Source organism: Cheilinus undulatus, linkage group 11 (assembly GCF_018320785.1).
Source record: "Cheilinus undulatus linkage group 11, ASM1832078v1, whole genome shotgun sequence".
Classification (NCBI taxonomy): domain Eukaryota; kingdom Metazoa; phylum Chordata; class Actinopteri; order Labriformes; family Labridae; genus Cheilinus; species Cheilinus undulatus.
In genome coordinates, this window is record NC_054875.1 from 24,970,333 (window position 1) to 25,108,389 (window position 138,057).

Below are 138,057 nucleotides of genomic sequence, written 5' to 3' on the forward strand. Positions count from 1 at the left end.
CATACAAACACACCTTAGCCATCAAGATCATCATGGGAGAAAAATGAAGGGAGATTTGCTGATTTTTAATCAAACCGTAGCCTTTCTGAAAGTCTGTGTCAGAAAATATTTTGCAATAGGGAGGCCTAATAACACAATTTCTCTTAAAAATACATATGACTTTCTCAACAACTCTGATCATTAGCCTATGATTGATAGCAGATGTGCATTGATAGTGTTCAAATGTAGGCTAGAGTATTTGGATGTAAATGGGGGGCCTACAGAGGATGAAATAGCATCAAAATATAGAGCATAGTTGTCCTTAATTTCTTCCCTCAAAAATTCCCTCCATATCTCCACATCCCAGCAGGTTGCAGTCAACTAGATTTTGACAGAAATAGTAAATCAGTGACCACTGTCCTTGGAATATTGTAGGCAATGAAGAAGAAATGTGTGTTATTGTAGAGAAACTGATACTAACACAAAAAATATAACATTTAATCTGAAGATTTGATACAATATTTAGACAAGAGCACAGAATGAAGGAAAGAAAGAGAGCTGTGTTATAAAGAAAGACATGAAAAAGATGCTAAATAGCAACACATAACACAACATAAACTGTGACTTTACATGAGTATTGTCAATGCCTGTGAATAATATGGAAAGACAAAAGTAACAACAACAGTAGAATTTATAATAATGATAATTTATTACATTAAACTAATGGTTAAAAATGCACATAAATTCAAACAATAAAAGAAAATGATACTTACTGCAGGGCAAATTTGAGGTACACATTTCTGAATATTAGTGCTTAATTTGATTAGTAGTAAAGTGCCCAGAGTGCATGAAATAGTCACAAAATAGAGCGGAGGAGAAAACCACATACCCCCTATGAAGGTCTTAATAGGCCCATTGACATCCTCATATCTTTGCACAGTGGAATTATCTAAAGCCATACTGTACAGTCTTTATTGAAATCTAGTTCTAATATTAGTGAGTATAATTTATTACATATTCTCAGAGGTGACGATGAAGTGCTGGGGATGTGGTGTACCAAACTGGAATCTAGCCAAATATCACATTACCCAAGAATTAAAGCAGTACTATGTGGATTTATTCAATAATAAGTGCATTATTATAAGGCAAATACTTCCTTAATATGACAAAGTTATTACTTAAAATGCCAACTTATTACAAGGTAATTACCACTTTAATCTTAACAAATTACTAGATTATTACACTTATTACTATAAAATTGCTAGATAATTAGGGCCCACTAAAATAGAGTGCTGCCAAAAAAACATATTAGGTGGCATTTTCTGATATAAGATAATTTCTTTGCAATCCCCAGGCATTTATATTGTTGCAGGTATTAATGCAGAACTGTAAGATGTGGCAGTAAAAAGTGTGTAACCTGTTCAGTAAGTCAGCATTGGTGCATACTTGATGCAGAGGTTTTTAACTATTCAGTCCCACTCTGAATTCTAAGGTCTTGGACAACAGTCAATGTTACAGACTTTCTGCAAGAGCACGCAACTGGACTGAGAGTATGTAGGGAGAAGTGTGAGAAAGTCCCACACATCACAATGTCTGATTAAAGAATATAAATGCCTCTAAAAAGATAATGTCAGACTAATATATTCATTTACTGCAATTTGATGTTAATTTCATGTTGTAATGCTCTTCATCCATTTAACTTCTTCCCATAAATGATGATCACTTTCCAGCTCTTCCACGTCTTTAATCCCACTGCCAGCTTCTTTTTTATAGTACCACCATGCACCAGTGAAACTGACAGAGCACACACGTCAGGACAACTGTATACTGCTGTATTTATATTTTGCCCCGTCCCTGTTCTTAATGGCTTTGATTCTAAGTTATGCCTGTGAAGAAAAAAACATACAAGCAAGCACAAAATATATTACTTAACATGTATTGTACAGTGTTATATACTGTTTTAATAGCCAGGTGATATTTTTCGGATTTGTTTCTGTGTATCCAGATCATGTCTGCCATTGTGAAGATCATGAAGGAGTGTTGGTACCAGAGCCCATCAGCCCGCCTCACAGCCCTGCGGGTAAGGAAGACCCTCTCCAAACTGGACAACGAAAGTGACTTCTGCATTGAGAAACTCAAGCGGGACGTCTAGAGTTGAAAACCAGGACAAAAAAGGGACAGGAAAAAAGGCCAGAAGGGATAATTCAGCACATACCAACCGCTCAAGGTGCATATCATTAGCATATTTTCAGATAATGACTCACACAATCACCGGATTAGATTAGAACCATATGACTCTGGGCAGTAGCGTCTAGACTGGCTCACACCTGAGGCTATGATTTTGAGCCTAATTTTGCAGCTGCAGTTTATTAAGTGCCTCGAGCCAGGGGGTCCCATAAATGAGAACATAAAGATCTAATATTTCACACATTTCTGTCATGGTTATTTTCACCTAATAAAGATTTCATACACGTCCTTGACAGAATTATTACAATCTGTAGACTGCTCTGCAAACAGCTAATTCTCCCAGGGAAAACCTTGCAGAACAAAACAAGCAGTAAAATTGCACTTGGGGGGTTTTACCACATTGACCAAAGACAGACTTTTTTTACGCAACATTCATAAACTATGTAATTCATACCATGCTCATTATATCAAAGCACATTATCTGTTGTGTCGGCATTATTCACTCATATAGAATGGGCCTTTCTTATCTGCACACAGATACACTGAGCTATTTAGTTGTACATATTATAAGCATTTAAGTTTTGTATTGTCTCAGCAATGGGTTTAATGTAAATATATTTCAAAGTGGGGTTTATTTCTATTACTCAAAAAGACATTTTTTGTACACTTAAGTCACATATTGTCAAATTATTTTTTATTCTTATTTTTATAGGCCTAAAATGTACTATCACTCTGAGTATGCTAACCAAAGGAATTCACAAAAATACATATGATACTGTATGTATTGAATAAAATAATGTGTTTTTCAGCTTTTTGTGCTGTGGACAGTTTTGTTCTTTTAGTGTATGCAGTTCTCGTATTGACCAGCAGAGGGCATCAGATAACAGATAAACTCTGATTCAAGATGTTTCCAGTAATGCAGCTTATCCAGAGAGCTTTACACTGTAATCTGTTTTGTAATCATGTTTTCATTTGCATTTCATCACTTTAAAACTATTGAATCAGCACTTTAGACAAATGTTACATCACAAAACCAAATAACAGCAAGAGTTGCCAATATTAGCTGGAGGTAAATTGATTACCAATCAGAACCAATATAGCTTATCATATGTGTACATGTGCCTCTTGCAAAGATGCAAGATTTTTTTTTTTTTTTTTATAATGTAGAATATTCACTTTTTCTCTCCATGGCTTTAGCTTCAGGGATACCTGAACTGGAAAATATTAATATAAGAACATCACACAGGCCTGACTGAATTAGGCCATCATGAATAAACATGTAGCAAAAATAGTTACTCTTCACAGTTTTCTTATATTTTTCAATATATATTGAAGTTCTATTTTTACCTTGTAGTGATGTTTTACTGTTTAATATTTAATGTAGTAAAGGGTTTAGGCATACACAATCCAATAATTTTCCTTTTTTTATTTTATTTTTTATTTATTTATTTTTATTTATTTGTTTTATTATTATTATTCTTTTTTTTTTTTTTTTGTAAAATTAAAAGGTATCCATCAAGTTTTAAATGTATAACTAAAGGCTCTCATTATTCATACTTAATGTAGACACTTTTTTATTTAACCCCTTTAAACCTGTTGTATCATATTTGATACATACTTTTATGATACCTCTGTCTTACTAATATGATGAATAAATTACGAAAAACTACCGAATACAATCTGATAAATGATAAAAGTGGGTTATCAGTTACCAAAAACACCTAATGTATCAAATGAGATACAAAAAATACATATGTTAAATTTTATGGAAATTTGGATTTCAGTAGAAAGTTAAATAATTATTTCAGTTCCAAAACTTTTCTGGCTATAATTTGTGTTTTCAGGCTTTAATGGGTTAAGATGAGCCACAAATTTTACCTTTACAGCCATAGCATAACGGTTCTGGATGAGTTTCATTCATAGGCAGTTTGACATTATTTTTTACATTTTTGATCATTTTCATTGGTTAAGCTCATGCCAAAATCTTTTTGAACACATTTTGGGCCTTACCAAGTCTTTCTTTCTAGATAGGAGGACAGTGGATAGAGGGAGAAACAGGGACGAGAGAGTGGGGGAGAGACATGCGAGGGGGAGCCACAGGTCGGACTTGTACCCGAGCTGCCCGCCTACATGGGGCGCAACTTAACCACTAGGCCAACAGCAACCGTACTCATGTCTTAATCTTTGATCTATCTGGAGTAATTTATTTTCTTTCAAAATAAAAGCATGTCTGTATCCATGCTGGAAGTCATCACCCTTAGTTTTAGGAAATGCAAAAATAAAACAAAAACAGTTTTACATGAAAATGGTCAAATGTTAAAATGTGACACATAATTTCAAAAAATCTAAAATTTGTCAACCCTTGTTTTAAGTAATAGTAGTAGTTATACAAAGGTCTTTGGGTAAGAAAAAATATGTAGACTTATTTTTTATGGTGTTATCAATAAAATATTACAAACCAATATTGATTTTTTTCAGCAATGTAGTTCATTGGGAGTTCAACTTTTCTTAGATACAAGTAGAGGGAGCTCCAGGGGAAAAAATTAGGAACAACTGCCATAGACTCCCTACTGAATTCAAGTCCCTCTAAAAGCCCTTATATTTCTTGTACTTATATTATCAAGTTACAGGTATATCTACAGTGCATTAAGAGAGTATTCAGACCCCCTTCACTTTTACAGTTGTGTTATGGTGAAGCCTAATGCTACAGTTGAAAAAAAAAAATTTTTTATTCTCATTAATCTACACTTGGTACCCCATCATGACAAAGGGAAAGCAGAATTTTACATTTTTTATTTTTATTATAAATAAAAACTTAAATTTCACATTGACAAAAGTTTTCAGACCCTTTGCAAAAACACTTGAAATTTAGCTTTAGTTCCTCACAATTTTCTCTTAATAAATTCATTGGACACGATCACAGCTGTCAATGCATTTTAGAGCCAAAACCACCCATGAGGTCAAAGGAGCTGCCTGTAGAGCTCAGAGATGAGATTGTTGCAAGGCACAGATCTGGGGTAGGCTACAAAAACATCCTGCTACACTGAAGGTTCCCAAGATCACACTGGCCTCCATAAATCTCCAGTGGAAGAAGGATGGCAGTAATCAGGGGAGAAGGGCCTTAGTAAGAGAGGTGACCAAGAAACCTGATGGTCACTCTGAGTGAGCTCTAGAGATCCTGTGTGGCGATAGGACAAAGATCCAGAAGTACAACCATCACTGCAGCCCTCCACTGATCTAGACTTATGGCAGAGTAACTAGTTGGAAGTCTCTCCTCAGTGCAGAACACATGAAAGCTTGCTTGAAGCTCGCAAAAACTCAATATGAAAGTCAGTCAAGGTGTTGAAACATCTCAGCAAAGATCAAAGAAATGTGAGACACCTGAGCGAAATTTGAAAATATCAATGTGATATTTCAGTTTTTTCAAAATGTTTGTTTTTTCCACTAATCTGGTGCATAATATGGTTAACAACAAGCATAAAAGCACGAAATCTAAGGTGCAAGATGTTGCAAAGGACCAAATTCTCTTCTAGAGTCCCATACCACACACTCTTACCAGTGGTTCTAATACTATCAGGACTGTCCTTGTAATGTCTTATCTGCATACCAATGTTTTCTCTTTGTATCAGTCCTGCTTTCTTTTCTTTATCAGCTGCTGTGTGCACATGCATGTGTGTATCTGTATGTTTTTCTGTCTGTCTGGTTGTTGAGCAAACTCCAGAGTGATAATTCTTCCTCAAAGCCACCGGTCTGTCTGGTCAGTCAGATGAAGAGCTGGTTATTTTTAACACTGTAGGGGGGGTTGTTCAAGTATCAGAGAGGCCAAACTCCCCCTGTCTGTGAGTGCAGACCCCTCTCACTTCTCCCTCTGTTCCCCTCCTCTGTGTATTCTTACTCACAGTGGGATCACACCGAACAGCTCGGCAGAGACGAGGGATTTGTTCAGCAGACACGGTGCACTGAAAAAATGTGGAGATAAATTGGACAGGGCCCGATAATGGACAGATATAAAGCCGCAGAGGAGGCTATGCAGACGCAATTAGGCTCTAGGATAGATCAGTGAGAGTGTTAGAAAGAGGACAGGTGATAAAAGCAGGCACAGATCAAGTCCCAAATGTACCTGACTCACCTTTTCCTGTAATACTTTCCCAGCAGTGGCAGCTGTTTGTGTTACGGTGGTGGAGACGGACCCCAAGCTGAGAGAAAAACCCTAAAATGACCCAGTCTGAAACAACATTTGCCCTCTTCAGATCTGGATTATTTTTCCCTATGTCATTAAAACAGCAAGCTTTTGTAACTTCCTGCAGTATCTGATACTGCAGCGGATATATGATCAGAGATAAAGTGGAACAGTAAGGAATAAAATGTCTTCCTTTATGCGGATGCAAACCAGTCTAGTCTCACAGATTTTGATTATGAACAGCTGATGGGAGTTTAAATTAGACTGCCCTATTGTCACAAACTCTAATATGTATAAAGGATTTGCTTTGAATGACTAAGAATATGCATCGTTTATTTATTGTTAATGTATTTTTTTAAATAATGTATTCATGTCAATGTATTTTCAGCTGTTAGCTTGGTCCTTATGCTTTTTGGTCTGCTGTATATGTAAGTTGTGTTTTACAGTGGTGACTCACATTTTGAAAACTAAAGTTATAAAAAAAAAGAGAATATGCATCATTAGAAAAGTATCTGTTGTACCCTTAAACAAATTCAGCCCACTATTCTGTCTCCCTTGTTGTCTGTAACCCACATCCATCAAGAGAGAAAATGTTTAATCAGTCACAGCTACTTTAGATTCCTCCTCAGTTTGCATTAGAGGACTATGTCATGCCTGACTTCAAATATCTCCTTTAAATTGAAGTCATGAGTCTGTTGACTGACTGTGTGTACACATTGTGAAGGAACAAGCTGTTATCAGTCATCAGTCATGCTCCACATTGTCTTTAAATGGTCTTCAGTGTGACCTCTTTCATGATAGGAAAAGAGATATTTCAACATTTTACAGTGTCTCATAAATCCAGCATATTTCTTCTTGAATCATTTAAAAATAGTCATCAAAAGTACAATATTGAGCAATAACTATAGCATGTATCACTGTAACTACTTTATGTTGTAATGGTCTATGTGCCATAACAGAGATAAACAGATAAGGACAAAATTCAGTTTTGCTGATGTCTTTAGCCTGGCATTTATAGTCTTTAGAACATAAAGCTCATTTTACAGACAATGAGCTGAACCAATAATGCAGGAATGCAGAAACAAGTAGAAACCAAAGAAAAAAGTGAGAAGAGAGGAAGAGTTTTTAATCCCCAAGTATGAAAGAAAAACTCCATCTGAACACTATTCTAGCATAACACTATATTATAGCCTCAGAATGTATTGATTATTGAAATGAGTCACAATTTGCTATTATGATTAGAGATAATGCATACATACATAAATGTGAATATACATACACACTGAGGAAAGGCTTCGTTGATGGTTGTCCTTCTGAAACATTGTCCCATCTCCACACAGGATCTCTGGAGCTCACTCAGAGTGACCATCAGGTTCTCCCTTCTCCCCTAGTTTTGCCAATTGACCAGCTCTTGAAAACATCCTGGTTGTGCCAAACTTCTTCTATTTGATAATTATTGATGCCGCTATGCTCTGGGGAAATTTCAGTGCAGCAGATTTTTTTTGTAACCTTCCTCAGATCTGTGCCTTGCAACAATCTTGTCTCTGATCATTGCCGCAGTTCCACTGACCTCATGGTTTAGTTTTCAGCTGTGAGGCCTTCTATAAAAAGGTTTGTGCCTTTCCAAATCATGCTCATTTTATTTTACCACAGGTGGACTGCACTTAAGGTGTAAAAACATCTCAGCAAAGATCAAGAGAAATTGGAGGAATGTGAGCAATATTTAAAATGTTTTGCAAAGGGTCTGAATTCTTATGTCAATGTGATGTTTCATTTTTTATGTTTAATAAATCTGCAAAAAATATCAAATTCTGTTTTCCCTTTGTCGTGATGGGGTACTGAGTGTAGATGAATGAGAATAAAAAGCATCAGGCTGCATTGTAATAAAATATAAAAAAGGTGATGGGTTCTGAATACTTTCCAAATGCACTGTTTATATGAATATCTTATCCACTAAACGGTGTTTATATTTATTATCTTCAAAGACTTGCGTTACATTAGGTCAAACCATATCCTAAACACCAGGTCTACAATGTTAACATTATTGATTTACCTTATATGAAATATAGTTTGAATTTAAACATGCACACTTTTCCTCTGATAAAGTCACAATGGAAGGCGATAATTTCTGACTTTTCATTTCTAGCACAGCCGTGACCTCGGTGTTATGAGGGGACATGCCTGCAGCAGACAGCCCTCCCTTCTAAGCGTGCACTCACACATGCACACCCCTTTAAATACGTCACTCGCCAGGCTGGCTGGCTGGCTAGTATTTGGCGGTGTGGTGTCTGTGCGGTCGGATTGTGGTTGTGTTTCAGGTCTGGCCGTGTTGATAACGACACAATTCGGTCGCATTTCATCGCGTAGAGATGGGAATTCAGAAGAAATGGCTCTGAGACACATTGCCCTAACGCTGCTGGCCCTGCTCGGCTCTGTGGCCGTCGGTAATGGTAAGTTTAAACGGAGCACCTCTCTGGCTTTGTCTCGATGTTTTCCTGGACTGGGCATCGCCTGTTGTCGCTCATCGTCATGGCGCTCTGTATCGGGGATTTGGCTAACTGTTTCATGCTAGCGCCGACCTCGAATCCACGGTTGCCGTTTGACCGATCAAAAGTCGTGTTTTTTAATTTGTCTGACTGAAATGTTGGTATTTGTCGTCTTAGGAGCCCAGACGTATCAATGCTTGTTATTGAACACGGAACAAGTAGCTAAACCACAACAACAACATGGTGGGGCTGTTTGTTTCGAGGCGCCAGCTAACGTTGGCTAGCCTACTAGATGGTGAACTGTTAAAGTTGATTAATGTGTATTATTCCAGTTATTCTCCGAGTCACAGAGCTGAATTAAAAGCCTTTGTTATTTAGTATCTAAAAGCTGAGCGGTGAATTGTTCCACGCCGTCTTCCTGAAGTTATCTGTCTGTTATGCTAACATATTTACAAAACAATCTCTCCTGGCTGCTTATCACTGTATTGCTCTTTAAAACACTGTGTAACGATAGCAGGCTGCTTAAACGTGCACTGTGGTCGCTTACAGTTGCCTCCCATGTTAAGTGCTCTGGTTTCCCAGCTGGAAGGAGCAGAAAGGAGCCCCTGAATGAAGCCTAACCTACTTTGAGCTTGAAATTTGTTTTTTTGAGGGTAAACACTGGCAGCTCCTCCATTGGTGTCCATTTGTTAGGAGTGAAAAGGCTGCTTAGTGGCCTCCAGCAGAAAGTGAATGCTGGCATAGGGCGACAACAGCCGCGCATTCAGCCAGCCCAGACAGAAGTCAGAGTTGAAGTCTGGGTTCATTGTGATGGAAATGTGGCAAGTGGGGTCCTTTGAGGCGCCAGTTATGGGGCTGCTTCTGTCTGAATCGTGCTCTCCTGCGGGAGCAGCTGATACCCAGCACCACACCATAGCCTCAGATGGGCATATGTTGCACTAAACCGAATGCCTTTTTATTTCTGCTGGAGTCATCCTTTCGCTTTGCCCCCAAAATTAAAATTTATAACTATTAGAAGGAGTTTTAGCTGGTGATTGAATTAACTGCAGTATTGGTGGCTGTTTGTGAGCTGCAAAGTCCAACCAGATGGTCACCAAAAAGACTGATTATTTCTGCACGGTTATTTTACATGCATCTCCCTCCTGCCGGGGATTGAGGTCTGATTTGAGCAAGCTACCGAAACAGATTTTTTAAACATATCATAGCCGTGAAAAGTTTACGTCAGACATTTTAGATTGCTTTGTCAGAAAATACTACTACTAACACATGAGCAGGATCAGATCAGCAAAGAGATAAATCACCCCACATTGTATGCAGGGTTTCTGAAATCTACACAACCTGGGAGTCCTTCACAGGGGCTGAAAGTAGTTTTAAATACATTATTTTGTTTCAGAGGAGGCTACTCACAAGTTTTTCATTATAACTATCTACAAAATGATATTAAAGGACAGCGTCTCCTCAGCATAATCATCCTAAAGTTTCCAGCCTAAATTATTCTTTGCTGTGAAAGTGCAGCTTTTCTTCGAAATGTGCTCAAACCCATTACGTGGTTCTAAAATATTTGGCACTGAATGTTAAAGTAGTCAACTTGTAGATAAATGGATGAATTGTTGCAGTTGTAATAAGCATGTCTATCTTTGCATTTTAATGCTGATTTGCAGGGTCCTAACTTGCTAGTCAACATATAAATTATCACACAAAAGACAACCTTCAACTCTGCGTGCCAGGATAAATATCCTGACTGCACGGTCGTCTATTAAATCCGTATGTTGTGCTTTAAACAGTTGACTCACTCTTCCGAGAATCGTTTGAATATGCCTCCTCCGCTTAGTTCGGATAAGGGTGCAGCACACTAAGGTTGATCAGTTTGTGTAAAGCATGCTAGGGAAAGTATCACACCTGAGTGGTCAGTTTGTTTGACTGGGTTACTCCAACATTAACAGTGATGTGTGAGGGGGGAGTGGGGGTGGATCTGTGGGCTGAGTAGACAGGGGAGATGATGGGTTCGTCCAGCTGGCAGGGTCAGTTGTGAAAGGGGGCCCTCAACAGGCCTGTCTGGAGCCATGGTTTCACACTGTGTAATGGATTACACCATGCAACGGCTGAAACCAGACAAACCTGAAAGTAGAAAGCTGGAGCAGATTTCTTGCCTGTGGCAAGTGTCGTTTGTTTTTGTGAGAATATACTTTACTCACTGGTTTGATGACCCTGTCACGTGTTGTTGACTTCATAAGGTTTCAGGAGTAACTGGAGTTATGGGCATTTCATGCCCGTGTGACGCAGTCTGCCTGGGCGCATTGAACACAATAGCAATGTGATATGGCTACTGTTAACCCTCTGCCTTGAGGTAGGGCGCGTCTCTCTCTCTCTTCTCCTCTCGCCCACTCTATTCGCTATCTCTGTCCTATAAAAGGCCTGGTGCTTTATCGAAATGTAATCTGTACTCTGTTATCTATAGTCTTCTGTTCTCACTATAGGGTGCTGAAGGATCACCTGTATTTTCCTACTCTGCCCTTTGGTTAGATGAGCCCCTGTTGTCTCTTGAACTCTACAGCCCTTCCACACACTGTGTCAGAGTCTCTTCACTCCGCGATGTGTTTCTGTTTAAAATAATCAAAAAAAGAGAAGGTCCTACCCCTCAAATTGTTCTGTGAACTGCCAGTGTAGAACTGAACTTTGCTACAGGTGCTGTTAAATGTCAAATTTGATGTGAATGAGTTCAGGTGGCGGAAGCAGGAGAGCAGATTGAAACATGTGTACACCTGCCCATTAAATCAGAGCCAGGGGAATGTACGGAGAAAGGTTCAAACTTATTGGGTTCAAAGGTGTGTGTCTGTGGAGATGAGAGCTTGGACAGACAGGAGAGGGGTGGTTGTAGTATTTCCAGCTGGCTTAAGCTTTAAAAGGAGAAAGTTTTTCCCTAAACTGTGTAGCAGTTGTTCAGGCCTGTTTGGATAGATGGATGTTTTTGCTGCCAAATCCCTGCGGCTAAATGGTTATGAAATGAAGTTGATCATCCTCTGGATAAAATTTCTACTTGTTTCCTGTTCCAGACACCTCCTCTGTAGGAATCAGTGTTTACCAACAATTTCTCAAATGCGGCACCGAGCCAGTCAGGGTCGGGTCAGGTCCAGGGGGGTCTAGTTTTCCCTCCATAATGACCATTGTCGTTAATGACCTCCGTTGGCCTGGAGGTACAAAGCCCTAATTGCTGCAGCAGACAGCGTAGCCTCCGACTGACCCAGCTCTGCCATTACTGGTGTTGGGCTCCTGGGGATTTACTCCCACCTCAGAGCCGCAATTTCACCTTTTGTTTCCACCTCCCCAGCCAAATATTTACTTGAAACACTTAGTCATATGTTTTTTGTGTGACATATGTTAGTGAAAAACTGACTTTGGCTTTAGGTGTTGTGCCCTCGACATGCTTGAGACGGGGCTTGTTATTGTCACAGTACTCCCAGACAGAGCCAGTAGCTATTTAAGTTCATGTCTATAGGGCTAAACCTGACACCCATTCTCCATTGCATGTCTCTTTGTAGAAGTGTTTGATTTGTTTCTTTTGGCTGTTGTTGGAATGCAGATAAGACCTGCTCTGCCTTGTCATTTTCTGCCGGGAGGTGTGCAGTCTTCATGTCAAGTTTTCTCCATTACTGCCCTGACAAAGATTGTCTTTGATTGGTGCAGTGTAAGAGAGGTCAGCTGGAAAAGAAGCATTTCACTTGGGGAATTACCTGAATGCACATTATCTAACTAGCTTGAGTAAGTTAATTTTCAACATTTTTTGTGCAGTCTCAGGCCTCAGTGGTGACATTGGCCAGACCACAGCCTTGCTGTGTGTTACCTAGCATCAGAACAGTCATTCTTGCAATACAGTGCTATATGCTTTATCTTTATTCAATGAATTTGTTTTAAAACTACTTTTTATTTGATTTTAAAAGTATAGAAACCATTTATGACTGTCTCTGTTATTCCTTGCCACATCAACATTAGCACAAGGACTGGAAATTCTTGCTTTGTTTTTGCTATTAAACAGCATGAAATCAACTTTTACCTCTTTATTTTTGTTACTGAAACTGCAATTCTTGTTTTGTTTGTTGTTATTGTTGTTGTTGTTTTACATTAGGTTTATGTTGAACATTTAGACAGTGAAATAATGCATCATCAAAGCATGTTTCTAGTAAAACCTAGTAGCTTACATACATTACTTCCGCTTGGTTGATCAAGATGGATATTGCGTGTAAATCCTCCACACTAATACTCATATAATACAAGATGTAAATTCTGATATGAAATCATACTGTACTGTTTCCATACATTAAAGTAAAATAGATTAAAACATCACTGCTATGAAAGGTAGCAACTTAATGTCTTCAACCAGGAGTAATTTAATGAAAGATTAAGCTAACAACACATCTCACCACACATTTGACGCTTTCTTTTTGTACTTTGGGTTTAAGGTTTGATACCAAGCTGTAACAGTTGCCAGAGTACAACTTTTTCAACCCTTGTAGAAAGACAAAAATAGGATTAATTGTTAAGTCTCTGGTCTGTTAATGCTCAGGTTTTTTAAGCTCAAGTCACATGGCAGATACATCGTCTCTGTACTGTAATATTCTCTGGCATAGGGAGGTAATGTAGTCATGTTTTAGATTGAATTTGGGAAGCAGCTCAAAGCGAGCCTGTGCTCACACTTTTGTGCCTTTGAACTCATCGCGCTCAGCAGACAAATAGTCGGTCAGACAGACAGGATGGGATGTAGCCTGGAGGGTGGTGGTTGATAGAGATAGTAGGCGCAGCCTCAGCCCCAGAGACTTCACTTTAGAACCAGATCAGTAATCTGACCCTGAGATGCAGACAAAGGTAATGACTTTCCTCCTTCCCCTAGCATTGATTAGGACATAGTTGTGGTGTGTGCATGTGTCTCTGTGTCTGTGTGCACTCACACTGTCTGGTGGCGTCTGCTTGTCTTGATCAGCTCTCAGTCTGGTATCTGTATGGATCTAATTTCAGCCAGTGCATTTGGTAATGGTGCTCTGCTCCCAGTACACACACACTGACTGACTGTCTGCAGCGCTTGGCCCCCACAAACCCACTGTGTTTGTGTAACCCTGTAGCCCTGTGCCGAGCACGCTTGGAGTGTTTTCCACAGGCTTTATCGTCCTTACACACTAGAAAGTTCACCTCTGTTTTGACAAGCTCACTCTGCACGAGCAGCTCAGAACAACACGTGTGTACTCCTGCATCCAAACAAAACACGGTCACCGAGGCTTGTGTGCGATTGTGTTTGGACTGGGACTACGCTGTGGTTTTAAACCGGGTCCAAGTTAAGGTGGCTCTGGTAATGGCAACAATGTTTTATTAATCCCTTCCTCACTGTGTCTGCCATTTCCTGTCTCAACATGAACGGAATGATAGGAACTCCACTCACTTGCAGCTCTAAGCAGTCACTCTTTGCACTACGTTCACCCCTCTTTCCTCCATTCCCTTTTTTCTTTTTATTCCCCCCTCCCATAAGTCAAAGTCTAGACTGGGTTTTAATGATGGTCGCAGCTGGTCACTTGGACAGACCTCGATCGCAGCTGGGGGGCCCTGTAAGTCCCGGTCGTTTCCCCCATCTGCCCCCAGCCCCTCCATATTGTCCTGCCAAATTTGGGACCTGCCCCCATCCTGTCTGGCCCGAAGCAGCCCCACAAACATTGGGGGTTGTACTGTTACCCCTGCCCTGTCCCCTGCATGTCGCCCATCCCCCTTCTCACTGCTCGATGCAGAAGTGCGCTCCCCCACTCCACCCTGCTCTTTGTTCGAGTAGGGCCAGTCCAATCCCTCCTCATGTCGTCTTAATCTCCACACAAAGGCCCAGTGTAAAGACCACCAATTATGTGGATACAAGAGTAGAGTTCACTCACAAACCACACACACCCGGCCTTCACTCAGATCCATGTGTATTTAGGCCTGATATTATCCTTCAAGTCGGGCTTTGCAACACTTCATCTCTGAATCCAGTCAGATATGCAGAGCACTGAGCAAACAACCTGGCATTTGAGTTAACACTAGTGGACAAGGGTTTATAGGGCATTTTTATCTGTGGTTTGTTTTCGTGATGATGTAACTTATCGCTACTTCTTGATATATTATATGAGGTTAGATGAAATTCAGATGTGGACTGCTGTCAACATTTTTTTTATTAATTTATTTTTGGGCCTTTTCATGCCTTTATTAGATAGAGGCAGGACTGTGGACAGATTAGAAAACAGGGAAGAGAGTTGGGAGAGACATGGGGTAAAGGGCCACAGGCCAGATTCGAACCCAGGCCACCCTATACATGGATAGCGCCTTAAACCACTCAACCATCTGTGCCCCGGCAGTATTTACAAAATTGCAGAGGGTACCAGGCCTTTATAAGACGGAGGCTCTTTATTGGAAGCCAGGCTTTTATTTCTTATTCTCACTGAGAAGAGTAAGTATTCATATTTATATTCTCATAGTGAAGAATAGTTGTTCATATTTTAACTCAACGAAAATATCATTACGTAACTTCAACAGTAATAGCCTAAAACTAAACACTTTTAAAAGTCATTTATAACTAAATAATATTAAGTTGAAAATCAGATATAAATATTCTCTTTTATTTTCTTCTTGACAAGAGGCTGTTGAGTCCTTTAGCCTAATAGAAAACTACTTTTTCAGTTAGTAAGAGTAATGATTTTAATTCATGTCTGATCTTCAACAGTGACCTCCTGTGTCTATAAACAGGTTTTATGTTGATCTAAAAGCAACATAACTTTGACGGTCAGTGAATTTGTAAGCAATCATCAGTCAGACTGTTGGTTTGTTTTCTGTTTTCAGATCAGATGTGAGTCTGGATTACTACTGAAAGACGTGTGCTTTGTCTTATAGTGACACATCATATTTATCACTGCAATGGTACTAAAACATAAGCTACATACTGGTTCAAACCGCACGTAGCATGAGGAAGAATTAACAACAGTCCTTTCATTTTTGATGAAACGTTCTACTTCTTCTCATGATCAAACCATCTCTACTGTCACTGACTCGCTCTGTGTGTCCCTCACTAGACTCTCCTGTCTGCACCACTTCTCTGTTTTTCAGGTTTTGCCTTAACCTTGCAAAACAGATGGATACACCTGTTCCGTGTTTCTCACTGGTGAATCCATCTTGCAAAGCTCCCATCTGAACCATTTGGGCCCGGTTATAAAGTTACAGGACCAATTAGTGACGAGGGGCAGTACTTTCGGAGTTGTGATGTAAGCAAGCAGCAGCAAGAGGCTGGTGCAGTTATGGCAGAAGGCATTGGCGTGGATCCTGCTAAAGTGCCAGTTTTATCAGAACTTGATGACATTTCTTCGTTAAAAGAAGAACAAATAACAGCAGTGAGTTTTTTTCTTTTCAGAAACGACAAAAGTCATATACTGACATGTCTACAGTTGCCATTGTTCGCATTATGCAGTTCTCTATGGAGCTTACTCCTCAACAGGGGCGCACCTCACTAGTGGCCACGTCACGTGTTGTGTTGCTCTGATTGGCCCATGAAGATGTGACAGACAGAACATTCATCCAACCGCACTCTGAGTTTTATTCTTTTTTTTCCAAAGGCTCTGCCCTTTCCCAAACGCTGTATATGAGTGGTTTTCCAGATGGATGTGTGGAAATAAATCCATCTGGTGTGTCAGGTTAGTAAAGGGGGGCCAGCCCTGATCTGTTGGTTTGGACCACAACCCTGGCCGTATTACGGGTCCACACTGTGACTTTCTGTCTTTATACAGTAAACACGGTATATACAGGTACATCTCAAAAAAATTAGAATATCATGAAAAAGTTCAATATTTTTTGTCACTCATTTCAAAAAGTTAAACCCATATATTACATAGATTCATTACACATAGAGTGAAATATTTCAAGCCTTTATTTCTTGAAATGTTGATGATTATGGCTTACAGATAATGAAAACCCAAAATTTAATGTTTCCGAAAATTAGAATATTGTGAGAAAGTTCAGTATTGGAAAGTCATGGTGTCACACCCTAAACAGCTAATTAAGTCAAAACACCTGCAAAGGTTTGCTGAGCCTTTAAATGGTCTCAGTCTGGGTCAGTAGGCCACAAAATCATGGGGAAGACTGCAGACTTGACAGATGTACAGAAAACAGTCATTGTCTTCAGTCATGAACTTTTTCATGATATTCTAATTTTTTGAGATTTACCAGTAGTAACACTCGGTGTCATTGTGAACCACGTGGTTTTATCCTCATGAGTGCCATACCTCATGTATATATAGCCGTTATTTACAGCTTGCAAAGGCCAATACTTGCAGCTGATATATGGGTTTTAAATATTGGCAGAAATTTTCACAACTGTCAATAATCAACCATAAAGCTAATATCAAATGCAGATATCATGCTGAAAATATCTGTTATGCATCGTATCGGTCAATATGAGCCCCATACACAAACACCAGCCATTGGCCAAATTATGCTGTTAAAAAGATATCAGATATCGGTTATCAGTGTTTCTTTTTTGTCCAATAAATTTTTGTCCTGGCACCTGGTATATCTGGCAAACAATTGAGAAACTTTACAGGACAGATAAAGTGACCCACTGGACAAACTCTGATCTGGTTTTATGATCCAAAAAGGAGAACAAAATGCTACAGGTAATGTTTTTTTTTTTACCAGTAGCTATAGCTCTTCCTGACTAAACTAGCACAAGATGATACACTTTAACTTGAATGGGATATATATTAGGCTATTATAAATTGAATGTCTTTGAAAGCACGTCATCGTGATTTGGTTTTAATCATTGCTGTTTAACGTTTTAATGATTTTTTTATTTCTTTAATTTGTCTATGTGTCCTGAATTGTGAATAGGTATTATTTGTTTATTTATTGTTTTTTTATTTATTGTTATTATTTGTTTTATTTGTTTGGGAGGAAAGAATCAATCCAAAATTTCTGTCAAAGTGTTGCACACTGCAGATATTGCAAAATGTTGGCAGTGACAATTTGTGGAGTTGCTTTGCGATTTTTACCATTGCAAACAAGAAACAACCTAATTTGGGGTATTAAGACTTGTATTTTTATTGTCCCAGTAATGAACAAATATCAATATAACTTGATTTTTACAAGCACCATACTGAAGTTTAAATTCTCGCATCATGGTTTCCCTTACCATGGCGAGTCTGCACATTTTCTACATTGGTTGAGCTGTATTATTCAGGTTTTGAATGGACAGTGTTGCACATCAGTGATCATTGTTGCTGTGCAATTCCAAAATATTCTCTTCCCGCATTTGCAACGTAATGAGATAATAACCCTGATTTTATACATTGTCTATAGATGGTTGTTATCTCTGTCATGGTATAAAATGACATACTCCATGCACATGCCTCTTGTTTTGTTTTGGCTTCATATGGTTCACTCCTAAAGAAGCCCTTAAATAAAGAGATGCCTTTCCACAAACCAAACTCTTGGTAGACCACAAACCATCCTAGTAGACTTGAGGAGGTAATGTGTGTTTTTCAGCCTCGTTTGGTTTCCTTCCAGGCTTCTGTCTGTCTGTGCACCATCTGTCTGACCACACAAGGATGGATGTGCATGTTCATGTCAGATCATGGTGTTCCCATTGCGTGTTTGTTACTGTGTTGTCTAAAGTCATAAATTATTTTGGTGACATGGTGAAGGAACTTTTTTATAGCCTTACGCTTGATTAAAGCTAATAACAGCTGGCTGTCGTGTGAGCCTGCTGTGGATATCTGTGTTGCTCAAGAAGTTTTTTTTTTTTTTTTTTTAATCCGGTCTTTCTTCTTTGATCATCCTGGCTCTTGTCTGGACTCATTAGCTAAAGATCGATTTATTACACTGAGAACAATAAACGTCAGAAGAGGAGCTGAATGGGATGGGGGATTTGATGGATTTTGAGTGTCATGAAGCTTTCTAACTTAAAACTGATCCTCCTGTCATGTGTTCATTAGCTAAACTTTTGCTCCATTAATGAATCACATTGGCTTGATCTAGTACAGGACTTGTTTTCCCCTCTTTATCAGGTTCAGCCTGCTTACCTCTGTGTAATCTGCAGGAAATTCCATCTGCATGCGAACTGTGGTGAATTTGGAAACACGCTGCCAGTTTCCTACTCGCTCCATGGAGAGCCCACATGCACGCGCTGATGAGAAGTATTGCTGAAAGCCTGCTTCAACTGTTCCACATTTCCTGAACTCGGTGGACAAGCAGAAACACATCAGCTGACACGCTACATGTAAAAAATGCTCCCACGTAGAATACAACCTCCCAGAGTGCAGTTTAGAGGGAAAACACTCCTATGACATCAAGGTTTGTGGTTTTGGACTCTTAGATGTTACATGCTGATGGTGCAATCAGGTTTTTTTTCACTGAACCGTAATGAACTAAGAATGTGCTTAAACCTGCTGACACCTTTTAACAGAGGTCCAGCTTGGTTCAAAGAGGGATGATCTGTGGGCTCAAGTGGTCAAAGAAGCCCGTTGGGTAAGACACTGAGGATTAGTGGAAGCTTGCCATTCTTAAAATCTTTCCTTTTGCTGTGGATCAGACATTGTCTGCAGTCCAACTGATGCTGAGCCTCTTCTTAAATGAGAATAAAGACTGACATTCTTCTCTGCTTTATGTCTCCTCCTGTGTTGTTGGTTTGGTGGTCTTGTTTTGCAAACTACACAGGGTTTTTTTCTTGAGTTCAGCCTTTTCTTTCTGACCAAGGATCAGCTCTTGGCCTGGCATCAGTCAGACACTTGTTCATTTGACAAAGAGGGGGTCCACGTACCGTCATTTCCCATGTGAAATCTGTTTTACAAGTCCCACAGCCCATGTAGCCTTACCCAGACCCTGCTGTTAGGTCATAGAAAACCTCGGAAGAAGCCTTTTGTGCTGACCTTCCTCCAAATGGGAAGCATGTGTTATGACTCAAAATCGCATTTCACTCAAAATCTAATCAGTCCACATTTCCCTCCTCTCTTGGATGCCCAACCAGCTCTGGTTCTGCCTAAGAAGTGGCACATTTGTGCAGGCCTGTTTTTTTTCAATGATCTCATTTGAGTGTGTAGATTGGACCACCGTGGTTTTATTATGGTAGTGGCAGGAGCTCCATTGTGTCAGCTCTAATGGGTCCCATCGCAGTGTACTGTGTTTCATAAAACCCCCAGTCTCATTAGCTTAAACAGTGGCAGCTCTCCGTGTCAGTGTGAGAAAGACAGAGAAGACGAATGGGGCAGAATGCTGCATCGAGGATTTAGCGTGAGCTTTCTACCCTTGTTGGGTTTCACTTTGTCTCTCCCACCGGGCCGGTCCCTCTCCACCCAGTGTGTTTGGGTTCATCTGCAGTGAAGGATCTGATTTCAGGGCTGTCTGGCTGCTCTGAGCTCTGTCTACACGGCACAAAATGCCATCAACTGAAGGGGCACCACACTCTTTACATCCTGTGTTCAGACTGTGGGCTTAGGTTGCCCCCTGCTGGATAAAAATTAGATAGAAAATGATAACTTTAACAGGTCTGTAACCAAGCTCAATCTGCCTTTTCCTACAGCGCTGCGTTGTAACTGCACAAACTGTGAGAAGTCAGGCTATGAGTGCGAGACAGATGGCGCTTGCATGGCCTCCACATACTACAACGAAGGGAAGGAGCAGCATGTACGCATCTGTATCACTCGAGACAACCTGGTACCACCTGGACAACCTTTCTACTGTCTGAGTGCTGAGGGTCTGCTAAACACACATTGCTGCTATGAAGATTACTGCAACAGTATTGACCTGAAGGTCCCAGGTGAGGCTTTGTCAGACAACCTCCACCCCCTTTAACTTAGCATTTACACATCACAGTTAAATTGAAATGAAATGATATTGAAATCTTTTTTTTTTTTTTTAATTTTCTTCAAAGTTCCAACAAAAGAGGGGGACTGGTCCAGCTCAGGGAGCTCCTGGGGTCCAGTGGAGCTGGTGGCAGTCATCGCGGGTCCAGTGTTCCTACTCTGTGTGCTGCTGATGGTTGGTGTGTTCCTGTTTCAGTATCACCAGAGGGCCTATAGCCACAGACAGAGGCTGGAGGTAGAGGATCCTTCATGTGACCACCTTTACCTTGCCAAGGATAAGACCCTTCAAGACCTCATCTATGACATGTCCACCTCAGGATCAGGCTCTGGTCAGTGAAAGCTGCTTATCTGATTTGACACACATAAATGAGCATGACTGCACAAGCCATTCTTTAGATAACCCACCTGTAGAAAAAAATCAGAATTTTTGACTGTTTTTGATTGTTTCTTTACTTCCCTCTGCAGGTCTGCCCTTGTTTGTGCAGCGAACGGTGGCCAGGACCATTGTGCTGCAGGAGATAATAGGAAAAGGTCGCTTTGGTGAGGTGTGGCGAGGGAAGTGGAGGGGAGGAGACGTGGCAGTGAAGATCTTCTCATCCAGAGAGGAGCGCTCCTGGTTTAGAGAGGCTGAGATCTATCAGACAATCATGCTGCGGCATGAAAACATCCTTGGATTCATCGCTGCAGACAATAAGGGTGAGAAACGTCAACACTTGAGGGTCAAATGAAACTGAAATTTTATCAGAAATGTAGATCTTTTACACCCCACCTTATGAGTTAAGAAATGTGTCCGAGATGATTGTGAAATGAATCGTCCTCTTTCAAATTCTATATGTTAATTTGTTGTTTGACGTTTCTTCTTTCAGACAATGGCACATGGACTCAGCTGTGGTTAGTGTCAGACTATCATGAACACGGCTCCCTCTTTGACTACCTAAACCGCTACTCCGTCACTATCGAGGGCATGATCAAACTGGCACTGTCGGCTGCCAGCGGCCTGGCACACCTCCACATGGAGATCCTCGGCACTCAGGGTGAGACCGACTGTCTGGTTTGAACAGAGCACCCTCTGAATGCCATGAATAAATAAATAAAAACAGAAGGAACACAAAAGCCCAGGCACAAGTTCCTCAAATTCAGCTGCCATATACTATTTCTGCTGAGCCCATGCAAATGTAATGATGTGTTGTGTGTCCTCCTGCAGGTAAGCCGGGCATTGCTCACCGTGACCTCAAGTCTAAAAATATCCTGGTTAAGAAGAACGGCATGTGTGCCATAGCTGACCTAGGCCTGGCAGTCCGCCATGAGTCCATCACAGACACAATCGATATAGCACCAAACCAGCGTGTGGGCACTAAGAGGTAAAGGTCTCGAGCTTTATTCACTTAAAGCAGACAAATGCATGCATACATCAGGGATACTTCAGGTCTTTGAAGGCAACGTCTATATTTTTTTTTCTTTGTCAGCAAAAACAGGAGTGAATAGATCAGCTCGCAAGTCCTGGAAATTCTTACTTTAAAAACAGAAAACTAAATGCTTGTGAGCTTTCAAAAGTGTGAACGATTGGCAGCCTAAAAATGACTACAGGATAGAAAAGTTTGAAGTATTTAGAGACATGTTTTTGCATGAAAACACAAACAAAGTACATTAGCAGCTGTATCCTTTTATAAAATCTGTTCATGAGCTCATAGCTCCGAAATTAGAGTAACTGAAAAGCTCTAAAAGGTTAGGTAAAGGTTTAGGACTAAGTTGTTGTATAAAAAGTCTTAATAGCTGCTATTATTCTTGGTTTCTCCTTTGGTCCCTCCAGATATATGGCTCCAGAAGTCCTGGACGAAACCATCAACATGAAACACTTTGACTCTTTCAAATGTGCTGATATTTACGCATTGGGTCTGGTATATTGGGAGATTGCACGTCGCTGCAATGCAGGAGGTAAGACAACAAACGGCTGCTGATGAGAATGAATCCTCAAACTATGAGGAGTAAGTAGTGTGTGAGAGGAGACTGACTTGGCATCTGCTTTGTTTACCACAGGTATCCACGAGGAGTACCAGCTGCCCTACTATGACCTGGTGCCCTCTGACCCCTCTATAGAAGAAATGAGGAAGGTGGTGTGCGACCAGAAACTCAGGCCCAATGTGCCCAACTGGTGGCAGAGCTACGAGGTAATCCACATGAACAGCAACAGCTGAAGAAATAGATAAAGTTTAAAGATGTATAGGAATGCAGTAGGGTCTAGACTAATGATTTGAACTGCTTTAGGAATGCCAGCGCTTCAACAAACATCAAATCATGCTCAGTTTATGGGACAAAATGATATCTGTGAAAGCTGCATGCTAAATAAGCTGTTTGCTGCTTCTGAAAGAGTTGGATAATGTAGGTGAGCCATGGGGTGCCAGTCTAGCCTTGTTGGTAAAGAAGGCACACACAAAAAGAGGCTATAGTACTTAACGCATGGGAAGTAGGATTGAATCCTGCTCCCAGCAATGTTTTAAGTATATCTTTCCCACATCTCTCCCCATATTTTTTTACAGTATCTCTCTTTAGCTGATCAAAGAAAAAGCGAAAAAAATAATAAATCCATAAAAAATGTCAAAAATATTGTGAACAGGGTTCCCGCGGATCCTTGAAAAATCTTGAAAACTCTCGAATTGGACATTTGAAAGTTAAGAAAAGTCTTAAATCTTTTTGTCTGTATTCAATCTTCATTCAGTAATTATTTTTTTGTATGTGCTCAACCACATAACAGCATTTACAACAGACCTGCCTGTATAATTCCATCTGTTTTAGCACATAGAAAATGCCAGTGTTACATTTACAAACCAGCATTTTAGTGTGTTGTTTAAAAACTCTGCACGAACGATGAGATGCATCCGCATGCATTAAAAACCAATTAATAAACACAGCAATCATAATTGAATCACAAAAAAACAACAAATCATCTGCAAAGCTCTCAAACCAGTCACTGATGCAGGGAGAGAGAAAGAGTTGGCATGCTACTGTGAGTTTCAAAGGTTGGAAAACTTTTGAGGGTCTTTCTGAGCATCACTAACAAGAAAGTCCTCTAATTTTGATTAAATCTGTTCATTACACTTTTTCTTGATTGGCTATTTGCAAGTTTAGCTTCAGAGAGTCTCTATTTTTAGGTGTTGAAGTAGTTAACAGAACTCTCTCATGTGATCTTTGTTTTATATGAAACTACTCAGTTTTAAAATGTTAAAAATCAAAGATTTGAATATATAGAGGAAAAGCTTGCACTAAATTGCCAATGCTGTTTGAAAAAGGATAAATGATCCAATCTATAAATAATCTGCAGCTAAAATGCTGATGTTGTGTGGTGCAGTGTAATTCTGAGAATTTGGTTCCTTTGAAATAAATGTAAAATGCTTAAAGGGAAGAAAAATCTAATCAACTTTTATGGTCACTTTAAAAAAATGGTTTGAATGATATGAAAACGAATTGTAGTGAAAAATATGTTTGGAATATTTTAAAGGTTGAATGAAGTTTCTGAGTGAATGCATGAATGATAGCGTAATTGCTAGAGAATTTTTCCTTTCATTTCAATGGGCTGGAAAAAGCTTAAACTAAATATTTCTGAAATTAAGAATGAAATGAGCATGAAAAGTCATTAGAGTAGTGTCCTGATTCAGTTCAATGTTTTTCTTTCTTTGAAGTTTCTAGGTTGAATTATGTTGAAGGATGCAAGAGAAAATAAAAATACAAAGACAAAGAATTCAGGAATTTTTGTGCAAAGTAGAAAAACATGTATTCACAGAACTGAGATTTTGCCTCTGTGAAAAAGAAGATTTCAACCTAATAGCTAATCTTTTCTGCACAGTCCCTGCGTGTGATGGGGAAGATCATGAGGGAGTGCTGGTATGCCAACGGAGCGGCCAGATTGACGGCCCTGCGCATCAAAAAGACCCTGTCTCAGCTCAGCGTGGAGGAGGATGTCAAGATGTGAGAGCAGAAAAGACAAAAAGACGCGCTGGAGACGCACAAAGCAGACCACACTCCCATAGGAAACAAACACTAAAGACAAAGACTGCAAACAAAAAACCCTGCCAGTTTTAAAGCCACACTCCGAGTTGTGACTAGGCCTACCTCACCTTTTTAGCCAAAACTACTGAGAAACATCCTCCCCCTACTTTCTTAACTTTTCTCTCCTCCCCCTTCGTTCCCCCGTGTGTCCCTCTCCTTTTACTGTCCTTCCTCCATGGGCCACAACACTTCAGCACTACCACTGTTAATACCATCACACTAAACCTTTTTGTTTGCATTTCCCATGGCAGGAAGAACTGCTTCTGTACAGTGACAGGATATTTTTTGTTTGAACTGTTTTTTTTACCTCTTTGAAATATGTTCAACCGTGTCCATCAAAGTCCAGAACTTTAAGCTAAAAAAGAATTGGCCATGAAAAGTCATCTTCTGTTGCTGTGAGAGGAGAAGAGGGTGAAATGTGCCAGAACTTCTAGCATGTTGGTAGAAGTTACGGCTTGTTTAACAGAATCAGGGATTAGAATTTGGTGTTGAAGCATTAAAACCAGATTTAGCTTGTTGAATCTCCTCCAAACAGAAATGAGTTGCACTCAACTGTAGCTTTGTGAGACCTGCAGGTAAAACCCACAACAGGTGTGGTCTAGTCCTGGTATTAGTTTGAAATGTGGCAGGGATATGAAATAATGTTTGGGATGGTTTTATTTATTTGTTGTTTGTTTTTATTTCATGTTGATGAACACTGTGAGATGAGATGTGAAAAGCCAGATTCCTGATTTAAAAGTAGTCATAGTTCAGTCGTGTCTTCACCATCTTTCAGGTTTTAAATCAAAGGGGGCTGCTGCATCCATTTAATAAGATACTGAGTGCTAAAGTGGATGCAGCTGTGGCGCCCTCTGCTGGTGACAGGCTATGATATCATGTACACTGAGCAAATAAGAGGCGTATGAAATGGCAATGAAAATTACTGTTGTTTTTTAAATGTATTTTTATGTAAAGATGTCATGATGGGTGTTTGCTTTTTGACTCTGACATTAGACACTACTGATGATTGGTACAGTTATGATTTGTACATAAAAACATGCATTTTTTTTCTCTTTTATGCAGAAAGAACCAGTGTGACATTGAACAGTGATTATTGCTTGAACGGTACTTGCAAAGGTCTGTTGTTTTGATCAGTCTGCATTGTTTAAAACCCTGCCAGGAAATAGACTGTGTCATCTGCTGGATTTTGTTCTTAACTTGCTTCTCTCATGGCGATTTGGCGGTACTACTGATCTCGTTTGATTTAATGCAACTTCTGTTCTTTTTAATGTTTTTTTTTTTTTGTTGAGTTCTTGTCAGAGCTCATTAATGCAGATCTGTTTCTACATACTGAATGTCCTATGGGCCGGCATCTCTCTCAATGACACTGGAATATTTTAAGAGCATCATGCAACCTTGAATCGTGATGCTGCCGACAGCTGTGCAGAGATAAAAGACAGCTGTGACAGCTCACACAGTTAGATGTGAAAGTAGTTGAGATGTTTTACCTACAGAGACTGACATGCTGTAAAGTGAAACTGCATGTTTTCATTCTACGTTGTTGTCTGCAGGTCTGAGACTGCAGATCAAACTATGAAAGTATTACACTGACATTTGTCACCGTTGGGCTCTGCACTGTTATGTCCACATGGACTTTAGTTAATGTTAGTTCTGTCATTAATGATCCAGACTCCATGTGTCATGTTAGTATCCATTTTGCATGCTGTCTCAAACACTGGGTCCTCTGCACAGAGGTAGAGAAATTAGAGATTTCCCTGTTCCTACAAGTCCTTTTCTTTTGGGTTGTTGGCTGTGTATCCCAGAAATGTTGCTGCTACTAATAATATGGGTAGATACTCGGCAAGCAGAGTGAGCAGAGGAGAATTTGGGTGGGTGGGGGGTTTGTCAGTTGAACCAAAATTGTCCATACACTCCTCTCCATGTATGAATTGTCGCCATGGGTATATGATCATCAGACATCCTGTTCATGAGTTCAACTTCAAGATTTCAAATCATGTTGTGAAAATCTTTTCAAAATACATTGAAAAGTGTATATAGATGATATACAATAAATTCCTCTTTTTCTTATCTGTGGCGTGATGCTCATTCAAGATATAATGCTGACTTTTCATGAAAACTGCTGCTTAAGCTTTGGAACAGTTAGTTAAGCACGCAGGGGTTAAAACACAAACCCAACATTTAGGGTAAATGGATGCCATCTGATATTTTAGGGGCTTTGTAAGTCATTTATAAAAGATTCAATGAGCACAAAACTTGATTAGCAGAACAAGAAGTCATAAATCATTGCTTGTTTCAGGCATGAAAATCACTCACCTTTCGGCGAAATTCGCCGTTTTGAAACCAAAATAGGTGACCTACGTGAATCGTGTGTAAGGGGGGATGAGGGCGCCAAGAGCAAGCAGATCGCGGATAAAGTAGGAGTAATGTGATGAAAATAAGGTACCCAAAGTGATGACCATTATTTCTAAATAAAAAAACAAATGGAAATTTAAAAAAATCATCTTTTTTATTGCAACAAGGAATTTGATCATAAAAAGCATTAATCATTTTTGTGACTTTCTTTCAGATTAAGTTAGTTTTGGTCAAAGTCACAGGTCTGTGGTAGTTTTTGGTATGTTATCCTTGATAAAGACTTAATTACAACTAAGAATTATGTCTTTGTAACTATCTTGGGCTTTGTAGCAAAAACTTTTTTTTATTATTGTAGTAATATATTTCCAAGTTATTTTAAGGTAATTTTTTATGAGTTTTGTTAAGTGACTATGTCGAGGATGTCCGAGTCTGCTTAGGGCCTCACTTTGGCCAGGGGCGGCCCTGGTTATATAGCATAATGTGACCATGTATAGATAGATACTTTATTATACATGCATACTGTCTTATAATTCTGCTTGATTTTTCTCTCAAAATGCATCAGATTGATGCCTTTAAATATGAAATATTCAAAATTTTCTTCCAGGGGAGCATGCCCCAGGACCCCCCTAGAGGGGTCGTATCCTTCTCACCTTTTTCACCCCTGACCCTTTTTCATGCCTGCATGCTTCTCACACAGGCTGAAATACATGCACAGAAAGTTTTCTACAGACATGCACTAATCAAGAGATGTCAGAGTGGAGGCTTCTGCCATCGAGAGAAGAGCTCCACCTAAATGTGAACAGAGGCACCTCACAGTACTCAGGAAGTGAACTGGCATCTCTCTAAGAGCAGTTACCACATTGCTCCAACCAGGACCTGAAACGATGACGTTCCAGTTCTCACCACAAGGCCTTACAGACTGATCTACGGCCACCCCCATTTGATAAAACGATGCAGAAGAAGCCAAAACTTGTTTATTACTGAAAAGCATTTTAACCATTTTACCACACACAAAAGATGCAACTTAAGACAAAATTAATACATAAACTTAACTTGAAGGTACGGTGTTTGTGCATTCAAACATCAAGTATGATTTCTACTTTTTCAACATCTGTGGTGTGCATTTGTGTGTCATTTGAGGGGGGGTGCTTTGCTTGTTGCACCTGAATCAATCTCTTAGATCAAAGTAGCCATTATAATGCATGTATCTTTATACTAACATAAAAATGGACCCTGTTATAAAATCAAGGTACTCTGCAGAGCTGGTGAATCCATTTTCCTCATTGATTCTCGAACAAACCTTTCACCTACATTACCCACAATGCAAACTGGATGCAGTATCACCTGAGAAAAGATTTTGTCAAATAATTTGTGAATAGAGGGCCATTAGGGGTGATTAATGGCCAAACAGAAAGCAAATTATGTTATGGTCAGCACCCCTTGTACTCTGGAGCGTAAGAGGTGCTATGTTTGGAAGACACCAAGCACACAATCCCCATTTTGAAACACAGTTGTGGCAGCCTCTTGTCATGCTGTGGGGATATTTCTCAGCAGCCAGGTTTGTGAAGGTAGAGGTTTAAATCAATGCTTAAAATATATATGCACTGTAAACACTGAGATAAAAAGCCTTTACTTTTAAAAGTAAGTTTGTGTCATTCATTGGTTTTTGTTAAATTGGTAGACCTTCATCATCAAGACAAACCACTGCTGTCAAAATTGTCTACATTTGTGTAGGTCAGAAGACGTGGCAAAATGCATACAAAAACTTTAATGAAGCTTTCATTCAGATGAAATAAAATCCCTACCTTACAGGTTAATTTATACCCCGAAGGTTCAATGTCAGGGCTGCTCTTAGCGTGTTTTGAATAAAAACAGGAAACGGTGAGAATAAGGACATATTTAAAATGCATTTTATTTTCCTTTACAAGAAACAAAAGCAGACAAAGAAATAAGATGAAGGGGAAGGGGAGTGGGACAGCTGTATATAAAGAGATACAACCTCTTGCGTCCTGAAAAAAATATGTACAATTCAAAATAATATCCATACAAAACATGCCACATACAATAAAAATGATCATTATATTTATTCATATTCCCTAAAAGTATCTCTGCTGTACAGATGCAACATCTTTTTAAAAAGTAGGTGAGGTTAAAAAAAACCTTCAATTTTTGAGCAAACTTTATTAAATTATAAGATATGCAGAGAACTTAAATTAAGATTCAGAGAGGTTTAAAAATTATTCAGGCTAAAATCCAGTGAGCGGCATAATGTCTCGTCATGGTCTTCCCTTGAAATAGAAACATACCAAAAAATATATATATATCATATCACTGCTTCGGATACTTGATCAATATCTACCACTTTAGAGAAGATCTCTGTTATACTATGCGAGTGCAATTCATTACCAGGTTAAGTATGGGGTTAACTTTGAGTATTACATCATAACATACATTAGGCCAAGTAACCATTTCACAAGGTTTACCAACACATTCACTTCTATAGGGAAGAGAGAAAAAAGCAAGAACACTAACAATAGTCTAGGGAGGTCAAGATTTTCATTCAAGAGTATATGAATCCAATTGTGACCGATGAAGGGACAGGTTTTGGTAATCAACAAGCAGTAGCATAAATAAAAAGAAAAATAAACACGAACAATATTACATAAATACAAATGCTATGCACCAATGTACTGCTGTACTCATGAAGTGATTTTCATATCTAATAATCCACCACCCCTGACATGAATCCAAGCAGTTTTTTAATCACACCGGCCTCTCGTCGAAGTCGAGTCAAGAGGAAACGGACATTTTTCTCAAACCTATTTTAACAAACTTGTCTCTGAGAGCTTATAGCAAAAACACTAATAGAAAAAACAGGTAAATGCAAAACACTCTGGTTCATATACATAAAGATATTAGTTTGCCATTTTACATATATTTATATTTATATACAGCTTTATCTTTGTTAAAATGATATCCAGTGGTTGATTTTTTTCAATTTCTCTACACTCTTGACTTTCTTGATTACAAAGGGGCTGAATAAAGAGTTGCTGTCCCCCCCAATGCATATACCATATATACAGTTTGTACAACTTTGCATTTTTAAATCATGTGAGGTCTTAGGTTAGGAGAAGGAGGAAACTAAGTAGTATGGGAAGGTGGAGTTTTTAATAAAGCTCCCTTTAAAGACTTTTTTCATTCATCTTACATAGAAATGAAAACAAATGCCCTTTTTTACAATAAGTCTTTCCCTGCCATCAGTCCAGCCTCGGAGAGGACAGTACCAGCACTAGAAAAAAAAGCACACTACAGAGGGAAGTAGAAACACTGCAGGCTGTACCCAGGCAGAGGAAGACTTACTACAGTAAAGTTTAACAACAGTCCACTACAGAATACAGAGGAAGAGGCATGATTTAAAGATTAAGGTTGAGTTGTGAGAAGAGCCGTTGAGGGGAGTAAAAAGCATTTCATGGGACAGTAGTCATGCGTCCACTGTCTGGTATTCAACAAGTGGAACTTCAAGAAATGAAGCAAAATGTGTAACTGGTTATTTCTGGACTTTGTAGTCATCTTAAAAAACTACAAAGTCCTGTGATCACAGAGCCATTCACTCACATTGTTGTGTTAAAGCAAATTAAAAAGGTGGATGTTGTTGTGATTTCACACAGCTAACAAATATGGTTTCCAGACACATAAATAAAAAGAACAAAAAGGAAAAAGCTACATTAATATCCAGGATGATTTGGTGGCATACAGGACACCCGCTAAGCTTTTTGATTGTGATTTTAATGCAATATCTTATCAAAACTGTCATATAATTCCTCTGTATAAACAATTCATGAATAATAATTATGTTGGCTCAATATTGTAAATCATCATCAGCATAGAGTAGATAGAGCAAACCTGCTGCTTAAGTTTCCCTGCTTGTCCGAGAAGCCCATAAAATTACCCCCCCTCCCCCGGTTCCACAGTAGCAGTTAACAGTTTTTATACAAAGCAGTCACTTCCCGCTATATCAATGAGGTAGACTGGGTCCGACAACCCACCTTGGGACTCCACACGGTCAGAACATCTGCTGCCTCTGGAGCCACACATCAATAATTTCAATTTTATCTTAACTTACACCTTTTTCATTTATTTTCCATCGATCACATGCAGCTCTTTCGCAGAACCACGTCGAGATTGTCTAGCTAGCCGAATATCTACGTTTGTCTTCATTGATGACTTGATGGGAAAGTGCTTTTTTCTGGGAGGTGAAGGGGGAGCTGTGTTCAGGAAATAGGTCCAACTTGAAACATAAAAAAATGCATTAGTTCATTCTTAGTAGTTTTAAAAATGGCTTTTTGTCGAGTATTGATATCAGAGGGTCATTTGGTAGATGTTGAGGATTGTTTTTTTTCCAGCCGCTGTAAGCTTGTCGAAAACAGTCGAGAAACGTGGGGGAGGGGGTTTGGCTGAGGAGAGGGAGATTTATTTAGTCTGAACATGAAAGTTAGTGCCACCATCAAGTTGCTGTTGGCGGAAATGGTTGCTTGCTATTATTGATTAATGCTCTTCAAACCTTTGGCTACAGGTGTCAACGTTTTTAGTCTTTTTCAGCGACGGAGGCCCCACCTTCCTCCTCGTCTTTCACATCAGCTTATGCACTGGCTATGTAGGATTCAAAGGCTTTGGCGCGAGAGTCTTCTGGCACCAGTGAGAGGAGAATTCTCAATTTTCTTCTGTTTAGTTCATCCACTTTCGGCAATTCCACGCTCCACAATGGCAAGGGATCTTGTGCTGATCGTCTTCAAAATCAAACTGGTAGTCGTAGGTCAGCTAGAGATTGGAAGAAGATACAATTGCACAAAGGGTTATAAATAGCAGAAAAACTAAACAAACTGAATGTTCAGGTTTCTGATGATCTGTACCTCTTCTCCCTTAGGGATCCTGCGGCTGGAAATGATAATGATCTTGTCTTCTTTGTCAAATGTTACCACCTCCGCAACACAATTGGGAGCACAGGAATGGTTGACGTAGCTGGATAGGAGGAAATAGTAAAGTGTAAAAATATTCTAACTCAAGGGCTTTAAATGAAAGACTAATTCACGGATGAACACTCACCGAGCTGGGCCACCTGTCAGAGTGGCATCGATCACCTGTTCATTGTTAATGCGGAACATGTAAATGCCACGGTTCTGCAAAAGAAGAAGACAAAAAGACAAAGTTTTGATTAAAAAAAATCTCAATTTTAGTCCAGAGCATCACTACATGTGGGTTCTGGAGAGTTGTCCACATGTGGAATAAATATACAGGTGCATCTCAACAAATTAGAATATCATGTTGAAGTTCAGGAAGTAAAATTTCCATAAATTCTAGATTCATATCATGCAAAGTAAAATATTTTAGATTTTTTTGATAATTACAGCATACAGCTCAAAAAAGCACTATCATGAAATATCAGAATATCGTGAAAAAGTCCAGTTCCCAAAGGTTTTTTTATTTTCTCATTCTGGTTCAGTACACAAGACTACAATCACTTTGGAAGACTGCTGACTTGACAAATGTCCAGAAGACAGTCACTGACATCCTTCACAAGGAGGGTAAGCCACAGAAGGCCACTGCTGAAAGGGCTGTTCTCAGAGGCTGTATCTCTGTATGTAAAAGTGTAATATTAGTCCACACTACACAGAGTTAAACTACACTGATAAAAATGTTAGATACTTTATAACTTGACAGAGCTGCAGTAACTATTGAAGATACGTGGTAAGGTGGGCCTCATCTGATAAGAACATAGCAGAGAGTCAACCTTATAGCAAGGCGATGCATACTGATGAAGAATATACGTTATGTGTCCTGTAGGAGCACCTAAAGTCACTGGTTGGAACTCTAACTCAGTGGGTAACTTCACTCATGGTGCAAACAATATGTCTCCTATCAAAATTAACAGCAATGTACTCTAAACATGAGCAAAAGAACTCCATTAGGGATCACTGTACAACAGGCAACATCCAAACAACTAAACACATATGAAACTCATCTAAACACTCTGCCCAAAAGCATGATGGGAAAATGCACCCACATATCCACAGATTTAAAATCACAGTACAGTCAACAGAGGCGGAAAAAGTACAGGAGTATAGTACTCAAGTAAAAGTACAGTTCCTTCTGTTAAAACTTATTTAAGTAAAAGTGCTGATTTCAAAATGTAATTTGAGGTAAACGTAATTAATTACTTTACACCCCTGCTTGAAGTCCAGTGGGATGTTTCCACACTCAGTGATGGTTTGGGGTGCCATGTCACCTGCTGATGTTGGCCCACTGTGCTTTATTAAGTCCATAGCCAGAGCTGTCAGCCATCAACAGGGAGCTTTTAGAGCACTTTATGTTTCCATCTGCTGAGGAGCTTTACGGAGACACTGATGTCCTTTTCCAGTAGGACTGAAGCCAAAACTACCAGAAACTGGTTTACTGACCGTGGTATTACTGTGCTTGATTGGCCAGCCAACTGGCCAGACCTGAATCCCATAGAGAATCTCTGTGGAAATGTCAAGATGAAGATGAGAGACACCAGACTCAACAATACAGATGAGCTGAACACTGTTATCAAAGCAACCTGGGCTTCGTAACACCCCAGCAGTGCCACAGACTGACTGGCTCCATGCCATGTCACATAGATGCAGTAATTGGTGCAAAAGGAGCTCCAACTGAGTGAATTAGTAAACATGATTTTCCAGAAGGTCAACAATTCTGTATTATAAATCCTTTTTGAACTGCTGTTTGGTGACATTCTAATATTCTGAGATGGTAGATTTTTATCATTGTTAATTTTGAGCTGCAATTGTCTAGATTAAAACAAAGAGTCTTAAAAATATTTTTCTTTGTATATGATAATCTTGAATTAATGGAAATTTAAGTTTCTGAAAAAAATCACAGGAAAAAAAGGACTTTTACATGATATTCTAACTTTCTGAAATTCACCTATATGTACACACTGAAAAGAAACTTTGTAAATTTGACTTCAAAGAAATGCCTCCTATGTGTGCCTGAACTCATAGACATACCTGTGACTCGTAGATCTTCTCCCTGCGATTGGCCACCTCGTTGCGGATAACGGTACCAATGTACTCGATGACCATGGTGTGCTTCTCCAGATCCTTAGCAGCGTACAGACCCAGGCCCTGAATGCGTGATCGTGCCAAATACACGTTGTTCTTCCACTCAGTCTTCAGGCGGCGATACTGGGACGACTTGGAGTGGACAAACTGTTTGCTGTAGGGTGTGTTGAGCTCTCCGGTAAAGGTGCTCTGGTAGGCCTTTGACACACTGGTGCTGTTTAGAGTGTGAGGCCTGGCAAGGAACAGAAGAGAAGTGTGAGCGGGTATCCAGTCTCCTCTCCCAAACAACAATCTGTGCTTTTGCCATCAACAAGAGTTTTTCTTTATCTTTGGCACTGTGTGGATGACTTTTAACCAGTGTTAATTTTGTCAACAGCCATTTTTTTCATGACAAAAACTAGACTAAGACTAACAAAAATAGATCTGTGATGACTAAAACTGACAAAAAGCAAGTTGAGTTTTCGTCAAGATGACTAAAACTAGACTACAATGTAGTTTAGTTTTCGGCAGACATTCAAAATCTGTGATATTTCTCCACTGTGGGTAAATCTGTCAAAAATAATGCATCTATAACTATTCTGCCTCTCAGCTGTAAAGAGCAGAGACCACAGGTGTAGCAGACTGCATAGAACACACTACCATGATTTGGTATCAGATTTAGGCAAGAAAATAAATGCTTGGACTAAAAGCAAAGACTAAAATGTGAGGACTTTTTACGGACTAAAACTAGACTAAAATGTTTTTGAGTTTTTGTCAACTAAGACTAGACTAAAATTAAAAACAGCTGCCAAAATTAACACTGCTTTTAGCTAAAATCATTTTTGTTTACCTCTTGCACTGTGTGGAGACTTTGGGCTCAGAGCGAGCACTGCCAGTGGGATTGATCATGAGAGGGAGCTCCATCAGGGGATGACGACCATATCGGAATTGGTAATTCTGACAGTTCTCAACTCCAGGCAACTGAAAAATAAAGACACATTAGATATGCATTCTGTAGTAAATCACTGTAAACTTGTGTAGCCCTGAAGCAAGTGTATCTGGTTATCCATAGTGATATCCACAGATTTAAGCCTAGCTTGATATTATTGTGTGCTATTATTGAAAATAAATCAAGTTACCTAACAAAAGATAATAAAACATAATAAAAACATTCTCATATATTTTTATGTTTTTCCACTACTGGCTCAAATAGTTTTGTTTTACATTCATTACAAGAATAAGTTAAGTGTATTTTCATTAACAAAGGGGAATTTACTACTGAGAGCATTACTATCCCAATAACAGAAGGAAAATTTGTTACTTTTTAATGCTTAAAAAATTGAATCATAATGGAGACTCTACTAGAACCAGATTTAATAAATCAAGCAGGAATCGGAACCAGAATGTGAATTGGATTTGAAAGAATCAAGATGGTGCCCAACCCTAGTTATCAACAGAACTCATAAAATTTTATGCTAACAATTAAAATGACATCAACTCCCATTGCATGTAAACATCTGCTTGTAAAGGGCTTGACTTCTAAGTGGATGATAGAACCAGCATAAATGTGAGATAAGATAGTGCCCTTTTTCCTGAACAGCATTCTTACCGACTCAGTGATGCGCATGACAGCATGAACTGTGAGGCCGTACATCTCCTCTCCTTTTACATGTTCAGTGAACAGTTTCAACATGGAAGATTCTTCGCGGAGCGTAGCCACCTGCTGAACCACCCGGTCCCAGATCCCTTGAAACAAAAATAGGAAAACTTAATCAACTTGAAGTTGGTGGATATTTTTAGTCTTGAAGTAGAATACTGAAATAAGTATGGAGCTGTGTCCAAGCACTTACCCTCTGGGGAGGTGTCTCGGTAATGCAGATCCTCCATGCCCTGCTCCAGAACTCGCACCTCAAACAGCGGCCGACCATCATCCTCGCTGATGCGGCAGCGGTAGCGACAGCGCTTGTTGGGCAGACGTGTGCTCCAGTAAATGCGTGTGGCCTCATATCCGACAGGGAAGATGGCGGTGGATGAGTGAAAGTTTGCCATCTGAGATGGGAGAAGCTGACCGACAGCATGAAAAATGAGACCCCCAACACGGAACAAATGGATCCGGTCACCTCGCTGTAGGATGCTGGCGATCTGCTTCACTTCATCCCGTTCAATGTAGACTCGCCGTAAAACAGCAAACGTGATGAGTTCATCGTCACTGGGGCCCTTCAGCTTGTGCTGAGTGCACAGCATGGTTTTGTCTTTGAAGAACATGCAGCGTGCTCTGATGGCACAGGCGAAGTGGTAGACATTCGGGCAGCGCAGGCGGTTGCAGCTGTTGGTGGCCCCTGTTTTCTGGCAGTAAGCACAAAGAGTCCGTAATCCACGACGCAGCGCTACCTCCACGTTGATAAGGGCACCACCCTGTGTCTCATACACTTCTGTAGACCACAGGGCACAGTTCAGGTGCACCCATAGGTCCACATCAATGTTGAGCAGTCTAGCAGGCCCATCTGTTGCTCCATCACCCTCCTCGTGGCAAAAGCAACACTTACGTTTATCCCTTGGGAGCTTGTCCGGTCGAAGAGTTATGCGCAGGCGTTCCATCAGCTCAGCCACCTCACGGCTGTTCTCTTTTTTAGAACCACCCTTCCGTATTGTAATGACAATGGGAAGACGCTTCCAGCGAATCCCCTTCCATTTTTTTACTTTGGGAAGTACTATCTCCTCATCAGGGGAGAGAGGCCTGCGCTGCTTGACAGCCCTAGGGGAGGAGTCCATATTGTCAGGAGAATCTTCAGGAGGTTGAACTGGATCAGAGGCCGAGTCCTCCTCCTTTATAATAGGACTCTGATGATCTTCTGCTGAAGCGGTTTGATCTTTAACTTCAGAGGCAGTCTTGAGATCTGTGTCTGATTCTGGAGCAGAAGCAAAAGAAGAAGCAGCAGCACCAGAGTCTGGGACATCAGCTGGTGAAGCAGCACCAGCAGGAGGATCAGCACTCTGTTCAGGCTCAGTCTTGATCTGGACCCCAGTGGGACTGGATGGAGCTGGGGATGGAGAAGCTGATTTTTGGGTAGGTTCAGCTTCAATAGTTGGAACGAGGTCAGAAGGGGGAGGGTGTGGAGGGGACGGTGATGGAGGTGGAGATTCTTCCACTGGTATAGCAGGAAGGTGCCGCACATCCAAGTCATTTACTTTTGTCGTGTAACAGTGCTGGGCTGGTTTGTCCTCTTTTTCTGGGAATTCCTGAGAGAATAGTGCACAAATGAGAACAGTTTTAAAGAAATAAATCAAAGAAGACATATGATCAGAAGAAGATACATTAAAAAAACAATCCAATCTCAAGTGACCTGTCATAACTGACCTGCTTTATAAGGGCCAGAATGTCCACTTGTTTCTTCAGTGTACAGCCTGGCAGAGAAACATCAAACTGCCTTAACCACTCATCCTGACTGGGTGAAGGACTGTCCTTTGTGCAAAGCACTCCTGGAAAGCATGGTCATCTTATATTAGATTCAGGTTACAGAACAGTAAAGCTGCATTCTACCATTCCTGTTCTTAAAAAATCTACTTATCAGAACAATTTTGACAGAGTATCCAAACTACTACTGCTCGATCTATGCATAAAAAAGACAACACTAAAGAGTAAAAGGAACAAAATATTTCTTTTGTTTTCTAATAAGTTGTTTTTTTTAACTGCATGCTATAAAACAAACATTGAACTGCCCTAAATTTTATTAAAATAAAAAAGGAAAGACATTGGGAAAACCCAAATGTCTACAAACATACCTGACTCTCCAGCTCCTTTCTCAGGCCCATCAGCTCCAGGTATGTCAGGGTTTTGTGGAGGGAAAGTCACCTCATAAGAACCAGGCATCCTGATATTAAGCAGCTGGGTCATGGCCATCATCACATGGTTCAGTTTCTACAAAAGAGTCAATTTAGGTTTCTGCCAACAATTAAGTTAAAGAGAAGTCAAACAGGCTTGAATAATATGCTGGTTTAATACCTTTGCTGCTGCAGCAGTCAGCATGAAGGTAACAGACACCTCATTGCTTTTAGCCTTGTCCCAGTGGTTGGACACAGACACGACCTTGCTATCAGCTGCTTCAAATGGTTTGTTTTCTGGGAATGCTACAAAGAGAAATTGAAAATTAGAATCTGCATGTTTCTAGCACTTTAAATCGATTTAATGGTAAAAGTAGATGAGACTGAAACAAAGAGATTTAATATCCAGGATAGGTTCCACCATATGTGTGTGCAAAGCAGCTTTGATTTCAGAGAATTGGAGATTTGAATGTTGTGTAATACCTGGAATAGCAGTGCGAGGTATGACAGGGATGATGGGGGATATGGCTCTCTCCGTCTCCTCCTCTTTAGGCTCCCGTAGGTGAGGAAAACGAGGTGTTGCATCCCCTATGTTACTCTCAGGGGAGGATGCAGGGATGATGCTTTCTGGGGCATCCTCATCATCACTCTCCATCCTGTTAAAAAGTAATTTCCTACATTTATAGCCACTCAGCAACAGTACATCCAAATATTCTGATTTCCAGAGAAACCCAAGGGGTTTGACCCATAGTACCTGATGTCCTCATTCTGGTTATGTGGTGGGGTGGGGAGAGCTGCTAGGATGTCTACACTCTTAACCTCCTCTGTAACAGAATCTGGGGGGGATGATGAATGTGAAATACATGAGCAGAAATGATTTTTGAGACACACTTAATGCACAAATGCAGATTTAATCTGAATAAAAATTCATTATTTCAGGCCAAATGCCTCATCGTTTACCCATTGGTTCTTCTGCTGGCTCTGTGTCTTTCTGACCCTCAGACATCTCCTCCCCAGGTGTCACTCCATTCAGCAGCTTATGTTGTACTGAAGGTGGAGGAGTAGGTGGCAGGGACGACGGAGGTGTTGGTGGGTTGCTGAGATTACTCTGTAAAAGCACAAAATATTACTCTCATTAAATATGTTCTCAAGACTTGATCCTTGACCAATCTAGTTCCAGCAAGGCAAAACTACTCATTGGTACATGTAGAGGCTCAGGTTTACCTTTGTAAGTAACTGAGAGTAGTAGTCTGGGATATTGTCAAGCACTGCATTTCCAAAACATCCCTTGAGCTGGGCTTTGCCATTGGCTGGGCTGCTTCCAAAAGGAGCAAACAGATCCAGACTGGCAGTGATCGAAGGCTCCATCAGAGGCAGCAGAGAGAGTCCCTGAAAAGGTATGTCCGTTTTACCCATTCATTAAGATGGATTCAAGAAAATTAATTACAAGACAAGAATAAAGAAATAATGATGGAAATAAAAATTGCAACCATTTTACCTGTTTGAGTTGCTTTATCAGGGCTTCTGCACTTTTTCCAGCCTCCTCCTTTTTATTCTTTTTGCGTGCGTTTGGCCCTCGGTCTCCAGCGACTTTATTAATACGCTTTGGCTTTTGTGCAGGAGCCCTTTTAGTTATAGACTGTAAATCCTGTAAGGGTTGACACAATTCAGATGAGTCTTGCCCAACAATAAATATGATGACAATAAAAAGAATTATACATACTTCCATATTTCTTGGAGTTCCTTGAAGTTTCTGCTCCAGCATTGCCAGTTTGCTGTTTATGTGGCCATTGATCTCATTGTGGATGCCCTCCGATGGCCTCTGAGCACTAAGCTGAAGGTTTTTTGTTCTCAGGAGTTTCTGTAAAAGTTGCTGTCCAGTTTCAGATCTAGGGCCTTGACTCCCAGGGTCTCCAGGCATGTTTCCAGCATTGATAAAGCCTGTGTTGTTCCCAGAGGCACCTGTATCGGTCATTGCTTCTCGTTTTATAGCCTCAGCATGATCCCCAGCCTCACCATCACACTGAACCTCGCTTGGTTCCTGTTTAATGTTTTGCAGGGTCATTTTGCACATCTCTCCTGCTCTTGAGCCTTGTTGTGCATTGGCAGCATGACTGTCTGTGCCCTGCTCTGGCTGTTGCAGAATATTTATGCTTTTCTGTGGACCATTAGGGATACCTGCAGCTGTCTGGGGTGTTTCACTGCAGGCTGTCTGAGTTTCAACTTTCATTCCTGAACATTCCAGTGGACTCTTCACTCCAGGAGACCTGAGTGGGGATGCCCTGACTTGGCTGTATGGACTCCCTCTGCCTGCCCTGCTGTCAGCAACAGGTGAAGAGACATGAGAAGAGAGGGGTGACGCTGGGTGGGCTGGGCTCATGCCAAATGGACCTCTTGGCGAATATGCACGAGATGGAGAGCCCTGCATGCGACCAGCTGCAGCAGCCATTAGTGCTTGATGGTTCTGGTTGGGAGTGGGCGGACGCATACCCATTGCTTGATTAAATGCATGCTTTTGTGGATCCCCAGGAGAGTTGGTCAATGGCTGACGAGGAGATGTTGGCCTTATCATCCGGCCTTGGTCCACGGGGGAGGGTGGTACTGATACCTGACCTCTTATCATACGTTGCATCATCTCCCCTCCTTGTGGCTGGCCAGGAACCATCATCCCGTGCTGCATCTGAGGAGCAGAACCAGGGTGCTGGCCCATCATGGCTGACTGTTGCTGAGGGCCCATTGCTCCCGGCTTGCCCATTGCTCCATATGGCATCTGTTGGCCTTCCAACCTTGGCATCTGCTGCCCAACCTGTGGCACCTGTCCTGGTGGCATGTGAGGCCGTAACTGATTTTGCTGGCCTTGACCCATTGACATCCGGAGCATCTGCCCCTGTTGGAGCTGGCGCTGGGCAATCATGGCCTGGATATGCTGTATCTGCTGGTTTGGGGGAAGATTACGGAGTTGAGGGTTTTGAGCAATAATCGCCTGGATGTTTATAGGGGTGCGGATCTGTCCAGGTGGAAGTCCAGGCCTTTGTGCCATCATCCCTTGCTGCTGGGCTCTCATCATACCCATCATGGCCTGCTGTTTTTGCTGCTGTGCCATGAGAGCTTGCTGTTGTTGACTGGGGCCCATCATTACAGGCTGTTGCTGTCCAGGATGGCCTGGGACCTGCTGCTGTATGCTGGGATCTTGTGATTGCTGCAATGCATTTTGAACTGTTTGCTGTTGTTGTTGCTGAGCTAAGAAATCTGCTGGTTTTCCTTCCTCTTTAACAGTCATTGGACCAGGCTTGTCCACACCCATGGAAGGTTGTCTCTGGAGAATGAGTGGAATTTGTTGCTGCTGTTGCTGAAGAACACCACTTTGTTGGTTTCCAGCTATACCTGACTGTTGCTCAGGTCCAGGCTGAGGAATTTGTTGCTGCTGGCCTATAAAAGCCTGGTTTTGTTGTTGCTGCTGTTGATCATTTGTAGAGCCTATTTGGGAATTCTGATTAGGAGTGGATGGCCCAGACTGCTGCGGTGGTGTTCTGGAATCAGGGCTGAGAATCCCACACTCTTTGGGGCCTGAGTTTTGGCTGTCTGAAGCTCCATGTGGTTGGGGCGTGGTACTTCCAGCTGAAGGGGAAGAGCCCATCTGCGGGGTTGAGGGTTTGGAATGCCCTCCTTGCTCTTGGCTAGACTGGCTCATCAACTGCATTGGTTGTCTTTGTTGTGCCATCTGCTGCTGCTGAAGATGGGCAATATTTTTTGCAACATTTTGCTGCTGCTGCTGAGATGCAAGCATGCGTTGGGCCAGAATGTTCTGTTGTTGGGGAGTCAGTTGGGCCTGAGGACTCCTGATGCCCGGATGACCTGGAGAACCTACCATTCCCTGCTGTCCCATCATCATCTGGGGTCTCTGTTGCTGTGGTACACCAGGATGGTTCCCCATAATCCCTGGTTGAGCTTCCATCATGCCCTGAGCATGGTTCATAGGCTGTCCTGTGGGAAGGTTTGGTGGCATTGGAGTCCCAGGCTGGCTTCCAACCATTCCTTGAGGAACCTGCACTATGCCCTGCTGATTGGCCTGGTTGGCCAGCATTACCTGTTGAGGATTCGCTTGTTGTTGGGCCATTAGTGGATTCACCATCATACCGGATTGTGGAGGAGGGATTAAACCAGGCTGTTGATTTGGGTGTTGCATTGGTTGCTGGCCCATTATCGCCTGTTGCTGTTGCTTTGCCATCTGCATCCTATGTTGAAGCTGTCTCTCTTGAAGAAGTCTTGGGTCTGCACCTTGCATTCCAGGTCCCTGGGGGAAAAATCCTGCAGGAGCACCAGGGGGACCTGGAGGCCTTACACCACTAGCTCTGTGAGGACCAGGATGCTGTGGCTGGGCCCCACCCATGAAGGGCTGCCCTTGTGGCATTCTGACTGGCATTCCACCTTGGGGCATCATGCCAGGGTGCTGGCCCATTACTGGTGCTCCCTGCTGACCCATCACCATCTGACCAGGCATCTTGGGAAACATGTGTGGGGCTGGACCCTGTGCACCTGGGGCAAGAAGACCTGAGCCTTGTTGATGCTGCTGTTGCTTGCTTCTGTATTCTGCAATTAGATTTGTGTGCTCCTTCTGCTGCTTGCGTACCTAGAGCAAAGAAATTTAGAAAACTTTATCAGTTAGGATACAAAGATGCCAAATGTCTTTGCTTTAAAAAGGTTTGTAAATTTGGTAAGTTTGATACATTTACACACCTGGTCAAGCTGTTTCTGAATTTTGCTCTGTTCCTCTGTGACTAACTTTAGCTTTTCTGCATCTGCCTCTGCAAATTCCCTTCCAGCTTTCTTTGCAGTACGTTGCTTGGCACACAGGGCCTTGCGAGATTTGCGATGAACACCAATCTGCTCCTCCAAAAACTTCAGCTGCATTTGGAGTAACTGTTGAGTATGGAGAAGCCATTCCTCATATTGGTGCTGTTCTGCATCATCTGAAACAGAAGGGAGTAATTAATCCATTAAGAGTACTGGGGAAGCAACAAAACATTTCAGAGTAATTTGATTCCCCCTAAACAAGGAGTGCTTAAGACAGAACATACTGATGATTCCTTGCACAAACTGGGGAGGGTTGGGTCTTGACTGGGTGGGATCACTTGTTTCTCCCTCCTACAAAGAAAAGGACAGCATTTCAATAACAAATCAGGTGGAGCTAGGAAAAATACATTTTGACAGGCAATACAGCATACCTTTGGTGGTCCGGATGAAAGCTGAGAAGGATCTGCGCCCGGTGCAGAAGCGAGCCTCTGTGCAAGCAGAGATACTTGTTGCCTGAAAAAAAAAAAAAAAAAAAAAAAAAGCAAAAAATTAAAGATACTGATAAAACTCTCAACTATCAGATGACAAGGGTCAGTAAGGTTGTTTTAATAAATGACAGCTAGCTAAATAATTTCCAAGTGCAGAGTTGAAAAGTTATTCTGTGTCAAGACCTATAAAAATGCTATAAATTAAGAAATTATAATTGTCAATGGGTATGTTTTAAATTGCCAGACTGTCAACTTCCATGTTTGTTTGGCTCTAAACAAACAGCAGTTCAAACAGTTAAAACTATTAATGAACTGACGATAATGTAAACCAGAGCTTATTAACTCAAAATGTACCTGTTAATGCCAGGGGGAACAACCATTGGATCCTGTGCCAACACTCTCTTGATACCCTTGAGTGCAACCATCTTTGCTTTGGCAATGGGATCCATAATGTCATCAGTAGCAAATTTGTCTAAATCTGAAAGAATAAGAAAAAGACTGTTCATTTAGGGTGGAAAGAACATACAATTATGCCTTTTACAGAAAAATTAGATATTCAGATGTTGTACCTTTATCCGGGAAGAAGTTATTGGCCAGAGGAGATTGTTTCACCACTTGCTGCGGCTGCTGTTGATGACCAAGACCCGCATGGATCCCTGGCTGCCCCATTCTCATCATGGCTTGCTGCTGGGCCATAGTCATATGAGGCGGTGCCATTCCACTTCCCATGAGCCTTTGCTGCTGCTGTTGTAGCATGTGTGGTGCACGAGGTCCCATTCCAGGCTGAGCCATCATTCCTTGATGTTGTGGTCGATGGTGTTGTGGCAGCATAATCTGCCCAGGGGCTTGTGGGTTTTGCTGTTGATTTGGGAGGCCCGGAAAATGAGGCGCCATGCCTACTTGGTGAAGGGAACTGAGCTGTTGCTGCTGTTGCTGCTTCTGTTGTTCCTTCTTCTCATGCTCTAACAAATCCTGAATCAGTAGAGGCAGTTCACCTTCTAAAGAGCTCTCTACCTTTGCTAAATCTACAGCAGGAGAGTGCTGTCCACCTACATCAGGGAGCCCAAGTGGATCATCGCCAATATCTGCATGTGGAGCAGCCGAAGGAAAAGGCAGCGTATCAGTTTGACCCGGCAGTGGATATTGGAGTCCACCTAGTCTAACTGAACTTAGCGAAGCTGGTTGGTTTTCTGTCTGAGCAGGCTTGGCTGATGGTGTGTCCCCACCAAGAAGCATCGACACAGCCTCCCCTAATTCATCTTTCACCACAGGCTGTTGGTGTCCTGGCTGCTGCTGCTGAGGGGTCAGACCTCTGTTCTCTGCTTTGACCTTGGAAGCATCAGCAATTTCTGAAGAAGATGGCAGTTGCTCTGAAGCACCCCCTGTAGTGGCAGGGGGTGTTGTGATGGACTTCTGTCCTGGCTCTGTCTTGGTTTTCTTCTCCACTTTAACAGGAACAGACCCAGAGGAAGATGAAGGCGCCTCACTCTCTGCCTCCACCAACCGCAACTGATCTGAGAAGACATCTTTTGGGTCTCCTTGGTCGAGCTCAGGATCAGTGTAAGCCAAAAGGTCAAACTCATCACTGTTAAGCAAGTCATCCAGATGTGGATCATTGGTCTCTAAGTTGTCCAGGTTACCCAAGTCATCATCCCCTTTGTCTGGGTCCAAATCTAGAGCCAAATCATCCTCATCTTCCACACCTCCATCTCCAGGGGCGTCCCCAAGCCCTTCAAGGTCAGGCTCCGGCAGCTCCTCACTGTTTCCTATCGTGGCAGGTCGTGGCCCTTGAGCTACACTTGTTTTTGACGGCTCATGCTGCTCACTGCCAGGGATGTTTGGAGCTGAAGTGGCTGTCTGGGGAGGTAGTTGGGACTGTTGTGTTACTGGTCCTGCTGGTTGCTGAGGCATTAGAGTTGAAAGTCCACCTTGTTGTAACCTCAACTGTGAGCTGCTGCCCGTTTCTGTTTGAATGCCGTCAGTTTGAGCTATGGGATGTTGTTGAATAAATGGCGCTGACATCTCTTGCTGCGGGACAAAAAGACGAGGTCTAGGCTGGGGTCCACGAGGCATGAACTGGGGTCGAAGGGGTAGCCTCTGTGAGTTGTGTCTTAATTCAATGAACTGTGGTGGGGGCCCCTGACCCATTGGCTGCATAGTCTCTCCTCCATGTCCTGGTATGATGTTTGGGTTACCCATGCCCTCCATACCTGGGATGTTTACAGCAGGATTTAAGTTGTGCCTTATGCCCATAGCCTCCATGCCAGGCTGGGGAAACCTCTGTGGACCTGGAGCCTGACCTTGCCACTGCTGATGGAACGGTGGACGGGGAAACATGCCTTGAGGTCGCATTGGCCCAGGTGGCCTGAAGAACAGACACATGATAGGAAAACCATTCAATTTTTATACTGTTTGCACTATATCCAATTTAAAATGGATGAGAGGAGCTAATCTGGGGTGCCAATTATGTCTTTTAGGTTGGAGCAGTATTTCATTTCCAGGAACATCCTAGGATATGTCTGTGTGCAGTTAGACATATCCTAGCTCTATAAAAAATTCAAAGAACATAATATAATTGATAATTGTCTAGTTATCATTATTCTGTCAAAGAAAAAATGTCGGGGGGGGGGGGCTCTGTGAATTGAGGAGGGGGTAAATAAGCACTAGGCTACAGGCACCCCAGAAAGGCAAACTACTGATGTATGTCACTTGATTTAATAAAAATGTAGTTAAGCGAGCTTCCAACCTTTGTACACTGGGATCCATGATGGCAGGGGTTCCTGTAGGTGGTGGGCGAATTAGTTTGTCTTCCCCGTTTCCAACAGGCATTGGAATCTTTCCTGCCACCGAAGCCTGAGCTCCAGAAGAAGTAGCAGCTGCACGATCCTGGAAAAAGTAAAAACAGCAGAGATAAACTGACCATCCAGTTAATAGTAGCAAAGGTAAATAGGTTCATTTATTGCCATTAAAGCCATTTACAATATGCCTCAGTGACACACAGACAATGTGTATGCTATCATACAAGGTACAGGTGATCAATTTATTGTTAGGGGACAAAAGGAGCAGGGCTACAGCCATGCCACAGGCTGTCCAGGCGTGTAAAGGAACAGCCATCTGTCTCTTTAAGCCCGATTTATGCTTCTACATAAAATCTACCATGTAGCATACGACAAAGGTCAGAATAGCCCTGAACCCTTTGCAGAGGGCTATGAGCATAGTGAGCATGCATCTCCTCAATAATTTAACTAAAAACCAAAACACAGACAGTAAGCAGTGCAATCGGTCTGTTAGAAAGCACTGGGTGGCAGCCAGTCTCTGGGTAACATCTACAGGGATATTAGTGTGATAATCGGCTGCAGACGGCAGTAATAGGGCATACAACACTCATTTATTCATCTAAATCTCTCAATGACTGAATGGGCATAAAAAATCTGTCCTCTGCCTAAGCTGATTTAGCTGCCATACTTTCCATCTCCTCCAATGCTTCTCTTTTCTGCTTTGCAATAACTGAGGTACTATCAACAGCCAATATTAATCTATTCCATCTCCAACATAATGCTCTATTTCAGTAGCCATTGTTTCCTGTACATACACAAGCAGGTAATATGGAAACAGGACCAGAAACTGGCACAAAAAAGCGCACTACTGAGCAGTGTTTGGGGGGGTTATTATTGAGTGAGGTGAACACACCAACACAAAAGTATGTAGTGCTCACAATGGGGTGGTTCACCACAACAGCAGTCCAAACCAGGCACTGGATATTGACCATAATTTATAATTTTTTTTTAAGTCTTCAGAACAGGTACTTGCTATGACAGTGCCTGTGACATACTAAAAGATCTTATTTTTAAAGACATTTAATGGTTTAAAGTGTTGTAAAATACTGTAAAGGTCTACCTGAGGATATGGTGGTGGTGCTCTGTGGGCCTTGTCTTGTTGAAAAGCTCCCACCTCCCCTCCAGCCCAGCCAGGGGATGCACTACCAGCAGCAGCAGTGGCCTCCTTCTCTTGTCTAATGGAATTTCTTTGCATTTGCTGCCTGATTAAGAATTCCCTCAGTCTCTGGCGCTAAAAAAGTAAAAACAAGAAACAAAGCATTGATAAGTAACACACTAATCCAAGGAGTAGTAAATGATAGTTAAAGGCATTTACAATAATACCTGTCTATGTTTCTCCAACTCAGAGGGGCTAAGGCCTACTAATGCAGGATCTTGCCCAGTTGAAATTTCAGACATTTCTTGAGCACCTGGCAAAGCTGGCTGATGAGGTATGTCTGGAGGACGCACAGCTTGTAGTTCTTGAGATCCAGAGGAAGATGGCCCCCTGGCGCTGAGGCCGTCTGCCCCCACAGTCTGCTGATTTTGCTGAAGCTGACCCGGTAACATCTGATTCCGTTGTTGGGTCATCTGGAAGCCTCCTGTGCTGGGGCTGCGGCTAAAAGTAGGAGGTGCAGATGGTTTACCAGAGAGAGGATCCCCCATGGAGGTGTTGGTGGGATGGGGTGGAGGTGGTTGGTTGGGGTGAGGTGAGCTTTTGTAACTTGCACTTCCCTCTGAGGCAGCAGAGGAAGGACGAGAGGGTTTGTGGAGAGTGGCAAAAGGGTCTCCAGATTGTGGCCGTGAAGGTGGCTGAGAACAAGGGTCTGGGGATTGAAAACGAGGGGTCGCAGGAGACTGGACAGAATAGCCATCATTAGAGATGCCCCCAGGAGTGTGAGGAGACTGAGAGCTGCCCTGGGACTGGGGGCTGGAGGGCACTCTCGAACATAGCTCCTGTTGACCTCCAGGGTGTCTCTGAGGTCCAAGGGAACAATTATCGCCTGACTGCGGTCTGGGAGTTAATGATGGCTGAGAGTGTGGATCAGAGAAAGGGTGGGAGGGAGACTGCCTGTAGCCTTCAGATGGGTGGCTAGGGGAAGCTCCAGGATGGAGTGCCCCACCCTCCCCTTGATGCATTCTTGGTGTCATAGGTGCCTTGAATAAACCATCCCCAGACTCCAGCATCCCAGCAGGGGAGCCAGTGGATAGGTCAGGTCTTCCAACTGAGGAGGCACGGGGAGAAGGTGCACTCATATCAGCCCTGTACTGCCCTGGGCCGGCAGGCGAGGAAGCCACTGCAGATGGTGACAGTGGTGAACTGTAATCTGGCCGAACCATCCCTTGCTGGTTTCTAAATGAGTCTCCATAGTGAGTATTGTGGGATGGCGAGAAAATAGGAGACTCTCCAAGTCCTGCACCTCTTGAATGAGGGCTTTCTGGAGGTCCAAGGGACTCCTGAGAGCCCTGCTGTGATTGTTGTAGATGACTCTGCTGCTGCAGCTGTGATCTAAAATAGGGGTCAACCTGCTGAGCCCGTCTGGGAGTTCCAGGAGTTCCTGGTTGCATGTCAAAGGGGCCAAGACTGGCTGGCCGTCCCTGAGGAGGACCCTGTGGGCCGGAAGCAGAATAACCTGAGGAAGAGGCTTGCAAGGGGCTGGCCCCTGCATGGGAGAATGGGGTGGTTGGATGGGAGTGACAGTGGGGTGACTGAGGAGGCATTTTGGCCAAGGGATCTGTCCTGATTTCAGCTGACCCTGGAGTCTTCATGGGCCCATCTGAGAAAAAGACGGAGGATGATCCTGAATCTGGTGGGAAGGGGTAGGGACTTTCTGCAGAGCTGGGCTGGGAAGAGATGGATGCAGAGCCTGAAGGTGGAGGAATCTGGAGGTGTAAACTGGGTCGCTCTCCTTTCACACGCCCAGCCTCTAATTTGACTGGCCTGCACACCTGACTTTCCGCCTGCTTTGAGAGGGGTACAAAAGGAAAATTGACATTCTGCACAACATGCATGAAAAATACATTTCTTCGGTTTGCTTTGACAATACAATAAGGAAGCTGATGCCTTTGCTCACCTTCTGTGCTTTATTTATTCTCTGAGCAGCCCGGTTATCTTTGGCCTTTTGCTACAGAAACAAATGACAAATCAGGATTAGATCATAAAAATAAACTGAAAGGGAATTTTTGCTTATGAACGACATATAAATGGGTTATTATTAACAATGACGTGGTTTAATTGATGACAGATCACACAAAGTGTAAGCTGTGCCATGATATAAATACAAAAAAATTTGATTAGACTTATATTTGATAAGTAACTCACTACTTCCTGTTTATCTATATTTCATAGAAGTGACGATACCACAAGCCAAAAGGGTGAAAGTCATTAAAGGAAAAAAGAAACTTCCCTTTAACTGTAATTTATAGAAAAAAAATAATAGTACTGGATGAAACAATTTCTAACAGCATTTGATACAATCACATTTTAAATAAGAAACAGAACTTACCAGATATGGAACCTTATCAGCAGCTGACACCTTCCTCCAGATCTTCATGATTTGCTTACAGCGACTTGCCCAGTCTGTGGCAGTAAATTCAGTTAATAACGATATGTAACACTAAGACAAACTACACTTGTGGTGCATGTTTCCATTCTATAACTATACTCACCTGGGTAGTCCTGTTTAAGGGTTGGAAAGTTGGTATTGGCATAAAGCACGGGGGAAATGGTTGAGAGTTCCCCAAGCTCCTCATCCTTTTCCCAGCGCTGGAGACTGCGCTGGTTGTAGGACAGCCCATCACCCTCTACCTCAGTTGGGGTTGGTGGGGAGGATGGGGTTGCAGGGGTGGAGGGAGTGGCCCAGGGACTCTCCTCACCCCCATCTGGACTGAACAGTCCTCCTCGATCCCTGTAAAGCAGAGGGTGTTATGATATTGTATTAAATATCATCTTATACAATGAGGCAGAAAGTGAGCAAAACTTTTAAATGTAAATTCCAGATTATTCAATACTGGTCCTACCGCATGTCAAAGAATGGTGACTGAGAGAGGCCAGGAAAGGCATCCATCATTCCAGCTGAGGGCAGGGACCCTGTAAAAGATTTTCCATGCATGAAACCAAACCAAACTTCATTTAAACCTCGCAAATCCTCAGAAAGTCCTCAATAATAAAGTATATTTCTCGTTTTGAACTGATAAATATTTCAATGTATACAAAGGTATTCTGTTGAACAGACCTGAGAGGAGAGCTCTCTGTGGCAGAGCACTACGATTGAGTTCTCCCTTACTGCCCTCCAAGATGGGCTTCATGCCACCCAAAGACGAGCCATCTGACACTCCCAGAACCTTCTTGAAGAACTGCTCTGAGTCCTGACTTTCCACCCCTTGCGGAAGACCTGTTATGAAAGCAGAACACTGCATTAGGTATGATAGTCACATTGGAAAGTTAATGCCGCATACAGTCTATGCCAAAATATCTCAGCAATTACCTTCACTTTTTTCTGCAACGGAGTCATGAGGATCAGCTGATGTCTGGTCCTTCAGTGATGAAGATGGTGCAGAAACTCCTAAAAAACAAATTCAATTAAATTCAATCAGCAACAGTTATAAGATCATTACAATAAACCATAAGAACAAGTTTTCAAACAGGCACTTACCTCCTCCTCCCTGAGCCTGGAGGGCCTCGCCCCCCTCTTGCTTGAGAGGAAAATCTTTCATCACATGGTCCTTGGCCTCAGCTACAGTGAGAAACACAAAGGTTATACACCCTGCATGGACCTTTTCCACACAGTTTTCAAAAGTCAAAGGTTATGTGGTGTTCTTACTCTCTGGGGCAGTCATTCTGACCCCTGGCGGTGCTGGTAAGGACGGTCGAACAAGGCATGAGCCTGGCCTCTGCCCCTGGGGTACCATCAAAGCTTTCTTACTCAAGTCTATTAGTGTCTTCCCAAAGAAAGCCTCCTACGGTGAACAAGTCCAATAATAATGTCAGTTCACTGGGTACATCAAGGTTGAAAACTTACACTTGAAAGGGCAAAGAAGGACTTCAACCTGGAGGTATGCTGGAAACATGTCCTCTAGTTTGCTCCTCTTCCGGCCCCGACGTTTCTTGGCCTGTTCCTCTCCTTCTGCTGGTTTAGGATCCATGATATTATCTGTGTCAGGGTGGGGTCCTACACATATATCCATACCAATCAGCTTATCAAATTTACAAGAGTTAAAATTACAAATTAGTCCTAACTGTCACCAATAATGCTAAATACTAATGCAATATGATGAGATGTCTTTTGGGCCAATAAACACCTCATTTAAGATAACTAAAGAGCAGTTAGGTGACAGGAGACTTTGACTTTGCTTTTCTTTAAATTTTGGAAACCCCCAAATTAGCTCTTCCTCAGACATCACAAGTTCCTCTTATTCAATGAAACAAGAGTGCTCATTTAGATTCATATGACAAAAGGAAAATTATAACATGATTGAGAGACTCATATCTTTATCTTGTAACAACTTAAACGAAACTCAAAACCTTCCAAATTTTTGTCTCTTACCTTCATCAATGGTTCTCTCAATTGGCTGTCCATCTAATGTTGTCTCTCCAGCCAGCTGGGCGAAAAACTCTTTCTTCATTCGTGTATGACACTTCCTTTGGCGCACCATGAAGCCCCCGATGCCTGGTACAATTTATAAATAAATATTTTTGGAATACTCTGACACTGAAGTGTATGTGAAAGTGTTTGTTTTCATTTTATATAGTGACTATAAACACATTCACCCCCTGGATGTTTTATCCTTTAATTAATTCTTTAAATCAATCATGGTCAGTACAATTTGGCTTCTAAATACACTAAGTAACTTTAAAAATGCACATTGTAAAATTTGCTAGAATTGTCGTGAGATGTACTCAGATGCTTCTAACAACTTCTCAGACACACAATATACCTTTGTTCTGCATGACTGATTGTGCCCTTTCTCAACCACAGACCAATTCATGAGGGTTGTACTCACAAGTGTAGAAACTGGGTAGGTGAGTGAAATATTGGGATGGGATAAATTGTTGACTAAAAACGTGTAGGCACGTACAGCACTTCAGGAGGAATGGCAGGCGATCCCACGGAGACAGATTAATGGCCTCATAACATCTATGCCTCGGAGAGTGGCTGATTTGGTGCGAGCAAATGGAGGTCATACCAGATATTGATATTTGGACTTGTAAGAATGGGTGGTATTGTCAACTTTTTATTGCGTGATTGAATAAACCGTTTCCTTGATTCCTGATTTTTGTGTGTATGTCTCCCACAAGATGTGTGCAATAAGAACAATAACTATAATTGGAATTATAGTTCATGAATTACAAGTAATATATTAATGAATTTCAATGTGCGTTTTTAAAGTTACTTAGTGTAGATAAAAAAAAAAGAGCCCTTTAAGTCCAGCCAAAAATTCTCTATTGGACTGAGATCTGGGCTTTGACTTAGACACTCCAGAACATTCACCTTGTTGTCTTTAAACCATTTCTGTATATCTTTCGCTGTATGCTTTGGGTTTTTGTTTTACAAGAAAAAAAAATCTGCTCAAAAGCCGTATCTCTCTTGCGGACGGAGTAAGATTGTTCTCCAAAATTTTTCCTATAATTTGCCAAATTTACTTTACCCTCTATCTTTACAAGCCCTTCCAGGGCCAGCTGCCAAGAAGCATCCCCACAGCATGATGTTTCCAACACTATGCTTCACAGTGGGGATGGTGTGTTTGTTGTTATGTGCAGTGTTTGGTATTTGCCAAATATAGTGTCTTGTCTGATGGCTAAAAAGTACCAGTTTAGTCTGATCAGACCAAAGAACTTTCTTTCACATGACCATGGAGTCTCTCCTTGCATCTTTTGGCTAACTCTAATCAAGTTTTCTCCGATTGTGGCTTTCGCTTTGCAAATCTCCCATAAAGCTTTGACTGGTGAAAAAAATGCAGAGTCTCCCCATCTCAGTTGCTGAAGCTTGTAACTTCTTCAGAGTAGTCATAAATGTCTTGGTGGCCTTTCTCACTAGTTTCCTTTTTGCACAGTCACTCAGTTTGTGAGGACGGCCTGACCTAGGCAGATTTACACATGTGCCATATTCCATCCGTTTCTTGATGATGGATTTAACTGAACTCCGGGGTATGTTCAGTGCCTTGATTTTTTTGTATCCATCCCCTGACTTGTACTTTCCTTTACCTTTTCTCTGAGTTGCTTGAAGTGTTCTTTTGGCTTTATGGTGTAATGGTAGCCAGGAACACTAATTAACCAGTGACTGGACCTTCCAGACACAGGTGCCTTTATACTTCAAACACATGGGATACATTCACTGCAATCAGTTGATCTCCATTTCACTTATTATAAGACTACTAGCACCAACTGGCTGGACCTCTGTTGAATTAAGTCAGTCACTTCAAAGGGCATGAACAGCAATGCAGTCACTTATTATACCTTACATATTTTTATTTAATTGGCATCACTTTATAGAAATCTGTTTTATCACTTTAAATTTAAAAAGTTTTTTATAAAAGGGGGTGAATACTTTTTATAGGCACTGTAATTCTAGGTACCCTACCTGGTCTGTAAGGTTTCCGCTTCCTCTTTTTGCTATCCTCCGTCTCCTCTGCCCCTCCTTTGATACCATCGCAGTCAGCCATCCCTTCTGTCCCCTCTGCACCTAGGTCCCTCTCAGCACCCTCTCTGTCCGGACTCCCAGGGTTCTCTGTCTTGGTTTCACATTCCATGGGCTCCCCACAGCCTACACATACAGAGTGATCTGCTTCAGTAAAAAAAAGTCTTAAACTTACATGAAGCTAATGGATAAGAGCACTGAAACGTCACTTCCCACTTCCCAATGTGACCGCGCCCCAATGTGGGGGGAAACAAGCCCTCAAATTGAATGGCAGTAAGTTAGAAAACTGTGGCAACAACGTGATTAAAAGACATTTTGTTGTGCTTTGTGCCTTAAACAATTAAAAAGCCATAATTTAATGCATATTCTGTTATTCACAAATGACGAAAGAGTGTCAAAGAACAGTTCTGTGTCTTCTGGCTAAAAGTAGAGGGGAGGAAAGTGGGCAAATGTTGGACCGGTGCTCTGTTCTTAATGACTTTATGCCAGCAATCACTGTGACAGCAGGAGCTGTCGTCTGTCTGCCTGTTTACAGCTTTTTCACATATTCACTAACTTATTAACCACATTCAAGTGTTAAGATCCAACACACATAAGGTATGTGATGTCAGTTTATCACAAACATGTCCTACATGATGTATTTATTTCCCTGGTCATTGGATTCTGGCTCCCAATAACCATTTAAATGTATGGCTTTCATATTTTAAGCTTTTAAATAACCTAATGACCCAATCTTTCCCATTTGCTGCCATTCATTTTATATGGAATATTTTCCCCTAGAAAGGAACAGGGGCAGCACTGTTTGGGCAAAGTACCCCAATGGGTTGCTCTTATCCATGCCTCATGCACCATGTTCGAGATCATACACCAATGGATATGCAGAGAGAGCCAACCTTTCCCGTCCTCCCCTTCTCCTTCCACCTCCCTCAGATCTATTCCATCAGGACCTCCATCGCAGCACAGAGTGCCAAGACGAGAGCGACGCTGCCGTCTCTTGTGTAGGGGTGACATGGAGATGCTCCGAAGCAGGGACATGCCCGACTCTGTCAGCCACACACCCTCCAACCGGTAGAACTGGGGTTCTGTAAAGTGACAACAGCAAATCTAAATGACCCCCAACAATAAAAAATATCAGATAACTATGAATAATGTGTGTGCATTAATCAACATAATTATTTAAAACCCACTAACCTGGCTCTTTTATCTTTATTGAAGCCATAATAGCTGACTCTACTACTGTGAACAAAGGCGATGAGCAGGAAGAAAAGAAACAGAAGAAAACCATGTTATCAGTGCACAAACGTCCTGTGTTTATTTTCAAAATCACTGTCTTCATGACTTTAGTCTCATGTGTTCTTCTGAGACTTACCCACGGGTTTTGGAACATATGGGGTGCAGGATGTGCATGCGAAGCCCTCATCAGAAGCTTGTTCCACTTCATCCTCTGTGTACAGACTTTCACAGACAGCATGGACCCATCTGCACAGATGCACACAGAAATATATTGGTGCACATACTTTTCTTGACAAATCACACAGCAAATCAAAGATGTTATGGAATAATTCATGCTGTGAAAAAAACATAAATAATCCATTCCCCGCTTGTCATCATTAGCTGCGGTCTCATGAATACCTTAGTCTGCCCTGTGTGTGTGTGTAGTTCTAATGAGCAGCACCCACCGATCACAGTACTGACACTGCAGCAGCAGCTCCTCCTCCATGAAGTTCTCCCTGCATACAGGACAAGTGACAAGGCTGGCACAGGGGCCACAGTGGGTATAGTTGTTCTGCCACTCACAGTGGAACCCTGGTGTGTTGGAACCACACTGCACGCAGCACACGCACCTGTGCAGAAACAGTAAAGCAAACTTCAACAAATATGGAATATATGACAGATTAAAAGATACCAATGCCAGTGAGACCGGTGTAAGAATTTTTCTGCGCTGAGGAAGCAAGAGGGAGAGGGTTGGGCCTGTGAATTGCTAATGCAGGGCTGAGGCAGGAGCGTTTTACATAATATGCAAATTTTTATGTATTCATTTTCATTTGACCCCATTCAAAGCTGCAAGGCTGAACCAAGCACTGTGTTCCTAAGAGTTTACTTTTTTTTTTACCATTTGCACTTCCAACCACCCTTGGGAACATTGTGCAGGGGTGGGTCCAAGCAGTAGGTGTGATAGCTGACATCGCAATCATCACACAGCAGCAAGCGGGAGGGGTCCGAAGCCTTCCCACAGATTTCACACACGATACATTCCAAACAGCGCCAGCCCTTACGAAGCATCGTCTTGGTTATCTACATGAAAAATAAGGGTCATTTTCTCCGAAATTAAAATATTAAATGATGATGATAATCAGTGGTTAACAAGTGCTTACTTTGCTGTTCACACAGTAAGGATGATAACACTGAGCACACTGTGCACAAGCCAATAACTGGCCTTCCACACCTTTTCCAAAACTGCCACATACAACACACATATCCTGAAAGAGAGAAGAGAAAGAAACAAAGAGGCATTAGGTTGGCATTTGAAAATGACAGCTGTGGTTCTTAAAATGTCACTATACAACAAGAACTGTACCTGTAGCAGGACAAATTTATCAGTATTTGAGAAAAGAACCACTGTGTTCTGCATGGTGTCATCTTCCTCATCCTCCTCCTCCTTGCTTAGTCCAGTGTCTGAGGTCATGCTTAGCTATGGAGAAAGAGATAAGTGGTCAAAATAAAAAAATAAAATAAATAAGTGATTTTTAACTGTATCATAACTGTCATAATATATTTCAGAACATATGAATGTTAAATAATACAGCTTACCAAAAATGCATCAATGCAGGAAGCCATGGCTTTAAGGCGTGACCTTCCACCACGGCCTCTGCCTCCACCTCCCCCTCGAGGTCTGCGCTTCCCTGGAAAACTATTGCTTCGCCCCTTCAATTCAAGGAATAACAATACACTGTGAAGCGGTGTTGAGACTACAGTAAAGGTAAATATGGTAGGTCCTATTGTTTTTCTCAATAAAACATAATGTGGCCTTACCTGTTTGACACGTGAACGCCCTGGCGATCCTCTGCGTTTCACCTTTTCTCTGTCGCTTCTGAGGGGTTCAAAGGGAAGTGAGTCATCAGTCTCAGTGAGCAGGTTGTCTGTGTGCGAGCGGCCAGCAGGAACAAGGCCAAGTTCCATTGAGAGCTGAGGATCGGGTTCTCCCGGAGACCCCAGAAAGCCGCTGCTGCTCTCATCTCCGTGGCTCATGTTGGACATCTCATCTAGCAATAATTCTGGCTTGGTGTCTTGCTCCCGCAGTTCCTGCTTTATGTCCTCGTTCTGTCCTTCTTTCATCATCTCATCATCATCCTCTTCCTCCTCCTCCTCCTCAGAGTGAGGTAGTGACCTCCGCTCCATGTCCACCACAGAGAGAGCCTCTCGAGTGTCTACTGATAAAGGAGGAGGAGGAGAACAGGGGTTGGGGCACAGACTTCTTTCCTGCTGGCTTTTTTCCACAAAAGCAGGATGAGCTGGTAACTTTGGTCGATCCTTACTAGATGTTTCTGTGACATACATGCCATCAGAGCCACTTTTTAATAATGCTTCATGCTTTGCAGAGGAAATAACCCCCTGCTTCTCCTCTTTTTCCACCTCCATACTTTGAGGGCCCTCCTGTGGCACAGATGTTCGTTCTTTTGGGTTGATAGAGTGCGTCTCTCCTGGAGTCTTCTGGGAGGGGGTTGCTTGGGAGACATGGCTGACTGCATCCTCTGCCCTCTCTTTATCAGGTAAAGAAGAGGTCCCCTGTTCTGCTGCAGGTTAGGAATGTGTTTTTATTAGTGTCAGCATCTTAAAATCTATCATTACCTACAGCATAACACTGAATAAAGTGCTCCTTTGTGTTCAAATAATTATGTCTATAGTGTGTCCTGAGTTTACCTTTTGACTCTTTTGTAGCAGCGAGCACCTCAGAAGTTAATTCTTTGGTTGCTACCTTCAGCTCTTTCTCCGTGATTTTCCTCCCAACATCTGTTGTCTCAACATGTGCAGCCTCTGTACCTAAAGTCAAAGCAAGTTTAAGTTAAAAATGAAAATCTTAGAACAAGTTACAATGTTTAACAGTCAAAACAAAAATGACTAACATAGCATGTGAGCTTTGTGTTATGTCATGTATTGTTCATACTTACCCAGATCCATGGGTGAGTCAGTCTTGTCTTCACCTGGGTCCAGCTCTGACGTGCCTCTCTGTCCTTTTGTGTGTGATAAGACTGTGTGCTCTTCTGTCACCATGTCTGCATCAGTTTGGATTGTCATCTCCACCAAATCCACGTGTCCCACAGTCTCTTCAGATGCCTCTCTGGTTTGTATCTCTGCTGTGTATGGTTGAGTGACAGGCTGCTGCTGATCCTCTTTACAAAGCAGGCAAATGAGCTTTGCTTCTGGATGTCCCCCTGGTAAAGCACACTCACTGTGCATCCACCTAAGACAAACAACATCATTAAGAATTTTGAATGACAATATGAGCCACAAGTCCACAAAAAACAGCTTCTTTAATAAAAAACAATGGAATCTGTGCTTTCAGCTTACCTGTGGCAAATGCTGCAGCACTGCAGAGTGACAGATGGGTTGGCGTCTTTACTGCACACACCACATATAGTGATGCGGTGACGCTGGCAGGCCTCACATACAGCATAATTGTCAAACCATTGGGCTGAACCTGGTAGCACGAGTCCACGAACCCCACACTCCGTGCATACACGACATCTCTGTTAAAACATAGGTTAAGTAGAAAACGTGTTAAGGGAACAACTGAAGAAGTTAATTTAAAAAAATCTTTCAAAGTTATTTTTTTTCCTATTATTTCTATTAAAAAATTGTTTGAACTCATTGAGCTAACTTTCATGTTACCACGGTAATGTTATCTCCTTATAAGGAGACTATCAATTGATGTGACCTACTCTGCATTTCCATAAGTCAGAGGGAAGAGAATCCATGGCCGGCTGGAGACAGAAGGTGTGGTAGCCCTTATCGCAGGCGTCGCAAACCAACATTTTGGAGTCCTCTCCTGGTTGTCTGCAAAGTTGTGATTTATGACATTTAAAAATCAGCAGGTTTTGTAAAATAAAAAGCAAAAAGATCAAGAGCAACCAGAAGATGTCTAACTAACATGCAATGCAAGAAAATTGTGCATAATAACTTGATTTTACTCCATTTGGTCCACAAGGAGGGACTCACCTGCAAGTCTGGCACACTTTACACTCTGGACACTGCCATCCCGCCCGCTGGATGGGTGTGGCACCAATCTCCAGACAGGCTGCATGATAATGTAAGCCACAACCCGTACAAAACAGCAAGTCTGTGAGCTCCCCTGCAGAGTCGCAAACTGCACACCAAGACTCTTCACCTGCTGTAAAGAACAAAAAAAAACTTTGTATAACTGCAGGAAGCTGATATTGTGGAACACCAAAGGGAGTAATACTTAAAGGCTTGGCAAAATAAAATTCTCTCAATAATGACTGGAAAAAAATTAAGAGGCATGCCAGGTTAGCTTACCTAACTCCTCTGCCTTATCTATGTGCTCTGGACAAAGGAGGACCAACTGCTTCATCGACTGGAAGGATCCACTGGCTGCTGAGCAGGGGAAGTGGTAAAACCGTGAGCAGCCCTCGGCATGGCATCGAATGGTTGCACCCAGTCTTTTGCAGTATTCGCAGAGCTGAAACAAACCAATGGTGACAAGTACAATTTTTAAAGGTGCATAGCTATACACAGTTTACCACCTGATAGCATCCCATACAGGTATATGGGTACTGAACTTACCTGCTGTGTCCCTGAGATAACGGCCTTATCCACGTTCTCCAGCTCCTCATTCTCCAGCCGCGTCACTCCTTCCGACCATGTTGCACACCAGTGATGAGCCCAACAACCCCCTGTTCATTATAAAACTGAATATCAGTTAAATTTCTGACCAAAAGCAATGCAAATACAGTTTGGTATCTACAAAAAAATCTATGCACAAATAAAAATATACAACTGGAATGTTCCAAATCTGACCTGAGTCATCAAAGAGTGCTGCCAAACAAGGGGAGTGAGAAAATCCTATGGAAGACAGGTCATCATTCCCAGGCTGTGGCAGTCGGGAAGTTGATGGCTTGAGGATCTGCTGCTCAGAAGATGGCCCAAAGTGTCTCAGTTCTCTCTGTCCATGCAGGCTCCGCTCCACACAGTTACAAAGCGCACAGGAACGTATGCTCTCTCTGACAGATTACAAAACATATATAGATTTGATTTTTGCAAATGCTAACAATGGGCAACTTGCAAGGGCTAACAATGGGCATCTTCTTGGGATAAAGACAAAACCTGTAAGCACAATAACCTTTTTGCTCTGAATAAAACTTACACTGGTGGACTGGAAGAGGCTGCAGTAGCACCTGACACATCCTCAGCAGCAGAAAGGGCTTTGGACTCCTCCTCAGAGGAGACAATCTGCTTTGAAGGGGCATTGTCATCAGCTGATAAAAAGAAGGACAAACCTTCATTATATGGCAAAATTATATAAAAGCAATCTTACCAAAAAGCCAAACAGGACTTATTTGCCATTGTGAAATAAAATCATTCTCACATTTTCATCACCTTTAAAAACTTATCTAAACAAATTCCTTTTGTGGAAAATAAAAAAAATTCTGTTTTGTTCTCAATCTTGTAAATTTCTCTTCCAGACCAAAGGCACACTTGGATATTATTCATCTTTCTGCAGAGTAGAGCACATTTATAATAAATGAAACTGGGAAATTTTTAAACAGGGTATATTACCTGTTGGTTCAGAGTCATTCTCCTCGCAGTTTGATTTCTGCTCGTCCATACCCCTTACTGATTTTGACCTCCTTGACAGAGATCTAAAATTTAAGAACATAAAAATTGTCAACTTATAAGTGAAATCTGAGGAAGAATTGTTATTTATTGGTTAGCTGGGGCTTGATATGACTACATAATGCACCCTTAATTGCATGGGTAAATATTCATCAAAAAAGTTTGCAGCTAACAAGAAAATCATTAGCTATAAACAAAGTAGGTCATGTTTAAGCAAACAGCAAAACACTCATTCGTCAACATATGTTTATTAAAATATAGGAGAGGCTTTGAAATGAACCTTTACTTGTTACCTCACAGTCAAGGTTAGCCTCCTTGATCGCCCAAATTTCTTTTTCTCCACATACAGACTAGTGATCAACGATAACAAATAAACAGTGGCTGTTATGATCTGACTTTAAACGATCTTAATGTCAAACGCGCCATCCGTAGCACTTCTGCGGTCGAGCTATCCCTTAAACTCATGAGTAAAGCCTAAGGGTTTCATGAGACACATCCATCGTAAACCGCTCCAATAAATCGATGAATTATTTACCCTGCAATGCATAGTCCAAATCGTTGAAACAGACTGCGTTGAAAACACGAAGTGCTTGAACTAAAATGATGTTTTCCTCATGAAAACAACCATAAATCGGGATACACAAAGAAAAGACAACTTCCGTGTACAGAACTTCCTGTTGCAGCGGAGCTCCTCTCGTGCTAAACCTTTGTCAATCGCATCATAGTTCCGCCATGAGATTTACGCCATCATTAGAAATATTGTAAAACAACCAGTGCAAGACAGGAGGGGCTCGACATTTTTCACTAACGCAGCAAACAATAGGAAGCAGTCTCAGATTCGTTAATGTTCTAAAGAGATAAACAGTAATGTCTGAAAAGGGTTTATCGGTCACACTACACACTGTGTATCACTTTTGGTACCCAACAGCCACGCCGTTGTACGTGAATATAATCGCGCATACCAAAATGTTAAAGAACGAAAATAAACTGAAAATCATTTGTAATGTGACGCCGCTGGTCTTATAATGCAATTAAACATATAGAAAAAAATATTTACCTTTGGGTGCCAAACTGTTTTATTAGTAACCAAATGAAACGACTGATAAAAAGGTAACCAATAACAGACTGATTTCGAAATCTACAATGCTTATGGTCATGGAGGACGTAAATGAAAAGTATCTGACAGGGGGCGAGGGCGTTTACATACTCTTCTAAACGAATTTGTTTGCAAAATTAATATCATGTAAGCAAAACAAAAGTCAGTGCATGCATCTTTTCCGAATCATTAAGGTGTGTTTTGGCGTCTATCCCAGGTAGTACTGTAACACTGAAGCTTAATTCTCCAAAACAAAGTCAGATACACCCGCACTAAAAAGCTAAAATACAACATCCTATAATGCAGAAAAGGTATTCATGACCTGCAATCTAGCACTGTTGACGACGGGATTTAGCTAATTATGAAAATGAATTTCAGTGTGGCACTGACATTACATCTGTGTAATAAACAGTCAACTCCAACAACGCTTTATTTTAACAATCTGTGACAACTTACCAAAATCAAACCTTGCAAAATATAACCCCTCTTCAAGCTAAGCAAGTTATATTCTTAAAAGGCTTTTTCCCCCAACAATGGAGTTGATTATGTCCTAGGGAAAACTGATGACATGATGGCTAAGTTAACGTCTCAACATCCCGGCTAGCTAAGTTAACATGCAAAGTGTTCACGTAACAATTTTACTTCAGCGTAAAACGTGTAATATTTCACTGAGTGATATAGGCAAACGTCAGTGCAATTTTATTGCAGTGCCGCAGTCAACGTAATGAAGATTTTATAGTTGAACAATTGCAGCGCTAAGCAGTATTCCTCAATGTAAACACCGACTTCAAAGGGTAGGTTCTTTCCAGCAAATAGTCGTGGCCATGGCACTAACGACGAGCTGATACGCAAAAGCTAACAACCACCAATGGTGACGTAGCAGCAAAGTGTCCCGAAGGTGGGAAAACAACAAGAAATGTGTCCAGTCTCATGCACAGAAACTTGTACTTTAAACAATATTATCTGGCAACTTTGTGAATAACACACGGACAACAGCCAACGTATAACATATTTCAACACAAGTTAGCATCCAGGTATCATGGCTGGCTGTCCAGCAAGTAGACGGTACCATTTGAATGAAGCTAACAGCTAAACGTTGCCGAAAGCAGAGCTAACATTACCCGGTCTAAGGTCAGGCTTGGTGTGTCTTTCTGCATTTCTGTTTCAGGAAGTTCAAAAAAGCTGTAAAAGTAGCAGCTCACCTCAAAAAAGCAATAACGTCTCCTCATACATCAGCAAAATCCAATGGGCCACACAGCTTCCCGATATGCTGATGGTCGCTTCATTTTATGTAGCGGACTAATGTTGCGGCTAGCCGGCTGTGAGGAGAGTGGGGGAAGTGCACGTCGGCGGAAGGCAGGCTGTACGGCTGTGCTAGCTAGCTCTTAAACTAGATGATTATGCCATGCAACTTCACTGTACTCAAGCAACTTCAGTTTTGTGTCGAGTGTTCGTAAGCTACAGGGGAACTACAAGCACAGGGACAGGTCTTCAACAAGTCCCAAATAAGGATCCCCGGGTTCATGCAGTGAATCTAGTGTCTAACTGTATCTGGCTCCTTGCTAGTGGATGTAGCTTAACGGCTATTAACCTAACAGTTGCTAGCTTCTGCTCTGTTCTGGAATCTCCTCGCGAGGTCGTGAAACCTGCTACAAGTTTGCACGTTGTCGTGCAGTCGAAATTTACAACCCCAGACTTTGTCGCCAAGACATTATTCATAATTTTTGTATGACTTAAGTTGAGTGCAAACAATATTCTACCTAAATTTGCAGCTCTACTTTGCATTGGTACCCCTGTATGGGTCACTAGCATCCCTTCACTTCGTTGAACTGCGTTGCGTCTGCACACGGCTGTTCGTCAAGTGGCTAGCTGGTGCTAGCAGTGCTAGGCATAGCTAATAACAACTACGTCAAAAATAATTAATGAGAAATAAGGGGCATATTTTTTGTTTCATGGAATGCAAGTGCAAAAATGTAATGAGTTAAGTGCACAAAATGACAAGTTTGTGCGATGTTTATTTGTAAACGACGTAGATTGAGATTTTAATCAGGAGAGCGCGGACAACTGAAATGGTATCAAATATTAGGTCATTAGATTTTCGGATCCATGGAAGCCATTTTTCATTAGATTGTTATGATTGTAGGACTAAAGCCGCTCTGACATGCATGTTGATGAATGCACTTGCTTCGATTAATTGCTAGCCGCGATCTAGTTTCTTAGGAAACAAACAAATGTGATATTAACATAAACGCTTGCTCAGTCCTCTTAAATAAATGCTGGATACTTTCTCTGTTTCTATGATAACCTTTCACATTTGAATGAAAAATGACGTGGAAGAAAAACTCATCTTATCTGCTACAGTCTTAAATCTTGATCTCGTTTTCAATAGCGTCGTTGGAAAAAAGAAACGAGAAACGAGATTTGTAGCCTATTTCGATGTTTATTGCTTATTATGAAACGATTCATTGTGAACCTTTGTGCAATTTGTAACCACGTAATTTAGAAACATTCCCTAGGCTTATTACCACCCACATACTCAAATCTTTCAGCATGTTTTTATTAAGCGACATGGAAATAATCCTCTTAATCAAATGACTGTATCGACCTATGCCATCATAGTAATGTACAGCATGAATCTGACATGTTCAACCCCCCAGAAAACATCACATTACAACCCTTACCCTTAGATACAAACTCAGAAGACAGAGCAGTGAAGCTTGTAAATTTCTGAATATAAACATGCCATTTATTTGTCAAGGCAGTATGTGCCTAAATCTGTTTTAATATGGTTTAATCAAAATACTGTTAATCATATATGATGGGTGGGGTCTTCAGAGGGGCCTTCTCTATCATTTGCTTTCATGGTACTGACAGTAGATCGCAGTGGCATGGATAACCAAGGGTATGATGTCAGTTTCTATAAGGCAATGGGTGGACTAATAGGTTCTACAGAGTACAAGCAGTCACTTCTTTCAAACCGTACTTCTTAAATCTTAAACCATGATGTCCCTTTCATTGGCTACTCTGTGAATTAAAAGCCTTAGGCAGTACATGTAAAAACCTGAATGTCATTGAAATGATCCGGTGAACTTACAGAAAATTAGGTTGGGTAACAATCTGCCCTATTGTGAGAAGGTCACAGGTTTAATCCACACTACTGTGGGCCTATATCTTCTGTCATGCCCTTGAGCGAAACTCTGAACTGTTTCAGGTAAGTAGCTTACTTTGGCTATAACTCAACTCTTATAAGTAACATAAAGGTAATGTCAGTGGTCATGTGAGCTAAATACGCAGTAAACAGCCACCTGCAGGGGGGTGATCTGTAGCCGTCCCAGCATGTTGAAACCTCTTTGGTAGAAAAGAGTGCACAGTGTGCACTCAAAGGCTCACAAGCCTTTTGGGGGAGGAAACAGTTAAAAGAATCCCCAGAAAGGGATGAAGGATGTTGGTATGTTAAAAATAAAATAATAATAAGATATGAGCCTCTCTTTTGCTGTGATAACACTCTAGAAATATACTTAATACCTAGAGATCTAGTTTTAAGTATCATCTTTAATGTCTTGCTAGGATAAAGACCAATCATTAACTCCAGAGTCATCATTACTTGCATATGTACAAAAATTAAAGATCTGACAACGATTAATGACAAATCTGGATTTTGAAATAATTAGTAACACAATCGTAGAAACTAAAGTGGTTTCACTGTCAAGTGTTAAGTTTTTTATTGTTGATTATCATATGAGTCATAGCCTCTTTTATCTTGAAACATAAAAACTGACCCAGTTTGAGTACATACTTTCAAGTGTATGAACAATATCTGTCTAACTAGATAACTTCAAAACCCATGACACATCTCCACCGGTGCATCTTTCTCCTTTAAGTCATAAAGTGAGCAAGAGGATGACTCTAAAAATAACTGAATACTATAATTCAGTTGTTGTTTTTTTTTATTATTGTTGGTCAAAAATGTGAGTTATCTGTGCCTGGATGTGCTGTGTTTCATTTTGAAAATAGGTTGTTACTGGTCCCACTGACAGGATTAGTTAACTCCCATTCAGCTTTAGCAAGATTGGATTAGATTTTGGGGGGGCTGTGACTGGTTTGAGGACAGTGACGGATTGGCTGACGGATGTAAATAGAGGGTGGTATTAGGAAAACTCGCTTCTCTTATTGGTCAGTCAGCAGTGCAGTTGCTTTCCCATCTGCCTCCTGCATCTCAAGGATTATCCCCTCCAATACCTCCACAGATGTTTACAACAGAACATAAACACTCTGGGCTACTTTTAGAGGGTCAGATTTTGTCTGTTTGTGGTTTGTTTTCAAAAACTGTGTCTGTTTGTGTGCATTACTCTAAAAACAAAAATGGGGGTCTCCAGAATTGAGATATTTGCTAATTTGTCTCTATTTTGAAATGCACAATGTGGCAAAATTGATAATGTCATTCTACTTAGATAGTTACAAATAAAGCTGAGTAAGAATACGACTGAGTAGGACCAAAATATGGTAAACTATTCTCATATTTTTTCATGTACAAGTTGATTATAGTCGTTTCATTCACAGGCATAACATAAATTCTTCCACAAGGGGGTGTCTAACCTTGCGTCTATGTTCTGAAACAGCCTCATATGTAATTAGAAACCTTTTCAAGCCTTACAAGAAAAACAGTAACATTAAAAGTTCAATTTTAACAGAACTGCTCCTTTAACATATCCGATTATGTAGAGCACAGTCAGGCAAGACATGGATGAGAGGTTATGAATATGAAAGAAGTGTAGACCATTAAAATGTGTCTAATGATCAATACCAGTCTACTTTAAGATTCCAAAAATGCCATAACCATGCCCTAGATTTCAAGTATTTCCATACAAAAAACCTAAATATTTACTCAAAAAACCAACACATTTTGCTTATTAATATGCTTTTAAAATGTTTTATTACATGAAAACAAATTAATACATGTAGTGAAATAATTCCAACAAAATGAAACCGTTATATATTATGATTCAGATACAAAAATAAAGATTCTGCTGATGTGGGAACATTCATTTCTATCCCAGTAGAATACAATTTTCCACACATATAACTGAAATTCAGAGAAATATGCTGTACATATAGACTATGTAACTTCTTCTGATGTGACCATTTTACATCGATTTACAGTGACAATTCTGTTTTTTGCTTATATAACAGCCTTAAAAATTTTCCTCCGTATTAAGATGCACGTCAGTCATATATTACAATGCAAGCAATGGTGAAAAAGGAAGGCAACATCTGTTCTTTTATTTATTGGAGAAATAACAGATAGTTCTGTGTAAGTGTATCAAAGCAGTAACATTCAGTGCAATGTTTAGATCTATAGTCTTTTAAGGATGGAGTGAGTCTAAAAAGCCACATCCTAAACTGTACAGTAGTCTGGCATACCAGTGCACATTTGATGTTTTTCTTTGTAAAGAGTGCTTCATTTTTATTTCCACTGTTAGAGGTTCACTCAGATTGTGTCTTTTGTTAATAATGTCATTATTGATACATAAACCTGCTTCGTCCTTAGTGTCCAAAGTGCTACAATATGATGGAGTTTTAGGGTAAGCTGCTCCGCTCTCTGTGCTCTGCTGTTTTTGTGTTGTCTCCCCCCAGAGGGCATTTTTAAGTGAGGAGAGGAGGCGCACAGGTCCAAAAGCCCAGTGTGCAAGTCTGTGGTCCTCCACCAGTGCATAACTGGATGCCAGCACCCCATCAACAAACACAGTCCCAGCTTCTGTCAAGGGCGCATACACTCCCACACTCTCCATCACTGACACTGAGACGATTCGAGATGGGTGCACTTGACCTTCTGCTGTGTGGATGAGAACACAACCTCCTATTTTGGCTCTGATGGCAAACTGAGCCAGGTACTCATTCCTGTCAAGTGTGCAATGGCCGCTTAAGAAGACCAAGTGATGTGGAGTGAGGGTTAGTCTGTGGCCAGTTTCTGTCTCCAGAGACAGAAAGGTGGACCAGCTTTCATGGTCCTGGTGCAGAAACAAGAGGACCTGGCTAAACACGACCTGGCCTGTCACAGACAGGGCCATGACTCTGTCGCCGAGAGATAGAGAGGACAGGCTCTTTTGCCCCCCTCCGGCAACAGTCACCCTGGCCCAGCCAGGGAAACAGCCACCTTTTTCCACTGTGACAGAGTGATCTGTAGGAAGAAGAGTAGAGAAATAAATACAAAGATGTAGAAACACAGATTATGTTCCTTTTCTATCCTCTTACAGTTCTGAAATTTTGTTATAGTTGTCAGATTACCAGAAATGTAAACTTCGATTTGATACTAGCAAAATTGAACAATAACAACAACAAAAATAGTCATATGCAAACTTCAGCACACTGCCTCAATTGCACATATAATAAATGCTGCCACTGTATCTGTGAAATTTAGACTGTCTGCTCTGTTTAAAAAAGATATAAATAGAACATTCAAGGTTTATTAGACCCCAAGAGATTCTGAGATCCATTTTGTTTGCCAGCTAGTGAATTTAAATGGACCATCACTGCTTGTTCTTCATCTCGTTGAAACATGACAACAGTTCTGTAGTTTTTCTAAAGCCTCAGGACTCCTGAAACCATGAATCATTAAAAAAATGTCATTTGTAGTTTTTCTACAACACATGGTAATAAAATATCAAAGTATCTAAAATTTTGGCAAATTACATGCCAGTGCAATTTTTTCCTTCCTGATACCCCTTTGGAAAGCTAGATTTGGGTAGTGGCTGATACCAAGCAACCTAGGGTACAAGGTAATGAAAATAAAACACATTATTGGAGTAAAAACTCATAAGTGACAACTTTTTATTCTTTTTACACAACTGTGAAATTATTTGTGTGGGTCACTTGGCAATTTTCTGAAAACCTGCTCTTTTTGAGGAGTTGTTTGAGCCATTGCATTGTGTTTTAGGTAGTATCTGCAATCCAATAATCAAACAATTCTTCATTACTCTGTACACTTAATCTATGTTATCTCACACAGTTTATTGCATGATCTGCTACTAAAGCGATCTCTGTACACTTACCAGCTTTCACTGAGCAGTGGATGTGATATTTAGACTCATAGTGTACCCAGTCAAAGCCAGCCTCCACAGCCAGCTGGGCTAGAAGACCATATTTTTCGGTCTCCCTGTCATCTGTGGTTATATCCACGGCCCGGCCTTCATAGTGGAGAGAGCCGGGAGGGTGGTGGCCATCCTCATCCCAGGCCTCCGTCACACGAAGGTGTACCCCAGGCCACTGGTTCATCACTGCGATAGCCAACCTGTTCAGACAGTCCTTACATCGCTGGGTAGAGAATAAAACAGAGTGAGAAGACTCGTTGGGGAAGTTGGCTTATCACATATTAACTGCTTTTAGCAAAAATATAAATAAAAATAAGTCAGTGAATTTGAAGCAAATACAAGACACTAAGGGGTAAGTGCCCTGTGAAGAAGTTTCTAAACCCAACTATGTTCTTAAAATTTGCTTCCACCATGCCAAAACACATATGTTCCTTCTCTTACCCCCCTAATACATGCCCGTCTAACTACAAGAAAGCAGTACAGAAATGTTGAGGGTTTGTTAAGGTCATTTGGTATCTGTCTACCACCAATCATGATTTCCCATAATTGAATTAGATTTCTATTACCAGAATTGAAAGATTTTTATAATCTTTGTTTAATAGGAAATTATTTTAAAAACTCAATCTGTGACAAGCGGTTAACCTGGCTCATCATATATGGTAAATGGACTTGAGCTTTAACACACCTACCCATTCGTGCCCTTTAATTCCATTCACTCCACATTCATTCACTGATGGCAGAGTTTGCTATGGAGCATGAGCCATCAGTAGCTAATCCCATTCAAATGCATCTATACACATTTACATGCCACCGTTAAACAGTGTGAGCAAATTGGGGTTAAGTGTCTTGCCCAAGGACACATCAACATGTGACTGCAAGAGCCAAAACAACCAACCAACAACAACAACCAACTTTACCTTCTGAGCCACTGTTGCCCCATTTCACATCCATCTAGGCAGCTGCCCATAGTCTGTGTTTGAGAATGGCAGAACCTTTAAAAAAATAATTCTTTATTTGTATCCATTATCTATCCATATGGTTTACAAGCTGTTTTTTATTCTTATTTACTGTAACTGTTTTTTTTTTTTTTTGCGCTCTCTCTTTTTCTTCTCCTCTTTTGACTTTGCTTTCTTGTTTTTGTTGTTTGTCTTGTATGTTTATAAAATGTTGAAAATAAATAAAAAGATAATTGAAAAAAATAATAATTCTTTGAGGATGATTGGACGATGTTATGTCTGTCTCATTCATGATGGGCCGATCAGAGAGACAAGACATATAACATAGCGGGCATGAGCAGCCCTGGTGAGTAAACTACATAACGTGAGCTTGAAAGGCAGCCGCTATTGTTGTTCACTATTGGTGGGGCCGCTGGTGACTCAAACTCATGCCAAGACCGGTCTGGAGAAGAGCAAAAACATCTCTTCCACCAAGAAAGCTTCCAGTGATGTTCTTTTTTTAATATTAAAAATATGCCAAGCACTGCTGCTATAGCTTCATCAAAGCTAATTGCTTCAGTGAATTACAACAAAACCACAGCTGTAGCCACTGCCTCGTTCTCTGATTGGTCCGTCCATTCACAGACCGGGCATAAATGTTTCAGATTGGAGCTTTGCAAGATGGATCTGCCTGATGACACACATGGAATCTGGCCAATCCATCGGTTTTGCAAGGTTAACATGTGGTCATGATACCAAAATTTTAAACTTCAATACATTCTTCAAATATCAAACAATATTTATACCCATTTTGATGCCATTGCTAATAAAACAAAAATCACAGGCAGCAAATATTGGGTTAGATATTAATTTTAGAAATAAAAATAGCAAACAGCTCAGTCGTCTTTTTTGAAAGTGTTACTTGCAGGGGGGAGCAGGGGTTACTTGTAATGTTTGAAGGATTTATTCTTCTCCTCTGCAACTGTCTTACGAAATACGTACTTTCTGACAAGCTCACTGTCAGTGATAGGAATTTTCCTGGCTTCAAAATTCAGTATCAGTTGGACTGATGCATTAAGTTACATTAAATAATTCTGCTGTTGAGTTTTTTTTACCTTTTATCATCATCTTCCTTTTTCTTTTAGAACATCCTTTCGTACCACATGTTAAAGTAGATGTTTAAATTAGAAGAAAAAAATGTGTTAACAATGAAATACATAATCATATCAGGGGAAAATTGAAAAGAATGGCATTATTTTGAGCTGTACTTCAGAAATGTCAAAGTTTTAAACATGATAGGAAATATGCAAATAGAATTAATTTTAAAAAACTCTAAATACTCTATATCATTGTTTCCTCAACCATTTGGAGGTTAGGAAAAAGTGTGGGTGGTTCGTGTGTTGTACCGTGTGCATTGTAAGCTTGTTAGCTCAGTTCTAAGTCAAAAGGTTAAGTAGAAAACATAAAGGAATCTCAGTTACTTTGAAAAAAAAATAAGAGATACATATTAGACTTTTGTTTTACAGCATGTGCTATGTACAGCCAAAGTCATGCCAGCTTTCAACTTGAGTACAAGTGACACTTACAGTCATTTATTAACAGGAGAAATGGCTCATTGTAAGTGTAACAGAGTTATGCAGGGTATGTTAGCCTACTGTACACCTCAATGCACAGCCTAACTTAAGTGCAGCTAAGGAGAAAACAGTTCCAGTGTTTCAACACTGTCTCTGTCTCCCAGGTTTGTTTGTCTGCTGACATTACCACACAATCCCTCCTCTACTCCGCTTAAATGCCATCCCAACCTTGCGCGGACAATCAGAGTACCAGAACAAAGCTACTGTAGCCAGTTTGGCACATTCCTTGGCCTTTTGGACAGGGTGACAAGAATAATCAAGGCCATTCTCTTCCTTTCCAGTTTGTTCCAGGCATAAGTGTGTCTGTTTCACCCCTGAGACATTTGATCAGAAATGTGAACAGTGACTCTTAACATCCACGTGGGCCGTGATGTTATGGTGTCAGCGCTGTCACAAAATAACAGGCTGGAAAATGAGGACATCAGCAAAGGAGGTGATTCATCATTGTCATCTCCTGTGTCATTTATTTAGTGATGCGAAAGGTCCCGTGAGCTAAAACTGATTGAGAGTATGATGCCTATTTTGCAATTGAACTTTTAAAAAAAGTGGGCTGGGAAAGATATTAACGAGTGATGGAGGTTGGGTGAGGAGAAAGCGAGGCAGCGGAGGGCAGAGGTTGGGAGAAAAGACGGAGGGCAGAGGGGAAGAATGTATGGGCTTGGACTTGGGAATGTGACAGCAAGAGTGAGAAAGCAAGAGGGACAAAAAACAAACTGGGCACATTTTTTTTCCCACAATGCCATTGAAGAGAGGCGTTTCATTGTCAGAACTACAATAGTCGCTTTTCGGACGGTGCCATTACTTCAGCAGGCGGGAATTTTATATAGGCGACCCTTTTTCGAGTCTCCAAACGACACACAAAGAGTGTCTTTCACATCTGGGCAAAAAGAGGGGCACATGGACGCACACATGCACTTGAAACTGGGCATTGGCATGGGGCACATGTGTACGACCACAGATTTTGAACGAGTAAAATCACTCTGGAAGAGGAAGGATCACAGATTCATATCCTAAACCATCACAGAAAACCACAGCATCCAAAAACGTGTGGCATCTATGAGTCAGACAAAACTGACGTCATATTTAGATAACATTTAGGGAAAAAAGAAATTTCTGCTCCCTGCACAGATCTTAAATTGTCCCCTATGCATGACGTGTCAATTTGATCACTTTGCCAAGTTAGGCTGCCTAAAATATTTGATTAGAGCACCTTTAAACCGCACAAATACACCAGGAAGAGTTTGGTTTTAGTTTGCTTCCAATTTTTAGCAAATCAAGCAAAAAAAAAGTGTTGGATATTGGCTTCTACTTTTGTTGTTTTACTGTCAGAGTTACCAAAATGGTTTGACTTTTACTTGAGGTTAAAAAATCTGATGTAATGACAACCTTTGCTCAGCAAACATTAAAGAATTTACAGTTAAGTGCCTGAATATTTCTTCTAAGGAATAGTTTGATTTTCCATAACAAAGACTTTGGTTAAAGATTAAAAGGAAGTGTTTCTGCAGGGGAGCACATTCTCCAAAGGGCTAGTGTTAAATTACATCCTGATCTTCTTATCTCAAGAAAAAAAAGGGAGGGGAAGTTTAGTTAAAACTTACACACTCTGTGTTGAACACTTGCTTGTGTGTAAGGAGCCTGGTAAGGGCAGGTAGTGTAGAGTCCAAGGATAACAATGAATGAGGTAATATGAGTTGATTTGAAGGTGCCATGCTGGTTGGCAGGGTATGAGCTATGGTCTGCCCACTTCACGTGAATGGAGTAAATCACTCATTCAGCAGAGAAGTTAGCAGAGCTGCAGATCACTCTCTGCCCAGTCAGCCAGTTACAGGCTGGCAAAAGAAAGGAGTGATCCCATTTGATAAAATCCTAAGTGCACACTAGTATATGTCTCACCTTGGTCATGAGGCGGTCAGCGTTGGTGTTTTCCTCATCCTTAAACACAATGTCTGGGTTGTAGTTGCACACAAGCTCATTGAAGCGTTCAGAGTTGCGTGTGATCTTGCCCTCCGCTCTCCCGCTGGCACCCAGGTTGTTCTCAGAGAAGTTGGGGAAGAACTGCTTGTAGTGCATGGCTGTGAGCTTTCTGGACCTGGGCCGGATGCCATAGCCTGGGCCCGGTCCGCATCCCTGGACCAGCCATATGCAGGTCCACACAGCGAGCAGGCTGAGCTGTGCCAGGCGGGCCCACCAGGACTGCTTCATTTGGTGGGGGGGGGGGCTCAGTGCTCCCGGGGTCAGTGGCTCACTGTGCCTTCAGGACAACTGTGACAAGCAGGTGAACGAGGGTCAAAGATTGGTCTTTTATAAATCATGTGTTCAAAGTGCTTGTGAGGAAGTTCTTGGTTTGTGATGACTTTGGTACCCAGCATGAATACAAATGTAACGTTTACCTCTTTACTTAGTGCTTTCTGGTGAGAGGGTGTTATTCTACTTTCTTTTAACAGAAAATTTCCTTTCAGTATTCAAGTATTGATGTCAGTCTGTTTCTGTTTCAACCTTAAAAAATACTGTCGGCCTATATAATATAATACATATTCATAAGTTAAACCGTCAGAGACAAGTCAGCAGGATGAGTATTCCTAAAAAGTTAGTTTACATGCTTGTCATGTCTGCTGCGGGTAGGTGTCAGGTGATGCCAGCAACAGCAAGCTACCAAAACAGCTAATATTGATATTGTCAATACATTAGTGTTCAAAATCAAAAATTCACTGTAAATTAAATGTGTGACATTGAATGTTAGGGTTTTGTTGCCAAATGAACACAACGCGAAAGTTCCTCAAGGAGCTTTAAAATTGTTAGATATCTAGAACTTTCTAGGTAGGTTAATTTTAAAATTAGCTGCACGAGATAAATTGACTCCGTATCTCATGTTTCGACGTATGCTTTGATTTAAAGTCAGCCCAAATATTGGTATAGCTAGCTAAAAACGTTTAAATAAGCAAAAGTCATTGGGTATAGCATTTTGAAACGCGTCTCTGAAGTTTCTTCTCCAACCACCAGCTGCCTTAAAGCCTCCAGAAACCTGAAAGTCATCTCCATAAGTCTTCAGGTACCAGCTTTGTTTTGACGCAGGTGTTTTTCGTGGCTTTCTCGTCACTTACCGCGTCCCTCTCCACGCATTTCCTTCAGCGAGAAACACCAAAAGCCCAACAGACTCCCCAACAGTTCCTACGTACGCTGCTGTGGCGCCCTCATCCTCGTTTATCCATCTACAAATGTCACTCCTGAGGTTTTTTTTTTCCTCTTTCTGACCTTCCACCGTCTTCTGTCGCGTTTCAGCGCTCCTGGCCACCTTGCACCAGCCATTGGGTCTTATTAGCGTCCGGACAAGATTGCCCTCCCTTCCTCTGCGCGCTCCCACTGCGGCAGCACACGCCTCCAATTCAACCTGACAAAGGACATTTGATTAGCCTACTTGTGGTAACACAATGACCCCCCAGCCCTTCAACCAGCCGTAAAATCAAAGGGCAATATTAACACTTAAAGTCTGGACAACTTTTCCACCTTAAACTTTAAATTATATCAGTGTTTCTTTGCACTTCATCCTAATTTGTGTGGTGTCAAAAGTAGACTTTCGATGCTGCTCCTTTAACTCTTCACCAATTGATTATTTAGATTATCTGTCGCTTTTTAAAAACCTAGGCCGTTCTTATTGTAAATAGGATTTTTTTGTTTTAATTCTGAGTTATCTATGAATTATTTTTTTAGATATATTTAATAAGGAAATAGAAATTGTTGGACAACGTCAAGGAAGAGAAAACATAGTTCCAGTTGTAAGTAGTAGTAATTGAATTAAATTTATTCAACTCAAGTTTACCAGCTACATGACGTTAGCTTAAGTTGCAGCTTTTTGAATTTAACCTTTGACAAATTAAGCAGTTTTGGTTCAAAAAATGTTTTTGTAAATGTAATTTTAATTTCTATCATTTTTTGTTGTGTATTTTGCTTTCTGTTTCACTGCTGTAACTGTAAAAACCATATTGTTTTTAAGTGTATATGCAGAAACGTAAGGAAGTGACTTAAAAATTGATAAAAATGTATCCCTCTATCTGATCCAAAGTTCATGTACTATGATATTGAAATACGATTTAATCAGAGGTGGAAAAAGTACACAACCATGCTCAAGTAAAAAAGTACACTTACTCTGGTTAAAATTTTCTCAAGTGAAAGTAAAATTACTGCTTTATAAATCTACACAAGTAAATGAAAAAAAGTGTTTAAAGTTTTCTTTAAATACTGAATTACAGTAGAATATGATTTTTCTTTATTGGCAAGAACAACAAGAGAACAGCTCTCCAACCAGGTTGTTAAGGTTGGTCACATCACTTTAATAAAGCTAAATACACAGCAAAATTGACAGTGTTAACTGAACTCATAGAGTTAAATTAAATACTTTGAACGTCATTGATGGGAACGTTAACTCAGTGGATAACTTCATACATGGTGCAAACGTGTCTTACAACAAAAACAGTAATAGTCCACTAGAAAAGAACTACAGCATGGTTCACCGGCAACAGGCAACATTTCAACACAACTAAACACAAAACACATCTAAACACTCTGCCCAAGGGCATGATGGGGAGTTCTTCCCACACAACCTCCCAGATTTAACATCGCAGTGGCCAGAGCTATTATCAGTTGACTCTACAGAGCTGTACTCACACTGTTGGATCAACACTGTTTTGGGATGTAATGTGGAATCATTCTCTGTGTGTGTTTGTGTAGTCAACAGAGGTAGAAAAGGTACAAGAGTGTGGTTTTTGAATAAAAGTACAGTTACTTTGTCAGAAATGGAGCTCAGCAAAAGTTCAAGCAGGAAGACTGTTTCTACTCATTTATTAGTCTAGACTTGTTCATATCTTTCCTTTTTCCATTCTTTCTCTCTTCCCATTCTGGTGTTTTAGTCACTGTGCAGCACTTTGGTAAACACAATTTTTGTAAAATGTGCTATATAAATAAAGTGGATTGGATTGATCAGCTGATTATGAGTGTTCACTCACTAATGTAAGCAGCTAATCAGATTCTGCCACAACCTCGTTCAACCAATCATCATGCACCTGTTGTATTTTAAATCTGTCATCCTCTCTTTCACAGTCAGCCTGTCGTTTAGTACTGACGATGCAACCCTCCTCCACTCCAGCCACCTCCATGCAGTTAATCAGCACAGAGTCCAGATCCCCAAAGGTCTTCTGCTTATCTCATCCAGCATACCTCAGTCTCCTCCTCCAAGCCACCTCATTGGTTCGTGGTCCAGCTTCTCAGAAGTGTACTCCTCATCTCATCCTGCACCCCTCATCAACACCACCACCAGTGTCGAGACTTCATAAGGGACAATCCTATTCCTGCCATTTGCTTCACTACCCTACAAGTACATGAAGTCATCCCACGGAGTCTGATCACCAAAGACTGCACATTTCTCTTTCATTATATTTATAAAATAAATCATTGTTAAACTCATTTTTAGTCTCTCCTGGTTTAACTTATGCAAGTAGAAGTAAAAGCAGCGATCTCAAAATATATTCAGAAAAGCACAAGTACACAAAGACTACTCATTTATAGTAATCTGGGTCATAATTAGTAACTTTACACCCCTGTATTTGTTACAAGCGGAGCTTGTAAGTTAATAATGATTTAGTAATGGAGGCTGCTTTAGACATATTTTATGAGAAAATAGAAATTGTTGGACAATGTAAAAACAGAAAAAAAACATGGATCCAGTTGGTTATAAGTGATTGAATTTAATTCATTCAAGTCATGTTTACCAGTTATATGATGTTAACTTGAGTTGAAAAATCTGTCATTCACTTGTTATCAGATTAAACAGTTTTAAGAAGGTCTAACAATTGTCATTCTTTTAAAATTTTTGTTTATCTATTTATTTCATTATTTAATAATTTATTACATTTTTGGAGTGTATTTTGCTTTTCTGTTACTCTGCTGTTAGAGGAAAAACAGTGCTGTTTTTTTAAAATTATGCGGAAACTTAAGGAGGTGACTTATGAAATGTTTTTTTTTTAAATATAATTCTCTATTGGTTCGACATTCATGCACTACATTATTGAAACACTATTTAATACAAGCTGAACTTTCTGTAAACCAACATGCCCTTGCTACTGTTTGCTCCTCCCACCCAACAATGTGGACAGTTGACTCCAATGACTCTTTCCTAGTGCTATTAATAGCCACAGTTGAAGGTGAGGGCCTAAGAGGGAACACATCATCCAGCCTTGACCCTTTCTGACTGTGCCTTCCTGAATTTTTGGGACCCCCCCTGAACCCAAATGCGCCCAAGACCTCTCCATTGGAAACTCCCATGGTGATATCAACTATCATTATTTTTATCCATCTTAGAACAATAGCAGGGAGAGTCATAAAATGTGTCAGATAATACGGAAACAAACGTCATCATTGTGTCGCTGGGGTCTGACATCTGTAATCACGTACGGAAGTGTAAATTAATGGTGGGTTAAAGAGTCATTCCTGGCGGGGTTTAGCATCATGGATGCATCATGGCCACTATCTGTGGTGACTCTGCTTCAATGACTCTTTAGCTCTCCTTAAAGCTCATGTGAGGAGTTTTTATGTAATAATAGTAATGTCTGGTTATGTCCAATGAAAAAAGACCATCTGTGAAAAGATTTATTTTTTGTCATTTTTTATGTCTACCTGTTTACAAGGTAGACAAAAGGGTTGTCAGAACTTTTGTTTACAATTTCCATAGAGAGAATATACAGTTGGGGATAGGTTTGAGATTTTCCATCAAAAAACACTACCTAGAAATTTACAGGAAAAATCAGCAAAGAGAAATGTCGGGTTTCCAGGGGGTGCAACAAAGTCAACACATAATGAAACTTCCACACAGGAGCTTTAATTTTCCAACATAGTTCTGGGTAACAAGATATCTTGTTTTTAGTGACTGCATGCCAAAGATGGTTAAAGATGACCAATGCACACAGATAATTCTCTGGATCTCAGGAATACCAGTGAAATTTGCATAGTGCTTCTGACCCAAACAGCATTTAATGTTTTTTGTAGTGACTAAGCAAAGGCCTCTGAGCTCCAGAGTGACCATGAAAAGGCGTCCTTGTAAGGGAAGCTTCCAGAAGAGATCCCAGGATGTTATAGGGAGGGGTGGCCAAGTGAAGCTGAATCTTCCTGTCCTTAAGATAAAACATGGAGGAAGGCAAGAGTCCAGCTCGAGCAACACAGATGAGAGATATCAACCTTCACCACAAATGTGAGGGAATGACTCAATCAAAAAAAGCAACAAACACTTTCATATCTTCAATTACCCACAGCGACGTCTCTCTTCAAAGACGTGCAGGAGAGGAGATTTCCATCTGACATGAAAGGGAAAGGAAGGAAGCGAACATGTGCGGGTTGGAGATGGAATTAAAGTCATTATTATTGGTTTTTATTTTGGTGGCCCCATCCTCCTGCCTCCTTCTTACTCCCACATCTCAGGATGGGAGTACATGGCCGGGTGAATGGTTGGGTTTCCTGCTAAGCCAAAGCATAGAAAACGAGATTTTTCCTGCCAAAGTTAGTTTACACTGGTTTGTTTTTAGAAAAATGCCCGGTGGTCCAATAGCAGACCACTAGCTTCCTGTTATCTTTTGAGCCTCCCATGTAAGTTTAAAGATCCTGAGTGGAGTTTAAGGCAGTTATTAAATAGAGTTGTGTATGATTCCTCTTTATAATCAGGCAAAGACTGAGTCTACCTATGACTTTACGTTTGATGACTGAGGTTGGTGCCAGTCAAAGGGATTAATGGCCAAAACAGCCCTTTTTTTCAAAATTTCTAAGGTAAATATTTTTCATAATAATAAATTTGACTGTTAAAATAGAACACTTCTTTTACGTATACAGGTCAAATCAAGCAGAGCTCTAAGGTTTACCACTTTGTCCACTGGGGGCAGCAAAGTTGGCACAAACTTGAAGTTCCTCACAGGAGCTTTAAAGAGCGTAGCATCTACAAGTAAGGGTAAAAATAGAATTACAAGCTATTTTCTATGACTTCGTCATTGTAAAAGGAGAACGTGAACTTTGAAACACTGCTGATTTTTGACATCTCAAGAGTGTCTCTTGTCTTCTGGAGCTGATTCGACACTTTGCAAGATCCACTTCCTCGGATGGAGGCCGTTCAAAAGGTCAGTGGAGGAAAAAGGAAAGTCAAGGAGCTGACACCTAACCAACTCCTTCACTTTTCCCAAACATACATTTGTACTTTCTCTCTGCCCACCACTGCACCACCCAGTCCACTGTCTCTCAGCATGTTATCAATGCAGGAAGAGGCAGGGTGGTGCATGCTGATGTAGCTGCACACTCTGGATGATTCTTGGCTTAGGTGTCATAACTTTAAGAAAAAACCACAACTCTGTCAGCCAAGTGATTACTCTTGACATAATACATACAGTGATATAAAATATGAAAATAGCATCCAGGTTTTATGTTGCCGAGCCTTGATTTGGCCTCTGAAAAGAGCACCATGAGCTGAGGCTGAGGCAATGCTGCACTGAATTGGACAATAGACTGAGGAGGGTGGGACTTCCTGGCCTCAGACAAACAGGTCAAAGATCAGGTATGATGCTATACATTATTTTGTTGACATGACCCAAAATAAGGTAGCGCGCTCTCTATAGGTTACACAGATTTCATACTCAAAAATGTGTCTGTGCAGTTATATAAAGTTGTGTTCTTACAGGTTCACACTCTTTACCCAAATACAAAGGCCTGTTCCAGTCAACTGTGTGAAGCAAGTGTGCAGTGAGTGTGCATGCAGGACATTGGGCATCTGTGGCAAATGGACAGTGTGGCCCATTATCAGTTGATTAGCGAGCAAGTCTCGCCTTTTCCTGAGTGCTTCTGTCTTTGCAGGCGAACAAATGAGGGAATAACAGCCCCTAATGCACTTTGGCAAGAACTTCAAAAAGCCGACTGTCAGGAAAGCTAATCTGCGTCTTTTTCCCCCCTTCATTCGTATGTTTTGACAATAAAGATAGCCTATCTCATCCCATTACAAGCTGCCCGTCTCCTGCCTTGTCCCCGATACGCCTGACAACCACTCCAATGGAGTGTGTTACCCAATGGGACTGCTGGGACACTTTGATTGCACTGCTATCGTCCTGCTGCAGGGAGAGGTGCTGTCCCAGTGTTTTCCCTCCAACCTAAACCAAGGTTAAATGTATGCAAGGTTGTTTTACTGCATGAAACAACCTTTCCTATAGTTTTAGGTATAAGTCAGGGAGTGGATATAATAATTTTCCAAGACACTGAACACTCCCCAGAGTTCAGTTAATTCAGTCATCAAGACATGGAGGGAAAATGGCACATGTGTAAATCTGCCTAGATCAGGCTGTCCTCACAAACTGAGTGGCCATGCTAGAAGGAGACTAGTGAGAGAGGCCACCAAGACACCTATGACTACTCTGAAGGTGTTACAAGCTTCAGCAGCTGAGATGGGAAAGAGTTCTTCACCAGTCGAAGTTTTTTGGGAGAGTGGCAAAGGGAAAGCCACTGTTGAAGAAAACTCATTAAATCTGGACTAGAGTTCACCAAAAGACAAGACGATGCATTTGGTGGACACCAAACACTGCACATCACCACAAACACACCATCCCACTGTGACGCACTGTGGTGGCAGCATCATGCTGTGCGGATGCTTCTTGGCAGCCAGCCCTGGAAGGGCTTGTAAAGGTAGAGGGTACCATGAATGTGGAAAAATATAGGAAAATCCTGGAGGACAATCTTGTTCAGTCTGCAAGAGAACTACAGCTTGTGAGTAGATTCTTTTTATTGTAAAACAAGAACCCGAAGCATACAGCGAAAGCCACACAGAAATGGTTTAAAGACAATAAGGTGAATGGTCTGAATCGCCAAGTCAATGCCCAGACCTCAATCAATAGAGAATCTGTGGCTGGACTTGAAAAGGGAAGGTCGTACCTGATCTAGAAGAATCTAGTAAAATTGCAGTGTCCACACTGCACTGATTGAGACCTATCCACACAGAGTCAGCGCTGTGATTGCAGCCAAAGAGAAATCTACCAAATACTGACTCAAAAGGGGTGAATATCTATCCATACTTATTTTACCTTACATATTTTTGATTCATTGTCATTACTCGTTTAAATCTGTTTTCACATTGACATTAGAAATGTTTTTAGCTCCAAAAAGCCAAATTGTATCGACCACGACTGATGTATAAAATCAACTACAGGGTAAAACATCCTGGGGGGGGGAGTTTTTTTTATAGGCGCTGCAAACTCATAAATTCTCATAAATCTTCTTCCTGATGTTCTGGGTTACTTTTGTGGCTCAGGATGCATTTCAGTTTGTTTCATAAAAACCAGAAACTCCTCACAGGAACTCAAACCTGCATTTCTTGGATGTATTTTGGCCCTCTGAATCATCTACCATTGACCTAAATTGTGCCAGCTCAAACATTATTCACATTAATCAAACTCTTCTTTCTTAATGCATCAACTTCACTCAAACACACCTTATATGTGGCTTATGTGTCTCTTCCTCAGAAGGTAGCCAGGCTCCAGATGTGCCAGTAATGCTACAGCAACATTCAAGTTCATTTCCTTTCAGCAAAAGGAAACCCAAGGCAAAACAAAACTCAAACCAAATAAGCTTAATTAAAACATCCAACATAACAAAACAAAAAACTGCAAACAAAAATCAAGAGGGAGAAATTAATCAGAGGCAGGGTTTTTCCTTGAATTGACTTCAGAAAAATGAGGCACGGAAATGAACAATAGACATGAAAAGGGGATGGAAGAAAGGAGGTGGGTGGGTGTTGAGGACATGGAGTAGTTGTGAGTGGACGTTGCTTCTCCACTTGATTTGCAAGGTTTTTATCTGGCGGTTGCATCGGATAGGGGGGAAGCGTGGGCTACGGCTGTAGTGGCGTCGGAGTTGGACACTGCTGACAGACAGGCCAAAATATAGCTTTCTTCTTCTACTGATTAAAGAAGTGAAACAAAAGGGTGGCGGGACGGAGAGGACAGACGCCCCGAAGCAGCCCTACACACCCACTACAGTCCACATTCAATCAGTCACAATGTAGACAAAGTTCATAAAATTTAACAGAGCATCAAAGAGGAGTGTTACAGTAAAAGTCACCTTCATGTGTATCAAAAAGAACACAACCCACTTAAAAACACACCACTTTTATTGCTTTCTGTTAATGATGATGTTAAAAACTCCATTCAGAGCATGTCGAAGGTAAACAATGACATTTTCTAGCTTTGAAAACATTCTTAAAATTTTTAAAACTCAACTGTATCACATTCAACATTTTCAAGATGTCACATGTGAAGCAGATATCCCAACAAGCACATAAATAATGACACAAACTGTACATTATAAAAATGTGTCTTCCCCAAAAACAAAAGAAAATTCCCAGAAAAAGTGAAATGGGTAAACCTCAGAGTGCTCCATGTAATACATAAAATAATGACTAACCAAAGACGGACTAACACAACACAGAGGCTGGTGTTGGGTTTAAGAGACACTGTCCCCTGCTGGTCAAACCAACTGCTAATAACCTGCTGATACAGCAGGTGAGGCAAACAGTGACAAAGGGTCACCAACACGAGATACAGCTGACAAATGTAATAGAATTTAAGTTATCAAAGCAGAAAAATCGACATCAGAAAGGATTGTGAGATTTGATTGTCACATTTGCTTATTTAAAAAATTAGTGTCACAACTAAACATTTGTCTAGAGACAACATACAGGACTACGATTAAAAAATACTCACAAAAATTAACAGAAAGCATAAAAACACATTGAAATTACTTTTGGTAAAGTTAAAACGTGGAATGTCGCTTATAAAATATTGCACTTTCCCAAACAAAATCTTAATAATTCACAGTTTGATTGGTCAAAGGCAAAAGTTCCTCTGATTGTCACATGGCATTCAAAAGTCATGCATAAGACAAAGAGTAAAGCTCTAATTTTGTAAATCAAATGAGTAATCCTCACTCAAATTTACTGACATCTACAAAAATAAAAACCCTGTTCAATAAGAAATCACCACAGAAAATGCTCTTAATTCCGACATTATAACCTCACTCACATTCAGTATGTAACCTGCAGATCCTCGGACAAACAGGCTACTCTGTGTCCTTTTTTTCCCCACAACTTCCTCTCATTAATGAACAAAAAACTGGAGCAGACTGGACCACATGGAAGTGAGATTCCCAATCTTAAAATAGTGTTACAACTGAAGAGAGGAAAAGCGTGGGGAAGAAAGGGAGAGCACTCAACCAACCTGGAGCAGGAAGAGGAAATTATGTCACAGTTACAAAGTAATATTTCAAAAGAACACTGCTGACTTTCCACATGTTGACAGAACATCGGCCATCCACTGGATCCTCTTTTCATCATGTTTTTAGGAGGGGCATTGCCCATTACTGTCCACAAGGCAGGACTGAAAGATCCCTTTTCCCTTGTTCCAGTCTTAACCATGACTCAGCTAAAAAACATGTACCAGCACTTGTCCTTGTAGTTATATAAAGTCATACGAGTGGATCCTGACATATCAGTCACAGCTTCAATTAGAGCTTCCACAGATCTGTCACTTAGCCCCAGTCTCTTGTCACAGGGCTGACCAATGTATAAACTGGCAAAGGGAATTCATTACAAATGCCTTTAATCCAAAAGGTGCACATTTGAAGTGGCTCAGATTCTCAAGGATAAGACAGGCAGTGGCAAAGCAGAAAGTCACTGGATTTTAGACAGTCCACTGGCCAGGAGGAGTCTGAAGGGGACGGTGGAGCGGGAAACAGTTAAAGGCAGTCTGTGGAGACCTGGAAAAAGAAAAAGAAAAAAAAGACCATAACATCAGGCACAATCAGAAGGTGGAGCACCAAACCTGCAAAGCTAAGAAAATAGTGGTTTCAGATGAAATAAAAAGTCTATTAATCACAGAGCAAAAGTCAACAGTGAGGCAATGGGAAAGTGTAGAGAGCTGCTTGGTGCAGAGATGCTATCTGTGCTGTGAGGAAGGGGATTGCGTGCATGTGCATGTGTGTTGGTGTGTCAGTTGGCGTGTCCATGCTGTGAGCTGTTGTTTGTGTTGGGTGGAGGGATAGAGGGCGTGTGTGCTCCAAGGGGTCTTGGGCGGTGTGCCTGAAGGTCCCCAAGGAGAACTGACTCTCCTCTTGTCCCCTTTACGCTTTCCTGAAATAATTGTATTCTTTCTATCTGAGGAAGAGAGACCAGCCCACAGGGAAATGGGGCCAAAGGTGGGAAAACATATGACACGGCTGCCAGAGAGTTGTAATTTCTGCATAACACAAATACACACAAATATATATAGAGAACCTACATTAAAAATAGAAAATCAAAAGCAGACTGACCAAAGGCACGGATGAGCTCTCTCTGAACAGCCCAGGTGACCGTCTTAATGAGGGAGGCTGAGGTGAGGCCAGCAAACAGCATGTTGTATAGGAAGACAATGTAGAAGTTCCCGAGCCAGTTATAGCGGCCAAAATCTCCCAGCAGATCAAAGCGGGTGATTCCTGACACAAAGGAACAGATGGACAAATAAAGTTTTTACAACATGAATGAAAAACTGAAGCAAGGCCACAGACTAAGCAACACAATTCTTGGCATATTTATGCCCTCTTGTGGCTGTTACTAAAACTGCAAATTAAATGTTGAGCCAGCAACTCCTGATATTACATACAGGATGCTAAATGACTCCAAATTACTAACTGATAAACTAAAAGCCAATTGCTAAGTATATAATCATCCACTAGATCAATGCACTTGATATGTTGGACAACTTTTCCAGATTTAATCTTTTTAATCTATTCTATAGAGTCATCAAACAGTCTTGATCCAGTATCTGTAATGCAGCTGGAAGAAACTTTTTTATTATTGTATTACAATAAGGAAAAACCCCATACAACAACAGTAAAGCGATATATCAAGATTTTTTGTACGCATCCTGAAATTTCCTTAATAAAACACATTCAAGACATATAAATATGTAATGATACAGTTTTTAGAAATGAGAAATGTACCACAAATTAGTTTGGAGTGTTAACTACATCAATAGATCAGTCTATTGAATGATAAAGTGCCACTGTGGCATAAAATGCCCTTATAAAGAATTCACCCCCTTGGATGTTTTACCAATTTATTGATTTTATAAATCAATCATGGTCGATTTAATTTGGCTTCTTTTAACAAAAAGAAAAAGAAAAAAATCCCCTTTAATGTCAATATAAAACCTGATTCTTACCAATTGAATAAAATTAAATAAAAGCATATAAGGTCAAATAAGTGACTGCATAAATATTCAACTCTTTCAAGTCAGTATTTAATAGATTTCCCTTTGGCTGCAATCACAGCACTGAGTCTGTGTGGATAGATCTCAATTAGGCTTGCACATGTGGACATGGCAATTTTACTCCATTCTTCTTTGCAAAACTGCTCAGGCTCTGTCAGGCTGCACAGGGGTCAGGCATGAACAACCCTTTTAAAGTTCAGCCACAAATTCTCTATTTATAAGACAACATTTAGCTTGTTGTCTTTAAACCATTTCTGTGCAGCTTTTGCTGTTGGCTTCGGCTCATTGTCTTGAAGAAAATAAATCTTCTCTTAAGCTGTTCTCTTGCAGACTAAATAAGATTGTCCTCCAGGATCTTCCTATATTTTGCTACATTGATTTTACCTGAGAAGCATTCCCACAGCATGATGTTGCCACCACTATGCTTCACAGTGGGGATGGTGTGTTTGTGCTGATGTGCAGTGCTTGGTGTCTGCCGAACATAGCCTTGTCTGATGGCCATAAAGCACCATTTTGGTCTCATATGACCACCTAACTTTCTTCTGCTTGACTTGACCATGGAATCTCCCACATGCCTTTTGGTGAACTCTAGTCAAGATTTCAGATTGAGGAGTTTTTGTAAACCGTGGCTTTCTTTTTGCCACTCTCAAAGTTTTGAGTTGTGAAAAACCTGGGCAACAGTTGTGGTATTCAGAGTCTCTCCCACCTCAGCTGCTGAAGCTTGCTAACTCCTTTAGAGTAGTCATAGGTGTCTTGTTGGCCTCCAACTTCTACTTCTTTACACATGTCCCATACTCTTTCATTACTTGCTGATGGATTTAACTAAACTCCAGGGGATGTTCAGTGCTTTGGATTTTTTCAGTGCGATGCCCGACTTATAATTTTCAGAACCTTTTATCTGAATTGTTTGTAGTGTTCTTTTGCCTTCATGGTGCAATGGTAGCAAGAAATACCAATTAACCAGTGACTGGACCTTCCAGACACAGGTGTCTTTTTACTTCAATTACTTGAGACACATTCCCTGCACTCAGGTGATCCCCATTTTACTTATTGTGAGACTGTGTATCTGTTCTATTAGGTCAGTCACTTTAATGAGGGTAAACACTTATACAATCACTTATTTTACCATACCTTTTTTTTGGTTTAACTGGCATTACTTTGAGGAAATATTTATACACTTGACACTAAAGAGGTTTTTTTTTTTTTTTTTTTTTTTTTTTTTTTGGTCAAAAATAAAATCATCAAAATGGTAAGATATCCACAGGGGTGACTACTTTTTACAGACACAAAAAGAGAAGATGCAATAAAGTTTCTTGGTACAGACTTAACTGTAACTGACATCCTCTGTTTTGTATTTTTGTAAAATAAATGGTTACATACTTGATCAGTCCTGAACTGTTTTATTACAGAAGTGGAGTCAGTTTATCACTTAAAAACAAACCACATACAGCAGGTGCCAATTTTTTATTTTTGGCCCCTCCCATTAACCATCCTGAGTACACCACTGAATTACATCCAAGATTTAAAGTTTGACAAACAAATCTCTAGTTTTCAAAAATGCTGTATTTGTTAATCCTGCTGTATTCTTACCAAGTGTGCGTGAAAAGACGGGCAGTGCTGAGCTCAGAATGAGAAGTGAAACACAGTTTGCAATCATCTGAAACAAACAGACATTAACTGGTTACTTTAAAGTATCAACGTCACCACTGATTGTATCCCACTGTGAGATGAGATTCATGTAAAAGATAGCTGTCATCCACCTGTGTGAGGTTGGTGTCCTGAGCACGGGGCAGGAGGCTAGTAAAGAGAGGAGAACTGTAGAATCCCACCACTGAGGACACCATCAGGTAGCTGAAAACCTTTATAAGGAAAACACAGCATGACAAATGGACATGACCAATAAACTATGAGCTTGAAACATTCCTAACAACAGTGTATGTGTGATTAAAGGATACAGGATGAGAACGACTTGAACTGCAGCACCCAGAGAGCCAAACATTGAGAAGGAGGCCATACCCAGGTGAGGGTCCTACAACACAAACAACAACAAACATCAGAATACACAAATGGCAAAAATACAATGCCCAACTATACAACTGTTTTGTCTAAATTCTCACCTCCATCCCTCTGGGCATGGCTGTCTCATCAAGGAGCAGCTCTAACACATTAAAGCAGACCATCAGCACACACATCACCTACAGTGATAAACAGAGTCATTACAAAGGGATTAAACAACCACCTGTGTTAATAAAAGGAGCAAATACAGCCTGTTAAGAGTATCAATAAATGAGCCTGTACCGTCAGTCCAAGGAGCACAAGCATGGCCAGTGGAAAGCCCAAGTTTCTCTGCCAAGGGGACGCTTTCCGCCGCATTTCTGTCAGCAATAAAAGAACATAAAAATGAATGTGTAGCTGAACATGACAATGTTATCATTATAAGACAAGTAGACCAGAGAGAGATCTGCTCAGGCAATCTTACCAAGGGCAATGCGCTTGCTCTGGACCGCTTGGTACTCTCTTTTCATTGACTCCAAATTTAGCTTCATCCAGCATGATGTACTGCCACCTGTATAAAATAAAAACACATTCTTGAAACAGAAAGTGAATGTATCACCTTTAAAGTAATAATATTCAGAAAATGAAAACAGAGGGTGTTCATGGTGCTGCATTTACAGTTCAGTTTCCTAGAGAGAGCATCTTCCTCAAATGTTGTGCAGTTTAAAGTGTCATCCACATCTTCCAGCAGCTAGAAGAAAAAAAACAAAAGAGAGAAGTCAGTTTTAACTTTGAAGATTTGGCAAATTTTTCATGGTCACAACCCACATACTCAGCTCTGCTGCTCATCCCACTAATGCATGTTGCTTACAAATGTGGCCCCATTTAATAGGGTAAGAAACAGGCTTTCCAACAGTATAAGATTTATTGCCAAGAAGCATTGTTACAACAAAGAAATTATCTACCAAACACAAATTTCCTTACTTTTTGTGCTAAGTTTGTATTGTTAATGTAAAGGCAACTTTTTGTGAAGATGGAAGTGTGCTGTTTATGTCACTCACCCTGGGTTTGACCAATAGGCTGCCAGTTACACTGAACATTCGGGACAAGCCAAACGGGGTGCACACTGAGAAAAAAAAATGCAGAGGTGGTGTTATGCAAGTTTCATTTGTGCAAATAAAAAGTTGCTGATGTTTTTTCTATTGAGACATGCTGTCACACAAACAATTCCTAACCTTAAGCCTGAGTTAAAGAAAAGAGACAGTAGAAAAAAGGAACTGGTTTTCATAAGGAGACACAAGCTGGTTAAGTTCTGGTCTTGTTCGCTTTTGATGGTGTATCTGTAAGCCCAGGCTTCCTTGAGTTCGGTCTTGGCAAAAAATAAATAAATAAATTATTCAAGTTTATGGATGTAGGTCAGATGTAGTGTTTACATCAGGGGTCATCATTACATGTGTGCATGGGTCAGATTTTGTTTAAGCAGATGCTGTGAGGGCCAGACTTCCAAACAAACTAAATTCAGCAGTTTTGACTTTTTAACATATTATTTTATTAGCATTTGTATTTCCTTTGATTTTTCAGCATTAACAATCAGATCAGCCTAAACCATCTATACTGCAGTCAGCGACAAGGAAGAGATTGAGATATTTGAGCTCCATATTTCTGGGGTTGTCATGATGTCCATCACTATGCTGTTTCTTAAATGGTGAGCAAAATGTGCATGAGTAGTCTTTTCTTTTGAATCTCAGGCAAGGAAAACTGCACACTCCAAGGGCCTGAATGGTGGGTTAATACAAAAAACCTGCTGATTTAACCAGGACTGATAAATATGTGTTTATCATGCATTCTAGTTACAAATAATGGCTGAATAATGGGCCAAACATAAGTCATGTCTGATAAAACTGTTATAATATTGACTGTTTTTGGGGCTGATTCAATAGCTACAGGGATATAAAGACAAAAGATGCCCTAAAAACCATAGGTTTACAGAACAAAATAGTCTTTTGGGGGCCAGATGGGCTGCAAGTTGATGATCACTGGTCTGCATCTTCATATCCTCTTAGTTGCAGCGATTAACTTGGTCTTGTGATGTCATTCAAAGGTGACACAGCAACTGCTCTATGCGCACACCTCAGGAATGGTGCTATAAGACTATCGCAAAGCCCTGTAATATGTATTTCAACACAGACGAACCCATGCTTTTTTCCTACATGAAATCCCATGTTACCTATCACTCCAATCAGTACTTACACAACAGCAGCAACACTCCAAACAGAGAGATGCCTGAGTACAGGTAGGGAAGGTAGTACTCCCACAGGTCTGAAATTCAAAGGAAAGTTTAAGTTCAAAAAGTGGACACAATTATTCATTGAGAAATACCAGTATTATGCACGTGACTCACCATAGAGGCTTTTCCTGGCTATGTTGTCATGGAGGAGGGCTGATGCAACCCACACAATGCCCAGCACAAGCAGTGCCAGCAGCAAGAGCAGCACAACTGCTTCATAAACACGTGCCATAACCCCCTACACAAAAAAAAAGACATACCCAGGTTTGTTCACACATCCCATCAACATATTAAATGCTTTGCGGTTTAAATGCTCTGCTAGTGATGGATGATACCTTTTTGGACCCTGCAAACCCCTCTGACTCTGTAAAGAAGTATGCAAAGGGCATGAGGAAGACCAAGGACAAATTTGAAAAAAGGAAGACTAGGTTCCACAATCCTGAAAAGAAAGAAAGAGATATGGCAAAGGTTATTTTTCAACCTAAAACATCCATAAGATTTGCAGCAAAGCATTTTGACAGTACCACAGTCAGCCACTGTGAGGTGTGGTTGTGCCTTGTGCTGGAGCAAGACTTGACAAAATATAAAAAAGAATGTGCCCAACAAAAACACACTTGTAAAGCTTTAATTCTCGATAGGACATGTTTACCTTCAGCGGTGATAACTATTGATCTCTTAACATGTAGGATCAATTAAACTGGAAATGCTAAATAAAAAGCCCTGTTATTAAGTCAAAGTTGTACGGGTAAACTGAGGTAAACACAGCAGGTGGTAAACATTGCTGAACCATGTCTCAAAACATGGGGCAAGGTCACAGCAGCTGCATCTATAATAGTGATCTGTTTGGAAACATGCATGCTGTGTATTGATGTGGAGGTTATAACCAGTGATCCTCATTAAATCGGGGCTAGTTACAGCCAGGAAAGCCCCTCTGGCTGTTCGACAGTTATCTACTATTTTGGTACTGTAGATTGAGAAAAAAAGTACCGTGGATAAGAGATCCATTGAGCCACTGCATGTAGTAGCTCTGTGGGAAGGTGAGCAGCACCTCATTGGACAAAATGGAAATGGGGAGAAGGAGCACAGCACACACTGCCACAGACAGGGTGAACGTGCACAACCACAGCCTGGGAGAGAAAAAAAAAACAGTGAAGTCATACTTAAAGTTGTGTGTCTCAGCCTAACAGAACAGCCTGGAAGGAAAGATAAGGTAATAGTGCCAGCGTGTAGGGACAAAGGGCGCAGTGACACCAGCATGCCCTCAACCCAACCAACAAGCAAATAAGGCAAAAACAGGTGCAAACAAGACAGGGCAATAAATCCACAGTTGAATGGTTTCAGGGTGCAACACATGTCACATCGACAAAGGTATATGCTCCACACTGACACTAATCACAGTGAGTGAATGAACACAGATTCCTATGGGTCAGTCAATCATTACAGGTTTTAACTTACGCAATTTTGTTGACAGTGGCATCCTCTGTATCATCTGAAAGAAAGCATAAAAAGAAGATGGGTTTACAGTCCTAAAAATTGGATTTTCTCACATCTATGATGTAACAGAGGTAAGTTGCCACAAACTGATCAACTTATTTTGTACAACTGAGATCTAGTGCAAACAGGTCAAGTGTTGAAATGTAAATATTTAACGCGTCTGTGTTGTCATAAGAAAAATAAAAGCTTGATGTGTGTACTGTATACATATAGAAACTCCCCGTATGGAAAACCTGTCAGAAGAGAAGACGAGAAAAAAGTTTTACTGGCCTCATAGTGGGAAGTGGAGTGATGTAGTGTGTGTGTGTGTGTGTGTGTGTGTGTGTGTGTGGGGTGTTGGAACATTTTGTTCAAGCAAGACCAAGACCCGAGTAAAACTAGAATGGCATGTGAGTAAAAAAGGAGTGGATTGTTAAGAATACCTAAGGGATATTTCTGTGTTCTCTACGCCCCAAACATTCTGTAAATCCCCCCAAAAACAAGTCTGTTCATAAACCTACAGAGCAACATGCTACATTTTTCTCAAACTACACTGCATGAGCTGCTCTAATGTACATCCCTGTGCATGAAAATGTTGCCTCTTCCAGTGCAAATTCTGTTAAACTTGTTAAATAATGAAGCCTGAGGATCAGAAACTAGTTTTTGGCTCCTTAGACTCAAAAACAACTCTATGAAAACATTGCACAATCGTCATTTAGCTACAGGGCAAAACCGCTCTGCTGTTGTTGATGCACAGACAACATTGATAACAGAGAGGTAATGCAAAGCAGGTTTCAACCTCTTTAAAAGAGGAAAATAAACAAAAAAAGGAAAGAAACAGCTGTCCTGCACGTTCCAAACAGAGCAGAGAGACTGTGCTGGTTGGACATCGGACATCTGTTTTCAATAATGTAAAGTTATTGGATTCATTATGTAACAGTTAAGTGAGTCAAACTGCAGAACTATAAACTTTTAACTAAACTTGATTTATGTTTTAGTTGTAACATCAGAATACACATTGTGCACACAATCACATTAGGGTCGCTGTAATTAAAAACACCTTCCTCAAATCTACAAGAAACTAAGACTTACAAATGAAGTCAGAATAACAGTGTGGCTTATACGGTGCATGCTTGGGGAAAAAAGATCTCCTCTGACTTGTTTTGCTGTAAACGGAGGGGCCCTCAAGCCACAAGTCAAAAGTACACGTCTGTTTGTCTTGTAACAACATTCTTGACTGCCCCTCCACCATCCTCATCCACAGGGACGCTGCTTGAAGAGGTGGATACATGTTACATAACCCACCTTATGCACCTCTGGACTCTTACAGCCAAGGTTAAAGGCCTCAGGTGGAAAACTGCAATCTTAGCACTTTGTAAAACCTAGTTTAAGTCTACATGTTTGCAACCACAAATGCCTTTGATTCTATTACGAACATAAAGATGTTTAAAATGCTATATTTCAAAAGGAAGGAGAATAAAGTGGACAATATTTGTTTTATTGCTCAACTGTGCGTCATCTAGCTTTCTTATATTTAAAGTAATCCTAAAATAAGATGGGATGTTGCCCCCCTTTTCCCTCCCCCTTAAAATGTATGCTATCTATTTGCTTGTCAACACCATGAATTCACCTCCTGGCAATTCTCCATTTGCCTGTCACTTTACTCTCGTCCACAAAGGAGTCTTTGTGCAGTGCAGTTATGGCTTCAAAACTCACCTGTGACAAACTCTGCAGCCTTCTTGAAGTGGGTAAGTATGAGGTAGGACACCATGTAGAGGCATGTAAACAGGAGTACACAGATCTGCAGAAAGAGGAACAGAGAACTTGTGTTTGTCTTTTTCACTTTGCATAGATTGAGAACAGAGCTGAAAGAGAGTGGGTTACATTTACTTGCTTTAGTAGCCAAGTGTAGAAAGGAAATTGTATTACTGTGGTTAAATCTGCTGCTAGGCAACATGTTATTTAGGTTGGCTCATATCTCTTATTCAGTATAGTCAAACAGGTCTGACAAAAAAAGGGGGGGTGGGAGGGGGTGTGTGTCAGGCAAACACACAAAAAAATCAGGTAAAAAAAAAAGGGGGAAATGCTCAGCATATGCTACATTTTAATAGACTATATCAGTTTACATTGAAAAAAAATATTAAAAAATGAAAAAATATATTGATACAAATGTTAACAACCAAAAATATTCACCATATTGCAAAGGCCAAGAGGAACAGATGGAGTCTAAAGATCATCAATTTATTCAACAAAGAGCAAAATGGGGGACAGCGATAAACTAGGAAGGATTAAGGGTACTAAAAGAGGTTTAATACCAGTGACATCCCCCATACTGCGTGCAAAGATCATTATCTGACATCATACCAAACCTTCTGACAAATTTAGGCTAAACCTATATTCACTCAGCAATCTGTTGTCTGGCAAGGCTCTCCACATATCACTCTTAAGATAGAAAATAATCTGTGAAGTGAGCCCAGGTTATTTTGCTTTGTTAAGTCATGAAGTCACAAACACAAATGAATGCACAGATACAAAATGACTCAACTGCGTAGACCTGCCAGGAGAAAACAAAGTGACACTACAGCAAACAAAGGCAATCTGAAGGCTGGACTTGTGGTTTTGGATGGAAAACATGAAGAAAACTTTCAACACTGCACAAAATTCTCTCACAGACATCTAAAAGGAGGTGCTATGAACTCAAAATGGTTTTAAACATAACTGTTACACAGACAGAAGCTAGACAGAGAAATGTACCAAAACAATCATCACAATTACTAGAATGAAAAAAAAATCAAATGGCTTGTTTTTGTCAAAAAAAGTCTCTGCAGGATGGGCATACCACTCTCATTTGCTCTGGCTAAACAATGCAAAATCAGCCATGTGAGAGAGCAGGAGCACTGGTTAGAAAGGAGAAACACTCAGTGTGTAAAGTAAAGTAGGTTTTAGGCAGAGACAGTGACCCAGTTCTTTTGAAGCAAAATAAAAACAAGATATTCAAGAGGCTGTCACGACATAACCACATGGATCTTTGTTAGCTACCCTCAGATTTAAATGAACCACTGGTATGTTACTGTTGCACACCTATAACATGCTGGAACCAATGCAAGCATCGGTGATCAAAGTATAGCTTAGAATGACAGGAATTCAGTTTATATTTGAGACATGCGAGTTGATACACCTCCATGATATAAAACCTCAGGGTTATCAAAGTTATCAACATTTGTCCCCTGTGGATGAAAGCTGGTTATGCAAGTGTAGAACTGACGGCAAGAATTATGTTGCTAGAACACACAGAATGATGAAATTTTTCTGCATGACAGCTAAGAGGAAATTCAGAAGGCTGTCAGGATGTTGTATTTAGCATACCTATCTGACCCTTAAGAAAGAACTACTCACTCTGCAGTCTGCTGATTGGTCAAAGGAATATTTACTTCTCATGGGACAGCAGTAACAATCAACAAACACAAAATATGCAATGTTTGATACTACACTGAACAGCTGTTCACCCTCATTTTCTCATTAACATATTCTTTTAAGGAAATGGTGTTATACCATTTAGAAAATAACCCCTCTGGGGCACTGATCAGATTGAAATGAAAGTCCATTCAAGACAACAAGGGATGAGCAAGTAGTGATGTATCCTTTATTGGCTGTTTTAAATGACAGAAACTAGTTTAGAGCCAGCTTAAAAAAGCTAAAATGGTACCAAACAAAGAGCTGTTTAGGAGCAGAAAGACCACCTGTTATTACTGAGCTGAGACAAATGATTAGCAGCCAGTTGCACAAGCTATGCACAAATTATGTCTTGTCTTATGTTAAGTTGTCATTGTTTGGTAGCACCACAGAGATGTAAGGTTTATCTTAACTAGTAGAGCCTAACGTCCACATTTCACTTCATTTTGACCAATCAGTAAAAAGCCTTTTAAAAGCAGTGCTGCCTCTCATGTCTTATTGTATCTGGACAAACCAATGGCTAAAAATAACCTCTGATACCTGACATTAATCCTCCAACAGCGCCAAGAGGATATTCAAAATATGACTATGCATTTTGAAAGGTGATAATGAAAGCCTACACCCTAAACCTAGGGCTAGGATAAAATAACAAGAAAGAGAGTAAGTTGTTAAATCATCAGTACAATGAGATACTTTATTGTTGGACAGTGGAAATGATCTTCACTCATGGTGAACAAAAATGTAACTGAGAATGGATAACATACTGTTGGCAGCAATCCCTCAAACCCCCAAAGGTTAAGTCTCTCAAAGCTGTCACAAGGAAAACCATATTTTTCAGAATAATTAACACCTTCTAGGTCTCAGTTGATGCAACACCTTAAAAGTTAAGTGTGTAAATTCTGTCTTAAGTTTTAACTAACGTTCAAACTAGGCTATATCTGAACTTATGTATACAGGTGCATCTCAAAAATCAGAATATCATAAAAAGTTCAATATTTTTGTCACTCATTGCAGAAAGTGAAACCCATATATTATATAGACTCATTACACAAAAAGGCTTGAAATATTTCACTCTATTTCTTCAAATGTTGATGATTATGGCTTACAGGTAATGAAAACCCAAAATTCAGTGTCTCAGAAAATTAGAATATTTTGAAAAAGTTCAATATTGGAAAGTCATGGTGTCACACCCTAATTAGCTAATTAACTCCAAACACCTGCAAAGGTTTCCTGAGCCTTTAAATGGTCTCTCAGTCTGGGTCAGTAGACTACATAATCAACATGAAGACTTCAGACTTGACTTATGTCCAGAAAACAGTCATTGACACTCTCTACAAGGAGGGTAAGCCACAAAAGGTCACTGCTAAAGAAGCTGGTTGTTCACAGAGTGCTGTATCCAAGAATATTCATAGAAAGTTGAGTGGAAGGAAAAAGTGTGGTAGGAAAAGGCACACCAGCATAAGGGAGAACTGCAGCCTTGAGAGGGTTTTCAAGCAAAATCCATTGAAGAATTTGGGGGAGCTTCACAAGAAGTGGACTGAGGCTGGAGTCAGCGCATCAGGAGACGCTACGCACAGACGAATCCTAGCCACAAATGTGGCGTTCCTCATGTCAAACCACTGCTGAACCAGAGACAACATCAGAAGTGTCTTACCTTGGCTGTGGAGAAAATTAACTGGACTGTTGCTCAGTGGTCCGAAGTCCTCTTTTCAGATGAAACTAAATTTTGCATGCCATTTGGAAATCAAGGTCCCAGAGTCTGGAGGAAGAGTGGAGAGGCAAAGAATCCATGTTGCTTGAGGTCCAGTGTGAAGTTTCCACAGTCAGTGATGATTTGGGCTGCCATGGCATCTGCTGGTGTTGGTCCACTGTGATTTCTGAAGCTTACAGTCAACGCAGCCATCTACCAGGAAATTTTAGAGCAATTCATGCTTCCTTCTGCTGACAAACCTTTAAACCCTCCAAGAGTAGTCTCTCACAGTAAAATATGTAAAAATCATACCATAAGTTGATTACAGTATGGTAGCCACAGGGTGAGTTATGGAGATGCTGATTTCATTTTCCAGCAGAACTTGGCACCTGCCCACACTGCCAAAGGTACCAAAAGCTGGTTCAATGACCATGGTGTTACTGTGCTTGACTGGCCAGTAAACTGGCCTGACCTGAACCCCATAGAGAATCTATGGGGCATTGTCAAGAGGAAGATGAGAGACACCAGACCCAACAATGCAGATGACCTAAAGGCTGCTATCAAAGCAACCTGGGCTTTCATTACACCTGAGCAGTGCCACAGGCTGATCGCCTCCATGCCATGCCGCATTGATGCAGTAATTCATTCAAAAGGAGGCCCAACCAAGTATTGAGTGCATAGAAATGAACATACTTTTCAGAAGCCTGACATTTCTGTTTAAAATATTCTTTTTCTATTTATCTTATGTATTATTCTAATTTTCTGAGACACTGAATTTTGGGTTTTCATTATCTGTAAGCCATAATCATCAACATTTGAAGAAATAAAGGCTTGAAATATTTCACTCTATGTGTAATGAGTCTATATAATATATGGGTTTCACTGTCTGAAATGAGTGACAAAAACTATTGAACTTTTTCATGATATTCTAATTTTTTGAGATGTACCTGTAGCTGTTGTAACCCATGGCAGATCTCTAAAACACACAGAGTTCCTATCAGTGTGAGTAAGACTGGACAGACACAAGACATCCACAAGATCCGGCTTTAAGGTACCACACCACGCCAAACTGCACTGAACCCATTGGAGCATTTGGTGGAAATGCATCATTTGTCCCTGACATAATGACAGAAATAAACAAAAGAGAGAGGCTCTTTGGAGATTGACAGTAATGTGATAATGTACTCATAGATTCAAATTTAGTGTTATGATGCAAATTAGGGCATCAAGAAGAGCACTAGATATGAAATGGCCTTATACATATGGTTTCCACTGAAGATAGATTACATTAGAATCGCTCAATGAGTGAACATTTAAACAACAAAGGGCTCCCAAAACAAGAGAAAACTGGGTCAAAGTTCCCCAGTGTGCACTTGTTTCTTTCAGTCTGAACACATGACAAAAGGACAGTTTAAGTTGGATCAGTGGACATATGGCACAATAACAATTAGGGCAGAGGTACAAGCATACTCCCACTCTTCCATATTTTTCCAGTATCTATAAGAAACTGACCCACTTTAGATTGAAAACAAATTCTGACATTCAATTGATGATATAAGAAGCTGGGTTTTTCCTGTTGCATGATGTCTTCAAATACTGTTTTACAGCTGCAGGCGAAGCCCCAAAATCTTCAAAGGGAGAAGTAAATTAAAGTGTCACAAATCTATTCCTCTGCTGCTCTTACACCCAGCTTTCTATGTGCTAAAAGAAATGTTATTGTGCAGCTGCCTCACATAACAATAATGGACTGTACAACTAATCAGCTCAGTCTTTAAAACTGTTCAATAATTCTGCCTAATTTTGCAAGAGCTACAAAAAGAAAAGCAGGGAACAAAGGATCTGTATTTGGTGTTAAATATATCAAGTCGCAGATTAACAACCATGTAGTCCACACGTATGTAAACACGTGCTGACTGGCAAAGCTGAGAGCTGGCAGCACATTGCAGGCCACTGAAAAGAGGGTTTAAAGTAACCCAGAGACATCTTTGTATTAAACAACAAGTCCAAGGGCCAAGAGTTCACTCAGAGTGTTTAAAATTCACAGAGTAACCAAAACATCTTTGTGCTGATTCAAGCATAAAACAATGATGCTCTCATGCTTTCACATCTTGCCTAACCTTGTGGTTCCTGTACTGTATCACAAGAGCGGGGAGGTTGGCACTGGCACAGTAAATCCCCTCAAAATATCAAGTGGACTGCCTCCCTCAGCGTGGGTCATTTCAGAGGCACCTCGCCTCCTGTCCAACTAAACACGTTCAGGCAAAAGCACGATGCCCTTTGTTTACAAGTAAGAGGATAGATTAGGCAAGATTTATTTTACAGCCAGAAATAACTAAAATTGTTGAAAGGGCAAAGCCAGCTTAATCCAAAAGCAGGTGGGGAGCTACAGCTGGTTGTTTAAAGAGTTTTGATCATTTTAATGGAATGTTTGAGCAAATATTTGACAGCCTAATCATACAAGATTTCAGAGACCCTACAACTAAAAAGTGAATCTGGTATTTTGTTCTCAAGAGAAGAAAACGAATGACTTAATGGACAAAGTGCTTTGATTGTGATCCATCATAGCTGTTATATAACCTTTTGATCCAAAGCAAAAATAAAATTTGAGATCCAGAACATCTCTCTGCCTAATAAACACACTTTTGAACACATTTTATCTATTTAGTCTTTGTAAACTTTGTACTCAAATAACATTTCCAAGGTGTAGTTATCCTTCTGCGTGCTGGTGTTGGGTGTTCCACTTCTCTATTTATCATGAGCTTTTATTCTACTGATCATCGATCCCTTCTGAGCCCTCTAGGCACAGGGTGTTGGCTCTGGGTGTGTACTTAGGGTTTTATTGGCCATGACATCCCTTGTAGCAAATATCTAAAAGAAATAAAATGGCTACACTTGCATAATATTCTTATTCCACGTCATTTACAATGTGGGCTGCAAACAAGTCCTTAGTGATTAGCTGGTCATTTTGCTTAGCCAATATTTGAAGTTTGGGCTTACATGCTTTTTCCTTCGATTATATTCTGAATTTGACAAAAAAATATATATACACTGTAAAATTTTTAAAATTTAACTTTTATTTTTACAGCCAGCCAAGTCCTGTGATTCTCTGAAGTAAGAAACCCCAAACAACCATTTTAATATTCTATGTCTCAGACAATGAGAATTTTTTTTAATGCTCTCACACAACATTAATATCCTAATAGCTCTCGATCCACGCTTCTTTAAAGGATGAGTGGTAGGAATGTGATTTACTCTCTTTTAGACATGGCAAATGTGGAAACCCCTTGACTGGCCTTTCCTTGACTGTATGACACATGTCGTCGTAGCTTTTGTGCATTTGCATCCTGTACAAACAGGTGCTTTAGACAGTGCTAACAGAGAACTTTGTGAAAACTGTTCACTACATGCTAGAGCTGCTTAATCATAACAAAAATAATAATCACGATTATTTTGATTGAATTTGAGATTAAGAATATTAAACATGATTACCCAAAGATTGTACAACATCTGCATCCAGTTTGACCCCTCAAAACCAGCCTGGTTCCATCTAACTGATGTGGTTTCACAGTCTTTCTAAACCTATGGCTGCATTTTTCAGTCAGCTCCTTTAACTGTCCTTCTTTTCAAACTAACTAGAGTATGGCCGTGGCTCCCTCTGCTCCTCACTTGAATTAAAGTGAGAGCTTTTTTTGGTGGGAGGGGCCGAGCACACTCTGTGCTGTAAAGGAAGGCAGGGTGCACTCAATTTAACACACACCACAAAACCAATCAAACAAGCACAACACAGCATGCAACACAGTAATCAATAAATCCTGATCTTTTCGTGACTGTAAGCCAAAATCATAACTGAAGCTGACACTGGTTTAACCACCCAGCACAACTACAAGCCATTTTATTTTTACTTTAACTTCACATTATCTTACTCTGCCATTTTTAACTTTAGTACCAGTCCATCCACAGTGCTATGAGTCTGCATCTATCAGTTTCTTTGCAGAAACACTATAACTCTGTGTACACTTTGAACACATATCCCTGAATTCATAACAAGCTGATCAATAATGAGCTTAGCATTAGGATATCAATAACCAGAGATGCAGGGGCAGCTTACCACCATTAGAGGATTTCTACAGAGAGATGGTAAGCTAAAGGCTTGTGGTCAGCCAGGAACTTAAGAGGGAAGTGTTGACCGTAGGTCTTAAAGTTAAAGGGACAATGACAGGAGAAGAGCACTTAAATATTTATGGGAATGTTTTGATGTTTACGCACTCTAGACCGAACTCTTAAACTTTTCAGCCTGTGACCCCAAAAATAAAGGTGCCTAAGACTGAGGAATCCCACTGTACACCCATGTGGTAGAGGCATAGGCTAGTTGAACACTCCATGTACATGGTTGTGTTTGGACTTAAGCTTTACATTTTTTAAACATCAGCCTACTTGGATTTCATCATAAATCTTACCAAATGATTGTGTTTTTATTCTACATTTAACTGATTTTATGATGTATATTTAAAAAAAAAAATAGGTCAAATACACCATTTGAAATCATTGTAAAATATTCTTTGTTTTTGGAAGGCATTTTGTGACCACATCGCAGTGCCTTGTGCCCCCCCTGGGGGTCCTGACTCCCATGTTGAGAAGCACTACCCTAAACAACATCTTCATGACTCAATGTGCAACTATATATCTACAACTTAATGCATATTCTGTGATGCAGATGAAGTCAATTATAACACTTAATTTTAAAATATTGTGGCCTATAATTATACAGAGAAATTAGTTATGGTTAAAGGGGCTGATCAGTTTCAAAAATATATCAAACACTACACTTTGTCATAATTATTACTGTCATTTGAAACAGCAGGAAAAGAGACACCTTTCCAGAGTGCCCCATATAGTAGGAGAGCTCTGAAACTGGAAAACCAAAATATTAGATGCTATTAATTCCAATATGGTATACCCTCATTCATAAAAAAATCTGCTGAACTAGTCTACAGTCCCACAAGTTTTCACATCATCCACTGTAGTACAAGTACAGACTGGGCTTTAGTTTTTGCCTTATCTATGTACAGATATGCAAAAACCAGGACAAATTGATAAGTCAACGACTCACTCTGTAGTATGCATGAAACATGTGTGGTCTGGTGTGCCATTGTCCGCTATAGTACACGGTATCAGCAATATCTCTACTATTATACAGCCTAGGGAACTGTCAGTGGGATCTGCCTGTACTTTTAGGGGGTAAAGGTCAAGATCCGTGTCTTGCTGTAACTGAACTCATCTTTCTTTCAAGTCTGAAGTTCAACTGGTGGGGATGTAACACAAAATTGTAACAGGAGCAAAAGAACAGCAGGACTAAACTGCAACTTTAAAAGTGTTTTAAAACTGAAAAGAAGGAGCATGCGAGTCGTGTGACTGAAACCTCACGAAACGGAAAAAAAGGAATATTTGAGAGGAGGCTTTTGACTGGACAGAGGTCTAACACGGATGCTGAGTAAGCTCCTTGGTGTCTCTGCCTAATGACCAGCTGCATCCGCATAACAGTTAGCGTCTGTACAGAACTTAAGCTAACTTCTTTTACGAGAACAAGCTCATTTAAAAACTACACAGTACACTGGTAAAAGACTCCAGTTTAAAACAATGCTATCGTTAACTTTTTCACTGCTAAAATATATGACTTAAGTAGCTTGAATTCAAAAGCTGAAACTTCGACAAGACACGAAAAAACAGAATACAGCGTAGTATATCTAAACAGCTTACTTTAACTCGTAAGCTAACTAAGCGCACTGTTAAAGGCGATCTCATATGCATATTAACCGACGGTTACAATAGCGTTACTTACGATGGTCTCCCTCACACGGTTGTGGAAAAGTTGCTCTCTAACCGACACGTCCTCCGTTTCCATTCTCCCAAACCATACCCGTATCCTCAGGCTTAAAAGCGCTGGGACGAGAGAGAAACTGCTAAAAAGTCATTTTCCTCAGAAAAGCCGTAGTGGAGAGGGTGGTCTGCCCGGCTGCATTTAAATGGCTGAGCTAGCCTGCTGCTGCAACACTGAGCTTTGATCAAACACAAACAAGGAGGGGTCCCCTAGGGGGCGGGACTATATGGGGAAGGAAAGTCGCAGGGTTCTACAGGTAGCTGTCAATCATCACTGTAATTAATAGGTTAGCGTCATTGTTCTGGCTATGTCATTCATGTACAAAGGTGTGTGCACATTAAACATACCAGAGAGGCAAATGAAAACTTACAATGACCATGACGTGGACAGGTATTCCACTGTATTGTGCTGTTATGAAAGGCTTGTATCGCTACAGACAAAAATAGAACTGATATTTAAATCTGTTTGTGTGCTGGTACATACTTCATACTTTCTTATTTTTGCAAACTGAGGAGTAAGATGGTCATTGGTGGCATATACTGAAAGATTTTTTTACCATTGTTTGACAAATACAGTGCATTCAGAAAGTATTCAGACCCCATTTACTTATGTCAATTTTATTAAGTTGCAGGCTGATGTTACAGCCGAAAAAACATTTTTATTCTCATCAATCTACACTCGGTACCCTATCATGACAGAGTGAAAACTGAATTTTTGACATTTTTGCTAATTAATTAAAAAATAAAAACACAAATATCACATTGACATAAGTATAGCAACAATTGGACGTGATTTGGAAAGGCATACACCTTACACCTCTCTACAGAAGACCTCACAGTTGATTATGCATAAAACCAAGCATGAGGTCAAAGAAACGGCTTGCAGAGCACAAAGACAGGATTTTTCCAGGCACAGATCTGATGAAGGCTACAAAAAAAAATTCCAGTTGCACTGAAAGTTCCCTAAAGCACAGCAGCCTTCCTAATTCTCAAATGGAAAAACTTTGGGCACAACCAGGGCTCTTCTGAGAGCTGGTTGTCCAGTGAAACTGAGTAATCAGAGGAGACGGTCTTATGGTTGATCTGAGTGAGCTCCACAGATCCTGTGTGGAGATGGGATAAAGTTCCAGAAGAATAACCATCACTGCAGCCCTCCACCAATCTGGGCTCTATGGCAGAGTGGCTACATGGAAGCCTCTGCCCAGTGCGAGGCCTTTTGTAGAGAGGTGTGTGTGCATTTTCAAATCGTGTCCAAGCAGTTTAATTTAACACACTCCAATTATAGTGTAGGAACATCCCAGCAAAGATCAAGAGAAATGGGAGGCACCTGAGCTAGAATTTTTTTTTTTTTTTTTTTTGCACAGGGCGTGAATACATATGTTAATGTGATTTTTCAGGTTTTTAGTTTCAATAAATTTGCAAAAATATCTAAAATTCTGTTTTCACTTTGTCATGATGAGGTACTGATTAGAGATTAAAAAGAATGATAAATATATATTTTTGACTGTAGCATAAGGCTGCAACATAACATTAGAAAAGAAGAACATGAAGGGGGTCTGAATGCTTGTCAAGTTACCTACATAGCAAAATACTATCTCAAAGGCTGTTATCATCATATAACACAGGCTGTAAGATGGAGTGTTTTACTCTGATGAGCATCAAAGACATCAGTTACTGCTCACACTTGATTGCATCAGTTTCCTGTGATCATAAGTAACATTTCTCTAGGTACTAAGTTTGCTATTTTTATCAGATGTTTTGCTTATATGGTAATTTAGAGATACCATATTCTAGTCATAGTAATATTGTCAGTAATGGTATTGTCTGCCATTTCTGATGCGTGCCTTTCTTCAGGTTGTCTGTTTATGGTAAAATCCATAATTCATTCTCATGTTGTTAAATGGATCCAGACATAAAAGCTCAGTTGTGTTATCCCCAATGTCCCTTTAAGACTGTTTCCTGATTTTATCAGTCCACATGATCAAGGGGACTAAATGTTGATGCGCTGACGCTGCAGCATAATTTCATGATCCAAAGTCCAAATGTTGCAACAACATGCAGCCACTGCAACACGGGAAGGATTGGAGAGGATTAATCGGTTGTAAGGACTGAAATTATGTTCTCAGTAAGTAACATAGCTATTTTTATGTAAAACCAGATCTAAGATGTATTTTTAAAACAAAGAAGATTGAAAGACCAGCAATTGGTTTTGTTAAGGATTTGGTCCTTTGAGAAGGGTTACTACCAGTGCCACCTCAGTCTCTGACATGTGTTGTCTAAAAATTGTATGGACACAGAAAGTAACAGCTTACTTTGTTTTGTATCATGTAATGACTTAAAAGACAATACCACTAAATGACAGAAAAGATAAATCCCTCTTATATAATATATTATTTAACCAAGGGAGTGGATCAGGGAGATTAAAATCCCCTTCAGTGCCCTGGCAAAGATACCAGCACACAGGAAATAGTGAATGTGAGATGTGATAAAATATGTAAAAATGATAGAATACCATCAATCAACAATGATATTAAAAAGGTTTCCCTTTTATTACTCTGATGATGATCAACATGTCCTCAACTACTAATGACATTCAAAAAAAACACACAGCTGGATTAACTTGGCTTTAGATTATACAAAAAATATGCAGGAACCACATGTTTGTTTTTTTATTTTGCTGAGATTTTGCTCCTCCTTTGCTCCATTTCAGGTACTCTTGAAGGATGACTAACCTTTAAAAGGACTGATCCGCAAGGATGGCAAAAAGTATAATGGTGGCCTACGCTTTGTGGGCAGTAGGTGGACCTTTGGGCCTTCACCACTTATACTTAGGAAGAGACAGCCATGCTCTGTTATGGATGCTGACCCTGGGTGGGTTTGGGTTTGGCTGGGTCAGAGAGGTCCTACGTATTCCCGCTTATGTTGGAGAGGCCAATCAGGATACATCCAAAGAACAAAGGAAGAGACCTCCATCTGTAGGCCCTGTTAGGTTTATTGGACAGGTGTGTGTTGGGATCTACTTTGGCACTGTGGCTCTGATAGGCCTGAATTCCCTCAGGTTCTTCTATCTCATTGTTCTGCCTCTGTGTGTGGGCGCAGGGGTGCATCTGGTGTCTAATGTTGGCCAACAGACCTCTGATCTCCAAAAGACTTTGACAGCTTGTCTTCTAACTTCGCCATTGTTCTACGGCAGCACCTTTTCACCTCTCCCTGTAAGCCTGGCTGCTACTATAACTGCTGCACAGCATCGCAGGTTCAAACCTCCACAAACACCTGAGACAATACAGGACTTAGGTGAGATATTTGTATAGAAAACATGTGCTTTTTATCTCTAAAGTCTTCCAAAATAACTTTACTAATCTCTTTCATCCAGGTCCAAGGCTTTACAGGCTCGGCCTAGCCTGGCTGGCTTTCTCTGCTCCTCTGGGTTATTGTATTTTCCACAACACAACAGCCACCCTGTACTACCTGTCAGACTGTGTTGCAGCCCTGCTAGATATTTTCTGGTTCCTGCCTTGGCTCAGAAATGCATTGGAGTACATACTTTTAATGCCATATCGGATATTGTGTGTTATCACCGGAGGGGGGTACTATGAAGAGGCTTGGCGGAAGGTGCTGGAGATACTACTCAGAGAGTACACTGAGAGTGAAAAGGAGGCACTTCAGGTAAGCAATCTCATGAAAAGGATAAAATGTCAGAGCATTTCCTAGGAGTGAAGTCATCTGTGTTTGTGTTGTAGGTATTGTCTCTAGAAGTCGAGGCTTCTCTGGAGGAGATAACTCGCAGCTACAGGGAGCTGGCAAAGAAATGGCATCCAGACCACAACCCCAGCAAGGATGCCGAAGCAATGTTTGTGAGGATCCATGAGGCTTATGAGATCCTTCTTCGTCACCACAGGCCTCGTCGATTCAAATAGCTGCCCTTCATTTTTTTTCTTTTTTTTTTTTTTAACTGACTGTCTTGCATAGTTACTATGGGAACAGTGGGAGCCGTGTTTTCTCAGTCATTATTTTTTATTAAATATGAATCAAGAGCATGAACAGAGGCTTGCATTGTGTTAACACTTTCACACAGCTGTCTGGCTGGTTACAGCAGAGTTGGTTTCAAGCAGGGATATGCTGCCACCTTGTGGCGCTATAGATGTATTATAATCAAACATGCCCATCAGTATAATTTTACAACGTTATAAATGGATACTTGCTTGCTTTAAAACGCCTAACAACTACCTAAAAGACCCTGGCTTTAAATTTCACTAAATAAGCCCAACAAATTAAATCACAGGGCTTATTTCACCATTATTTTTATGATTAAATAGACTTAATGTTTAAATATGGACGCATTAAAAAGGGGGAAACGATGAAATAACAATTTCCAGGAAGGCCTCCGTCGTTGAATGATGTATATATTTGATTTCTGTATTATGTCACGTGCATATTGGCTAGCTTGTCCTATACTTTCAATTTTAAAAATCCTGCGCTCTATTTCATAACAAGTCTTTTCCGAGCTAATAACTTCCTCCATAATGGAATAAATTGTCATCACATATCTGCCACCTGTTCCCGCAGCTGTCATGCATCGATTCACTCGACAATCACTGAATCAGGAGCTCTGTTGTCCAATTATTCGGTCTGTATCCCAGCATGGGCCCGGAAGTTGTTTGGGATTCCCAGGTAGGGAAAAAAAATCCCGGAGATGCTGTCGTCGCCTGGGAAAACAAACAGCTATCCAGACAATTAAAAAAGAAAACAGCAGACGGTCGCCAGGTTGGGAAGAGGCTCGTGGACTTCACCGCAGCGCTCGGTAAGACCATCCGTGTGCGTAAATGTGAATGTACGGCATGTTTTTGAGTAGTTGGTCGGGTGAATGCCATTTGTCGTGTGGTCGGGTGCCATAGCAACGGCTCATGAGAAACATTGTACAGCTCAGGCCACTTTGACGTGCTCGATGTTGGATGACAGCGGCGTTCATGCGGATAATGTGGACACTGACAACTCCTGCAACAAATTGCCGTCATGTCTCGCCGCCGTCTGGACCGTGTATGTGCTGGTTGGTGCTATTTAGAAGCTCGACGTTTCCCCCAAGCAGCTAAAACAAGTAACCCCTAATATGTATAAAAGCTGGGGAGTTGTGTGAAAATGTATTCATGTATGTTAGAGCACATTTAAGCGCATGTCTGGGAGAAAATGTCTGGTGTGCGTCCCCTTTTTTTAATCGCCGTGCCCTGGTTTGACTGGCGCGTCTCCTGGCTGCATCAGCGCCTGTTGCTCCCCATGCGCGGCCAATGCCAGGATATTAATTTTCCCTGCGAGGTGTCGTCTCCGCCCCCCTCCTCCCCCTCCCCTCTCCATCGTATCCTCTGTCCATTGTTGTCATCCATTAGAGCAAGAGGTGCAGCAATGTACACAGGGCTTTCCATTTATCCTGTTATTTTTCTCATATCTTGGAATCAAAGAGAGCCTTACCTGAACTCACATTAATGTCTGACAGTCAGTAACAGCTTCGTTCGCTGTGAGGAAACCACACCATGTAACCCACAGTGAAATTTCTAATAACATGTATAATCCTTTTAGTACTGAATATGGCTGGGTAAAATAATAGAAGGGCGACTGATGCCACAAAACACAATAGCCTAAATGACCATATTTGTAAAGATATATACTCATGTTTGATTTTTTTTCATGTTTTCTTCCTATTCTTAAAATTTTCTTTGGAACAGAAATAAACCTGTCTCTTTTCAGATTTGACCTTTAAAGCTTCTGTAAGGAACTTTATTTCTGTTTATTCTGGGGCCCGAAACTGTTTCTTTTTACTGGTTTTGTCCTGTAGTTGTTTTTGTTTTTTCATTTAAATCTTCGCCTACTTTATTTCAACCTTTATGGTGGCCTGGGGTCAATTAAGACCCGATTTTATTTATTTTTTTATTTTTTTGGATAATAAATGTGTATTTTGCTAATCTGTTTTCCTAAAAAATAACATGGTTTCCTACCACTCCCTTTGCAAATACCCTTTAAGATCAATACTAACAATGAATTATGGGAGTCTTATTCACCTTATAAAAAAGGATAAAATTAGCTTATTGCCCCATGAGATGAGGAATTTTTCTTGGGCTCTTCACTCATGCTCCAGCCATGGAAACCCATAACAATATATACATTACACATGAAATGTTTTAAGAAAACACAGGGCTCATATTTCTGATTGTCTTTCAACTTCTGATCGCTGTCATGTCAATGGTCTGGGTTGGTCTGTGGAAGCTGTATTTTAGCAGGGGTCAAAGTAACATTGTACATTTAGTGTTAAGATGTGTTTTTATATGTGTTTAGTCATGTTTAGATGTTGCCTACAGTGATCCCTGGTGGGGTCCACACATTTGCACCATGAGTGAAGTTACTCACTGAGTTTGCACTGGAAACTTTAGGCGTTAATAATAATAATAATAATAATTATTATTATTATTATTATTATTGTAAACTTTACTTGTATAGCATTTTTAAAAGCAAGGGTTTACAAAGTGCTTTTACATGCAAAGAAGCAAACAGAAGAACAAAGCAACAAAACCCAACAAAAGACATAGAAGATAGAGCAAATGACACCCAAGCAGCACCCGGCAGAACCCAAAATTGTTAAAGAATCGAACCAAAAACCTAATTAGATCCTTTATCAATACCATAAGTCATCAAGAACCCAGATTTCATGAGATGCCATGCAAACTAAAACATCACAGGACATCAGTCAGAGTGCAGATATCACATTGCCACCATAAATACCAAAAAAAAAGAAAGAAAAAAAAAGAAAAAATAGGAACTTAGGCAACACAGGAACCCAGCTACACAGGGTTAGACCAAACTCTAAGATGTGAGAAATTAAAAGAGAAACAAAGAGGAATAAAACTAGAATATAGATAAAAACAGTCAAAGGCAGTGAAATGTAAATAAAGGGGGCAAATATGCATCCTAAAGGACGCATGTATTCTTCATCAACATGCATTGCCTTTCTGAGGCTGACTCTCTGATCATAACTTTAACGAAAACAATTTAAAGTTTCTGCTAAAGTTTACACTACAGATTTAGTTACATCTAAGTTAGGCTCACTGACAATAGATGACTTAAGAAAAAAATGTTAAAAGATGAAATAAAATTGGCCAAATCTCTGACTCAGAAATGGCCTGATAGATACTGATCAGATATATTTTGGGCTTTTTATCCCCATCTTGCATGAAAATTAGCCTCTCAGCTATCTCAGGTACATTTACATTTGCTTGCTGATTAGTGTACACTGCCCTTTTCAAATAAATAAATTAAATTTTATAAACGTAGACAAGAGGACAGTGAATAGAAGTGGAAACAGGGATAAGAGAGTAGAGGAAACACATGCTGGAAAGGAGTCACAAGCTGTAATTAAACCCAGGCCAACATGGGGCCATCTGTGCCCCACACATTCTTTAAAAAGAGGCAAACCAGACAGGGTGACCAATTTGGTTAATGAATGCGACTGTTTTAAAATGATATGGCTTGACTGAGATAATGTTTTGTCAAATGCTCCCCTCATCACATTAAAAATAATAATATTTAAAATTGTTTATTAGACTATAAAACGAGGAATAATCTCATGTGAGTACACCACATATAGATTTTTTTTAAAGTTTAAAACTTGTATGAATGAATTGAAATTATGTCACACAGAAATTGGGGACACTTTGTGGTATGATGCTTGAAAAACAGTGAAACCTAATTGGGTCAGATTTGCCCCACAATAAACACATGTTTCAGACAAAGAAAACACGGGAGTTAACAACCACATGTTTCATTTTGAATTTTTGACTCAGAAAAGGTTAGTAAAAAGCTGTTTCTTTTCTGACACCAACTCCCTGGCAGCATTTCAGTCAACAAGAATAACATGAAATAAAAAGTCAGCCTTTATGTGCTTTTTTAGGTCTAATAGATGCATCATTGTTTAATTCCAATCTGTTTCAAAACCACCTAAAAATCCTTGCATGGCCTTTGCAGTTGTATCTTACACAAACATCTTGATTAAGGAAACCCTTTGTCAAGATTGTGTCAGATCTTCCATTCATGGGAAGAGTTGGTGGCTTTTTGACACTAGATTTCCTTGAAGGTGTCATGGTAATTGTTTCCACCTCAGTATCAAAGCTCCTCCTTCTTACTTTCTTTCCCTTTAAAGCTCTTATATTCATTTGTTAGCCATATGCAGAAGACATGATACAGAAAGAGTAGAGAAGAACTCAAGTTTACAAGATCAGTTTAGTGTTAAGAAATAATTATCAGTCTCTTAGACCTGAAAGCTTAAACCCTAAATTTTGTACCAACAAACACGTGGTGAGTAGACTTTAAATGATAAGAATCAAAGTTAACAAATGAAGTAGACATACAGATGTTTTTGTTGTACATTTGTGCGAATATTGAGATAACTGGATCTTTTTGTGTTTGGAGACAATAATATTGAATATCTGAATTTAAATGCTTTTTTTACAGGCATCTGGTGAGAGAATGAATGCCGATGACTGCAATGGATGCTCATTTGCACAAGGTCAGTTTATATCTAAACGAGAAACTGATATACATTAGTGATACATTTGTGATACAGTAGTGTTTACTTTAATAATGTGGGTATATTTGTGTTTCAGGTAACGGAGGAGAATCGTCCACAGATCAGGATTTTTATGGCGGACTGCAGGGCCCTTCAGTGAGATCACCAAACAGTCAGCACTCCTCACCACGCCGCTCTCTTAGTGGTCAGTTTTATTCCTTTGTTTCACAGTGGTTTGCATCATTACACTTTTCTCATTACATTTTCCTCATTACATTCCTCAGTACACAAGAAAGGTTTTTTTTTCCCTTATATTGTCCCTCCTCCAGCTAACTCTATCAAGGTTGAGCTGTGTGGCGATGATGAGTCACCTCAAGCAGAGAATAGAGAGGATGTGAGGGATGAGAGCAGGAGAGATGACAGTGGGGATCCCTTGGAAGAAGGGGTTACAGAGTTTGCCGCCTCTGAAAGAGACAGAGCTGGTGTTTACAATGAGATGGCCAGTCCAGACCCTGCTGGACAGGGTTGTTTAAAATCCAGCTGGGCCCCACCTGGACCCATTCGGCTGCCCAACGGGAAGCTCCAGTGTGAGATATGCGGGATGATCTGTATCGGCCCTAATGTTCTGATGGTGCACAAGAGAAGCCACACAGGTTAGAGGAAATCACTGAGCAGGATTTATGTGTATCACCATTAATGTCTGTGACTCAAAGCAATATTTTGTATGATTATCTGTCCATCCAGGTGAGAGGCCGTTCCAGTGTAACCAGTGTGGAGCCTCCTTCACTCAGAAGGGCAACTTGTTGCGCCACATCAAGCTGCATTCAGGAGAGAAACCTTTCAAGTGTCCCATTTGCAACTACGCATGTCGTCGGAGGGATGCCCTGGCTGGACATCTACGCACACATGCAGGTAGATGAGGAAGCTTCAGTGGCAGTATAATATAATTTTATTCCTGACAGTGATGAGGTATAGTATATGCTAACAATGTAAAAAGTAAAAAGTGGAGATTTATTAAAAGGGTTCATTTCTGTGAAGCTCAGAGGAAATACATTTTCTTCACCACATTGCACAGTAAAGCACATGACCAAAGACATGACATTCAAGTTCAGAGAAAAACAGGAAATCCTGCTGGTGTTTTTAAATTTTGAACACAGATTAACAGATGTTCACATACAGACCCTGTGCTGAAGGTCTTTTGTAGATTTCAGTAGATGTTACAGGTTCATTTTCGAAGAAAAGAGTCTTACCAATTTCGGTAAATTTGACGTCAGTCGCGTCAACGTTTTGACAACGTGAAACATTGCGGTGACACTGCGGTGAAGAGACAGGCGTTTTATTGGCAAGCAACATAGAGCAATTTCAGTAACTTTCCATCGGGGGGAAGCCCATTATTGCACACCCAGCCTAATGGGTTTTCATCAAGTGACCCTCACCTTTACTACAGTCAGCTTTTTTAGATATTGTAGCCTGCCCCAGATCTGTGCCTTCAACAATCCTGTCCCTGAGCTCTGTAGAAAGTTCCTCTGACCTCATGGTTTGGTTTTTGCTCTGATATGGATTTCAGCTGTGAGGCCTTTTATAGAGAGGTGTGTGCCTTTCCAAATCAGGTCCAATCAATCTGATGTAGCACAGGTTTAGAAACATCTCAGCAAAGATTGAGAGAAATGGGAGCTAAATTTTAAGTGTTTTTGCAACGGGTCTGAATACTTATGTCAATGTGATATTTCATTTTATTTTGAATAAATTCACAAAACGTTAAAAATAATCAGTTTTACTTTGTAATATGGGGCACTGAGTGCAGATTAATGAGAATAAAAAATATTTTTTATTGTAGCATCAGGCAGGAACATAACAAAATTCGCAAAAGTAAATGGGGTCTGAATACTTTCTGAATGCACTGTATTTACACAGTACGTTGCATAAACTATAGGCATGTTTGGGCCAAAAATGGCAGCTGCAGAGATGTGGCGAGTAAGCTGCCTGAGGGGTGTGAAGGAGGACTGACACAATTCAGGTCATGCCTGGATGTCCTTGCATATTACCAGGGTCATAGAAAAATAATCTGTCGAAAAAATAACTAAGTGTACACCTTAAGGGTGGCACACAGAGTGGATGTGGTGAGTAAGCATGGCCTGGGGCCAACCTTGGGTCCAGGCACCTCCAGGGGGTGTGCTAAAGATGTCAGGGGGTGATCTAAAATAAGAAAATTAAAGAGGATTTGCACATTTTTGAGAAAAAAATAGATTTTCTTGAGAGGAAAAAAAGGCATTTTTGAGGTTATAGAGTTGTGTATTTACAGTACTATAATGTGATTAGGCTCTCAACTGCAAGAAAACTCCTTAATATAATTTTCTTCCTCGCAATCAGCTATTTTGACTTCTGTAACCAAAAATTCCTAGTGTTGGTTCACATGACTAAACAGCTTTTTAAGTACGTAAAAGGGGGGTAGCTATTCTTAGATACAGGTAGGGGGAAAAAAGGCTGGGAACCACTTGCCCAGGGTACCGTCCAAGCGAAAAGGCTGGACAAAAGAAATATCACTGAACATTACCTTGGCTACTGAGACACTGACACACAGCAGTGTGTCTGCTTGATTCTTGCCGCCTTCCCTCCTCACTCCAACCCCAGGCTGTGGTACATAGAGCCCCATGATGAATCCTTATAGTGCCCAACATGCCTAAAACATATGCATATGACCATATTTAAATAAATTAGATTATTAGAGGATGTTAAATACTTTGCTCTTGATTTCAGTGTCTTCTCCAACGGTGGGAAAACCTTTCAAGTGCACCTTTTGCAGCCGCAGCTACAAACAACAGAGCACACTGGAGGAACATCTGGAGCGCTGCCACAGTTATCTGACCAGCCTGGAGCACAAGGCAGCAAACAACACACTGATAGCACACGGTGACCTGTCACACTGACATGAGCATTTAAACACAATATCATTCAAGTTCTTGCAGAGGCTGAATAAAATAATTTTAACTTTTTTTTTTTTTTTACATGTGATGCAGGTGAAGAGTCTGTGAATATGGAGGCTAAACCTGTGCTGCAGCCCTCCAGTGAAAAAACCCAGCTTGTGGACAGACTGGCTGTTAGCATCACCAAACGCAAGAGGTCAACACCACAGAAGTTTTTAGGTGAGAGTGTTTTTAAATAACTCAAGTCATGTTACACATACATATCTTCAGGGCTTGACAGTAACATTAACACATATGCTGATCTCCCTCATCAACCCGATCAAAATAAGCTCTTTTTCAATAAAGCAAGTCTCACTACTCATGATAAGCAACACACTATACAGAGACATCAGGGTTTAAATGTTCTTTGAAGGTTTAAATGTTATAGGCAATGCACTGATTGTGTCCGGCTGATGATTTCAGTGTCTGACCTGCTAATGCCGTTTTTTGACCTGTACCAATTAGCTTTGATGTGTTAGTGTTTGTGTCGCAGTAGGTAAGGCATGAAAGACTTTGCATCTATACACAAAGACACACCAGCGAACAGAAAGGATGAGTCATTTTTCACTCATGGGGAAAAATTCCCCCCTTAATGTGCAAATATGCCTTAATAGCATCTAATCAGAAAATGCTGGCACTAATAGCCAAGGACAGTTAGTGAAGCATGTGTTGTCGAGGCAGGGCTTAAGGCAGCATCTTATCTACAGGCTAAAGTGCTGTTAGCCACACTGACAAAATTCAACTGGACAAAGTGGCTGGTAGAAGTCACTGTAGTACCTTGCACCAAGGCTGCCCATAAGGGGGGAAAAAGGCAGAGGTGTCAAAAGTAGTCACATTCATCACTCGGGTAGAAGTATAGATACTAGGGTTTAAAAAGACTTCTGTAGAGGTTGAAGTATCAACTCAAGCTTTTTATTCAAGTAAAAGTATAAAAGTACTGGTTTCAAAACTACTTAAAGTATAAAAGTGAAAGTAATGTAAAGGGGAAAAAATTCCATTAAGGACAAAAGCCTAGGCCGTGCCACAGGGGCCAATTCCATTCTATTCCATTCCACCATTCCACTCCATTATACTTTCCATTCCATTACCATTCCATTCTATTCTACCATTCCATTCCATTCCACCATTCCATTTTAACATAGAGCACTACCTCCCCTCCCCAAAAAAATCATTGTTCTAAAGGCCATAATGACTATAATGTTATATTAAAATGTTTATGTTGAAAAATTTGGGATGCACCCGTATCAGACGCATTTATGCCCATTGAAAATGAACACATTTTAGTACAATGCAAATACATTCAAGAACCATATATGTGTACTACCAACCTCCTCACTGGTGCTTGGTTGGGACATTTGGCTCCAGTTCTCTTGAGTCTCTGCCATGGACATCTTTGTACTAGGCTACATACGTCTGATATATCCTTGCTGGAGTGTGACGTGATCTGTCATGTTCAAAGGTGCAATGGATCGTGTACAAACCAATAGGGTGTCAGAATGGTATTATGTTTATACTTCTCATCCAACCACAATCAAATTCACTCTATCCGGATGGCGTGACTTATCTGGATAGTTTTCAGGGTTTTTTATTTGTGTTTTTTTTAATGATGCCAAGCCAGAATGAAAACAAGCTGAAATGAAATAGGAGTAACAAGGCTATTTTTAAATGTAAGGAGTAGAAAGTACAGATAATTGCGTGAAAATGTAAGGAGTAGAAGTAAAAAGTCGGCTGAAAAATAATTACTCCAGTAAAGTATAGATACCCAAAATTTCTACTTAAGTAAGGTAATGAAGTATTTATACTTAGTTACTTGACTCCTCTGGATAAAGGGGAGAGCTTCTGGGGGCCCTGCCAAATGGGAAGGTCAGCAAAATCATCATCCATTGTAAAGTTCAGCTATGGGAACCATATATTATTTTAAACTTGAATAATAATTACTTTAACAAAACAATAAAAATGAATGAGCCTTTCAAGATGTAAACCACCTTTCTTAACACAGAATTACAATTTTTAGGTAATAAAAACAAAGTGGATGGGGACATTGAACTACACCATATAGACAGTAATGTCAGATGTCAGGATGCCACAAAAATAAAGGAGAAGAAACTGAGACAACTTTATTGGAAACACAATTAAATAATTGCAAAATGGTGCAAAATTGGTGATGTGGTGAAAATGGGGTAAAAGTGGTTCAAAAAAGTGGCAAAATTCAGTTTAAAGTGACAATAAAAGTTATGACATTGGTTTGAAAGTGGCAAAAAATGGGATAAAAGTGGCAAAAGTAGTGGTGAAATGGGTTCAAGTGCCATAACATTTGCAAAAATGTGGCACAAAAGTTGTGGAAATGGGTTAATGTGGCAATAATTAGCAAACATGGGTTAAACACGGCAAAAAGGTGGCAAAAATGGGTGTTAAGTGGGGAAAATTGGTTCAAACTGTCAAATGGCAAAAAATGGCAAAATATGGTGAAAGTGACAGAAATGGCCAAATGGGGTTAAGTGACAAAAAGAAATTAAAACTGCCAAAAATGTGGTGAAAGTGGGTAAAAGTGGCAAAAATGGGTGGAAAAAGTGGTGAAAAGCTGCTAAAAAGTGGCTCGATTATACAGTCAACATTAGACCCAATAATAGCTTGACACATTATTCATTTCAGCCCCAAAATGAGATAACTGTTAGCCAGGATCTAGTATCAATGCTACTGGCCCAACACACATACACTGACATTGTAAAGAAATCCCATTCCCTGGGTTTTCAGGGTCTCAGCCAATTCTGTGGGCAGGCCTGCCTGACTGCTGAAATCTGGACCTCAAATAAGGCAAAGAAAACAAGTTTGTGATTATTTTTAGCAACAGAAGACTGATCTACTTGTGATAAGTTTGGATCACTATTTGGTGAAATAAACCAGATTTTTTTAATTACAGTTTCCATGCATATAGATTAAATGAAGATTTGAATCGGTCTCTGAATTTGTTTGCAGAGCTGTTTTTATTCTATTTTAAATACTTTTATTCCAAAACCTTCATTAAGCATATGCTGTTCTATGGTACAGGTCAATGAAATATTAACCAAAGCATAGAGAAAAATAAACCAAGAAAAGGGGTTAGGCAGCTAAAAATTATCAGTAAGATTGTCCATCCTTTAAAGGTGATATTTTCTTTTCAAAGGTGAGAAGCACATGCATCTTGATCCCCCTGAAGCACCTTATGAGTTGTCCTCAGGTTCTGAGAAGGACGGGGACCTCATGAGCTCTCAGACTGCTGGAGACCCCGCTGGAACGGCTGGTTCACATCTCCAAGGCAGCAGAGTTAAAGGGGAGAACCCTGAGCTGTCTGCACTGTCTCACCTCCATCCCGCTTTCCTGTCAGAGTACCGCACAGTCATGGGCTCTGTCAACAGCAACGCAACTCCTCATGGCTCCCGTGGGCCAGCAGCAGTGATGTCTTTTAGCATTGCCGGTGAAGGCCGTGACGACCAACCCTCTGCCCACAGCCACACCACCTCTCCAAACGGCTGCCCTGACTCCACAGACACAGAGAGCACAGCAGAAGAGCAGAGCACAAGGGCTACTGCCCCGACAAGTACCTCCAACAACCACCACCTCCACTACCAAACCCCAGCACTGCCCCGCAGCCATCCCAACTCCAGCCCCTGCCAGGCCAAAGACTTGGACACCGAATGGGAGAGAGCGTGTCCTGCGCCTACTGCCATGGGAAAGAGGGGCTCCAGTTCCCTCCTCTCTTCCAGGGAGGCCGTGCAGGTGCTAGACAGGGACGGCCGGGCTGTTCGCTCCTTCCACTGCCGTTATTGTCGCATCCTTTTCCTGGACCATGTCATGTTCACCATCCACATGGGCTGCCACGGTTTTCGCCAGCCATTTGAGTGCAACATCTGCGGTCACCGCAGCCAGGACCGCTACGAGTTCTCGTCTCATATCAGCCGTGGGGAGCATCAGGTGGGCTGAAGGGAAGAGTCAGAGGTCAGATGAATGGGGGTGACTGCTGCTCTTTATATGGGCTCATGTTTGTTCTGCACCAGATCAGTTGCTTTAAATCCATAGTGTAAGTACAAGTGGTTTTATTTTAAGAATATTTATGAATCTTAAGCAGATGACCTATTTCACTTCAACTTTTAAAAATCAAGCCGAGGCAAATTACATTCAATGAGTGATTGCACTCCTTTATCTAATCATCTGGCAAAACTATTAGTTTTGCTTCAAAAGTGCCTTCTATGGGATTTCCTCTTAACTTAAAAAAGTGGAGGGGGATTGGTGCTCGAAAATCTTAACTAGCCATGTTTGCTAAGTGATTTACAGCACTTTTCAGAGGTCATATGGCGCAGGCAGTTAAGAAAAGCATCAGATATATGTTTGAAAGAATCGTTTTTGTTATGCTTAGTGTGCACAAAGAGTAGGGATGGAACAATACACTAGACACCTAATATAATATGTATCAAGGCACTGGTCTTATGATAGGATTTTATCCCAATTTTAATCTTTATAAAGACACAAGAATTGAGTTGATTTGTGGATATGAAGTATTATCATTTTTAATTTGTTTTTTTTGGGGGGGGGGATAAAAGTTAGAAATACACCTTTTCCTTATATTTCTTTATGAATATACTGTAAGTAAAAAGTTTTTAAAATTTTGAGATTCAGCTTATAACTGATAGATACTTCCACTTAATTTGTTTTATTTCTTCATACAAAGTGGACTGATAATGCCTTACAAAAAGCCCAAAAACCACAGATAGTGCTTTCTGCTTATTAAAAAAAGAGTATTCATGTATTTAATATAAAATTTATGACTGGTATTCCAAGGTATTGTTACATCCCTAACTAAGAACTTTGTTTTTTGTAATTGAAGAGGGTATTCTGAGTATTGTGTCAGTCAGGTACGATTAATATGCACTGAGAGAATTGTGCCTCTGGTTCAGGAGGAGCTTCAGTCACAGGCGAAGCACAGAAATGGGTTGCCTTAACTCCTGCAGTACCACGCTGCTGTAGGAAAACATTGTTTACAGCCTGGCGGGGTAGTGCGTGAGAAAATTTCTGCAGTTGCACAGCGAGACAAGACAACACAACATTTTGAAGGGAAGGAACTTGAAATTATTTACCTGAAGGTTTTTGGATTTGAAAGCGAGCCTCAGAGAGCTGGTGCAGATCAGACCATGAGCCATGTAGTGTACAGTCAGGTTTGACCTTAAAAGCCCAGGGTGCTTTTGCCTACACGGTGTTGAACTTTTTATCCCCCCTGCTTATTCATGAACATTTCTGCAGAAGCACTTAATGGCTTTACTTTTTCTGTATTTGTTCTACTGCACTGATAAATATTCACAATAGTCAATCTTTTACTTTGCAACACCAGTGTAATTTGAACGCAGCCGGCCTTTCTTGAAACCCCACAGCTTTGCACTGGTTCTGTGGTCTTCACTCAAATGTGCTGCAATGTTCGACTCAAGTATATTTTTTGTGGTTTTGCGATCAGCAGTTGAGACTGAGATTTTAAAAAATCTGCATCATATAAGTGAACCAACAAGAAAATCTTATTTAAAACGTCTAAAAATCATTTTGGCACTGTTGAGTTATCACTTGTGATTATCTATTTAGTGTTGTTTGTTTCAGCCTTTGGTGTATTTAATCAGCTATATTCCAAATCTTATCCAGCATATTCCTCAAGTCCATGAAATGTTACCTCCTGCTTCTTTATAGCACCCAAAAACCTTATTGCTACCGTACGGTGAGTTAATATTGGGAACATGAATGAGACCAAACTCAGTATTCTTACTTGTTATTGTGGGTTTGCTGCTTCATAGTTTTAATTAATTTCCTTTAATTGCTGGCAAAAATATACTTGAACTGTTTGAGAAAAAAAAAGCTATCTAAAAATGCACTTGGTTTGATAAGTAGAGAAGTGTGTGTGAATGGATTATAGCATGTGTGCTTGTCATTTTCTGCTTTTCCCTGAATTTGTGAATTATTTTTTTGAAATGTGAAGTACTTTCAACAAGTGGAAAATGAGGCATGGGTTTTTGTCTCCTCGTGTGGACTTTTCAATGTTTCAATGATATTTTGTGAATGACGTAACCTGACAAAACACTTTACCTCAAAGTTAAAGATGTTAAACTGCCTCATTACTGTATTTCAAAGAGTCACGTTGCTTTCCAAGATGTTCTTGCAGTTATAAATGCGTGCCCCTCGATATTCTCAAACTTTTTACTGTCAATAAAGCTATGTTTATGGTAAAAGTATTGTTCCTTAGTTTCTCAAAACATCACATGGTGTAACTATTACATATCCTCAGTGTTGAACCCAGGGTCATGGGGTGGTCTTAGATCATCTTAGATCATTAGACAGTCTTACAGGGCAACCCAACTGAAGGTGACCAGTCCCCAGTTTGTATCCTAGTAGCTCACTATGTGATGGTAATGGTTAGTGAGAGGCATCTGGCTGCAGACCTCTATGGTGGGGCGTTTGGGCTTATCCTTGCCGACCTCTACAATGGGGGGACCTCAGCTGTGTGTGTGTGGGGGGGTGTCCTTAGTTTACGAAGTTTTATTTTTAATTTTAAAATATAGTAACTTGAGCTATTTAAGGCTTTACCCCCTGACATAAAAGTTTTTATATATCACATCATACAGGGAAGGGGCATTAGTGTTAAAACTGCCACAGAAATGCAAAATGATTCAGTCAACACTTTTAATTTCCGATATAAACTTAAATTATGTTCACCAGACGTTGTCGGTCATATTTAAAGAATTCAAATATAATAACTGGGAGGCTGCCAAAAATCTGCATTGTATTCTAAAAATAATAAATTAACCAGATTTTATACAGCATAATTGATTTAGATAAAGAAAATGGTAAAACTATTTAAAACATTTTGAGAAAGTTACAGAATTTTATCTTAGCACTAATCATTTTAAGTAATGGTTAATTATTTTAAATTAGGCTAAATTTACTGTTCATTTTTTTGTGGAAATATCCAATTAAACTGTTCTTCAGAGTTAAGGATGATTAAATGCATTATTAAATTATTTTAAAAATCACAAAATGATGGTTTCAAAACCCAGAATATTAGCTTTGTAAGATTTAAGGAAAAATAATAATTTCATTATTACAAGGCCTTAGTTGAATTTAAATCTTTGCTGTTAAAGTCAAATATTTAAGTAGATTTTTTACTACCTAGTTTAATTTTTTTAAAAGCTATAAATCTTTGATAATGGAAAAAGCAGATTAAAGAAATAAACTATATCACACATTTTTTTATATCATGAGCCTTAGTTTTAAACTTAATATTTGTTGTATAAGTCTAAATCTGGAATATTAAATTAATCCAGATTCAGGTGATTTGAGGACATTTTTTTAGATACAGGTTACTGTATTTCTCTGACATAAATAAAAAATAGAGCAAATAAAAAAGAAAGCAACAACAAACAGGGCTAACCTGAAACTTTGCCTGCTTGATATGTGACCTTTTGTCCTGGGTGAGAGGTTTGTTTTTCCATGTCTGCTTTGGTTTAACCTTTTTTGTCCTTTAGAAGTGAAAATGTATTTTTTTCTGCTCCCACACAAATTCAACGCACTGCTGTTAAACACACCTGCCAGTGTAGCGAATTAACACTTAAAGAACACAAAAAATGAAAAAATGTGCAACTTATCCGCTACATAGGAGATCCGGGTGAATTTATGAATTCAATGTTTGTTTGTTTTTTTTTTTTACTATTGTTTATGTTGTGCCTCTTGAATTAAAAATTAATTCCAAATCCCAAAATTTTATGGCAGAAATTTTTTTTATTTTAGTTATTTCTTTCCATCTAAAGACATAAACTTTAATTTGATAACATAGAGCTGACAGACCAAAAGAGGTTCAATCCTACTTGTGAAAAGTTCTGTACAGCTTATTTAACTGGCAGATTACATGGATGGCTAAATTCAAAACCTCTTATACACTTACCAGTATGTGTGCCCTAAATCTGCAGACTTTATCTAAAAGGTCACACCCCACCCAATGCACTGTTTCATCTTAGGGGGTTTTTCTGTTTCTCAGTAAAAACTACCGGAACAATTTCACTATCTAAGGTAACATGGGAATCTGACACAATCTGACAGGCATGCATTTTTGTGGTATATGAAGCTTTTACAGAGGTAATAACCTGCTGTCAATCGCTGTGTCAGTCGGCTATGCCAAACTTAAGTCATGAACTGACAGCACAAAGAGCTTATTACAGTCTTTCTTAAACAAGAAGCTCTTGGGGGTCAGCCCTTTACACTGATTGTATTGTTTATTTGTGCATCTTTAACAATCAATCAGTCAATCACGTCAAAACGTCATCATTTGTGCTCCTCGATGAAATATGCAGATTTTCTCAACTGTAGTCTATCACAGGAAATTATTAAGGTTTGAATTTAGACTGGATACTAAGAAAATACCAATAAGATTATTATTGAAAATGTATCTTTCTTAACTGTGCTGTAAATCATCTAAGAAAGTTAAAGGCAGACAACTGGAAACTTTTTTTTAATTCTCACTTCTTAGCAGCTGGGTCAGAATTGGAGGACAAAGATTTTGAAAAATCTACTTCTTGTTCTGCAAGTTTTTGATATTTATTTGAAAACTAAAGACAAAGACAAAATATGTATTGGAATTTTAATTTGATGTATGTTGTGCTTGATGTATCTCTGTCACCAAAACTCAATAGCCTGAAACACAATTATTGTTACAAAAAATCCTTTCTCAGTAAACAAAGTAGGTCAAATTCAAATTGAATTCCCAGAAACTTCTGCTAGAATTTTACTTTCTTAGAATTTAAAGATCTGTGGAAATTTATCTGGGCCAACATTTTAAAATTCAAACATTTCTTGTTCCTTATTTCAGTATTTATTTCCAGATTTGTTCAAATACATCATGCTCATAATAATTCAAACTATTTAAATGACTGCAGGTCACAGGGTTGAATAAACAGACATTACTTTAGAGTATAGCTCATTAGTTAAGTATATAATCACAGGATCACAGGCGTGCTGATTTAAAAAAAGACATGTCGAAGTTCAAACTGAACTTTAAAATGCAGAAATATTTTTAAAACTTTTTCATGTTTGTCACAAAACTCGAAACATCTTGAAACGGTTTTGACTATTTTGTCTAACTGTGTTGCAACCAAGTAGCAAATCACAGTAACAGGGTCGCAGATCAAGGCTAATGGTCACTTCAAATTATTACAAGTGGGCCGGAATATGTCCTCAGATTGTGGAATGTCCCAGCAACATTTACAGTTTTCTGCTTCATCTGTTTGTTCTTATTTTGCTGGAGCAGGCTGGGCTACTGTTTGGGATGTGTTTTTAGGAAAACATTTTCACATGCCATTTTAATCGAAGGTGCCATTCTTATCGAGTTCCCTTCTTGATGAATTTATCCTCTTCCTACGTCTCCAGCTCCAACTTCGATTTCTTCTTCTGCCTCCGGTTGTTGGTGAACGAGACTGCGGTAAATAATAATAATAAATCATAAATGCAGTCACCCCATCCAGGCTTTAAATTCTGTTGCGCACATAGACAAAATTTCACAGGGCCGTGTCTGTGATGCGTTCAGTTGCATCGTGGAAATTCGGGTTCACTTTGCAAATGGCCTAAGATGCCTGGTTTTTGAGTGCTCTGAATCAATAATGCTACAGTTAAATTGTCTGAAAATCAGCACAGAGATACCTGGGAATGTACCATACAGTATTATTTTGGACATCATACATCATAGTTTTAAGCTAAATTTTAATGAATATTTCAACATCTGCAATTTTAACTATTGGTCCTCACAAGCCAGATATTGGAGAGCTCTTTATCAATAATGCTGCAGTTAAGTTTTCTGAAAATCAGCACAGAGGTACCTGAGAATATACCTTACAATATTTTGTTTGACATTATAGATCATAGTTTGATTTTGATTTATTATGATTTTTTTCCAATATATCTGCCATTTTGACATTTGGTCCTCACAAACCTGGTTTTGAGTGCTCTAAAACAATAATGCTACAGTCAAATTGTCTGAAAATCAGCACAGAGGTACCTGAGAATATACCTTACAATATTTTGTTTGACATTATAGATCATAGTTTGATTTTGATTTATTATGATTTTTTTCCAATATATCTGCCATTTTGACATTTGGTCCTCACAAACCTGGTTTTGAGTGCTCTAAAACAATAATGCTACAGTCAAATTGTCTGAAAATCAGCACAGAGGTACCTGGGAATGTACCTCACAAAATTCTGTTGGACCCTATAGATTATATTTTTAAGTTGATTTTTAATGAATATTTCATTACCTGCTATTTTAGTCATTGCACCTGTGTCTGTGGCACAGTTATACCTGGTCCACCAGATCCTTTCATTTTTTTTATGGCCCACTAGTTTGAGGTCTGCAGATTTCCTCCAGTTAAAAAATGTAAACTTAACCATGATGATTAAAGATATTCTTGTTTAGTCATTAGAAAAAGTAAAAAGTTAAAATAATGAGATAAAAAGTCAGGAATGTGTTCAATACATTTATGTTTTCTTTTCATATTCTTAATTTTGTATCTCACAGTATTGATGCAAAGTTTTGGTTTTGACTTTTTTTTATATGTTGACCTTGTCAATTTACAATTTCGACTTTTAATCTAATTTTTGATCTTTTAAATCCTCAATTTTTAATTTTTAAGTAATATTTGTAACTTCTAAACTCATGATTACGTTTTATTCTCACATTTTACCGTTTTTAGCTCCTTACTTTTACTTTTTTGTCATAACTTGACCTTTTAGATCCTCAATATTAAATTTTAAGTAATATTTTGACCTTTAAAACTCAAAATTTAAATGTTTTTCTCATGCTTTGACATTTTAAACAGATGAGTTTGAATTTATATCATATTTTGACTGTTAATAATCATGATTTCAACTTTCTATCTCATATATTGCCTTTTAAAAACACTATTTTGACTTTAAATGACATGTTTTGAACCTTTTGAGATAATGATTTTGAATTTTTATCTCAGATTTTGAGCCTTTAACCTTATCATTTTGACCTTTTCAATTTCAAAATCCTTTATCATCACTGCTACGGTTTTTTACCCCCATAATTCATTGCTGGTGAAAATGGGATTGACGGTTTGGACCCTGCTCGGCCCTCAGGTTGGACCCAAATTCAGAATTCGGCCCCTGTTGTGATTAAGTTTGACATCCCTGCTTTGAATCAGTAATGCTACTGACAAATAGTCTGAAATTCAATTGAACATTAACTTTCCGATGCATCTTGACGTGTTTAAAAAGATAACAGGGACCGTCAAGACAGGAAACATTCGATTTCCATTCATGGATTTGTCGCACCAGCCATTATCCAAGAGAAACCGAATTCCCACGATGCCACTGAACGCATCACAGATACGGCCCCGTAAGTTTTTGTCTACGTGCGCAACAGAATTTAAAGCCTGGGTAATGTGACAGCATTTATCCGAAGCACGAATGGCGTGACCGCAGTGTAAAACCTGGGAAGTGACTCGGCGCACTGCAGACATCAGCTGGTACGGCGGGGAATATATGAAATTTCCTCTTGCTTTAGTATTTAATTGTCCTTAAATGTTTTAAAGTTATGAAAGGTGCAGAAGTTACCCGATAGTGTTATCGTTACATTTATCCTCAAGTCAAAGGGCGGTTGGGGTGCCCGGACCAACAGGTTTAAACGTCTATGAAATCAACTACAATATTTAACGTGACTATAAAGGCGCAGCGCAATAGAGGCATAAATCCTTAAATTCGTTTTTCATACCTGTGGTAGACTAAGTAAACCGTGTTTGGCCGTAAATATATAAAAATAAAGAGCTAAAAACTTACCCGGGCTAGCTCAAACTCCATTATTTCGACTCACCCGTTAGCTAACGGCTAAAACTTTACAGCCCGCCTCTTTATTGTTTAGTTTTAGCTCATTCTGTGTCGATAACAAACATGTTTCTGAGTCTGTGTGAACTGTAATGGAAAAGCTAGTTTTATTTCAATGTTATCTAGAGCTAATCTCATACCACTAGATGGCAGTCGCTTACTATTTCTTAGTCGGCACTGTCACCATGCTGACTGGATTTGTCCTAAAAAGTCATACGTTTTTCCTGCCAATGCTGACTTTAACCACAAAGCAACATTAGTAATGACCAAGAACTACACATGCATAAAAGTACTTTTACACTGGCTGCCACACAGCGTCACTAGAAGCTCAGGCACACAGTGCACTTTGTGAGTCTTGTCCTGCAGACAGGGGTGGAAAGTACCTAATCATATTTAGTCACATTACTATAATCAAGTAGCTTTTTGTGTACTTGTACACAAATTTTTACTCAGATGTGTTTTGGGGGAAGTACTGTGCTTCACTTCATATCTATTACTTAGTAAAATATACAAGTTAAGGCCCCTAGCATTTTGTTAACAACTTCAAACTGGCCTGCAGTTTGGTTTCAGTTACATAAGATAGAGAGAAAATTATTCCACGTTTTTCTCAAAACAGCTGTTAACTTTCACTTAAAGGTTAGTCATACTTTATACCAACCTGGTTGGAGATTAATTTGCTCTTGTTTTTGTACATTAAGGATCATATTTCACTGTGCAAACTCCTTGGGTATCTTTGCTCCAAACTTTGAATGATCCCTTTTTATGTTTACTTGAGTAGATTTATAGACCAGTACTTTTACTTGTACTTAAGTAAATTCAAATCAAAGTAACTATACTTTTACTTGAGTGTGATAGTCTTGTACTTCTTTTACCTCTGCCCACATGAAAGTTAATGTTGAGACTGTTTTATCTTAGGAGTTTGCAATATCTGTTGTTGTTGGTGCATGTTTTAAAATGTGTCTTTTATGGTTTTTTTTTTTTTTTGGCTGTAAGGATGGTTTGCTTTCTTAGTTCTGTCCTTGTTTTCCATAATGGTATGTTTATATTTAACATACTTTCTCATCTTGTTGTTATCCTTATATCTTCAGCATCTCTGAGAAGAAAGTCAGATGGAGATCAACTATCAGTGGACAGAGCACCACTATAAACAAGAAAGAAGACCTCCTGATTTTATGTCCAGATGCTCTGATTACAAACATAGGAGAACTTTCTGTGTACTCTAAACTGTGCTCTTCAGCTGACATACATTTGTACCTTACCCACGCTGATAGACCACCTCGCTCATCAATTTCCCAAGCAGAGCTATCTAGCAAACTTGTCTGTTTCCCACAGGATTTTCAAACAAACTATCTGGCTGCTAGTTGTATTTGTAGCTGGTAGCCTTTCATAATCAGAGCAATTATCCTATCAAGCTAACACACCCGTTTGTCTTTTAGAGGATCCAGATGCCAGAAAACACCATGACTTAAAGCCTAACAAAACAAAGATGACATGCTTGGTGTTCAGAGACGCTGCTCAGTGCAGCTGTACCCTGAAAAGTCTACAATATGCACATGAAATTAATTAATACTGTTACTGAGCCATTTCGATAAAACAAAGAATGTGTTTATTTCCCAACAGCTTAGTGTCAACTAAGGACACACAAAGGTGCACACAGAGTGCATTTAATCTGTCATAGGCTCTGCTTAAACATGGTGTTGAGGCTTTAGTGCCCTATGTAATTATCTAGTTGTAGCATACCAAATAATGACATTAACAGAGATATTTAACTTTGCTATCTAGTCATCGTTCACATGAACAAGCATCCTTTAATTAAACGCAATTAAATATGAGATCACTGCTATGCACAGCCACATAATATTCATTAAGAAGCCAGAAGAAACTTTTTGGGGTGCAGAATGTACTGAAAGGTTGCTGGCACAGTCTTTAGGACAACTTTAGCTCTGGAAGCGATTATTCCCCAAAGCTTGGGTGAGTATATTACAGTGATAAAGGAGGGTGAAAGCTGTATCATGTCTATAGGTGTGTGTTTTTACATGGAGAAAAAATGTGTGTATTTTGACGGAGAGATTAGTGTGGTACTGTTATGCAAGCTTTCCTCAGTGTGCTCGTAGATTGGAAGATGTGTGGCTCCTGTGGTTGGCTGTCCCCTGTATCACTGCTTTTAAAAAAACAGTGGCCAAGAGAATTGTCTTCTTTACAGGCTTTGGCTGCCAGATGCCGGGGATAATGGAGGGGACTGCAGCAGGGAAGATGAAGAGGTGTGCTTGTGAGCCACATAGATATGCAAGTGAGGGCACACGCAAAAATCCCTGCTCCCCATGCATGTCTGCACATTTCATGGACAGGGATCACCATCATGCTGAAGTGAGTCGTGAATAATTCATCCTCACTGTTGTACAACTTACACACACACACACACACACACACACACAGTGACAGGAAAGTATTATTCCTAGTAAGTCGTGTCACACTAAGTCGCAATGAATGAGCAGACATTTTCAGCGTGCTTACAGATGCCAGAAGTGCCACATTTTGTGCGTGCTCTCAAGACGCCCCAGGAGGGAATAGTTGTGTGAATATCTGTGGAGCTGAGAACCAACACGACGCGTCAGTGTGTGAATTCGATAGTGTGTCTGCAAGCATGAGAGCCAGTGACACAGGAATGTGTCATAGTTCCTGCAAGCCACTCAGCTCCTAAACTGCAGCAAATAAACATTCCTCCACTGCTGTGTCAGTGCTGAGCCCTCGCCCACTGTCGCTGTAAAACACAGCTTGTAATTAAAACCATAAACTGAGCATTTCTCCCTTTGTCTCCAACAGTATTACTACATTAGAGATAATGGATCCATGCCTGGAGACATTTCTCGGTGCTGTTTATGGTCTTGGAGATGGTATGCTGCGGTCCAGACGATGTCAAAGTGGGCCAACTGATAAGAAAACAGTCAGTAGCGTCTTTTTTTTTTTTTGGCAATACAGGCACACTAAATTTCATTAATAGTGGTGAGCTAGCACACATTTTCTCATATTTACCTCTCCAAAAAGTACACAAACCATATTTCTAATGTTTAACGGTTAAAGAGACAGTAAGACATGTATTTCTGTCAAAGGTGGAAAGAATACAATGATATTTTACTCAAGTGAAAGTTAAGTTAATTTGATTAAAAGTTACTCAAGTACAACTAAAATTACTGCTATATAAAAAGAAGTAAAAAGTAGATCATTTAGTCTTTACTCAAAGTACTGAGGACTGTGTTGTTATCTTTGATTCCTGAGGGGGCTGAAATGTAAAATATGATGTTTCCTTCATGTTAATAAACTATAGAATATAAATTTCCCACCTTGTTGTTTAATCGAAGGCACTTTTTTATAAATAAATGTAGCAAAACCTCAAACTTTGGATGTAAATTTGAGACTTCAGCTAAGCCCCTGTTCTAACTTAAACCCCTACCTCTTGATTTTCAGTGTCCCCTTGCCCCCTGAAACACAGTTACAAGGGATAGTGATGACACAATTTATGGACAAAAGAATTCAGCCACACCTGTTAATCCTTGAATTCAGGTGTTTCAATCAGACCTGTTAGCACAGGTGTATAAAATCAAGCACCAAGCAATGCATTCTCCATTTCCAAATGTTTGTGATGCAAAATTGTCATTATGAAGAGCTCAGTGACTTTAAGTGTGGTACTGTGAGGAAGGCCACCTTTGAAATAAGACAGCTCGGGAAATTTCATCCCCGCTGGATATTCCACAGTCAAATATAAGGGATATCATTAGACAGTGGAAGCATTTAGAACAACAGCAACTAAGACACAAAGCAGAAGACCATGAAAAATCAGAGCGGGGTCCAGGACTGCTAAAAGTCGCCAACCCTCTGCTGATTTCATAGCTGAAGAATTCTTAACTTTCACTGGCATTAATGTCAATGTCAGTTGAATGGGTTTTCATGCATGCATGTATTTAAACACAATGTCAGTACAGTCCCTGTTGGTTTAATGGTTAGACAGCCAAATACTTTTGTCCATATAGTGAATCTTCCCCTATGAAATAGGCAGATAAATTATTTGTAGTTGTCTGTAGTATTTACATCAGGGTTGTCCAAACTTATTCCATACAGAAATATATAAGGATGGTGGGGCCACTTTCATACTCGTAACCTTGAGGATATTTAAGTTAGTAAAACCAGTCCAGTGTAGGTTAAGATATGCTTAGTGATTTGGCATGCTAAAATGGCTATTTAATGACTGACAAGAAAAAAAAAGCCAATAATTTTAGGGAGTTTGGGGTGGCCAATCAGACTTTGATACCATTGATACCACTGGCTCTGTCCGTAGAACATCATTGGTGCTGCTATTTGCAGGGTATCATAAATCAATCAATTATTATTTTCATCCAATATATTTATTTACATTCACAAAGTGGCACTAACTATTTTAGCAGCTACTCAAACGAGTACTACACAAAAAAAGCTGCTCAACTACAGTAAAATGAATAAATGATTACTTTCCACCCTTGATTGCTGCTTTCATGTCAGCCCACTCCATCTGATATGAAAAGAAGCTATTTTCATTTGCTGACAGGTGAGATGATGCACATGATCATGCTGCATCACGTAGATTCCACCACAGTTTGTGCTCATGTGGATCTCAGAGCTGAAACGTTGCTGTGCTGTACCCATACATTGTCAGAAGACTGTAAACATCGTCCACTTTTGGTTGTCCTTGCCCTAAAATCTTGCCCTGTCATTACAGCTCTGTTTACAGGAGGACTAGCACTGTTTGCTAGCATGTGCTCTCCCCTAGGAGTACACAGTGGTTTAAAGTCACACTCTGACGCACAGTTTTCCACCTAGAGCATTTGGACATGTCCCCTCATCTGTTTGCTGTCTTTAGTCTGGTCCTGCCAGGTTAACCAATCACAGATGTGTGATTGGGACTTTACTTTTTTGGATAATTATTCTCAAATAACTTTCTGCCAATTTGTTTGGTACTTAAAGCTGATTATGCAGTACTTACAATGAGCTGATGATCACTTTTAGGTATTTAATTAGAGGCGATGCTTCATGGTGTTTATCTCAGCAGACTTGTGGTTCAGAAAGTACCTGATGAGCAGAGTCAGAAGAGCTGATAATCCCTGTGTATTATTTCTCCAGGCAGTTATCTTTTTGCTGGTGTGAGGAAAACTTTGCTAAAATTTATGATACATTTATTCACATGTGAATACTGCTGGCATATCACAAGTGCACACACGCACAAACACCGCAAATTTATATCCCTCCCACCTTAACTGCAGGCCTTGCTCTGTATCTCGCTCCACAGGGGCACAGAGCCTGACCACAGACATCACACTGATTGCTCACCATGGTCGAGCGGTCTGTCCGCATTCCCACCCTGATTCACTACGTGTTCAACCCAACAACGGAAAACAGTGGTTTGAGAGTGTCTGGAGGTTTGTGGACAACGCTGAGCGTCCGTTGCGTCCCTCCTAAATCTATCCTCCTCCTCATCCTTTTGACTTCTCTGCTGCAAACATGGAAACAGTCGACTCAAACTGATGCCTGTGTAACATTTCCAACTTAAAGGGAAAAAAAAGACCCTGTCCACACGCTGTGATAACCTTCCCTCTCTCTCCTGTGTGATAGGTTGTGGCAGGTCGCTGGATGATGAAGTGATGGAGATGTTATGAGGCCATGGCCATTGTGATGCTGGGTGGCTGTTACTCTGGAACTGCCATCTGCTGAAAAGGTCAGTTGCTAGGGGACGGTTCTCCTGGACCGTGTCTGCCTCCCAGCTGCCATGCACACACCCACACACACATGAACACACACACAGGCTTGAGCTTGCACACAAACTCACTAACATGTGTATTCATTGTTTCCCTGAAATCTGAATTGAATTTGAGTAAATTAAACCCTCTGTTTCAACTGCTGTTAATCAGCACAGCAGTTTTCTGTTACTTTAGGTGAGGTTAAGTTGATTATAATTCTTCATAAAATTATGTGTGTGACGAGGCTGTAAATACATATCTTATTACATAATAACCCCGTGGTCACTTAATGGCACCAAACGAATACTTCTGATTATTACATGAGCAGTGTAAGGGTGTTCCTGTCATAACAATGCCCTAATCAATTTGAGCTTGGCTCACAGTCGAATGCTCGGATTACAATGAAATGTTGGTGCAGCGCAGAAATCAAATCACTTCAGTGGGACAGATCCAAGCCATGCCACATTGTCCATCACAACCACTGTGAGCAGCCTATCATTCGGTGCGGTGACCCAAACCCAAAGCTGAATTCTTTATCTTACGCCCTTCAAATTAAAGCCAACTCCACCCAAAGGGCAAACATCTTTTCCCACAATTGAGCAGGAATTTTAATATGGAGCTGCTGTGCCTTCATTGTGCCATATCTTGTTTCTTGGCAAGTACTGCTGTGATGACTTGTTCACCGGGTTACTGTATTTTATTGATTTTATTTAACCAGGAGAAAAACAATCTTTGCAAGAGTGTCAAGGCCAAGACAGGCAGCAGCACAATGTAAGCATCATTTCTTTTTTTTAGATGACATCATCTACATCAATTTTTTAAGTTTTGCTGCTGTATTCATGTTACTCATTTGGCAATGATTCTAAATGACTTATAATGTATGTTTTGACTCTGTTCCCCCACATACAATGAGGGTCCTCTAAATTATACTCTAAATTTTTGAAAATCTTTGAACACGAAAAAACCTAGATAAACCTGCTGCAGTTTGGACCTGAGATAGAAGAAAGCATTTGACTTCACAAAGAGAATGGATAAAACTTTGTAAGGGCATGTATGCACAAAGAAATTTCACACCATTTTGCTTTGATAATGTCGATTAAGGTTATTATTAAACATCCTGAGAAATGAAGACATTATCATGTGAAATCCAGGTTTCTTCAAGCTACTTTTATCCAAGATAACTGAATAAATAAGTTAGAATCTCAAGAAAACAACCAGAATATTTGTCTTTATCCAGAAAAACAGAGTTAAATAAAATATATGGAAACATGTCTGACCAGAACTTCTGTACATCTTAGATACTGTGCTACAATAATTTTTCCCAACCCACTTAAAACAGCTCCATGACCCACTTTTGGGTCCCATCCCACCAGTTGAGAACCACTTCTCTAAAGCAGTGGTTTCCAACTGGTCTAGCCACAGGACCCACCACAACCCCTTACCAAGGCATTGTGGTCCAGTTCTCCATTTTGCTGTGAATTCTGGTAATACACCACACATCTTGAGAAAGTAACATATTAACCTGTGAAAACTAGCTTTATTATCCCAGGATAATGAGATAAACAACTCAAGATTTTGAGAAAGCAACCAAAATTTGCTCATTATCATAACAACATGGAGTAAAAAATATATAGATGCATGTCTGGGGTTTCCATGAACTGTGCTGATATTTCTTTTTTTAAGGCACATATTTGAGACCCAGTGAAATCTATTCTGTGACCCATTTTGGGATTTTAAACCACTAGTTGAGAACACTTGGTTGATACTTGATTGATTGTTAAGTGCAAACTATAATCACAACATCTATAATCACATTAGAGACATCCCATCTTGAGCTGAACATAAAAAAAAACATTTAATCACATAAAAATACTTATGAAAATATAAAATATAAGCTCCTAAAAGCAGAAAAACGATCACATATCAGACTGTGTTACAGAGCGTTTGAAGGTTCAGGAAAGACAACCAATAAATAAATGACAATACATTCCAGTATTTTTACAGATCTTTCTATGCAGTTTATAATCTGTGCCCTCACATTTACAATCTGCAGGCATGATTCTTTAAACTGATGTTTTGTCTACCGTAGGAACAGATTTGTAATCCATGTGCACCAAACAGTGCCCACAGACTGCAAATCTGTGTGCACATTTTACAAAATCATCCCACAGTTTGAAAAACTTTGAGCATATTTAACAAATGAGTTCCCACAGTTTAGAAATCCACGCCCAAACACTGAGAATCTGTGGGCCCAGCATTGTAAACCATGTGAACACATAATCAAACGGCTTTTAAACTTTCTTTTGTGTCCCTTCAGGGGTTCTCTATGATACAGATATCCAAAAAATGTCATCAACTGTTGCTTGTAATGCCTAAATACAGACAATACATATCTAATAAATTTATATACAAAAACACGGAAATTAAATAAAATTCTTTATTCCTGCCTGTTAATCTAAAATCAAATTTATGTGAGGAATGTTATAAGTGAAACAAAGACCAAAGTCTGACTTGACATTACAGGTTAAATATTGAAAAATTTGTTTAATGAATACATTACATTACATAATCTAACCAGCAGCTGGAAGTCAGTTGTTTATTTTCTTATCATATTGAGAGTTCAGCCACAAAAAGGATCAAAACCACATCAGAAAGAGACTCATCTTTGGACACAATCCAATTTCCTAGTGCCCTTCCTTCCCTCACTCCTCACCTCTAGCCTGTGCCTCTCTACCGGTCCTCCACAGACACTGACTTTTGTGTGGTGGAGCTGTTGTTTTTGTTTGTGTCCTTCACACCATGGCTGCCTGCTCGCCGCCTGGCAGCCCCGTGTGTCAAAGGTGGCTGCAGCAGAACAGACTGTGGGAACAGCCGGTTAGCCTCCTCTGGTCCCCTGCTCCCCAACCAGAGGGGCAGCCATCAATCCAGGGCTCCCCCTTGCCCCTGTGCACACAAATGCCCAACCAAACACACACTTGCACAAAAAAGGCCTACAACGCTCACACCCTCTCCCAATAATCCTCGGAAGCAATTTCATCTCGACTCGGGTGGCGGCCCATTGTCGCCAGCCCCTTCAATCTTTCCTTATTAACTCTCGCTTTGTCCCGCATCCGAGCTTCTGGACTCATCTCTCCTACATTCCGATCGGTGCTGCTCCCAGCACTCCCAGGCAACCTCCATTCGCTAATCCCACTGCCTCCCCCACCAGCCGCCCCACCCCAAGGAACTCTTACTGCTTTTTTTTTTCCAACCTGCCGATCACCTACTTACAGAGTAAGGTAGGGGCATTAACTCCATGGGTTTTCTGAAGGCAGAGTGTGAAGGCGGGGTGGCTGAAGGAGGAGGCGGCCACAAAGTGACTCCAGCCCAGACAATTAGAACAATGAGCCGGGCCTGTAGGGGGCTAACTCGCTGCGTCACGCCTGGACGGTGGGGTATTTTGTCAGTTTAATGAATTGTCCGTCAGGCCAGGGCCACATCGCAGGCCGCGCAGGGAGAGGCCAGCAGGGACCCAGACACTAAGTCGGTATTTATTACACTGCCTTTGTCACTAATTGAGCTAATTATCACTGACTCCTCAGCACTCCCACAGGCTGCACCCCCTCCACTCACTCTCTTCACTGACTCTTCCACCTTACTCTCACGCCTGGGAGTTGAACTCAGCCTTCCATCTTGTCTTCTTGATTCTTTTTTCTCTTTCTGTGATATGCTCTTGTGTCTCCACATCATCGTTCTACCGTCTTTAAGACAGGCTTGAGTCATTTTCACTTTTATGGACTGTTGCTTTCTCCTAACTTTTTCTCACACAAATTGAAGACCAATCAAGTGCTCACTTTTGTTATCCATAATGACAGAGCATAGAGATGGTCTTGATCATTTTAAATGGTTCCATTAATGAGGTCTGATTGTTTCTGGTTTCTTTAAGATGCTGTTTATAACCTGCAAAAAGAAGATATCTATCCACACATTTTATTTACCTAATTTTCCCATGATATCAACAAGTACATTTAGATTATTTTTTCAAGATATAGCTTTGTTTATCTTGTTATCCTGGGATAACAACCCTGGTTTTCCTGTGATAATGAGATGATTTCAATAATTTTCTCAAGATCTCGAGAGATTAGGCACTATCATGTGTTCATTCAGCGCTGCTATCCAGAAATATTGAGATAACCCAGTTGAGATCTCAAGAAAAAAACAAAAGCTTACTCATTACTGCAGGAAAATGGAGTAAAACAAAATGTATGGATGTATCTCTGCTGAGAGCTTCTATATTGACCTATCTCTTTTCTTTTTTCATTTATTATTGACCTTTTGTAACCTTTATGTGATTTCCTACTTTCCATGTGCTGTCAACAGAAAGGAAAAAGTGGGAAACTATTACTCAAGTAAAAGTAGATTTAGTCATAGCAGCTGATGAGTTGTACAGTAAAATATGATCCTTCCTTATTGGCAATGACAAGAGAATAGATATCCAACAAGGTTGTTCAGGTAAAGTCACACCTGTATAATAAAGTCAAATACACAACAAAATTGACATTAATTAAACTCATATAAAGTTAAATCTGGCACTTTAAATGTGCAGTTCAAATTAGGAGTTAAAATCAACTCTGAAATATCATCTCTCCAGTTTTTACTGGGTACAACTGCTGTTTGGGATGTGATGTGGAATCATCTCTCACTATGTGCTACTGTGTGGTCAATAGAGGTGTAAAAAGTACAAGAGTATTGTGCTCAAGTAAAGTACAGTTACTCTGGTTAAAGCCTACTTAAGTAGAAGTAAAAGTACTGATTTCATAATGTACTAAAAAAACTACAGATACCCCCAAACACTACTCAATTACAGTAATTTGAGTAAATGTAACTAGTTACTTTCCACGCCAAGTATATCAAGGCTGTCATTAAAAAACATCCTTTGTTACCATCCTTGGGTGCTTGTTGGTGGCCTCACTTTGCCTCGACCATGCTCTATCTGGATGACTCCGGCTGTTCTTATGCTGTAATTAGACTACGGAGGAAGCTTTCCAGACTCCAGTGGTTAGTCAGGTTGCCAGGAGGCCCTAGATTTTTATTACCTTTCATATTATTTCTATCTGACATTAAGCAAATGAAGCACAACATTCAAAGCAGTAAAATGCCTTTACTGTATGAAATAAGAGGCTGTCTGGGCTGGATAAGCAGAGGCCATCTCTGTGGTTGGGAGCACAGATGCTTGGATGTTTTGTGAGCTGGAGAAAAAAAGGCTGCTTTGGTGGTGTTAATAGGATTAGGCAAAAGGACACCCAGGGACAGGCTTATATGTTCACTTGGTTGATTGTCAAAACTTTCTCAAACACAGAAACTACAACAGACATAATAGCATCTTTTGAAACATTCAGGGGGGGCAACATAATTGAAAATATAGACTTTATTGTTCTATCATCCAATACAAAAACCAGCTGGAACCTAAATCTTTTTTATTTAAATCTAAAAAAAGTCCTCCTTTACATCTCTCTATAACAGTATAAAAATCCCCAGAAATAAATATTTTTATTTACACTAATAAAAAAAATTGTAAATATTCAGTGCATGAACACAAGTGTTTTCATCAAGCAAGGAAGAAAGTGAGATGGTTCTGTTTCTAGAAGGAGTTGGTTGTGTGTCAGCTACATTACACCAAAATAGAAAAGGGCATGAAATCAAAGCATCTCCTGACTAATGATAGAGTAGTCTCCAGCCACTGACAGGCCCATAAAACCAGAAAACTCAGAAATTACGTCATCATAAATATATCAATATATTTCAATATTTACAACATTTTGGTTCTCTTAGCTGATATACAGTAACATTTCATACGCAGAGGCTTCAGCTTTGCCTGGAGATAAACACAGTTCAACCACTTTAAACTAGAAATGCACCACTTGTGAAAATCAGGGCCAATACTGTTACTGACATGATACTTAGAATAACAAGAAAGCCGAATGTAGATATAGACTTTTTTTTTAAATAATTTTTTTGGTATAAGACTTCCTTTAGGACAACATTTAAACTCATGCTTGTTCAACAGGTGACCTCTAATGCCCAGTTAAAAAAATCTTTGTATATTCAGCTGTTAGATGTGCTAGATGCCAGTTTTACATTGATTGGGCACAACAGATAAACATCTGCTGCTGATAGCTGTTCATGCTACATGATTTTTTTTAAGGCTGATGTTTGTCAACAGGGCCAAACCTTATAACTTGCTGCACTCGTGTTAACAGGAATTTAGTGTCTCTTTGTTGCTTATCAGTATGGCAGTTATTCAAATACATGTATTTGGATACATTATCAGGACCATGGGTTTTCAAACCATACAGCCTCAGTTATTTCAATGATGGTTAGCATTACAAAAAAAAGAACTGAAATTTCATATGATAGGTACTTAGAGGATGGAGTAAAGCCATCAAAAATTACTGTTAAACTCCTGCTCACTGTCCATATTACCCTGCAATACTGGCAGT

At 40.2% G+C, this 138,057-nt stretch overlaps 7 protein-coding genes across 16 annotated transcripts in view; 4 read left to right on the forward strand and 3 right to left on the reverse strand.

Moving 5' to 3' along the window:
* The window catches only part of acvrl1 (activin A receptor like type 1), an 18,806-nt gene extending 15,832 nt beyond the window's left edge, over positions 1–2,974 (forward strand). Inside the window, exon 10 of the mRNA XM_041798867.1 lies at positions 1,985–2,974. Coding sequence (XP_041654801.1) covers positions 1,985–2,131 — 147 coding nt within the window. The 3' untranslated portion in view covers positions 2,132–2,974. The remainder of the gene's footprint in view (positions 1–1,984) is intronic.
* A 5,628-nt stretch (positions 2,975–8,602) lies between these two features.
* acvr1ba (activin A receptor type 1Ba) lies at positions 8,603–26,795 on the forward strand. Its single transcript, XM_041799430.1, has 9 exons — positions 8,603–8,796; positions 20,402–20,638; positions 20,753–21,013; positions 21,150–21,380; positions 21,551–21,718; positions 21,889–22,045; positions 22,495–22,619; positions 22,722–22,852; positions 24,526–26,795. The coding sequence occupies exons 1-9, from the start codon at positions 8,733–8,735 to the stop codon at positions 24,649–24,651; spliced, it is 1,500 nt and encodes a 499-aa protein (XP_041655364.1). The 5' UTR covers positions 8,603–8,732; the 3' UTR covers positions 24,652–26,795.
* Positions 26,796–29,022: 2,227 nt separating this feature from the next.
* On the reverse strand, positions 29,023–63,467 carry kmt2d (lysine (K)-specific methyltransferase 2D). 8 transcript variants are annotated; one of them, XM_041799128.1, is made up of 55 exons: positions 62,864–63,467; positions 60,509–60,591; positions 60,096–60,207; positions 59,750–59,952; positions 59,516–59,625; positions 59,249–59,411; positions 58,931–59,102; positions 58,654–58,768; positions 58,283–58,461; positions 57,883–58,175; positions 57,635–57,754; positions 56,747–57,504; positions 56,525–56,638; positions 56,292–56,405; positions 56,089–56,193; positions 55,827–56,008; positions 55,393–55,557; positions 55,083–55,192; positions 54,905–54,949; positions 54,607–54,795; positions 53,657–53,839; positions 51,623–51,745; positions 51,126–51,247; positions 50,900–51,035; positions 50,732–50,812; positions 50,564–50,641; positions 50,312–50,470; positions 50,097–50,166; positions 49,746–49,984; positions 49,583–49,656; positions 49,151–49,201; positions 47,421–49,040; positions 47,158–47,328; positions 46,007–46,146; positions 43,830–45,625; positions 43,615–43,738; positions 43,204–43,285; positions 43,057–43,123; positions 42,716–42,948; positions 39,702–42,608; positions 39,477–39,626; positions 39,203–39,367; positions 38,939–39,086; positions 38,733–38,814; positions 38,462–38,634; positions 38,160–38,284; positions 37,940–38,075; positions 37,515–37,636; positions 36,007–37,396; positions 35,766–35,902; positions 35,007–35,137; positions 34,124–34,409; positions 32,184–32,257; positions 31,991–32,099; positions 29,023–31,898 (listed from the first exon to the last, which is right to left on the reverse strand). In XM_041799128.1, exons 2-55 carry the CDS (start codon positions 60,555–60,557, stop codon positions 31,806–31,808), a joined length of 15,075 nt encoding a protein of 5,024 aa, XP_041655062.1. In that variant the 5' UTR covers positions 60,558–60,591; positions 62,864–63,467; the 3' UTR covers positions 29,023–31,805. The 8 variants fall into 8 exon arrangements, with proteins under 8 accessions (XP_041655062.1, XP_041655058.1, XP_041655061.1 ...); XM_041799124.1 differs by having other exon boundaries at positions 53,657–53,857; XM_041799127.1 differs by having other exon boundaries at positions 54,905–54,946; positions 56,747–57,507.
* A 3,110-nt stretch (positions 63,468–66,577) lies between these two features.
* Positions 66,578–74,643, reverse strand: dhh (desert hedgehog signaling molecule). Its single transcript, XM_041799931.1, has 4 exons — positions 74,420–74,643; positions 73,212–73,580; positions 68,711–68,972; positions 66,578–67,839 (listed from the first exon to the last, which is right to left on the reverse strand). Exons 2-4 carry the CDS (start codon positions 73,518–73,520, stop codon positions 67,025–67,027), a joined length of 1,386 nt encoding a protein of 461 aa, XP_041655865.1. The 5' UTR covers positions 73,521–73,580; positions 74,420–74,643; the 3' UTR covers positions 66,578–67,024.
* Positions 74,644–82,476: 7,833 nt separating this feature from the next.
* lmbr1l (limb development membrane protein 1-like) lies at positions 82,477–102,580 on the reverse strand. 2 transcript variants are annotated; one of them, XM_041800000.1, is made up of 17 exons: positions 102,365–102,580; positions 93,099–93,183; positions 91,365–91,398; positions 90,897–91,036; positions 90,245–90,348; positions 90,024–90,147; positions 89,873–89,941; positions 88,684–88,748; positions 88,301–88,373; positions 88,107–88,193; positions 87,926–88,002; positions 87,745–87,822; positions 87,583–87,656; positions 87,388–87,478; positions 87,218–87,284; positions 84,690–84,851; positions 82,477–84,137 (listed from the first exon to the last, which is right to left on the reverse strand). In XM_041800000.1, exons 1-17 carry the CDS (start codon positions 102,425–102,427, stop codon positions 84,052–84,054), a joined length of 1,479 nt encoding a protein of 492 aa, XP_041655934.1. In that variant the 5' UTR covers positions 102,428–102,580; the 3' UTR covers positions 82,477–84,051. The 2 variants fall into 2 exon arrangements, with proteins under 2 accessions (XP_041655934.1, XP_041655935.1); XM_041800001.1 differs by lacking the exons at positions 90,897–91,036; positions 102,365–102,580 and having other exon boundaries at positions 93,099–93,177.
* Positions 102,581–104,446: 1,866 nt separating this feature from the next.
* dnajc22 (DnaJ (Hsp40) homolog, subfamily C, member 22) lies at positions 104,447–106,319 on the forward strand. Its single transcript, XM_041800082.1, has 4 exons — positions 104,447–104,527; positions 105,113–105,696; positions 105,776–106,068; positions 106,143–106,319. Exons 2-4 carry the CDS (start codon positions 105,159–105,161, stop codon positions 106,317–106,319), a joined length of 1,008 nt encoding a protein of 335 aa, XP_041656016.1. The 5' UTR covers positions 104,447–104,527; positions 105,113–105,158.
* A 766-nt stretch (positions 106,320–107,085) lies between these two features.
* Positions 107,086–120,289, forward strand: ikzf4 (IKAROS family zinc finger 4). 2 transcript variants are annotated; one of them, XM_041800081.1, is made up of 8 exons: positions 107,086–107,203; positions 110,896–110,950; positions 111,048–111,155; positions 111,280–111,603; positions 111,695–111,862; positions 113,708–113,860; positions 113,968–114,093; positions 117,077–120,289. In XM_041800081.1, exons 2-8 carry the CDS (start codon positions 110,911–110,913, stop codon positions 117,871–117,873), a joined length of 1,716 nt encoding a protein of 571 aa, XP_041656015.1. In that variant the 5' UTR covers positions 107,086–107,203; positions 110,896–110,910; the 3' UTR covers positions 117,874–120,289. The 2 variants fall into 2 exon arrangements, with proteins under 2 accessions (XP_041656015.1, XP_041656014.1); XM_041800080.1 differs by lacking the exon at positions 107,086–107,203 and having other exon boundaries at positions 107,264–110,950.
* The last annotated feature ends 17,768 nt before the right edge of the window (positions 120,290–138,057 follow it).

What these genes read in the sequence shown, in the direction of transcription:
- ikzf4 (XM_041800080.1), top strand. Translation starts at nt 110,881, where the DNA reads ATGCTTTTTTTACAGGCATCTGGTGAGAGAATGAATGCCGATGACTGC. An exon ending in CAACACACTGATAGCACACG is followed by an intron (nt 113,861 to 113,967) that starts GTGACCTGTCAC and finishes CATGTGATGCAG; the next exon opens with GTGAAGAGTCTGTGAATATG. An exon ending in AACACCACAGAAGTTTTTAG is followed by an intron (nt 114,094 to 117,076) that starts GTGAGAGTGTTT and finishes TTCTTTTCAAAG; the next exon opens with GTGAGAAGCACATGCATCTT.
- kmt2d (XM_041799121.1), bottom strand. Translation starts at nt 60,557, where the DNA reads ATGGACGAGCAGAAATCAAACTGCGAGGAGAATGACTCTGAACCAACA. An exon ending in ATAAATTTGTCCTGCTACAG is followed by an intron (nt 56,194 to 56,291) that starts GTACAGTTCTTG and finishes TCTCTCTTTCAG; the next exon opens with GATATGTGTGTTGTATGTGG. An exon ending in GTTTGTGCAAGGAATCATCA is followed by an intron (nt 42,949 to 43,056) that starts GTATGTTCTGTC and finishes CTTCTGTTTCAG; the next exon opens with ATGATGCAGAACAGCACCAA.
- dnajc22 (XM_041800082.1), top strand. Translation starts at nt 105,159, where the DNA reads ATGGCAAAAAGTATAATGGTGGCCTACGCTTTGTGGGCAGTAGGTGGA. An exon ending in TGAGACAATACAGGACTTAG is followed by an intron (nt 105,697 to 105,775) that starts GTGAGATATTTG and finishes TCTTTCATCCAG; the next exon opens with GTCCAAGGCTTTACAGGCTC. An exon ending in GTGAAAAGGAGGCACTTCAG is followed by an intron (nt 106,069 to 106,142) that starts GTAAGCAATCTC and finishes TTTGTGTTGTAG; the next exon opens with GTATTGTCTCTAGAAGTCGA.
- lmbr1l (XM_041800000.1), bottom strand. Translation starts at nt 102,427, where the DNA reads ATGGAAACGGAGGACGTGTCGGTTAGAGAGCAACTTTTCCACAACCGT. An exon ending in GCCTATTGGTCAAACCCAGG is followed by an intron (nt 88,374 to 88,683) that starts GTGAGTGACATA and finishes TTTTTCTTCTAG; the next exon opens with CTGCTGGAAGATGTGGATGA. An exon ending in AGGACACCAACCTCACACAG is followed by an intron (nt 87,285 to 87,387) that starts GTGGATGACAGC and finishes TGTTTGTTTCAG; the next exon opens with ATGATTGCAAACTGTGTTTC.
- acvr1ba (XM_041799430.1), top strand. Translation starts at nt 8,733, where the DNA reads ATGGCTCTGAGACACATTGCCCTAACGCTGCTGGCCCTGCTCGGCTCT. An exon ending in CTCTGTGGCCGTCGGTAATG is followed by an intron (nt 8,797 to 20,401) that starts GTAAGTTTAAAC and finishes CTTTTCCTACAG; the next exon opens with CGCTGCGTTGTAACTGCACA. An exon ending in ACGTCGCTGCAATGCAGGAG is followed by an intron (nt 22,620 to 22,721) that starts GTAAGACAACAA and finishes TGTTTACCACAG; the next exon opens with GTATCCACGAGGAGTACCAG.
- dhh (XM_041799931.1), bottom strand. Translation starts at nt 73,520, where the DNA reads ATGAAGCAGTCCTGGTGGGCCCGCCTGGCACAGCTCAGCCTGCTCGCT. An exon ending in CTGACCGCCTCATGACCAAG is followed by an intron (nt 68,973 to 73,211) that starts GTGAGACATATA and finishes TTCTCTACCCAG; the next exon opens with CGATGTAAGGACTGTCTGAA. An exon ending in CCACTGCTCAGTGAAAGCTG is followed by an intron (nt 67,840 to 68,710) that starts GTAAGTGTACAG and finishes TTCTTCCTACAG; the next exon opens with ATCACTCTGTCACAGTGGAA.